This window comes from Mytilus trossulus, chromosome 8, assembly GCF_036588685.1.
Source record: "Mytilus trossulus isolate FHL-02 chromosome 8, PNRI_Mtr1.1.1.hap1, whole genome shotgun sequence".
Classification (NCBI taxonomy): Eukaryota; Metazoa; Mollusca; class Bivalvia; order Mytilida; family Mytilidae; genus Mytilus; species Mytilus trossulus.
Genome location: NC_086380.1, coordinates 21,634,823 through 21,779,001, shown reverse-complemented (window position 1 = coordinate 21,779,001; position 144,179 = coordinate 21,634,823). Strand labels below are relative to the sequence as shown.

At 32.2% G+C, this 144,179-nt stretch overlaps 11 protein-coding genes across 12 annotated transcripts; 6 read left to right on the top strand and 5 right to left on the bottom strand.

The window, feature by feature from the left end:
* Positions 1-10,218: 10,218 nt before the first annotated feature.
* LOC134681740 (uncharacterized) lies at positions 10,219-15,648 on the top strand. The gene is made up of 2 exons (XM_063541380.1): positions 10,219-10,393; positions 15,148-15,648. The coding sequence occupies exons 1-2, from the start codon at positions 10,219-10,221 to the stop codon at positions 15,609-15,611; spliced, it is 639 nt and encodes a 212-aa protein (XP_063397450.1). The 3' UTR covers positions 15,612-15,648.
* Positions 15,649-23,215: 7,567 nt separating this feature from the next.
* LOC134681739 (uncharacterized) lies at positions 23,216-24,365 on the top strand. The gene is made up of 2 exons (XM_063541379.1): positions 23,216-23,394; positions 23,869-24,365. Exons 1-2 carry the CDS (start codon positions 23,220-23,222, stop codon positions 24,324-24,326), a joined length of 633 nt encoding a protein of 210 aa, XP_063397449.1. The 5' UTR covers positions 23,216-23,219; the 3' UTR covers positions 24,327-24,365.
* Positions 24,366-32,949: 8,584 nt separating this feature from the next.
* LOC134681738 (uncharacterized) lies at positions 32,950-34,302 on the top strand. The gene is made up of 2 exons (XM_063541378.1): positions 32,950-33,120; positions 33,845-34,302. Exons 1-2 carry the CDS (start codon positions 32,955-32,957, stop codon positions 34,300-34,302), a joined length of 624 nt encoding a protein of 207 aa, XP_063397448.1. The 5' UTR covers positions 32,950-32,954.
* Positions 34,303-41,473: 7,171 nt separating this feature from the next.
* Positions 41,474-42,365, top strand: LOC134681737 (dynein light chain 2, cytoplasmic-like). The gene is made up of 2 exons (XM_063541376.1): positions 41,474-41,616; positions 42,070-42,365. Exons 1-2 carry the CDS (start codon positions 41,553-41,555, stop codon positions 42,345-42,347), a joined length of 342 nt encoding a protein of 113 aa, XP_063397446.1. The 5' UTR covers positions 41,474-41,552; the 3' UTR covers positions 42,348-42,365.
* A 6,157-nt stretch (positions 42,366-48,522) lies between these two features.
* LOC134727456 (3 beta-hydroxysteroid dehydrogenase/Delta 5-->4-isomerase type 1-like) lies at positions 48,523-59,716 on the top strand. Its single transcript, XM_063591839.1, has 5 exons — positions 48,523-48,712; positions 53,591-53,737; positions 54,359-54,523; positions 57,781-57,996; positions 59,163-59,716. Exons 1-5 carry the CDS (start codon positions 48,523-48,525, stop codon positions 59,714-59,716), a joined length of 1,272 nt encoding a protein of 423 aa, XP_063447909.1.
* A 1,587-nt stretch (positions 59,717-61,303) lies between these two features.
* On the bottom strand, positions 61,304-76,630 carry LOC134727455 (uncharacterized). Its single transcript, XM_063591838.1, has 7 exons — positions 76,075-76,630; positions 75,443-75,529; positions 75,107-75,124; positions 65,094-65,390; positions 63,557-63,586; positions 61,784-61,801; positions 61,304-61,329 (listed from the first exon to the last, which is right to left on the bottom strand). Exons 1-7 carry the CDS (start codon positions 76,628-76,630, stop codon positions 61,304-61,306), a joined length of 1,032 nt encoding a protein of 343 aa, XP_063447908.1.
* A 7,244-nt stretch (positions 76,631-83,874) lies between these two features.
* Positions 83,875-92,063, bottom strand: LOC134727454 (uncharacterized). Its single transcript, XM_063591837.1, has 5 exons — positions 91,397-92,063; positions 90,393-90,845; positions 89,746-89,925; positions 89,104-89,121; positions 83,875-84,014 (listed from the first exon to the last, which is right to left on the bottom strand). Exons 1-5 carry the CDS (start codon positions 92,061-92,063, stop codon positions 83,875-83,877), a joined length of 1,458 nt encoding a protein of 485 aa, XP_063447907.1.
* A 10,125-nt stretch (positions 92,064-102,188) lies between these two features.
* LOC134727453 (ctenidin-3-like) lies at positions 102,189-104,318 on the bottom strand. The gene is made up of 4 exons (XM_063591835.1): positions 103,724-104,318; positions 103,054-103,188; positions 102,848-102,865; positions 102,189-102,211 (listed from the first exon to the last, which is right to left on the bottom strand). The coding sequence occupies exons 1-4, from the start codon at positions 104,316-104,318 to the stop codon at positions 102,189-102,191; spliced, it is 771 nt and encodes a 256-aa protein (XP_063447905.1).
* Positions 104,319-109,122: 4,804 nt separating this feature from the next.
* Positions 109,123-114,090, bottom strand: LOC134681736 (3 beta-hydroxysteroid dehydrogenase/Delta 5-->4-isomerase type 1-like). The gene is made up of 5 exons (XM_063541375.1): positions 114,025-114,090; positions 113,234-113,375; positions 112,005-112,169; positions 110,779-110,994; positions 109,123-109,689 (listed from the first exon to the last, which is right to left on the bottom strand). The coding sequence occupies exons 2-5, from the start codon at positions 113,364-113,366 to the stop codon at positions 109,139-109,141; spliced, it is 1,065 nt and encodes a 354-aa protein (XP_063397445.1). The 5' UTR covers positions 113,367-113,375; positions 114,025-114,090; the 3' UTR covers positions 109,123-109,138.
* Positions 114,091-118,377: 4,287 nt separating this feature from the next.
* On the bottom strand, positions 118,378-122,673 carry LOC134727452 (3 beta-hydroxysteroid dehydrogenase/Delta 5-->4-isomerase type 1-like). The gene is made up of 5 exons (XM_063591834.1): positions 122,626-122,673; positions 121,346-121,496; positions 120,875-121,039; positions 119,663-119,878; positions 118,378-118,931 (listed from the first exon to the last, which is right to left on the bottom strand). The coding sequence occupies exons 2-5, from the start codon at positions 121,479-121,481 to the stop codon at positions 118,378-118,380; spliced, it is 1,071 nt and encodes a 356-aa protein (XP_063447904.1). The 5' UTR covers positions 121,482-121,496; positions 122,626-122,673.
* A 10,981-nt stretch (positions 122,674-133,654) lies between these two features.
* Positions 133,655-139,425, top strand: LOC134680698 (3 beta-hydroxysteroid dehydrogenase/Delta 5-->4-isomerase type 2-like). 2 transcript variants are annotated; one of them, XM_063539862.1, is made up of 5 exons: positions 133,655-133,704; positions 134,070-134,216; positions 136,227-136,391; positions 137,834-138,049; positions 138,851-139,425. In XM_063539862.1, the coding sequence occupies exons 2-5, from the start codon at positions 134,081-134,083 to the stop codon at positions 139,402-139,404; spliced, it is 1,071 nt and encodes a 356-aa protein (XP_063395932.1). In that variant the 5' UTR covers positions 133,655-133,704; positions 134,070-134,080; the 3' UTR covers positions 139,405-139,425. The 2 variants fall into 2 exon arrangements, with proteins under 2 accessions (XP_063395932.1, XP_063395933.1); XM_063539863.1 differs by having other exon boundaries at positions 133,688-133,704; positions 134,067-134,216.
* The last annotated feature ends 4,754 nt before the right edge of the window (positions 139,426-144,179 follow it).

Genomic DNA, 144,179 nt, shown 5'->3' with positions numbered 1-144,179 from the left:
TCCTCCACAAATAAAACCTGAAAGCCAATAATGATGAAAGTGGGGTTCAACATCAATATATCAATATATGATTATTACCCCGTTCACACTATGCCTTTTTGAACCGGGTTCGACCCGAATTAGTTAATCTGGGTTTAATTTAGGTAGTGTAAACGCCTTACCCCGGGTAGAACCCGGATTAAAATTACCCCTCATTTTAAGCGGTGTTAATTTAGGGCGAACCCGGGCTAAGTACCTCACATCTGTATGTGAACGTAAAGCCATTGTTAGGTGACGTTGTTGCTGTAGTGACATGTACATGGCGTTTACGTAAATCTGCAATGTGACGAACTTATAACGTAACGTCAAATACTTAATGACGTCATAATGTGCCAGAAGTCCAGTTATTGATTAATTGAGTAACGAATTGTGTGAATTTAATTAGAGGATGCAAGAGGGATATAAATGTATTTAACTATATGTTGAAAACAAATGCATAATGACAATCGACAACACATTTAAGATTTTGTGTGGGCAAAAAGGGTACGGAAATGAATGTAAATATATATAGTTTGCAGATACGGGTTACGAGATACGGGAAAATGACAAACTGCAAACTGTGTTTATCTTTCATTAAGTGTTATTCGAATTAATTATCGCGAGGTCGACTTAGAGCAAATTTATAGTATGAACACGGTACTAGTAAACTGGAGAATAAAATCAAACTCACGGAGACCATCTGTTCGTCCAAAAATCTCTACACTAGTAATGGTATACATATTCTGAAGGTCGACAGCCCACCACGGCTTCTCGTTAGCTACTATGTCTGTATGCGCACAATAAAAATTGTAATTGATCACTGTTCCTCTCCTATCTCCATCAACAGCATATGTAGAGTTACAACATATATAATTAAACCCTTGGTTAATTTTAGGGTCAAATATGGAGGAAAGCTTTGTAGGTTTCTTTAAAGCGAGATTTGCATCTGCAGATTCTGAAGCTAAAACAAAACAGACACATAATCTTGTTATACATACACTGTATATATATGCACAATGATTGACTAGATGATACAAAAATACATATATAATAGTTACTTGAAAAAGCATTTAATATTACTGATTATTTATACATATAACAAACAGATTTTCATCAGAGCAGACAAAACTTATTCGAGTTACCAGTCGATCAATTATCATATATATCTAAGAGATTCAGATGTTATTAAACCAATTTTAATCAACCATTTCTGAAAAAAAGAAATATCTGTACCAAGTCAATAATATGAAGAAAAAAAATATTTGTTTGGTGTGTTCGATCTTTTGATTTTGGTATTTAAAATAACGCATCAGTGACGATCAAATCAAAATATAAAAGATACAATCAAATACATGTGTACGTGTATCGAAAATGGATCTAAGGCTACTTTACAGTTATCGAAGAGAGATACTAAAGAGAGGAACGAAAGATACCAGAGGGACGAAAGATACCAGAGGGACAGTCAAACTCATAAATCGAAACAAACTGACAACGCCATAGCTAAAAATAAAAAAGACAAACAGACAAACGATAGTACACATGAAACAACATAGAAAACTAAAAAATAAGCAACACAAACCCCACCAAAAACTAGGGGCGACAATTCACATTCTCATAATCGAAACCTCCGTCTACAAGCATAATAAAGTTGTCTGTGAATTTCAAAATAACTGGTGGAAATGACAACAAATCATGTACCCATATTTTGACTATTTCATTTATTTGGTCTGTTTATTTAATGCATCAATGTAAATATAACGGAATTTGATGAGACTGTCATTAAAGTGAGAGGGTTAGCGCTATAGAACCAGGTTTAATCCACCATTTTCTACGTTGGAAAATGCCTGTGCCAAGTCAGGAATTTAACATTTCTTGTCCATTCATTTTGATGCGTTTTGTTATTTGATTTTGCCATGTGATTATGGACTTTCCGAATTAATTTTCCTCTAAGTTCAGTATTTTTGTGATTTTACATTTTTAATCACATCAGAACCGAAACATCTTTCTCTTGGTAACTTGATAATATAAGTCCTAATTGTGACAATACTAAGAACATTAAAGTATGCATTGGCAATTGAACACATTTCGCAAACACGAATACTATACCTAAGGATATCTATATATCATGATCCTGGTGAATTGAAATCCATAATAACCTATGATGGGAAAATAACTTCATCCGAAAGTTTTAACAGTGATTTTTTAAAGAATAGTGTATAACAATAACTTGTCCATTATGCACATTAATTTACGAATAAACTCACTATAGATATCTGGATTCAATTTTGTGTTTACAAAAGACGCGCGATTCGTCTACAAAAGACACATCAGTGATGCTTAAATCTGAAATAGTTAAAAAGACTAAAAGGATGCTATAACTGTAATGGTAGACTACCGAAAATATCCATTCTATAATATATGTAACTTATTGAAATTATACATTACCACATAGAATAATTAGATACATCAATCCTAAAACATCTTTGTCTAGCATGATGTCTTGCTGTTTCCACTGCATAATTTACACATAAACGTCCAAGGGAATAACTAAAGTCAATGTATAGCCGTTTTTAATTGTTCTGTTGATCGGCAGCGTTTAATTTTGTTAATTGTTATAAACTGTTTCAATTTGCATAAGAATTTGTATTACATTTGATTGGTTGTTACTGATGAAATGTATGACAGAAGATAACGGTTGGAGTATATAAAGTGTCTTTAATAAAAAAAAAGAATTTTGTTTTTATAAATTTTGATAAATACGTATTAAATTCATCATTGATTTCGCCTTTAAAAACTGTTTTTTCAAAGGGAATTATAAAGTATGAGAACGTTTTTTCATGTTTTTGTACTAGTAAGTGCAAGTTGCATCTACTTTCAAAGATTTTAAATTCTGATAGATGTCATGTTTACATAATTTTCAAAACGGAATACTTTATTATATAAAAAACAGGAGATGTGGTATGATACCCTATTAGACAATCATTCATCAAAGGTTCAATGAGGTGGATTTATGCAATAATAGGCAATCGTTCGGCCTAACACAATATTAATGAGAAAAAAACAATTCCATATGGTCGGTTATAAAAGATTCCGAGATATAAAACATGAAACTATTCAAAAATAACTAACGGCCTTGTATATAAGAAACAGTTTACGAAAAACAAATATGACAGACATAAAGCATCGACAACTACTGAATAACAGTATTCTGAAATGGGGCAGACACATAAAGGATGTGGTTGGTTGAATCATGTTTGTAAACGCTCATTTCTCCTCTTAAACTGGAACAGTGATGTAACAGTACTACATAAGAACAAATTATAAAAAAAAACAGTTGAAAAAGGATAAACTCATCAGAGTGATACAAATCGAAAACCATCTAACTAAAACAAAAACTGGATGTGGACGGGTAATTATACATCCCAAAATACACAAGAACACAAGCTACAAATCATAGCTATATATAGTGTACTCGCAATTAATAACAGCTAGTCTAAAACCAATAACAACTAATGAGATAAAATCATGTAACAACGACTTCGATATAAATAAGTATACATCTAACATCCAATTGATGTATAGAAAAGACGTCATTTATAGCTAAAAAAAAGACATTGTGCAATTTCAAACTATAAGTGGATATATATTAGCAATGTCGGGCAACTTCTATAAACCGTTAGGATAAGAGGATATTCAAATTCAATGGGCAATTTTCTGCACTTCCATCGGCCACTTATTAGGTCATGATAGCTTCAAACGGTTCAGACGATGTACATTTAGTCCATGGCAAGGAACATTGTGATTTCTTTATTTATATATAAAACACAAATAAACATTTCTCTTACCACTTATTAGGTCATGATAGCTTCAAACGATTCAGACGATGTACATTTAGTCCATGGCAAGGAACATTGTGATTTCTTTTTGTCAAATTTTATTACATTTTTGAGTTAACAAAATGTCTGAAAATGTCTGATGTTAAAGTTTGACACCAAGTAAGGACATATGACGTCGTATAGGTATGTGCAATAGATTATTATAACGATTTGTTGAATAATTAAATTATCACAAAGCGAGTGCTGGTGAATTATTTCATTGACATTAAATAATAAAATTGGGAAAGGAAATGGGGAATGTGTCGAAGCGACAACAACCCGACCATAGAGCAGACAAACTCCGGTTTTATCAATCGATATCCCGCGATACCATATACTTACTCGTCATGAAACCTATAAGTGTCAACTTCAGTTCAATATATAAGCATTAGCCTTTCAAAAAGGGCTATAGTCGACTCTTAGCAGATGAAAATGGAAAGTGCTCTCGCTTTGTAGATTTAATTCATTTACTTGAATAGCCACGTGCATCAATCAACAAATTTTACCACACACGTGAAGTCACACGTTATGAATTAGTATATATATCGTTTAACGTTGTTGTTTACGAAACTCCAGAGGATTCGACTATTTAAAGATAAAAGTTACCTGTGTATGAATGATTTATGACCAGGCAAGATCTAATGCTAATTATTCACGTCTCGTAATACCTTCCAATCAGATAGCAAGAAAAATTCATGCACTAACTGTCCATCGTTTAATTCTTAATATCGAACAATTATAATAAAAGAATACGTTTTGTGTTTAAATATATCATATAAATAATAGGATATGATATATAACCTCAGTATGCTTTTTATATACATTTAAATATTGCTATTGTAACTGTGTGTATTTCGGAAAAGGATTGTGTTTTTTTCAATTCTAAGTTCGTCTGTTCCAAAATTAAATGAAAACACTTTCGTTTTTTTTTTGTTTTTTTTTTATATTTCAAACGAAAAACGATTGGACGCAGATATACACGGACCAGGCTGTGCTGATCTTGACAATTTGAACTTGATGTTTGATTCATAAATATTAGAACAATACAACATCTAAAAAAAAGATACAGAACCCTGTCTAGTCTAGAAAAATGACGTTAAAGTCTATACAGTCACTTTCTTTCACTTGCAGTATACTTTATTTGAGAATTGCATTTGTACCTTAGCTGTTTTTGGCAAAATTTTTGGAATTTTGGTCCTCAATGCTCTTCAACTTCGTACTTTATTTGGTATTATAAACTTTTTTGGATTCGAGCGTCACTGATGAGTCTTCATTAGACGAAACGCGCGTCTGGCGTATCTATGATGAGTATATTTGTAATGGCATCCTAAATATCCTTTGAAATCAGTAAGTTTATTTCTTTATCAATCGATAACACCTTATAATTTGCTACATGTATTTTATTCTTATTAAAATGTGTAACACACTCACAATTTATGCTACAGTACTGAATTGGTAAAAGCGTTTTACAGTAGATTTAGTGGTGACGTTACAATATTCAATATACCATCGTCGAATGTTATTTTTTTATTTTCCGCTAAAAAATCAAACTTCCAGAGTATATAGCTTGAAAACTATCAAAACTGCTAAAGAATGACTTTCCACAAATAGATTCATCGTTCATTTTAGATTTGCCTTTCGATTTTATTTACTTCAAAACAAAATGTATGTAGTAAGAATATCTGCTGTTTTATTATATGATTTTCCTTATATATTATTTGTACTTCTAGAGTATCATGCTGTTTATTTCAACAGCTTGTATCTGAATAACGAAAACAGTTTTTCATGTTCTGATGCACTTTTATAAGCATACTCCACATGTAAAATAAAATAAAAAAATGGAAATCACTATTTTCAATCAACCTCTTTCCCTTGTTTTCTAACAAATAAGGCTTTGTGTTTGTGTTATACAACATGCATGTATATGGAAACAGTATCCTTCATAGGTTTTATTTCCAGTAGTTAAAATGTGAACAAAAGTCCAAAACATTGGGTCCAAAGGAACATTTTTGTCCTGAAATAATAAAAATATATTTATCGACAGTTCTAAAAATAAAATCATATTCATTTTAGCTCATGTTTACAGGAAATAGATTTGAAAAGCTTTGTTGCAAACAAAAACAATAATTTTAATTTCTGGATCTACCTATGGGTACGAATGTGAAAATGCGGAGAGTTAAACAGAACAATGACCTATAAAAACATGCACAAACAATCTTGGTCCTTTCTAAAAGCAAACTCAGAGTGCTACATAATTCTTCAGCTATCTCGAAATGAATGTTATTGTTCAAAACATTTCGTATTTAAAAAATTGAAGAGAAATAAGTGCAGATAAACAGGCCAATAGAAAACTATGCCGTCAGAAATAAAGCATTCCTCTTATTTTCCCTCTGACCAGTAAACCATAGAAAATCTCCCAAAAGTCAGATTAATAAACATTCTTTCTCCACAAACGTTTGATCTCAAGTTGTTTTATGTTTGAACTCTCCCATTATTATGACAGTTATTATATAACAGAAATCTTAATACATACATGCACATGACAAACATAGGTAATTATTTATCCGAATTCTACAACAATACGAGAAATTGCTTTTTTCCTACATGTATCAGCAACTGGGGAGGTCAGAAAATATGTATTATAGTGAAACACGTTATAGTCAAACAGTAAACACACATGGACAGGATTACAGACACGTCCAATGGACCAATCAGGTTCAATCAGCGATTACAAATAATGTGGAAATAGACCCAGTAGAAGGGAAAGTCCGATAAGCACACTTACATGTACATTTATCTATATCTTGAATGCATATTCATTCGTATTTCGTACTGGAAAATTGCAATATTTGTGTCTACTCTACCCAGACTGACAAAAATATAGATCCAAGAGGTCAACATCTTCTATTTGCCTGTGGTGTGTTTGAAAATTTCAATTATTATAGCAATTTCATTTTTCATATTTTCAAATATTCATTTTATATGACATACTATTACTTATGTTTTTGTTTTACTCATATGATAGAGGGATGCATGTTATTGTGTGGGTATTAGTTTTTTGTTTTACATACGAAAAAAAGATAATAACAAAATGCATGGTAATCACTATAATTGCTGTTATATAAATTTAATCGTTAGAGTCATGCATCTTCTTTTATTCAATAACGCAAATTATTTTATCCAACATATTTATATATGTACTGTATAAACATTAATTTTCGTGAAGTTAAAATTTCGTGGTTTTTTATCCAAAAGTAAGTTCTTGGGGATTAATTTTCGTGGATTTAAAGATTAGAAAACAATCATGTAAATGTTACTTGATAGTTTACAATATTCAATAAAACTTATCTGAACTTTCACCGTAGGGAAAAATCAATAATTGCATTTTATAGTAACTGTGAGCACTAAAAGTGTTGTAACCTGCACACACTAATATTGGCTTTACACACCTTTGATGTTTTATCCAAGGACAATGATTGTTTAATAAACATATTACGACTTGATGGCATTACAGAGCATTAGACTGTTGAATGACATTGATTGACAGTTATTGATCATTACTAATTACTGTACAAACAAAGGATTAGGATTATCATCTGACTTAAAGAAAACCTTTAAATATCGATGTCTATTCATTTATAAACTTTTTTTTATTTTAATGTATGCATTTATGTTCATCAGTTATATAATTGTCAATAAGATGTTGTCAGATCATAAAATGATATAAATCTACAATTGAATTTTCGTTGGGGTTTTAATTTCGTGGATAATTCTTATCCACGAAATAAACGTAATTAAACCCCCCAGAAAGTTTCTGCCTTTACAAGATGTAAAAGTTTGTGGTGCTAACGAAGACAAGATAACAGGTACACTCAGATACATATAATATTGCAAGGATTTCACTTTTGAAAATAAAATCATATTCATTTTAGCTCATGTTTACAGGAAATAGATTTGAAAAGCTTTGTTGCAAACAAAAACAATAATTTTAATTTCTGGATCTACCTATGGGTACGAATGTGAAAATGCGGAGAGTTAAACAGAACAATGACCTATAAAAACATGCACAAACAATCTTGGTCCTTTCTAAAAGCCAACTCAGAGTGCTACATAATTCTTCAGCTATCTCGAAATGAATGTTATTGTACAAAACATTTCGTATTTAAGAAATTGTAGAGAAATAAGTGCAGATAAATAGGCCAATAGCAAACTATGCCGTCAGAAATAAAGCATTCCTCTTATTTTCCCTCTGACCAGTAAACCATAGAAAATCTCCCAAAAGTCAGATTAATAAACATTCTTTCTCCACAAACGTTTGATCTCAAGTTGTTTTATGTTTGAACTCTCCTATTATTATGACAGTTATTATATAACAGAAATTGTAATACATACATGCACATGACAAACATAGGTAATTATTCATCCCAATTCTACAACAATACGAGAAGTTGCTTTTTTCCTACATGTATCAGCAACTGGAGAGGAAAGAAAATGTGTATTATAGTGAAACACGTTATAGTCAAACAGATACATATAATATTGCAAGGATTTCACTTTGCTACGTGTGACAATTTTGGTTCGGAAAACGAGCTTTGTGCTTCTTATAAATATGTTATAATTTGTTGAAAAAAATAACTGTATAGTTCGAATACTCATATTAGAGTTATTATCTCTCTATATGAAAATATGCTCCGGACCATATGAGTATTCGAACTATACAGTTATTTTTTTCAACAAATTATAACATATTTATAAGAAGCACAAAGCTCGTTTTCCGAACCAAAATTGTCACACGTATTAAAGTGAAATACTCCTATGGTCCGTAGCATATTTTCATATAGAGAGATAATAACTCTAATGCGGCCCAAAAGTTTTGTGTAAACAAAAAATCTCTGTGTAGTGATATGGATCATGTTTTTCTTTTTATAAAGTGACTGAGCTTAACCGTTTGTGTTTATTTGGAATGTACCTAGAGGATCAAAAGATTATGTGTGGAAACACTATGGAGTTCTTAAATGTATCCAAAGTAAAAGAATAGAACTTATTGCTTGCATTTAGGGAGGTTTTTTAACCACCACAATGAAAAAATGATTCTCACTTCGTACCCCGACAATTAAACCACATATGTGAACATTTCCTTGTTTTGAAACGAACAATAAAATTGAGAATGGACATTATGGTGAATGTGTCAAAGAGACAACAACACGACCATAGAACAGACAACAGCAGAAGGTCACCAACAGGTCTTCAATGCAGCGACAAATTCCCGCACCCGTAGGCGTCTTTTAGCTGGCCCCTAAACAAATATATATAGTCAGTGATAATGACCGACATACTAAACTCCAAATTGTACACAAGAAACTAAAATTAAAACAAATATAAGACTAACAAAGGATAGAGGCTCCTGACTTGGGACAGACGCAAAATTGCGGCATGGTTGAACATTGACCTATAATGGTTTACTTTTTTTTTAAATTGTTATTTGGATGAAGAGTTGTCTCATTGGCACTCACACCACATCTTCCTATATCTATGGACATAAAATATCAACCCTCCCACTATACCTCTAGCCAATGTAGAAAAGTAAACGCATAACAATACTCACATTATATAATTCAGTTCAAGAGAAATCCGAGTCTGATGTCAGAAGATGTAACCAAAGAAAATAATCAAAATAACAATAATACATAAATAACAACAGACTACTAGCAGTTGACAATATTGACATGCCAGCACCATACTTCAATTAAACTGATTGAAAGAATATATCTTCATCATATAAATATCAGTTAGGGGTTTAGTCTCATACCATCATAACATATATGAGGAGAACATAACCCGTGTCATGCCAATAACAAATCATGCAGATTGAAGTTAACGATATGGTGTGATCTGCAAAATAAAACGTTAACTTACCATTACCACCTTGGGAAAATCAATTTTGCAAATTATCCCATCTGGAGATACTTCAGTCAACAATTGATTTCCAAAAGAAAAGTGAGGTCATGTAATAAATTGAAAATATGTTTTTAAAGTAAACAAACATTTCTCAAAACTTTCCCGATACTATTTCATGCCCAATTTTCGTATAATAGGATGTAAATCAAGATAGATAAAATACACATGTCAACGCAAAAAACTCGACCTTGGAGGGTTTCCTCGAAATATCAACGAAACCATACTATATGTATTTGGTTACATATTGCATGATTACATTGTGATACCTGTTATATCTCAACATGATCAAATTTCAGGTCTATTTACTCATTTATGTATAAATAATGAAAAGAAAAAAAATATCCCAACTACTCTGACCGCATCAAATATGGTAACCATGCTTTACCTTATAATTGTATATTTTATTATGGTGATGTATGTTGATAGTGAGGAATGTTCAAAAAAAGTTACAGAGTTAAAATCAAGTGAGAGAAAATTGAGAAACGAGTTGGTCCGTCTACAGAATGTGTTTATAGAACGTCTTTCTAGAGCTGATAACGATGGTAAGTACTAAGGTTAACAAAGATTATGATAAACCTATAAAATGCAGTAATATCATTTATAAAAGAAAAGATAAACCCGAAATTTATGCAAAAGCTTATAGACAAGTGAATCCTCAAATTTAAAACAACAGAAAAATAAATAATTTATAATAGGAAACTGATTTAAGTACAGAGTAAGCAAAACAAGCTCACTGATCGTGAAATCAAAAATTAATTTTCAAATTAATTTTACGTTCTTATACATTACTTAAATGTAGGTTTTAACTTTACTGGTTCTATAGGTAAGTATGCACTTCCTATATTACACACGACATCTATTTAGTATAGATACAAATACAGCCTATAATAGTATATCATTTTACGATTTGTATTTATTTTGTAAGCAATTTAAATTAATCGTTTTCCTATGCTCATCAATGTTTTGAATTGATAGCAACTCTGCACACAAAGTTGTTACTTTAATCCGAGACAAAAACAAATTGGTTTGGTTTGATTTTTTTTTTCGATATGCATTTATTGATATGCAAAAGACCATTTTCATAATACCGACTTTTGAATCTGGACTATACAATTTATTGACAGGTCACTAACTTTGTGGGAGAACATATTTGTATATGGTCAAGGACGAACAACAACAAAAAGAAAAAGAGAATTTTTAATCGGTTAAATTTAGGAGGAAAGTTAACTGTTTCCGATAATTTTATCGTGCATAGAAAATACAAAAGATCATTTCCCCCTACTATCATATTAAAAGCTTGTTTTAGTTCGTAACGTTGTTCTGACTTGACCGAGCACCACATAGATGTATCTCGTCGAAAAACTATGAATTGCGGTGAAATCTGAACATGGTTTATTGCGGGATGGTATACAGTGGAGATCACTTCTAACCTCTCGTTAAATCTGTCAGAATCTGTCAAGAGAACTTTTCTAGAACAGTACGTAGAACTGTCAGCCTGACACCTTTTAGTCAGTTCTAGGTTAGAACTGTTCTAGCTAGAACTGATTTGGTCAGTTCTACCTAGAACTGATTTGGTCAGTTCTACCTAGAACTGATTTGGACAGTTCTACCTAGAACTGATCCTGACAGTTCTACCCTAGAACTGATTTGGACAGTTCTACCTAGAACTGATCCTGACAGTTCTATCCTAGAACAGTTTTAGTCACGTTCTACTTCTAGAACAGTTCTGCGGTTAGAATTGATTACAAATTATACGGCTAGAATTGATTTATAAATTCTACGGCTAGATTTTGATTTATAAATTCTACGGGCGGTAGAATTGATTTATAAATCCTACGGCTAAAATTGATTTATATATTCTACGTCTATCATTGATGTATAAGTTTTAAGAACTCTTTGTCTATTAATATAAAGGCTTCGGCAAAATAGCGATTAATATTATAAAGAGTTTGCTATTTTGACGGTTTTATTCCAAATTTTTCGTCGGCAAGAAAACATGTTTAACCCCGCCATATTCTGCATGTATGTGACTGTTCCAAGTCAGGAGCATGTAATTCAGTGATTTTCTTTTGTTGATGTGTTATATAAATTATTTGTTTTCTTCCATTTTTTTAATATAAATTAAGCCGTTAATATTGGGAGGGGGGGCATTTTTATTTCAATTGTTTTACATTTGTCATTCGGGGAGTCAGGATGACTCGTTTTATATAACAAAATTATCTGACCTTAATTAATGTAATACGTTATTCCGGCCCAGACCACCACGGACGGATCCAGCAGTTTTAAAAGGGGGTCCAAACCCAGGAAAAAGGGGGAGGGTCCAACTAAATGTCCTCATTCAAATGCATTGACCGTCAAAAAAGGGTGGTCCCCCACCGCTCTGGATCTGCCATTGATCCACTATAAACTTAAACTGATCATATTTGATTTCATCATATAAATCTATATACATTTAGCTGCACACTGTAGGAATCCAGTTTATTTTTAGGCAAGGATACCTATTATATTGGAAAACATTAATGATTTCAAAATTTTATTTGCACTCAATTTATAGTACTAGCATGTCCTCTTTTTACTTAAAATATTGAATCGTAAACAAATGTGAATATCGTTTACGAGTAGTTTTCATACCTCGGACGGACCTGTTATACAAAAATCTTTTGACCGCATCACTCTAAACTGACCTTATTTGCTCTTTCTTCCTGCAAATCTATATAGCTGCACAGTAATTCAGTTAAAATTTTAGGTCAAGAGGGACTATCATATACAAGTTTCAGCAATATTGGAAAACAATGACCTCAAAATTTTGTTCGCATGAATTTATAGTGCCAGCATATCCTCTTTTTATTCAAAGTATTGAATCGTAAACAAATATCGGTAGTTTTCATACTTCAGACTGAGTCGTGTAATAAAATATTTTGACCCCATCAATTTAAACTGACCTTATTTGCTCTTTCTTTCTGCAAATCTATATCGCTGCACAGTAATTAAGTTATAATTTTAAGTCTAGAGGGAGTCTATAATATACAAGTTTCAGCAATATTGGAAAAACAATGACCTCAAAATTTTGTTCCCATGAATTTATAGTGCCAGCATATCCTCTTTTTATTCAAAGTATTGAATCGTAAACAAATATCAGTAGTTTTCATACTTCCGACTGAGTCTTGTAATAAAATCTTTTGACCGCATCAACCAAAACTGACCATATTTGCTTTTTTTTATGCAAGTCTATATACATGACATAGTTGGACAGTACTTCAGTTATAATTTTAGGTCAAGAGGGACTGTAGTTTATAATCACTTCAATATTGGAAATCAACAACCACAAAAAAAAATCGCATCGATTGAGAGTGCCAGCATTTCCTACTTTTATTCAAAATATCGCATCAGAAACAAACATCAGATAGTTTTCAAACCTCAGACTGACTCATGTAACAAAAATATGTGTCTGAGCAACAACAACCTGACCATAGAGCAGACAACAACCGATCACGATGGATTGTATAATTCAAATGACAGTCCTTCCTCTTTTTATTCAAAATATTGAATTGTTAACAAATTTCAGTAGTTTTGATAAATCAGACTGAGTCGTTTTAATAACAAAATTATTTGACCGCATCAACCACAACTGAACATATATTCTTTATCATGTGAATATGGCCTCATTGTAAACCAATAATATTTCTATGTCAGGACAGATATTGTATGGTAAAGAGGACACCACATTTTGTCCACATCAATTTAGAGCGCCATTATTTCCTCTCTGTATCAACAATATTATTATTTAAGGAATGACTGTATTATTTTTTCTGTCTATGAAGAAATAATATAAAAAATACAGTCATTTCTTATAATTTAATTCTAAATTCCATTTAAACAAAAAGTTTAAACCTTGGTAAACCATGAAAAAACGTTGCTGATGTTACGGTCACATGACAAGCTTATGTCTATGGGTGCTGATAACAAAATAGAAAACAGAAGACCTGTTACATCCAAACTTAAATAATTCAATAATGAACCGTCACAAAAGTGACTTTTTAAGTCAGTAGTTCATGATGGTTTTTTTTTTTAAACAAAACTGTTTATTAAACGACATCATCCAACACTCACATGACGGATTCATATACTTTATTTTAAAATGAAAAGTACATGTATGAGAAGTTCTCTTCTTGGAATATTATACTGACTATACTGTTTATATAATTTGAAGAAGGACAATGATTGGTTTTGTTTGTAGCCTAACGTCCAGTGGCAAATATTTCATTCATGTTCAGATCGAGTCTATTTTTCTGACGTTCCAGACTCCAAGATATTATTCATAATCGTTATGCAACGAGATAATGCAAATGTATATAGTTTTTTTACGTTTAACAACACCGTTTTTGATAATCCCATAATTCATCCACTGTACAATTTTCGTTTGAACATTTGTCAAAACAGAATCCTAAATCATGAATGTAAATCCAAGGCAAACAAGGTAAATTAAGATTAAATTTCTTTGAATGCAGAGTTATATTTACGAAGAGACTGTTAAAACGGGGAACGAAAAAACGTAAACAATGATGTTTCATTTGCAATCTTATAAAAAATATTTCTCCGATGAGTTGGATAACCTCCTATCCACTTCGATATTTGTACATGTAAATTTTGATCAGTAAAAAATATAGAAAATCTGCTATTATATATAGTAAAGTAATTGGAACTGATTTTTTCTTCTAAATTCTAAAGTGCCCTTTCTACAGTGACGTTATTTAGAACTGTTCTTCAGTCCTGACTGATTTGGTCAGTTCTGCTGACAGTTCTACGGTTAGAATTGATCCTGACAGTTCTACCTAGAACTGATTTAGTCAGTTCTACCTAGAACTGATCCTGACAGTTCTACCTAGAACAGTTCTAGCTAGAACTGTTCTAGGACAGGTTAGAACAGTTCTATGACAGATTATTCTGACAGTTCTAATGAGAGGTTAGAAGTGATCTCCACTGTACCTAATTGTTGTTTTTTTTAGGTAAGGGAGACTTCTCATGTTTTAGCTATAAGTTGTAATCAGAGACTACATAATCCAGATCGTGGACGACCACTGGCTTTCAATTTTGGGTAATCTTGCATCTTAAAATATAAATCTAGTTAATCTCCCCCATCCCTGCCCCCACCCTAAAAAAACAAATCAGGACACATTATATTAAAAAAAGGCAAAACAAGTCACCTACAAACATGTTATTCGCTTGAAACCGGAATTTAATTACATTTATATACATATTAAATAAAGACTTAAATTAAATTGTTCATTTTGTTTAGATGTACAGTATATAAAGATGAGAAAGTTTATAGGATTTTCGGCATATATGTCAACGAGTTTTGTGGATGGTCATAGTAGTTCCTTGTCAGAGGGGAAAACGCTGATCTTTGACCAGACAGAAACTAACACAGCTAGTGTCTACAACACCAACACAGGCATCTTTCAAGCGCCATCTAGTGGAATGTATGCCTTTACATGGACTATTTGTGTAAATAGTAACATAAAGGAGGGTGGAGGGTATGGAGAATTTGGAACAGATTTGGTTGTTGACGGACGGATTTGTGGAAAAGTACACGCAGACACAGAAACTGGTGGTGATGACGCCTGCTCTACTGGATTTGTAACGAAATACGTCAGAGGAGGCGGTACTGTTTATTTGAGAAATACCTCTGACCATCAAGGTCGTCTTCGAAGCAGCGACGGTCATACACGTACAACATTTTCAGGATGGAAACTAAACTAGATAATCTTATATCAAGCTTAATAAAGATTGTGTAATAGTTTGTCAATCATCTGTTCAGTGACAAGTAGATATATTCTAACTGATTGTTAAAGCTCCTTAAAAAACATTTAGTTTTAAAGCACGAATTGGTTTTTGTTTATATGTACTCTTATGTTTACAACAAGTACTACATCTGTGTAGTATCTTATTTTTTATGTTTTCGACAAAATCAGTAAAATATAATGAACTCTCGATAAAACGTCTTTTTAACAAACTATACTGAGTCTTATCAACCGATCAATTCGTGATAGTCTACACACAATTGTGTACTGAAAACATTAGTTTATTATAAAAACAGTTGATTTCAATCAATAACAAGCTAATATGTATGCACCCGCCTCCACTGAAGGGGACATTCAGTGTTACTCTCGTTAAAAAGTATCAATTTTAACTTCTTAATTTATTAACTTTTACCTAACCTCACCTAAGTACATCCTTAAGCCCTGGTCACAACAGATCGTACGATTATTGTCGTGGAAGATCTATAAAATGGTTGTCGTGACACTGTCGTGCAAAATGTCAAAAACATACTTCGAGTGATCACATCAGCTACGACATGTTCACGATGGTTCCACGATGGTTCCACGATGGGTACAAGACAGAAAAAAAAGAAGTGTTATTGTACTGTTGTGGGTTTGTCGCAGGTCTGTTGTGTAACAGTCGTGCGACAATCGTGAGTTGTTTTGGGATGCGCATGTTACTGTCGTGTCACTATCTCGCGTCACTGTGATGCGAGGGGGCAACTCCCAGCAAAATATTTTGCAACATGACATCCTCCATCCGCATGAATCAAACGGCAGATTCCTTCAACTCTTGCATCAGTGAACTTGAACCTTACTGCGCCGTTCGATCTATGGCCTAACTCACCAAGGTCAGCGTTTAGCTGGTTCCTATACTGTTCAAGGACTCGAATTAACGCTATATAACATCATATTTTGCTCTTGTTGGAATCCGGCAAAGTGCCTATAAAGCGGGACCAAGAATACTCGTTCTGATGAAAGAGCCATCCTTATTAAACGGTAACCGGTATATTTTTCGGCGTACGACCGGCAATCAATGTTGTGCGAGCATTGTACGAAATTTGGTATTCGTGAGACAATCATGCGACAGTCAAGAATGTCTTGCGACAGTCGTGTGACGATCGTTTTATTGAAATGGTTTATGTTAGCACCCATAACAATGTATTTATAGCACGAAAGTCTCATGACGGTTGTAACTATTCTCACTACAGCCACAAGACAGTGACGCGACAAAAAATCGTAGAACAAAATAGTTCACGTCCAATTTTTGTCCCACGACACACGACAGCGCCAATATACTCAAAATATCGTCCAAATGTCATATCGTGGCGCTCCATAGATGTGTCGTGGGTTCTTTGTTACCAGGGCTTTAACTGTGATTCAAAACATGTTTGTCTTTTATTAACTTTTGTTTATCATCATGGATCCCCGTTAAACTTTAATAACAATTCTACAAAGAAACATAACCAATGTTTATAACATGCTACCTTGCTTCTATGGATTTGCGAAATGATTTGATGTCATTTTCTACATAGGTTTGCTGACTGTGCGATTTTCTTAGTTTACGCCACAGAAGTATACTATTTTCATAATACTTTTTAAATTTTTTAATCCGGCATTTATATTTTTTGACAAACAACCTATTATGTGGTAGGACATCCTGGTACTCATTTAGGTAAAAGCAACGTAAAAAAGATAAAAAAAAATACCTTTCAATTTATTTTATTTTATTTTACTTTTGGGGGGATTAACCATTTTTTAATTTAATTGCACGACAAAATTATCAGAAAATCATAAGCTTTCTAACCAAATTGCACTGATGATACATTTGATTCCCATTTTTCGGTTGTTCTTACTTCAAATAGTACCAGAATGTCCCACCGCAGTGTTGTTATTATATATATTAACCTGTTGAACAATTATATAAATCTGTATTCAAAAGTCGGTAATTTGAAAATAGTCTTACTGAACAAATTATTATAAAGCAGGAGGAACAATCGCATTTCTTTTCAGGTTTATTGATATGTTATACTGACAAATGCACTCATACAACTAAACACGTATACTGATTTGATCAAGAAGTCAAAGAAAGTACGATTGGTTGATTCCTTTTATTTAAAATTAGTATAAACTGTTTAACAAGAGACAAGTGAGTGTTAAATAGACAATAACTGTTAGTGTACATACAAGCTGTATTTGTACGAGGCTAGGAAACAAGATTTATGTGAGTTTTAAGCGAGCTACTACAGCTGTTTCGAGCCGAGTACAAATACAGCTTATATTTAAAGACACTAATCAGTTATTGTCTTTATCCTGCAATTGATACTTTGAAAGACACAAAAACATATGTTTTGCATTTGTTTTCAATTTGAAATCCCTTGAGTCCCGTGTAGTAATACGATACAGTAATCACACATTCAGCTGAAGACGAGTTCATAAGAAACCAATCTCGAATGGTCAACAATAATACATCGATTAATGTAAATAATTATCTATTTCAACATAACGAATAATTTCAAAAGTAAAAACAAATAACAAAACATTGTCTAATTTGAAACAGGAGTGTTCGAGGTGTCTTATGCTTCAGACTCGACATTCAATACAGGTGCATGCTGAAATTGACATGGTTGTTTTTACAACACAATCATACATAATCAAGTTTTGATATCGATAGTTATCATCGTAGAAAAAGACAGTTTATGTGGGTATGTTATCAGAAAAAATTCAAAAATTGGTGTGATACTTGTTACCCTAAAGAAATGTTTAAAAACAAACAAAACGTATAAAAGTAACCGTTTATTCGCAATTGATACGTCATTGGAATCCGACTGCAATATACATGTACATTCTGAGGTCACGATGGTTTATACAATACTCATTCCGGCAGTGGGCGGAACTGTTAAGCGATATCTGTATAGTAAACAGATCCATCATATCAATGTATGTATGGCTGTATCTGTATAGCAGAATACCAAACTGCAGGATAAAAGAGACGAACACATTTTTATTTTCCTGATTTGTGATGATGAAAGAATTGTGTTTTTTTTTCATTTTGTATGTCTTTGAAATATTATTCGGTCGTTATCGAAAGGGAACGGCTATAAAATCTAAATTTTTGTTCAAAGATTATGTATATGCTACATCAATCTTGAGAGACATCCTCGTTTTGGAATCGTTCAACTAGCACCTGCAATGTTCTGTATTTCTGACTGGAATAGCCTACCGTTAATTCTTATTTACCATTATATTTTCAAAGTCTGGGAGTGCAGTCGGAAGAAACAATATGCTTTATTATTGTTCCTTTTGGGTGCACTACTTTGAAAATAGTGTAAAACATTCACCAGGATGTAGTAAAGACATTTTAAATATAAGAATATGAATTTAGCGCGAAATCATTTAGTAGATCACAGAGTACAATGTCTTTTTATTTTTACTTTGTTTATTTCCTAATTTTTTCATTTTGTTTCTATAGATATAGGGAGATGTGGTGTGAGTGCAAATGAGACTACTCTCATATACTATTTAAGAAATAATTCATGGGGGCTTGAATATATCGTGATTTTACCACGGGTAAGCCCTTTATGACAAATATTTTACCCTGAGTGATACCCTTATTCTGATAGATCTTAGTTTGGTTCTATTTAGGTTTTTGTAAGATTGGCAGACTCGTTAAATACAAATCAACTTGTATTTACGTGCAATAAATATTAGCAATTCGTACACATAATAAATAGTTTAATAGTATTCTAGTCTAACAAATAAATACCTTACTTTATTATAATATCGTGAAAATAAGAAAATGGATAGCGGAAATCGTTATTATATCCCGAAAGTTTACTAACTATAGTTTGGTAATCGGCAAATGGTAACGGAAATTCAATGTCAAAATATAACGTTTCTCTCGAGAAGTTATTCTCTAAATACATATTGTTATGGAACTAACAAGCCAACATTATAAGAAAATAGTCTGGTTATTTAATCGCTTGGAATTGGCGTGTGTCACTTGCCCAGGTTAAAGTCGATCTGAACCTTATCCTTTCTCTCCGCCGTATTTATACTTTGGTAAAAAGTAAAATCACAAAAATACTGAACTCAGAGGAAAATCAATACGGAAAGTCCATAATCACATGGCAAAATCAAATGACAAAACGCATCAAAAACGAATAGACGAAGAACTGTCATATTCCTGCCTTGGTACAGGCATTTTCAAATGTAGAAAATGGTGGATTAACCCTGGTTCTATAGTGCTAACCCTCTCTCTTTAATAACAGTCTCATCATATTCCGTTATATTTACAGGATGCGTTAAATAAATAGTCACAATTAATAAAATAGTCAAAATATGGGTACATCAGTCATCATCGCATAACAATTTTAAAAGGGACAATTTAACAGAACACAAAAACAACTATCTACGAACACATGGATTGACTTGAGTGTCTGACGTCATAAAATTGGTATACGTCACATAAATTTGTCGTTCAATGTGCATATAAACAGTTTTAAAATTTACATAGGCAATGTAAGCATACAGAGTTGAAAAATCAAAAGTATGTAAGAACAAATTACAGAAATAGACCGAGATTTAAACTAGATGAGAATCCACAATAGTTAATTCCACTACGCGATTGAATGATTTTGACGTTTGTGGTTCAACGTATATAGTAATTCATAATAGAAATATATCATAATGCCATATAATAGACCAAAATAATATTGACGGGATCTTTTAAAATACAGAGTCACGTAATAAGAACAACAGAAATACAAGGAGTCGCATATACAAAACAAACCACAAAAAAATGAAAGCCAATACACACACATTGACGAGATGTATAAGTACCGAGCCACGTGAAACGGATATCACATAAAACCATTCAACAGTAAAAGTAATATTAATAATAGAACAAAGACAAATGAAAGAACAGTCAAAAATGTTGTTAAGATGATAAACAACATCAGCATGCAGAATATATACATCAAGACCATCGTGTATTATTTGAGAAGTTGATAGGGAATATTTATCAACAAGGTCTTGGTACCTTCTGATGAACCTTTTTAGAAAAAGGACGAGACGTTCTTTGACATACCCCTGGTTCATTAACTTTCTACTGAGACACTGGTGACGTTTTACAAAGTCTGAGTAGGAGCTGCAAGCTCTTGAATATCGAATAAGTTGGGAAATATATATCCCATATGCAGGTGAAGTTGGTATGTTGCTACTAAGGTGGGGGGAATTTACAATTTCAAAATTAAAATCGTCTCGTTTGTCATAGATTCTGGTACTGAGATGACTGTGTAAGTCAAATTCGAGATATAAGTCTAAAAATGAGGCTATTGTTTCTTTAATCTCTAGTTCTGGGGGATATATCAGTGGAACCCAATCAGAAAAGTTCGGATTGTTTATGGAAAGAACATCATCGATATATATATCTGAAAGTGAAATTAAATAATCTGGCTTCTTTGATCCTCTTGTTTTTGACAATTTTCTGGAGGAACTCCGATTCATATGAAAATAAGAAGAGGTCGGCAAGAAGAGGCGCACAGTTTGTTTCCATAGGAATGCCGACAATTTGTTGGAAAAGTCTACCTCCAAACTCAACAAATATGTTGTCGATAAGAAACTCCACCATACTGACCACTTGTTCTTCTGTGTAGCATATTTTACCTTTTTGTTTGTCACTATTTACGAAATATGCCTTATGAAATCCCACAGTAATAAATTTATAGCGTATGCTACCATTTTTATGTTGAAAGGCATTGTGGATAATTTCTTTTAGGCGATTTTTCAATTTTACATGGGTAATGGTGGTATACAGGGTTGAAAAATCAAAAGTTTTGAGGGAACGAATTTCAGAAAAAGACCGAGATTTAAAATTGTCTAGAAGTTCTTTAGAATTTTTAAGAATCCACATATGGTTAATACCACTACGCGAGTAAACAGGTTCACAGTATTTCTGAAGACCCTTTTTCACTGCGGACAGAATCTTAGTCAATCTAATGGACAATTCTTTAGTGGAACATGAAGATGAGCCAGCAATAAACCGTTGTTTGTACGGAATTTTATGAAGTTTTGGTATCCAATACAAACAAGGTAAGTCCTCCGATTTGGTCTTCAATGTAATGTTTATTGAAGCCATGAAGGACTTATGATTTTCATAAATCTCATCCTTGTCAAATGATATGTCTGTAATTTGTATGTGGGATTACCTAAGTGCTCCGTTATACCCAATTCTTTTACAAGACATTCGTAGTAATACGATTTACATACAAAGACAATATTATTTGAAGCTTTGTCCGCAGGAACAACAACATACTTATCATGAAGAGTTGATAGACATTTCATGGCCTCTTTGTCTCTAAAAACGGACTACCATTTGCCATTTTGGTTTACCATTTTGGCTTACCATTTACCTAAATTACCAAACCCAGAGACGACGTCATAATACAAATAGGTTATGACGTCATTGGTGTACTTCATTTGAAGTAAACAATTCACAGCTGTACCGATAGTTAAACCATGGACAAGAACAATAAAGAGTTAATAAACATAGTTATGCAAGAAATATATAATAAAAACAGTCAATTTACGGTAAGGTTTCAACAACATCATCACACAATTTTAGGGAAAAAAAGTTCATTTTCAAGGAACCCCCATTTCGTTACACTATATTCAAGCCCCCAAGAATTATTTCGATTCTAATAGGACAAAAACGGCAATTCTTTTGGATCAAGGCGCTCTAGGTGGAGGCTGATATTTGCCGTTCCCATAAATAAACGCACCATTCAATTCGCGTAAATAAATGGAACAAACTGAATAAGTGACATGCTTAAACTGTTTACAATAATGTATTTAGATAGTTTTGAATGAATTTAATGATAATTTACTCAAATGTCTTATATTTTTTTTTTAAATTGGCTTACATGTATATCACATTTTAGCATCGTTTGTTTACGTTTTCTTGTTGTGATGATTTTTGGTTTCACAAGCGTGTATTTTCCCGTAAAATGCTTATATTCTGACGTCGTTGTTCTATGACATCGGGTAGCTCATTCATTGAAATACATATGACGTGGGAGTACAAAAGGAACAGCCCTAGTAATATATTCATATTTTACCACGGGTGTGTACTCAAAGCGTTTGAAGGACGTCATATTAGAATAGTATATAAATATTTGATATATGAGAAAGCAAACCAGTCTTAATGAAATAAAATTAATACAAGACTGATATGCATTCTTATAATAAAATGAAAATATTTTAACATTAAAAAAACAATTAATTCTTAAAATTTTCCTGAAACTATTTCATGTCAAATTTCCATATACTGATATAATAGGATGTAACTCTAATAATATACGCTTGTCTATGCAAAAATCTCCACCTTGAAAGAAATTCCTGGAAATATAAAAAAAAACACATTAGAAGTGTATTTGGTTACATATTGCGTGATTACAATACAATACACAACATGATCAAATTTCAGACATAATAATAAAAAAACAAAATATCCAATCTAAATGTACTAGTACTCCCAACCTTGTCGAACATGATGACCATGTTGTACCTCCTAGTTGTATCTTTTATAATGATGGTGTATGTGGATAGCGAGGAATGTGCAAGAAAAGTTACAGAATTAAAATCAAGTGAGAGAAAATTAAGAAACGAATTGGTCCGTCTACAGGATGTGTTTCTAGAACGTATATCTAGAGCTGATAAAGATGGTAAGTAAAATTAAGATGTTGTTAAACAAAAAGTGATAACAGTAATTGAAAAAATGGAAAAGCCTAAATGATGCAAAGGTAAAAGATGCTTCCGCAAAAAAAGAAAACAACTGAGTACTAAATAATAAGAAATTATTCCGAGTTACAGTAACTCGCTAACTCGTCGCGTCATCACAAATTTATATTGGAATTATTACATAAGATGTACGTTTCATAACAATACGTTGTTTTTATTAGCTAGAAGCAAGTTTGCGTCATTCGTTAATTAACATGCATTTCGAAATGAATTGTAAATTAAAAAAAAACTGATCATAGCGAAAACATTTAACTAATAGTATTGAATGTTTCTTTTAGTAATTTTATTGGGTTGCGGAGTACATTTTTTAGAATGAAGCGCTTCCGTTTGATAAAACAATCAAATGTATATAACAAAAATGATATAAACATTAAATTTTCCATTTTGTTTTGATTTAGAAAATACAAAAACGAGAGAGTTTATAGGGTTTTCGGCACATATGTCTCATGGTTTTGTGAATGGTCATAGTAGTTCATTGTCAATGGGGAAAACGCTGATCTTTGACCAGACAGAAACAAAGACAGCTGGTGTCTACAACACCAATACAGGAATCTTCCAAGCTCCATCTAGTGGAATGTATGCCTTTACATGGACAATTTGCGTAGATAGTATCATAAAAGAAGGTGGAGGGTATGGAGAATTTGGAACAGAATTAGTTGTTGACGGACGGGTTTGTGGAAGAGTTCATGCAGACACAGAAACAAACGGTGATGACGCTTGTTCTACTGGATTTATAATTAAATACGTCAGAGAAGGCGGAACTGTGTATTTAAGAAATACATCAAATCATCAAGGTCGTCTTCTTAGCAACGACGGTCATACACGTACAACGTTTTCTGGATGGAAACTAAACTAGATAAGCTTATACCAGCCAAAATAAAGTTAGCAAACTATATGTATTGTCAATTATTTTTATAAGTACGTCTGAGCCAACTGTGACAACTCTACAACAGTACTGATGGTGATACATGGCTGGGTACATTATGTATATACAACTTGTCTAAACATCAACCCAACAATGTTAGATCTGTCAATTATTTATATACTTAAATTTTGCAGCTGTTCAGTTTATATTAACAAAACACGATTAGATGCTTGCGATAGCGTAGCATAATTTGTCAAATGTTGAAACATAGTTTGTTAATTTCGCGTGCAGTATGTCGACTGAGCAGGCGTACGTGAATAAGACACGGATCAATAACGGTCTTCAAATTTTAATATTTCCTCTAATTCGAAGCTTAAGTTTTCGGTGGAAAAAATGTTTCAAAGACGAATTAAAAAAGTACAAAACATTACATTTTTACGTCATATCACAAATACCTCCGACTTTGTATGGTTTCAGAGGAGTTGCAGCTCAATAAACTCGGTCTCTTCCTTTAGATCGTTGTACTGCATTCACCAAATGCAAAAAACCTACCGCATAGTCGGCTACTAAAGGCCTTGAAATGACAAATGTAGAATAATTCATACGAGAAAACTAACGGCCTTATTTTTTTTAGAAAAACTAATATGATACACAACAATAAATGACAACCACTGAACTAAAGACCTCGACTTTGAACAGGCACGAATTATGTCTGCTCTTGGTCGGGTTGTTGTCTCTTTGACATTTTTCCTATTTCCATTCTCAATTTTACATACAGAATTTAAGGGAATTAAACTGGCACCAAACCATTCCCTCTAATCGAGGACAGTGATGTAACAGTACAGTGTAAGACACCCTTTTAAATATTAGATGAAAATGGCTTCATTCACAAGATATATACGAAGCAGAAATACATGTAACATAGACACAAACTTGACGTGAAAGGGTTCTTATACATCCCGAAAACAACAACAACAAAAACAAAAAGCAATAATTAGGGCCCCGCTGAAAAGGCGGGTCGCCCTATAGTGATCAGTCTGTCCGTCCGTCCGTCCGTCCGTCCGTCTGTCCGTCCGTCTGTCCGTCCGTCTGTCCGTCTGTCCGTCCGTCCGTAACACTTTCGTGTCCGCTCCATATCTAGAGAACCATAATGATTTCATACTTTATACTTTACATGTATATTAACCACCACCAGAGGGTGTGTCATGATGTATGTACAACTTCCTAGGTCAAAGGTCAAGGTCAAAAACTTTGGTTTCAGTTGACAACCCTGTGTTCTTTGGTGAAGATCGTGTCCGCTCCATATCTAGATAACCGTTATGATTTTATACTTAATACTTAACATGATTATTAACCAACACCCAAGGGTGTGTCATGATGTATGTACAACTTCCTAGGTCAAAGGTCAAGGTCAAAACCTTTGGTTTCAGTTGACAACCCCGTGTCCTGTGGTGAAGATCGTGTCCGCTCCATATCTAGATAACCGTTATGATTTCAAAGTTTATACTTGTCATCCATTTTAACCACCACCAGAGGGCGTGTCATGATGTATGTACAACTTCCTAGGTCAAAGGTCAACGTCAAAAAAACTTTGGTTTCAGTTGACAACCCTGTGTTCTGTTGGACAGATTGTGTCCGCTCTATATCTTGAGAACCATTATGATTTCAAATATTATATTTGACATCCATTTTAGCCAACACCAGAGGGTGTGTCATGATGTATGTACCACTTCCTAGGTCAAAGGTCTGTCTGTCTGTTGGTCTGTCCATCGCTAACAAATTTGATCCACACTATATTTTGAGAGGACAGCTGTTATTATTTCATACTTTATACCTGACAAACATTTTCAACTTAACATATATATTAAATGTGTCATAATGTATGCATCCTAGGTCAAAGGTCAGTCCGTTGGTCTGTCCATCCGTTCGTTGTTCTTAACAAATTGTGTCCGCTTTACCTCTCGAGAACCGTTAATATTTCATACTTTATACTTGGTGGGTCATAATATATTGAAGGCATAATTCTAAAAATATGTGACAAATATCAATTGGGCAGCATCTTTAAACATTGTTCAAACATCAATCCATATATCCAGAAGTCACCTTAGAGTAGTCAACAATGAGTTCACAAAACAAGACAAAAAGTGGTTCATATATGTGACCTACCGAATTACACTTTTAACTTATTTGTAATATAATGAGCAACACAACGAGTGCCACATGTGGAACATAAACTGCTTACCCTACCGTAGCACCTCCGATCACCTCGCACGTCGAATTTCATGTGACTCTCATACAAGAGAGAGGTAAACTAGCTTTAAAACCAGGCTTAATCCACCAGTTTCCACATAAGAAAATGCATGTACCAAGTCAGGAATATGACTGTTGTTCTCCATTCGTTTGATGTGTTTGAGCATTTGACTTTGCAATTTGATCAGGTACTATCCGTTTTGAATTTTATTTTTCACAAGTCTTTCCATTCTGAGGTTGTGTGTTCGATTCCAATTTCAATGGAATAGGGCTGCAAATTGTCTTGCCAAAGGTTGGTGACTTTCTAATGCCACTTCGTCTTCCTCCTCCAAAATAAACTGGCAATCACTATAAAAAATATAGTGCTCAAAATGGAGTTACTCATCGAAATTCGATCAATGAATCAAAGGAAAAAAAAACTCTTATGACATCATAAAGACCTTTAAATATTTTTAACATGATGTGAAGTAGTTACTGAAACTCCGTATAAAAGAAACAACTTTCGACTCGCGTTTTAAAGAAAGTCATTTACTGTGTCATTTGATATGTTATCTTATACTGATTCAGTAATGTATTGTACTGGCTACTTTTCCAAATGTCAAGTAAAAACTTTAATGATGACAGAAAAGTTTGTTTTTTTTATCTACTTTTGATAAAATTAGACAGATGAATAACTTCTTTTAGTTCATATAATTTCACTTCCTGTTTCGTGTATTTCATGCTTATTCAACACAATATTGTTATGTGTACTTTTCACATAATAGAGGGACGAAAGATACCAGAGGGACAGTCAGACTCATAAATCGAAAATAAACTGACAAAGCCTGGCTAAAAATGAAATTGGCAAAACATAGAACGCATGACACAAAATAGAAAACTTAAGAAATAGCAACAAACCAAAAGCTAGGGGTGATCTCAGGTGTTCAGGAAGGCTGATTATATCCTTCTCCACATGTGGCACCCGTCGTGTTGCCTATGTTATAAAAAAAATCCAGTAAATACTACAACTCGGTATGTCACATTCATGAAAGGGAAGGGATTGTAGTTACGACATAAGGGACATATCCGATATTATTGGTGGAACTTGTTGCAATTCAACAATGACGACTTGTGATTTATTTATGAAAACTCTCGGCTGACTTTGTAGAAAATGTCAAGTTGTACATGTAGAACGTCAAAAGAGGAGCGAAAAGTACTAGAGGGACAGTCAAACTCAGTCAAATTGACATACAACTTTTACCTAATTGCATGCTAAGGTTATGAGTACTGGTTCTCTATGATATAGAGCCTGTTATATTGGTAATTCAGTACTTAAATCTACTACAACAACTACTTTAATTAAGACGGCAAATTTAATCCTAAAAAACTCACTAGAGCACTGATTAAAACTGTGTCATGACGTAACGCACCATATCTCAAAAACATTTTTTCGATACATCTCACGGTTTGTATGGTGTGCACAACAATCCGAATAAAAATAAATAGAATGTGGCCTTGATCTTTGACCTTGATATCTATATATGTTCTGCTAATGAATTATGGATATTTTTTCAAAATATTCTAGGTCTCTACTAACAACGTTTGACAAGTTACTACGTCATATCACTTATGTCTTATACAACAAAGGTAAATGACTCTTATAATATTTGTTCCTAAGCGCTTCGGCCAAAATATTTGATAGATATTCCTGTCCTTCAGGTGAAATTCAAGCTGCAGGACTTCAAGACGAGTCAACGGATCGAACTATTCAAAAGGACTGTGAAGATTTCTATTTCTATTTGCACTCATTGTTTTTTTTCTTTTACAATAAATATTCCCGGTTTATCATGGTGGTACTTTCCATGCGTTGTCAGTTTATTTTCTATTTATAAGTTTGACTGTCCCTCTGGTATCTTTTGTCCCTCTTTTCCAATACCATGAATAGGTGAAAAAAACGACCAGATTTGTTGCAAATCTCTCCATTGCTGGGTAGTTTCATTTTTTCTTGGTTATACAGAACGACTTCATTTGACTAAAGGAGATAAATAGTTATCAAAGGTACCAGGATTATAATAAAGTATCACATTTTGTTCGGTAATATCTTTTTGTTTTACCCAAATCAAGAAAACACAAAAAAAAATATTCGACCAGGGAACTTCATCATTAGGCTGATATTGTCTAATATACAAATGCAAAGCAAGACAGTCAGTCATGCACCGAATTTTGTTTTTGCCTTAGGACAAATGTATTAAATAGCATGATCTCCTGTTCCTCCCTTATTGAGATTTATGTTTCTATAATATCAAATTTCTGTGTTATTTTTTGGTTTTGTTTTGTGTTTCGTCGCTTGTTTAAAGTACACGGGCGTTTCTATTTCCAATAGGCCATGAATAATGATTTCACACTTGGTGTCTGCTCGTATATCTATTTGTTAATTATGATGAACTTTATTGGTGTTAACTCTTATTCGATCTTTCTCAGGTTCTAATTGAATCAGTTCTCTGCTCGAGTTATAAATATCACACAGCTATTTAAAATCGAAACCACTATTAAATTTGAAATAAAAAAAGATAAAAGGAACTCATTGTGCATTAAATCTGTAGTGGAAGGTATAATATCGGGACCTGATGGTATGCTTTTTTCTGCTTACATTCAGTTTAGTTTTACTTTGGTGAATAGTTGTCTCATGAACAATCTTATAACAATAATTATGTTAATAAAAACCAGTAGTTAAACTTAAAAAAAGTGAATGTATCGTACAATGTATCAAACCCTAACACTAAATAGCATGATCAAATAGATTTTTTTGCGTTCGGAACCTGCATGTGTATCGGCTCAATCTTTCAAAATTACTACATCTCCATCGACTAAATAGAATCATTGTTTCCGTTTTCCTTCAAGACATACACCAAAAGCCTTTCTACCGGATAAAAAAATACAATTGTCCAGTTGATCGGTATGATGTGGCAAACTAATAATTTGATCAATTTGAATTATAAAGTCAACGTTATTTAAAATGTGTCCTTGATTATAAGTATCATTTCTTCAGATGATTTTGACAACCATCCATTGTCTTTACATTGTATTTGATATATCAATTGGGAGAACTTTTAATTGTTTTCTTCATCGGTTTATGACAGTGTAACAGGTTTTCGTAATTATTCATAACTACGACTGTGCAGACAGCAGATGACCAGACATTTTTATTAGTTGTGAATTGGATATCTGCCTGACATGTTAATACATACATGCCAATAACACACTGCTTTGACTCACAAGAAGGAAATACAATTTGAATGCCAGAGTCATGTCTGATAGGCGGGACTGCTTGTGGAGAACCATGGAGACGAGTATATTATTAAAGAATATTTGAAATAATCTCGAATAAAAATGCATTTCTTGGACGTCTATAAAAATGTTCATGATTTCTTTGCGCGATACTATTAGTGTTCGTGTGTTTCCGCAAATATTTCTAAATTGGACCAGCCAGTATCATGGAAGAACAGGAATAAATCTCGACAACATTATCTGTCACCAAAAGTAAACGTTAATCTGGTTGTCTCCCGTATCTTAGACTGGATTAATCTACGCCTATTAATTTGATTTAACAATTAAATACATGTATCAGCCTTCTTCTGAAAGATCAAGCATGGAGTATATATGACTTTCTTGCAAAAGAGAAAAAACTTGCATACTATTTTAATAACGTTGTGTTGCTAAGGGAATATTAAGCTTCTCAAAGATCGAAATTTGCTATATAACCAGTTTATTTTTTCTGATAAAATGGTTGGTTATTTTTTTTTTTTATTTTATATTTTTGTCAAAGGGTTAAAGTAAATACTTTCTATCTGTCTTTGCTTTTTGTAACCTCCAAGATGCTAAAAAATGAATTCCTAAGTATGTGTAGTTCTGTACACATTCTAGATAAATCTGATTTCCTAAGGATATTTAAATACTTTTAAGTCTTCCTAGTTTGCTAAATACAAGAATCTTGTGTTTTTGTGTAAACTGTCATTTTATAATCAACTGTAAATTTATTTAATATATTAACAAAATTTTGAAGTCCTTGCTTTGGTAATAATAAAAGAACTACATAAATGTCTGCGTGTTGATTTATATATACGAATGATGTCCTTGTACCGATGATGAAATTAAGTAAATATTTTGACTAATTTGTGATATCGAAACCCCACGTATAATAATTTTTCAGTGAGTCCATTTTGACAATTTAGGTTAAAGGGGCATTACCTGTCGAATTCATAATCCCCGGTTTGTCTCAAATTCTCATATTTGATAAACTACATTGAAACACATTTCTATAAACCATTGCAAGTCTTTAATCAACAGATTACAGGTCAGGATCTCAATAATATACGTAACTTCGGTCGTGCGTATTTTAGTCTAGACAACATCTAATTAACAATCGAGTGGACCCCAAGAACATCTCCGATGACCATAAAGGCGATATAGATAGATAAAGCAACTCGTGCAATTAAATTTTTAATTGTTTGTTTAATTTCATATTATAGATTTTAAATATATGTTTAACATCGTTTTTACTTGTCTAAGAATGTTGTTTTGTGGATCGAATCAGCCAATCAAATGATCTATCTTTGTTTCACTTACTATGTTGACATTCTTTTCCTTTATATAACTTTTAACGGACAATTCATGCGTTAGCTATAATTGGCTAAGGGGTTAAATTGAAGTTCCCTTGAATTTGGTTTCAATGAGGTCTAATCATACTGGCTACTAGAAGTTAATAATTATTTCACTTTGTCACTTTCAATAAAGATCGAACAAAAAAAAAAAAATATTTTGATTTTTTATACATCTCGTAGCTAGTGCCCCTTTAATTATGTTTTGTAAAGAAAATAATCAGGTCATGTTTAACAGACAAAACATAAAATTATTGTTAATGCATGTGTGACTATGTGACACACCTTCCATATAATACTTTTCATTTTAGGTATATTCTTCTCAAATATTAAACTAAACAAGACTTCTTATCTTGTAAATTTTCTTTAATTTCTATGGTTGTTTCATTGCCAATCAAGTTGTATATTAAGAGGGTCTAAACCAGTTGTTTTAGAGACTCGAATGTATAAGGCTATTAGATAATCACTCCAAAAAATCATTTTAAGTTATAAGTCGTTTAAATTTATGTTATCAATATTCATTAAAAGATGTAATAAGTAGATTCAAGTCAAAGTGTATCTAAATTGATATTTTTAATATATCCTACATGTATACTGGTGCATTCTGTCATTCAAGCAACTTATCTAAGTCAACCAGTTGTATACCATGATAAGCAAACGCAAAACCGTGAAAAAATATGTCTTAAAAATTAACCACTGAATATCACAATCCATACTCTTACCATGTAACCTTTATATATACAATGTATAGATAATAATACAATATTCATTTGTATGATGTTTAATAGATACCCAACTACGCTTTAATTACATTGTGTAATTGAAAGTCAATATATTCGAGAGAAAAAATGAAACAGCAAAGATTTTGAATGAATAAACTGACTTACTCAATTGTGGGCTGAAAAACGGTGGATAAATTTGGTCTATTTCTTTGCCTTAATCTGTAAACATGAGAAATTAATGGAATATTCTCTGATTTTTATTTTCGTAAAGCACATTATTAGACCTTATTCCTTATTATATTTTATCCGAACTATTTATTTTAATTCACAAAAAAAAATGTTATTATATCGAGGATATACCTAAAAGTACCTGAGGGTATCACCAGCCTAGTAGCCAGCACTTCTTTGTTGACATGAATATCAATTATATAGTATTTTATATAAATCTTTTACAAAACTTTGATTTTTTTTGAAAAACTAAGGATTTTCTTATCCCAGGAATAGATTACCTTAGCCTTTTTTTTTTGCACAACTTTTTTTGAAATTTTGGATCCCCAATGCTCTTCCACTTTGTACTTGTTTGGCTTTACAACTATTTTGATTTTAGCGTCACTGATGAGTCTGTTTTAGACGAAACACGCGTCTGCCGTATTATATTAATGGTAAATCTATCTAAGCAAAGTAACAATAATATAGTAAGATGAAAATGAAACATAAATATATCTGACAACTTTCCCGATGCCATTTCTTTCCAATTTTTAAATAATAGGACATAAATCTAGAAATGTAAAAATACGCTGTCTATGCAAAAATCAACACATTAAGGGTGATTCCTGGAAATATAAACCCAAACAAATTTAGAGTATTTGGTAACATATTGCGTGATTACTATGAGACACCTGTAACATCACAACATGATCAAATTTCAGGTCTATTTAACAAACAGACGCAATAATAAATAACAAATATCCCAACTACTAGTATTCCTGACCGCATCACATTAGGTAACCATGTTATATCTTTTAATCGTATCTTTTATTATGGTGATGTATGTGGATAGTGAGGAATGTACAGGAAAATTAACGGAGTTAAAATCAAGTGAGAGAAAATTGAGAAACGAATTGGTCCGTTTACAAAATATGTTTCTAGAACGTCTTTCTAGAGATGATAAAGAGGGTAAGTATACAAAAAATTAAGAACAAAATGAAATACAGTAATAAGAATAAATGGAAAACCCGAAATGTATACAAAGGCTCAAAAAGGATGAATCGGCAAAAACAAAAACAAAAACTGAATACTAAATAATGGAAAAAAAATACAAATTCAGAGTTACCGTAACGCATATACTTGTCGCGTAATCACTTACATTTGTGTATTTATATATTTTTTTTTTTGTTATTTTCCCCAATGATCATCATCTGTTTTCAATTTATAAAAAGGTATTTTACGAAATAATAAGAAATCGATTTGTTTTGAATTTTGTTTAAAAAAAAAACATACAGGTCAAAATAAATTGCTAGCAAATCGCTTAACGCTGCGCCTGTCTTTAACAGAAAGGTTATTCACTTGAAACCTGATTTTAGGGTTATGTATTGAATGAACACCAAATCTTCTTACACTTCCAGAGCACCTGAGAACCCCCAGTTTGTGTGTGGTTCGTATTGCTTCGTCTTTAATGTTTTATTGTTGTATCTGTCTGTCTGTTTGCCTTTTGCTTTTTTTGCCATGACGTTGTCAGTAGATGTTAGATCTATTAACTTGACTGTTCTTCTGGTAGCTTTCGCCCCTCTTTTTCAAACTTCAAAGAAAGCTTCAGCCGTTACAAAACCGTTTTACAAAATTCAACTATTAAATCTTAAACCAAAGTTCAAATATTTTTTTTCATTCTGTTTATATTTAGAGTATAGAAAGACGAGAAAGTTTATAGGATTTTCAGCATACATGTCTCAAGGTTTTGTGAATGGCCATAGTAAATCTTTGTCACCGGGGAAAACGCTGATATTTGACCAGACAGAAACTAACACAGATAGTGTCTACAACACCAATACAGGCATCTTCCAAGCGCCATCTACCGGAATGTATGCCTTTACATGGACTATTTGTGTAAATAGTAACATAAAAGAGGGTGGAGGGTATGGAGAATTTGTAGCAGAGTTGGTTGTTAACGGACGGGGTTGTGGAAGCGTACATGCAGACACAGAAACCTACGGTGATGACGCCTGTTCTACCGGATTCATACTTAAATACGTCAGAGAAGGCCGAACTGTTTATTTGAAAAATACACATAACCATCAAGGTCGTCTTCGAAGCTACGACGGTCATACACGTACAACATTTTCAGGATGGAAACTAAATTAGTTTAACAGAATAAATATAGCAATCAATATGTATGTTGTCAATTATGTAGATATAGAAAGATGTGGTATGAGTGCCAATGAAACAACTCTCCGTCAAAGTTACAATCTATTAACGTAAACCATTATAGTTCAAGGTTGGGTTCGTGTTGATTCAACACGGACCCTTGGCTCACACCTAACATGTGTACACTTAAGATACGTAACTGTAGGTTTATATTAAACTACGTAAATACTATCACTTTTTTATAGTTAGACAAGGTTTTGTTTCAATGTCAGTAAAATAAAACGCTTCCTGTCGTTCCACCCATGTCATCAACAATTAATACTATGTATAATAACAGGGTTGCAAAACGTCCGTGAAAAGACATCAAACCTTTTGATAGTAGATCTAGTCGTTCGATAAATTAGTTCGTGATATTCGTGATGACGATCATACAACTTTATAGAAATGATATCAGTTCGTGTTTGCCAAACTTATATCAATTATTTACAGATTTAACGCGTCGTCTGGTTGGATGACAGTGTTTTGTTTATCAGCTCAAAGACATAGTTCCCGATGACCAAGAAGTCTAAATTGAAAAAAAAATATGTTATGATTACCAATGAGACAAGTCTAAGAAAGAGACCAAATGACATAGAAATTGTCAGCTATAGGTCACCGTTTGGCCTCTAGCAATGGATAAAACTCATGCAGAGCATGCTATTATATTGCTGGAAGAGATAAATCTTGATCAATTCTTATACGAGGAAACTTATGGCCTGATTTGTAAACAAAGACATAAAAAAAACTAATATGATACACTGCAACAAACGAAAACCACTGAATTAAAGGCTCTCGGCTAGGAACAGGAACGATCAGCCTGAAACGGGGTTATAGATTACACCGTTGGTTTTCCCGTTTGAATGGTTTTACACTAGTAATTTTGGGGCCCTTTATAGCTTGTGTTGAAGGCCGTACTTTAACCTATAATGGTTTAATTTTTAAATTGTTATTTGGATGGAGAGTTGTCTCATTGGCACTCACACCACATCTTCCTATATATATTAACCTCTTCAGCTGGCGCCAAAATCTTGCCTCAAACCTGGAAAAGAAATTTACATTTATAACAGTACAACATAAGAACAAACTATGAAACTCCCTTAAAAATGTTTAACTCACCAGATTGATACAAAACATATAAACATGTGTAACAAAAACACAGGTTTGACGTGGCAGTGTTCGTATACATCCCCACAACATATATATATATAGTATAAATAAAATTATTTTCTGTGACTGTATCTTACATTAATTTGTAGGATCCTTTACTATAGATTATTGAGCTGATCTGTAACAATAACATCTCCATGCCTTATATTTCATGTACTGTAGTACGCCGCTAGATTAAAACTGACGAGGAAAGATAACACACGGCCACTGAAAGCTTTATTTTTGTAGAGCCCAGGTGGTCGTGTGGTCTAGCGGGACGGCTACAGTGCAGGCGATTTGGTGTCACGATATCACAGTAGCATGGGTTCGAATCCCGGCGAGGGAAGAACAAAAAATTTGCGAAAGCAAATTTACAGATCTAACATTGATGGGTTGATGTTTAGACGAGTTGATTATATATATATTATAAACGAGTCTAAATTGAAAACTACGTTCAAACCTATGATTGCGTTGGATAAAACCGCAATTTTTATACGAATGCATGTAAAACAAATTTCGTTGTAGAAGTGTCTAAAAACAGCACAAACAACATTTTCCAAAAGACCAAAAAAGTGAAAAAGTATATTTAAACAAAACGCTTTGACTTACAGGTCGAACAACTGGTGTTCTTTAACCCTGCTGACTGCCTTTGGCGATTGCAAAAAAAAAATGATCACAAGATGTAACAAAATGGATCTTAATATAAATTTAATACTAAACAGAAAAAAATAACTTGTGGCCACGATGTTATGCCACAAACATACGGTGTCAATATTATTTTACTACACTAGATCCGGATTTCGACAATAAATGTCTCTTCAGTGATGTTAGGGATCGAAATGGTATTTGGAAGGCCATATAAAAAGTACCCTAATTTTTTGGTAAACTCTTGAATTTTAAGAGTCAATATAGGATGAACGGATTATAGAACCCGGAGTGAAAATATGATACAAACCCAAACGAAAATATATAAACGAGTCTAAATTGAAAACTACGTTCAAACCTATGATTGCGTTGGATAAAAACCGCAATATATATATATATATAAATAGTTACTAACAGCAAGTGCAAAGCTTATAACAACGAATATAAAATCATGCAACTAAGACAACAAGTGGTTCATCTGTTGAACAACTAGCCTGTCAATCCTGAGGTTTTAAGATGGTACCCCATCACTGAATAATCCATACTGCTAAAATGGCGTTGAACACCGCAAATCGATCAACAAATCCAACAAAATGACATCATAAAGTTTGTAACCTTGAAATATTGTATACATGAGGTGTACTTATTTTGTAAAACTCCGAACAAAGGAGACAATTCTCGACTACCGTTTTAAACAATTGAAAGTGATTTAAGGGGTCAAATAATTGCAGTCGTTACATGGTACTTTGTCGTGAAAATACAGTCATACAAACTGTCAAATAACAACATGAGGGTTGACAAAAATTTTGGTTTGTATCTACCTTTGAATAAAATCAGATTTGTCTCTTTTAGATCACAGAATGTATTTTCCGGTTTCGTAGGTTTATGTAATTTCAGACAAATTCCAAAATATATTGTTATAAGTATTTTTTACATACAAATGTGTTTAATAAGTGGCCACTTTCGGTTGACTTTCTAACAAATGTCAAAATATAGTTATTCAGTGCCGGGGTTTTCAAACATTTGATATAGAGCCTGTTATATTTGTGGTTCAGTAGTTTAATCTACTTAAACAACAACTTATGATCAAAGTTCTGTCATGTCGTAACGCACCATATCGTCATTTTGTCGATACATCGGACGGTTTCGCAGGTGTGCAAAAGTAGGAAATTTAAAAACAAAAAATTTGACCTCGATATTTGACCTTGATTCTGTTTATGTTCTGCTAATGGGTCATGTATATATTTCAAGATAATCTAGGTCTCTACGAACTACGTTTGTTAGGATACAAGTATGTGAAATTACAAAAGGGACTTGACTATAATGAGATGTTCTAAACCGCTTTGGTCAAAATGGAACAGATAACTTGGATAACTACACAATATAACAACTTAGTAAAAAGTGTAACGACAGCTTTTCGCTTGAACACATTAACCAATAATAGAAAATATATATATCTTGTATGACAAAACAAAAGAATAATGATAAAAAAAAACAGAAGCGGAAGGAAACAAAACAAAAATCTCCACGGGAAAATTCCAAACAGAAAATCTCCACATCTAAACCTCAGACACATTTAACTAGTAGACAACAACTGCCATATTCCAGATGTAGTTCAGTCATTTTGTTATGTAGCCAATTGTGGACCCAACCTTGCTATAAAACCAACCGAACCTTTCACTTCTGTGAAAAATATATTCCATTGTATGGACAACGAATTTTGAACAAAACAAACAGATATGTCAACAAGGAAAACAAAAAATCATAAACACAAAGCACGCTACTAACAGACAGAAACAAAAAAAAATTAAAAAAATCTGCCATAGTTCATGAACATAAAAACAGGATGTAAAGAGCCACGTTAAATGGATATTACGGGAAACAAAGGCTAAAAAATGAAACGATACTCTTATACGTTATTAGGACGATAAACAACTTCAGTAGCTAGAATCTTCAGAACTGTCGTGTATTATTTGTGAAGTTGATACGGAACATTTACAGATTTTTTATCAAAGTTTTGTTTTTTTCCGACGCATTTTTCTTTGAAAAAGAATGGGACTTTATTTGACATGCCCATGGTTAATCAAATTTCTACTCAAACACTGGGGAAGTTTTACAAAGTATGGGTAGCAGCAGCAAGTTCTTCAATACCGAATGAGTAGGGAAATATATATTCAATATGCAGGTGAAATTGGGATAAAACTACTAGTTTGGGGGACATTGATAATTTCAAAATTAAAATCTCGTTTGTCATATATATATATACTCTGGTACTAAATTGACCGTTTGTGTCAAATTCGAGATATAAGTCGAAAAATGTGTCAAAAGAAGTCGTGTCTGTTTTGTCTTGAATGTCTTGTTATGGAGAATATATAAATGGCACCAAATCTATTTTGATTGTTATTAGAAAGAAAATCAGCATTAGTGCGTAATTAGAAATTTAATGATCTGGCCTCTTTAGTCCTCTTGTTTCTGACATGTGTCTGAAGGATTTCCAACTCATATAGAAATAAGAATAGGTCGGCAAGAATAGATGCACAGTTCGATCTCATAGGAATACCGATTTTTTTATAAATAGATATAGGAAGATGTGGTGTGAGTGCCAATGAGACAACTCTCAATCCAAATAACAATTTAAAAAGTAAACCATTATAGGTTAAAGTACGGCCTTCAACACGGAGCCTTGGATCACACCGAACAACAAGCTATAAAGGGCCCCAAACTTACTCGTGTAAAACCATTCAAACGGGAAAACCAACGGTCTCATCTCAAACTTCAATAGAAGCAAATAAACACAAAAAGATTTCAGGCGTTCCAACATTTTTTTTTTATAGATTTACCTAATATGTATATTATGCAGACGACACGCGCGTCTGGCGTAATGAATTATAATCCTGGTAGATTTGATAACTATGTATGAAATGTACTTAAAACTTACAACTTAACAATAACAACCATCATCATTGTACATTTGTTATTTATATGTATCATATAAAGACATCGATTGAGAGAAAATTTACATTTTTAACAGTTAAAGTCGATTGAAAATACAAATTTAAAAACTCTACTTATAAAATTGAGAATGGAAGTAGGGAATGTATCAAAGAGACAATATACAACTCGTCTAAACATCAACCCAACAATGTTAGATCTGTAAATTTGCTTTCGCAAATTTTTGGTTCTTCCCTCGCCGGGATTCGAACCCATGCTACTGTGATATCGTAACACCAAATTGATGCACTGCAGCCGTCCCGCTAGACCACACGACCACCTGGACTCTCAAAAAAAGAGCTTGCGGTGGGCATGTGTTACCTTTCTACGCCAGTTTTAATCTAGCGGCGTACTACAGTACATGATATATAAGGCATGAAGATGTTATTGTTACAGATCAGCTTAATTATCTAAAGGATCCTACAAATTAATGTAAGATACAGTCACAGAAAATAATTATAATTATATAAAGACAATATATAATATATATATGTTTGCAATATTTGAATGGCTAAGTTTTACCATACAACAAGTATATATGAACTTTCTTGTAAGAGAAAATACTGCATACTATAAAATCTTCATAAATGTACTGCTTTTGGGTTAATGTTTTCTAGTACACGATATTTTACCGTAATCAGTGACTTTTTCCTTCATGTTTCTTTTGTGGTCTATTTGCTCTGTGCTGATTGTGTATCAATGTCATAATCCACTAAAATTCGGCAAAAATCTCGATTATTGATTTGCTTCAATAATTAAATGAATATCATTTACCGATATGCGTTAATGATGCGGAGAAAATGTTAAAAAGAAACGTGTATATACTTGACTCAGTGTAGTATATTGGTTCAATAATGTTTATAACATTATAATTACAAGAAACTCGTTTTATATGAATTTAACTGATATTTTGTATTTTTACAGATGAATGAATACTTTTTGTTGATGACAACACTGTCGTTAATGCAGTCACACTTTAAAACTTCGACATGGGCGAAAGTATTAACATTTTCATTATATATATGTATAGACGTTATTAGACCTTGAAAAAACGGATTTAAAAATGTAAAATAATTAAACTGTCAATGGTAAATGCATTCCTTCTGAATCCGCAAATCATTTAATGACGAGTTTACGACCCATACTACGTTTGTTGGCCTTGCATAGCAGTCAAAGCTAAAACTTCAGACCGAGAATAAACGTTATTTTGTTAATCGGTCCTTTCACCTCTTCCTTAATCAGACAGCAATGTGGGTTGAAGCATACAAGACAAAACCATGTAAAAATACCATGCATATCACACTAATTGTCGTCGCTAGATGTTAAAAAGAACTAAGTTACAAATTGATAATGAAAAAAGAATGTGTGAATAAAAAAGGTCAACATCTTGTTCAATGGGTAAAGTGATAAAATATAACAAATTACTTAACATAAAACATAAACGAGAAGCTATTGAACGTCAAAAACGAAAGACGACAAAAACTACAGATTAAACAATGCAATCTCAATCAAAAGTGTTGGATAATCTCGATTGTTCCCGAAGGGGACACAGATCTACCTTATCTAGGGGCACTATCTTGCATGTAAACAGAATAAGTAGTTATGTAATGTTATTAATATATTACTGGAAAATACAGATTTTGTTTAATATGTTGTCATGTCAGGTGAAAAGCTAATTAGGAAATGTTAATACAGCATACATAAGAAAATTTTCCGACATTTTAGAATTTGGAGGTTATATTTCAAATGAAAGAACACATTTTACCCCCGGGTAAAACATACAGTTTTTTTTTAGTCTTAATAAGAAAAAAAAGGATATTATTTGCAGGTTCAAATTTAAAGATCTAAAACTAAACGTACAAACAGGATTTTTTCTAAAAACGTTTGAAATACTATTTGAATCCCCTTCGGCAATTGTCAAATACCCTCTTCTGTTTTTCGTCTTGTCTCCTATAATATTTAACAAGTTTAGTTGTAGAGCTAATTGTAGTATGTTAAGTCCATTTTGATAATAACTTTGAACTAATTTCCAATTAACAACAAACTGTTTCAGAAGTTTTGTAAATACGAAATTAATATTTCATATTTTGTACATCTTTTATTTTTTGATTTTTGTTCTATGTTGCCAATAATGTCGAACATTAGGTGAGTCCATGCCAGTGTTTTGGAGACTAGAATATTTAACGCTAATCGATAAACACTTCTAAAAACATCATTTAAACTTGTACTAATTTATGTTATTATTATTCATTCAAATGTATAATATGTAGATTCAGGTAAAATAGATTTAAATTGAAATTTCTAATATATCCGATTCCGATGTATTCTGGGATGAAAAACTAATCCAAGCAACTCATGTAAAATCAGCCAGTTGTATACTATGATAAGCAAAGTCAAAACCGTGAAGAAATATGTAATAAAAATCAATGTGCTACTTAGGAACTGCGTCTATAAACATATATGTACATTGTATGATAAAAGACTTTGAAGGTAAGGTAAACACATAGTTTTCAAAATATTGAAGCATTGATTTATGAATTACGTACAATATATTCTGTTCATTTAATAAACCAAATAAAAATCATCAGAATAAAATATTAATTGAAACAAGAGTCAATTTCATTAAAAGATAAAGTAAACATTAACTGAATTTATAACATCTATTACTATAATTATGTATTGGTAAGACGAATAACCAATTTATGCATATAGTCAAGTTAAATCGGTCTAGATATCGTTGAAACCATTGCCAATGTTATATGAACGTACATTGGCACGTCATCAATGCTGGTAATTATATTATTACTGGGTAATTGCATCGTTTAGGGTCAATTAACTTCATGCCACTTTCGTAAAAAAAAGCTTCGCTATTGGATGCTCCAGCAATATGATACGAGTGTTATCATAACGCTATTTATTTGAGTGGTTTTTTTATTTTTTTAGCTGACACCATGAGTGACCAAAAAGCTGTTGTTAAGAATGCTGACATGTCAGAGGATATGCAACAAGATGCTGTTGATTGTTCTACACAAGCTTTAGAGAAATTCAACATTGAAAAAGACATTGCCGCATACATCAAAAAGGAATTTGATAAAAAGTATAACCCAACATGGCACTGTATCGTAGGACGGAACTATGGCAGTTATGTTACACATGAAACCAAACATTTTATATATTTTTACTTAGGACAAGTTGCAATTCTGTTGTTCAAATCTGGATAATAAAGAAAATAAAGTTAACTATTAAACACATTTAAAACGCACATAAAATTGTTGTTCATTTTCTATTCCTTTTATCCTGAGAAGTCTTTTTCACTGTTTATATTTTATGTAAAATATGTAATTTTATTAGACGGTTTATGACATTGTTGTACAATATAGTGTACACACGAGATAATTAAGTCTTGAACCTTAATTTTTCCCTTCGAATTCTGAGCGAGTTCTGCTGTACACTTTTCATTCCTCTGATCATGAGCGAGATGATGATAAGCCTAATGTATTTCTCAAACAACTATTTAAATCATTACTCGTGTGAATATACCAGTCACGAACATAGCTTGTCTTTATCTTTTTGAAGTCATGATAAATTGATACGTGACTTCTTTAAATATTTTTCCTTTCGGAAGTAAGAAAAAAACCAAAAAGAAACAAAAAGAAAAAAACATGCAAGCAAACACTTTTTCATTTTTGGAATTATAAGATTTTAAAATATTTTTTATGCCAGCAAAATTATATTTTTCACCTTTACTTGTAGAAACTATGGCAAAAAACAGAATGAAATACGTCTTTTAACCCCCACCCAGAATAAACGATGTAAATAGTATATAATATAAAATTACATACAGAATTACTGCTATTGATATCCCTCACAGATGAATAATCTTTTTATAATAATGTAAATACATTCCTTTATTAAATTTCGTCACACATACCAGTTTTGATATGGATGAAAATAATTTCATACTTATTTCATATCTATTGAGATTACATAGGATTAAAGCCTACCCATCCGAGGAAAATATAGATTTTGAAATGTATCTATCATGTTATTTACTAATGGCAAAGGTAAATACAAAATGTATTTTAAAAGAAATATATTGGTTACCTGTAATTGCAAATGCTTATAAGTGGCCGATGGAACTTTATATACGGGATAACATGATCCAACTGTTTAGTATTTAGAGCATGAATTACCGAAATCATTAACATTTAAGACCTGTTTTATTTCGTCACTTTCTTTGGAAGGTTTGAAAACTTTGTTAATCAACTAGTATCGATGTATTCAATCTTTTGTTCTGCATAATGTTGTACCAGTATTGCGTATGATTCAAAAAGAAAATAGTGAAAATAGTATGCGTACCACGCGAATATAAGTAGGTTGACCTGATGCAATGTAATCAGCTCACAAGTTGTATATAATATAACGCGATGGCAAAATAAAACGAATGAACAGACAAATAACAGCATACAGAACACTATACATAAAGCAAAAATTGAGTAAATCAAACTTATAATAAACTGTGAGTGTACAAAGAGGTTATGGTACCATCATTGACTACAGGAATGTTTCAGGTAGTTAATTGGTAAATGCATATCGTTGCATTTAATGATATAATTGTAGTCATTGAAATTAGTTTGATCTGTATATTGTCGCTTTTCTTCTATTCATTTTGTTCTTAAACTTAGTATTGTTGAATGTCAGCGGTTAGGGCCGATTATACTTATACTATTTACTATTTAACATGAAATAGACAATTGTAATGAAATTTTTAACTTTCATCAGAAGTGCTCACATTCATATGTTATATGTCTTTAGTCTAATAACATGGGATCTTGGTGGCCGATTTGTTTAATTAGTTGCAACTTTAATAACAAGCCAGTCAACACTGAGGTTGCGAGTTCAAAGCCCGCTCGTGCGGGTGCACTCGACTCCAATCTTAGTTGACTAGGATAGTCAGTTTTCCTATCTAAGGTCATTGGGTTTTTTCGGCCACTACTAATTTCTCCACCAATAAAAAATGGCCGCACCTATTCATAACTAAATTATTATGCAGGACCATAATATCCAAAATAAAAAAAAAGAATTTCAGGTCAGGAATACTTCAATATATGAATGATAAAAAGCTAGATAAACTCATTATACATACCAGGAGTAAATTCTTTTATATACGCCAGACGCGGGTTTCGTCTACAAAAGACTCATTAGTGACGCTCAAATCCAAACAAAATAAAAAGGCCAAATAAAGTTGAAGAGCATTGAAGACCAAAATATCCAAAAGTTTTGCCAAATCCAGCTAAGGTAATCTATGCCTAAGGTAGAAAAGACTAAGTATTCCAAAAATTCAAAATTTTGTAAACAGTTAATTTATAAATAAAACCATATCAATGATAATTCATGTCAGCACAAACAGTGCTGACTACTGGGCTGGTGATACCCTCGGGGAAATAAATCTCTACCAGCAGTGGCATCGACCCAGTGGTTGTAAATAAACTCATCATAGATACCAGGACTAAATTCTTTTATATACGCCAGAAGCGCATTTCGTCTACAAAAGACTCATCAGTGACGCTCGATTCCAAAAAAGTTAAAAAGGCCAAATAGAAATTATTTACAAAATGATGTAATTGAAAATATAGTTAATGAATGGGCTACTTAGGTATTCATATATTTGGAATTAATGCAGTAAAATATTACTTACCGTAAAATTATTTAAAAGATCATAGTGATGAATTGGTAGCCTTTTACAATAAGTTTATAAGATACATAAGTTTATTCGGATTGTATCAACTTTTTGCGTTCTCGGTTAACAGTTTCACAATAAAAGTTAGGATGAGCTAATCTGTTTGAAAAATGTTTTCTACAGGTATCTTTGAAAGAATTTAGCCAAGGGTTTTTGTAATTTGTGGTAATGAAATCCCTGACTTAATAAATTACTTATAAAATAAAGATTACGCTCATTGAAATTCAAAACGGCCCTACAAACATGGGTAAAGCGAACGAGTTGGGATTTATCCAAAAACTCATGTTATTAACTACACAAGAAAGTGCTGGTCGTCCAAAACACGTAAAAAAGGACAGAGAAAGGAAAACATCCCTTTTGTCATATTTTTTTGTGTAGAGTGGCTGATGCAACACGCAAATATCTAAATATAGGAAAATACAATTTCGTTTCATATTAGATAAATTTAATGTAAGTACCTTGGAGTATATTTTCATAACTATATTTCAGATTTCTTGATTATTTAACAAAAATAGAGGTTCACAAGATACCAGTTATAAATGTTAAATTTGTTAAATTTCCCAATAAATTGACTTTAAACGATTTTAGTTCTAGGTTTGGTTATAAACTTATATAGATTACAGGATAGGAACAAGTCTGATAAGGGTCATAATTGTTACCCAAAGAAAAACCTACAATCTGTCGATAAACTGTATTGCCTAAACGTCCGTTTATGTTTTGAAGGAAAATAATTTTAGGTTTAACCATCACATCATCTGAGCAAAAATTATTTTATCAATAAACCACATATCCATCCATTAAAAATCGTTAAGAATAATTTTTGAATTTACTGAACGCCAAGTGATTTTGTCAAAAGTGTACATCTATTTGTTGGAATCTATCATAAAGAAATAATTTCAAGATAAACTCCATTAAAGCAGAACTTGTCTGTGTGATACTTTACGCTAAGGTAATATGAATTTGAAAGATACTGCTGGCTTCTTACATATTTCATGACGCACCTGTATCAACATCTTTAAAATACCAAATACCTTCTTGACAAATTTTGAGTATGGGTAATACACAGGTTGTGTGTTAAACTTTAAATAACGACTATAATAATGTAGTCAATGAATGTATCTTTAAGTATACTGGTACCACTGGCAACGTGACATTTATCTACAACTATCCACCAAATACCATTTGAAGTAAACAACAATAGGTTATCATACGGCTTTTAACTATAAACAAAAACAACAATGTATGTAAGTGATAAAATGTATTAAAATAAAAAAGTATAAGGTAAATCATTGAGATTTATGTTTTGTTCAGTCTTTAGTTTTCCTTGATGTGGTTTGATTGATGTTGGTTATCAATTTTGTTAAAAATCGAATGCTTTTTTTTGTAACTTCATTGAGGTGTAAAAGCGTTGACCGAAGTACATTTTGTAGATGAAGCGCTTCATTTTAAAAAAAAGTGCACACGAACAACGCTTTTACAACCCTATGAAATTACAAAAAGAAGCATTCAATATTGGTAATTACATATTTTTAGCTAGGAGCATGAAAACACGACTTTTATCATTTTTTTTTTATTTAATTCACCTGTTCACTTTTTTGTGGTACATCGTGTTATCATGAATGATAAGTTTTATTGTGTAATGCATTTGCTTAATGAATAACACGTGATGTGCAGTTATCTAATCAGAACAACGTATTATAATGAGACATATATCTAATGTCATTTTTCATTTTTAGTTTTCTTGTAAAGGCATTGTTAGATTATTTCAATTAACTAGTTTAGATATGCCTTAGGTGTCTTATCCTCCCTTTTAATGGATATACTTAGAAACATACTTTAGATGTATTACTGTAATTCCATTAAACGATTGCTTATAATTTGCCATGTAAACAGAGTCATAAACCAATATTGATATAGCAACAATCTTTTTTTGTGTTTATGTATCCTTTATAAAGGAGTACACAGCATCTTGTAATATATCAAGGTACATGTTATTAATGTTATCAATGGTAGACAGTAATTCAGTAAATCACACCATTTCGCATTTCTGATAAAAACATGAAACAGTTATTTTAGTTGTACCCTCAGGAGCTCCCCTCAGCCATGATCAAATTTATTATTCATTTTAGAAATGCTTCTACATGATATCTTTCAACATTTTTAGTCACATTTTTTTATCCATGACTTTAAAACTAATAATAATAGTTAAAGTTTATTTGCAATTTTATGTGTTTCACACTTCAAAGCGTTAACTTTTAAGTATGCAAGTAGTTATATATCCGTTACCAGTGCATGCTGGGATGAAAAACTAATCCGAAATAATTTAGTTACGTCTTCCAGTAAAAACCACGATAGGTATATGCAAGACCGTGAAATAGTTAAAAACTATCTAATTAAAATCAATATGAAACGTTTTACCAATACACACAAACATATACATACAGTGCATTTGCAAGTACTTTTGCAGGTAAGAAATAATGACATAATTGAACAGGTTTGAATACTTGTATATAAATTATACGGTACATACTAATTTGATGATATCTCATTATATACTGATTTCTGTTACAGGTGAAATACTAATTAAATGTAATAAAAAAAAGTACTGATAGTTAAACGACTGTAAGTGATGTGTTTGTGAGGCGACAATTGGTTCATGCATATTATCTTACAATTCATATATTCGTTTTCAGAACTCCGCTAACACGTCCAAAGTTAACTGTATTTGCGACCATTAAAATCACCAATTTATTCCATCGGAGCTTAAAATACAACACATCTTGCTCATAATTATTGCCTTTTTAAAGTTCTATGGGTTTTTTTTAATTTTTCACTCAGGTAACGTTGGTTTTTCTTTTTATTCCATTTTTCTTTTTATGTCCCTTTTTGTGATTTTTTCTTAACATATATTCATCGGTATTTTTCTTTCAGCGCCATTTTGGTTTTTTAATTTTCCTGTAGATTTGTTAAGAACCACACATTTATTAAACCAGTATTATTTACTTACTTTTATCAAATTATGCGCAACAATTGTCATGTCATCAATATTTGTATAATAAAAGTGTGCCTGTGGGTAAATGAAACTGGTATGCCTAGTGATTCAAATTCGAGCAAGTGGAAATTAAAGTTATTTCTAATTTATTTACAACGCTTATCGCATCTCACTCAGTATGTTCAATTATTAACAATTATGTGCTTCCGAGCATTACAGTTGCTATGCAAGTCATGCGACATGGTAATGCTACTCAGGCATATCACTATCTTCAAACCGTAAATGTGTGATAATTGAGCTGTTACATAAATGTAACCTATCTTTTATGTTTTATGATTCAAACACAGTGGTTTTAAATTATCTAACCGTAGCATTTTACTATATAGGATAAATCATTCCTTCTAATTAAAAATTCAAAAATATGAAATATATATGTTGTTGTGATCATAACTGGATAATGACATTTTTTAAGTTAAATACTAGTACTGCTGAAGTGTTCTGTTTAGTAAATGTAAACATAACAAATACACAATATAGCGATAAACAAGGTGGCATCGGTGTTGTTTATATTTTTTCTTCGATTAAGAGTTTCATGTTTGTATTGAGATTTACTTAATATTGACTAATGTTGTTTTTTTTTCTTTCATTTATTTTAGCTAACACCATGACTGAAAGAAAAGCTGTTATAAAGAATGCTGACATGTCGGAAGATATGCAACAAGATGCTGTTGAATCTTCTACTCAGGCTTTGGAAAAGTACAATATTGAAAAAGACATCGCCGCATTCATCAAAAAAGATTTTGATAAGAAATATAACCCAACATGGCATTGTATCGTTGGCCGAAATTTTGGAAGTTATGTTACACATGAAACCAAACATTTTATTTATTTCTATATGGGACAAGTTGCAATACTGTTATTTAAGTCTGGTTAAAAGTGACAAATGAATATGATATAAACTAAATTCAAAATCTATTTTTGTATATGTATGTAAAACATGAGATGATGTTGTATGAAGGTTAATGAGACAACTTGGGGATCATATAAAATATCATACTCTACGTCACAGTACGACCTTCAACAACCAACAGTAGACTTATCGAATAAAGAGCTTTGTAGACTCCCGAATCAAACTAAATGCTAGTTGAATATCTGTTGGTTGTAGAACACATATTTGGAACAATAAAGTATGTCGGACCAGACAATATAAATATCATGAATTGTTAGACAATCGCACTAAAAATCATTACAATCAAACAACAATTAGAAATATAAAAATGTAATTTATAAAAATTTGAGGGGACATATGAATGACTAATACAAATGGTCTGCATATAAGTGTTCAAAAGAGAGAATAGTTTTCTATTTTGTTTTGTGCACTATTACCAATTTTGTCTGTTTGTCTGGTTTTCTTTTGGCCATGTCATTGTTATTTTGTTTTCAATTTATGAGTTTCTTTCGCCCCTCTTTTACAGAACCCAACCTCTAACTTGTACTAGAGGTTCACACCATCAAGTGTGTGGTACAGGTCAAGTACATGAAAGAATTGGTTAAACAAGAAACATTGCTCGATATGATTTAGCATGGGGCCTTATAATTAGTTCTGATTTTATTTTTTTGTAACAACGATCTGACTGCTTAATCAAATGTTTAAAGAGAATCAACTGCTCTTGTTGTGCATTGAATGCAAGCTCTGGCATACGCTGCAAAAGATAACACATATCATAAATGTTTTAATGTTTAAGTTCTTGCTGGAACTGGTATATTTGGCCAAAAAACAGACAATTTTTGTGTGGTGATGGAACTTATCGTCTTCCTTCAAAATGTTTGAATGTGAAAAACAAAGCAGAATTCAACAAGTGGAGCACGCTCTGCTAACCGTCCCATCTGAGATCTTTCTCAAGTTTTTTTGTTGAGTTCGTGTTGCTTAATAATTCTTTAGTTTTCTATGTTGTTTTTGTGCACTATTGTTTTTTCTGTTTGCTTTTCTTTATTAGCCATTGCGTTGCCAGTCTATGTTCTACTCAATAGTTTAAACGTCCATCGGGTATCTTTCGCACCTTATGTTAAACATTGTAATTCGCGGGTTAAATTCATGGATATATAACGCCTTTAAATCTACACATTATACAGATTAAACAAGTATCTTAATTTTGCAAGCAGTACTTAACTAGCGATCATATTTTGGACAAGTTCGTAACCGAATTTATCTGTCTATATTGTATGTGTGTACAGAACAAAGTTGACCGGTTAGTATGCATTATGTCTGGACTATAAAGTCTGGACTATAATAATATAATCTGATAATATTATTACCGAAGATTAGCAAACCTTTGATATTTGATGATTCATTAGGTTATTCGGCTAATTAACATTGCTTAGAGCAGGTGAATTGCAAACGAAGTCAGGAAAAGGAAACAAGTAAGCTGATATGTTTTTTTTAATGTTATAAATTAGTATCATCTAACAACCCCAAAATACAGCTCTGGTCTTTATTTTAATTGATTTTTTTTACTTTTCATAAAAAAATAAGATTGCAAATCCCAGTAAACAAAATGAGATCAACTATGTTTCTTTTTTTGACAATCCCTTTTTAGCTATAGAGCTTCACGACTAGTTACCCATACAATGTTTCTCACAAGTTTGGTTCTGATTGTCTATGAAGATCAATTGAAAACTGCGTGTCGAATGCAAGGTGTATTATAAACATCACTTATATCTATAATTGATACATTTGGTTATGACACTAATTATATTTTCAACAACATGGCGCAAACTTTAGCTTACAATGGTTTTGGCATTTTTTATAGGTCCCGCTTAACTTAAGAGTGTTCCTATGTATTTTACGAATTTCTTTATTTCAATTTTAGGCTTTGCAATCATTTGTTAATTGATTTAAATGTTCATCATGAAATGCCCATAAAATGCATCCAGTATTGTAGATTTTAATTTATCATAATACTATTTTTTATTTTGTACGCATATAGCGTACAACATTATAATTCTGGTATCTATGAACTCCATTCGTTAATTGTCCATTCGTTTTTTATGCGTTTTGTTATTTGATTTTGCCATGTGATTATGGACTTCCCAACAAGATTATCCTTTAAGTTCAGTATTTTTGAAATTTTACTTTTTTATACAAGTGGTTTAATGCTTGAAAGGTCAAGATAAGTTTATAGCCTTTACTTTCCTATTTTTCTTAATGAAATTTCACCTCTCAATTTTATTTTTTGATATTTGTCTGTTCATAAGTCAATGTAAGACAACATTTCAAAAACAGGTGTTTTTTTCTACCGATGCCGTCACGTTTAGTAATGTTTTGTCGTCATGAAAATTCACAGTTTTAGGACACGTGAATAGAATCCGCTTGCAATAACCAACAATATTAGTACCATAATGGTAGTCGTTATAAAAATAAACATTCCCGTATCATACGCTTGTTTTCCACCAATAATACATCTCAACGAGAATGTTCCAACGGTTTTTTCATTTGTTAATAAAATAGAATTTTGCTACCTTTAGACATTATAAAATCTCTATGAACATTCATGATATATGATATAAAATATGACGCTTAAGACTGTCTTATACTTAACGATTAGTGTATTGATAAAATAATCTCGTATTGTAAAAAAAAAAATTGTATACCTAAAGGTGTTCTTTCTGCATTACCCACTTGATATATTCTTAAAACAAACTTTACTATAGCGATATTTTTTTTAATTTGTTGATGTTGATGAACAAATTTCGTGTATTTCAAGATAAAGGTTTTTTTCATCATTTTGTGTAATTTTTCGCAAAGCTAGTTGGTTTGAAATGTTTTGTACTAGAGTTTTTTTTAACATTTGTAACTATTCCGACAATTTGTTAGCCAGAAATATCATTTCATGATCATTTAATTTATTAATGAAAATATTTATCTTGCACAATCTTTGTAAAATAATTGTGCCAAAGATTTTTTTTCAACTCAACTTTTAAACTATATTTTCATTTCTGAATTGTTTGTTTGACAAATTTTTTGTTAGGTATTTGATATGTATGTTACAATAGCTTATATAACTAATGGATTGCATTAACTCATTTTGAATTAATTTTTCATAAATCACGCTAACATGTTTAACCCCGCCACATTATTTATGTATGTGCCTGTCCCAAGTCTGGAGCCTGTAATTCAGTGGTTGTCGTTTGTTTATGTGTTACATTTTTGTTTTTCTTTATTTTTTTTACATAAATAAGGCCGTTAGTTTTCTCGTTTGAATTGTTTTACATTGTCTTATCTGGGCCTTTTATAGCTGACTATGCGGTATGGGCTTTGCTCATTGTTGAAGGCCGTACAGTGACCTATAATTGTTAATGTTTGTGTCATTTTGGTCTTTTGTGGATAGTTGTCTCATTGGCAATCATACCGCATTTTCTTTTTTATGTAAGTAGAATAAATGATGTTTTTTCACTATGTATATTTATTAGAACAAATGTCAGACATTATAACTAATAACTAGAATGAAAAAACATTTTTTTAATAAAAAAAAAAAGTTACTTAATCTATTCTATAAAGTCATATAACAACCTCTTTATACGTGTAGACATCAAATAGTTATAGGGTTGCTGTCTCTTTGACACATTCCCCATTTCCATTCTCAATTTTATCAAAGGTACCAGGATTATAATCTAGTACGCCAGACGCGTGTTTTGTCTACATAAGACGCATTAGTGACGCTCATATCAAAATCTTTATAAAGCCAAACAAGTACAAAGTTAAAGGGCATTGAGGATAAAAAAAATCCAAAAAGTTGTGTCAAAACGCTTTTCTTCGTAAGTATTTTTTTGAATCACACTTGTTATGGCCACACCATCCACATTCATAAAGAAAACCTTGTCCTTCAGATGAGAATAAAGACTTATCGGGGCCTTTTATAGCTGACTATGCGGCTTTGCTCATTGGTGAAGGCCATACCTATAGTTGTTAATGTTTGTGTTATTTTGGTCTTTTGTGGATATTTGTCTCATTGGCATTCATACCACATCTTCTTTTTTATAAAATACAAAATCAGAAGATGTCAAACAAATTAAATCAGCCATCTCGAATTAATCAATATGCAGGGTCCAAGCTAAGTACTATGTTTCGTAGACAGACGATATAACTTTCATTTTGCATTTAATAATAGTCATTATATTTTCAGGCATCCTTTAATACACCATTTTCTACAATTGAAAATGCCTGTACTAAGTCAGGAATATGACAGTTTTTGTCTATTCGTTTTTTATGCGTTTTGTTATTTTATTTTGCCATGTGATTATGGACTTTCCGAATTGATTTTTCCTCTCAGTTCAGTATTTTTGTGATTTTATTTTTTACTCGGTCAACATACGGAATCAGTATCGAAGCATAACAACAATTGCTAATTTCATCCCACATTTTGCTTAATACGTTCTTCCTCTGCTATTTTGTACAGGAAGTGAAAACTATCAATGGGAATGTTAGTAGATATAGGAAGATGTAGTGTGAGTGCCAATGAGACAACTCTCCATTCAAACAACAATTTAAAAAAAAGTAAGAGTCAATATAATAATATTACTGATTTTATATAATCCTTGATGAATCGTTAATATTTAAAAAAAAACAGGACTCAATATAGTCCCTGCGAATACCAGATTCTCTATTATTCCACAATTTACAAACTCTCTGTATTCTTTTTGTATTTATAAATAAACAAAACACATTTTTACAGAAAAGGAAAGGATGAAAAAATTGGTTGTCTTGGTAACGGGAGGGAGTGGATTCCTTGGTCAACATGTTGTAAAACACTTGCAGATGTATGCGGAAAATGTTCGGGAAATTCGGGTATTGGATATGGTGTCGTACGAACAAAAATTAGGTAGGTGGTTGAAAAAATATATATCTTCCTAATTGTGAATTGTAATTATCTAGTTCAATTGACGTATGTATGTGATTCATACATTTATTTTTTACACAGACATGCATGTTTTTATAGAAAAAAAATGCAGCTGTTGTGCCTGATGCATATCCATTTGGTATCTTTCTACCTTTTTCCAAGTTTTCAAATATGTATTAAAAGATATGAAATATTTACACTTTATCCTGACTGACCACGTATAGGAATATTTGCACTTATGAAGTTCATTGTTTTCAGGACAATTCGTAGTTAACACATATGTACGATACTGTTTGATTATACCAGGCCTGCATACATATGAATAAACCCAGAAAATGTTTAAAGATTGATCAATATCCAAAAAATAGGTTACGGTCATAATCGATGGGAAATAATTTAAACATCTAATTCTCAAATTAAATAGTATGAAAGAAAAACGTTATCCAATAAAAGTTACAGACGCTTTTACATTAAAGAGGGAGCTCTGCATTGAGAACCTGAACTTCAGTCAGAAATAGCTTACATCTATTTCGGTTATTTTCAATGTGTCTAATCGTTCTTTGTTAAATACTTTCTAGTTTGTTAGTTTTATTGATTTTTCAGACTTCAAGGCATGCAAACCCTTGCGTATCTTTTCTGGAAGTATAACAGATAACAAGTTAGTCGGAGAGGCATGTCGTGGGACCGATATCGTTCTACATATTGCTTCCAAAATAGATTATTCCAATTTCCCCAACAAAAAAGTATTACAAGAGGTGAACATAAAAGGTATATGAATATTTTAATTCTGCAATCTATAGTGATAACAATCAACAAAATAACCTAAGACTGTCTATGATATTTTTTCTGTCTATTAAGAAATAACATCAAACATAAGGTGCAAACTCTATTACCCGCGTAGCGTGTTATCTTAAAGTGTGCAACAGACACACAATACTTAAATGTAACACACAGACGAACTATAACATAACAAGGGCCAATTTCCTGACTTAGTACAGGACATTTTAAGAAAAGATTGATGGATTGAACCCGGTTTTGTGACTAAAAATAAAGCTAGGATAAAATGGAATTGTAAAACTATAATTCATTGTTAAAATTTGAATTATATATGTCAAACTGGTAAAATTTGGTTTTTTTTTGTGATTTGTACTATGATTCTGATTATGTCCGCATTGATAAAAACAAATGGCTGCATCATCTTCAGGGTAAGAAAATAGGCTAACACTCCTGTAAAGTAACTTCTTGTTTACAAGTTAAACCTAAGGGGGCGTTGACTTCTTCACTATTTACATTGATAATGACCTAAATAAACAGTTATGATCAAATGAATAAATGTGTACTATAAACAATTTGTATTGACTGTCCCTCTGGTATCTTACGCCCCTCTTTGATAAACAAAATACCTTGGTTTGTAACAGGAACAGGTCAAGCAAGTGTTAAAAGTGATAGTCCGGCGTAATAACCGTTGAAAAATCTTAAAAACAACAGGTTATTTAATTCATTTCAATTTCACGAATAAGTGTAAACATAGCAAAAACACTCATATTTGTTGACGTTTACAGTCCAGTAGCATCATTGAGGTTTAATAGTCGGTCAAACAGTAACACGATTACAATTTAAAAAATAATCAATACTTTGTGTACTTATTTTATATAGAAAAGGATAAACGAGGTATAATGAAATATTATATTAAATTAAGATCCCAAATTTAATGTAAAACAATTACGTATTTGTTCTATGATAATAATGCCTATACCAACTATTGTAGGCCCCAATACAAAATAAAAGCAAATTTATGTTAAAGTAGTAATTCCCTAATCTTGAACATATAACCATTGTGTCCTCATTAAATGACATCTTTACTATTTCATTGATAATAACCTGCATACGAAATCCCATTGATAAACAATGTGCACTGTACTAAAACCGGGACATGTCTAGCAAATGTGAAATGTGGTTGTGGTCTAGGGTATTATCCAACTATACACACCGCATCTATTGTTCCAAAAGACCTACGATCCAGTTTATATTTCAAATTGCTCATATTACCGCTTTGGAGGGAACTCGTTGTAAGTTGGGGTAAATATGTACATCGGAGAACCCATATACCGAGAAAGGGTAACAAAAAATTAACTAAATGGAGACAACATCTAGCAATTACTACTATATTTCCTATAATTTCATATGAAAGAAAGAAAAAATATATATACTCCATAAAAACAATTTACATTGATAAATACATGCAATTATCCATTAACCCCTTTCCATTCACACCGGTACATTTTACCGGTGAAGCCAATTTCAAGATTTTTTTGGGGCATTTAGACTTGTTCCATCGCCATTTGCTGACGTACAGATGTGGTTAAGGACTCAAATTAATCCTCAGATAACCAGCAATGCCATTTAATGTGCAGTAAACCTCTTACATTATTAGTTGATAAATAAGTCGCCTCTTACTGATGTGTAATTTTTCTGTAAAAACCATTTATTTTTCTTCGAATTTTGAGGAATATTCTCAAAAAGAAGGGCAAAGAAAACTGCTCTTTTAAGAGGATTTATGACTTTTCTCAATAACTGTGCAGTGAGTTTTTGAATAATAGTATTAAAGTAATCGTTCTAACTTGTACACTAGTTGCAAATGTAATTTTTAGAGTAGAAGCGCACTCACAAACTTGAAATGCGCTAAAAATCCGAAGTCATTTCATAGAGATATTATGAGAAAAGAGACAAAAACCGCTTAAATATTCTAATTTTTTTTGGCAAAGTTGAAAAAGATGTAACAAAACATGGTTTCGTAAGTGTTGCGGTATGATAAAGTTGAAAACACCTTTGTTTGAATAAAGGAACATGCATATTTCAATGAAAAAAGGACATTTTAAAGAGTGGATTCCTCCTAGATTTGCGTAAAATCGTGCATTTGGCAACAAAAAATTATCATCTGAACACATAATTCCAAAAGGAAAACAAACTGGGTGAGAATCTTTATATATATATTTTTTTTAATTTCTTCCGTAGTAGTAGACTTAAGTACTTAAATTTCAATAAACTCAATACAATTCCAGTGACGCAGTGGTACGATGATCTATCCCAAGGCGCTAAGATTGAGGGTTCGAATCTCACTGCCGGAGTTTGAAAAATAATTTTCTATATGAAATGTAACTTAACTTAACTTTACTTTCAATTTCAAAAAGAAAATCTACGAAATTTTTTTCAAAGAATGTGTGTGGCAAATTGCCCCCCTTTTTACCCCCTTGGCTCAATCGGCCTCAGTCAAAGGTGTCCCAGATCAAGCTAGCATTGGTAATTCAATGAATTTTTACTTGTAAAAACAAAGTTTAAGTTGCTGATTGATTGAAAACGAATTAGACCAATAACTAGGGTCCAAGTTTGAAATCGGACAAAAATGGTGTCTAAAATCAGTTATTTTGAATGTTACGGACATCTATATTTCAAGGCCTTTAGCACATTATGCGTCTATTTATTCCACTATGATACCTTTTATGGCTTCAACAGACTCGAGGCATTGTGTTTCCATCAAAACCTGACCCTATTAGCCCACCAATATGTCTCTGCATGACTTTTTGCCAAAAATTTCGTATTTTTTCACTTTTTCGCCAACAGTCACGTGACTTTTGGAAATAAACCAGGTGACCAAAAAATGACGAAATATCTCCAAACTTAATTTTCTGACATATTTTACTAATTATCTTTCATTTGAGCCCAACATGACATGTGTATGACCATTGATGCGCATGCAGTTTTCATTTAAACTTCGATAATGTCTTTTCGATAAGTAAAGGTCTAAAATACTTGAATGGGAAGGGGTTAAACAATTGATTGAGACAAATTGTATTGTGCTTGAATAAAGATGTCGGCAAGTTTCAGGAATAATGCAAAATTCAATGTCTACCTAGTAACAATGATACATAAAACAAATAACATATAAGTGGATTACTTTAAACTTAACATTCCCATATTTATATAATACGTCTCCGTAAGATATTTAATTGTGGGGTGCTTTTCAGGAACAGAAACTGTGTTGAATACTTGTCGGAGAGAAAATGTTCCATATTTGATTTACTGTGGATCAGCTTCAATATACTTTGGTGGCGACGAAGCAAGAGCAGCAACAGAGACTACCATAAAAACTCCATCTAAATTATGTTTTGGAGAATATGCGAAAACTAAAACAGAAGCACAGAATATGGTTCTATCGGCAAATAATTCGTATCTACACAATGGTAATTATAGAAAATTAATTCTCGACAAGATTTTCAAAATGATGGTGTCAGTATTCTTTCGTCATTCCAGTTGATATATTTGTCAACTGTTACGACTGAAGTATCTCTTGGAGCGTCATCATAACTTCGGTATAATTTACTCGACATCACCTACGAAAAAGTAAAATAACAAATAATCTGAATTCCGAGGAATATTTAAGACGGAAAGTCCTTAATCAAATGGCAAAATTAAAAGCTCAAAAACGTCACACGAATTGACAACAACTGTCATATTCGTATTTTGGAACATTCTACATTCTTATGTACAAAATAGGGGTTTAAAACTGGTTTTATAGCTAGCGAAACCGCTCACTTGAATGTCAGTCTCATGAATCAGGTGGAAGGTATTAGTAAATATGGTTCAAAATTAAAACAGATGATACAATGCATAAAGTACAAAATGACCATACAAAATAAAAGTTCACAAAAAGAAATGACACAATGCGTGATAAATAATAGCATCATTTCCTCCACTAGTGACAGCTGATGTATTTTCATGTTGTAATCTCATGATATGTACGAGTGAGTAACTACATAAGGAATCATAAACAAAGCTTTTTGTAGATGATAACAATTTCTACACATTTGATCATTTCAAAAACTCAGAATGTATGTTTGAACCTAACCTTACTTGGAATATGGATAAAACAATATGCTGAAGGATATATGTCATTTGAACTGTCACCCTAAATTAACCAAAACACTTCTTGCTCTACATCGTCCCAAGCCTATGCAAATGATCGATAAATTAAAAACTCCGAACTACAAGGTATAAACACATTCTGCTTCAACTTAAACAAAACAATTGGGCACCAACTGCTAATAATCCTTCCTTTTGAGAGGCACATGAACACTTGGCTTGGTTTGACAAGTTTTCAAATGTCCCAACCCTGCCTCTTTAAATCTCAACCAGTAAACTAACAAAACGTAAAAAAATGTTTTAGATGTTTATATTTATCAGGTTATGCATTGCACACTACATAATAATATACCAATGCAAAGGTTGAACATTATGATGACTTTGATTTGAAATGTTAAAGAAAGTTACTCGTAAAGAACCTTTTTACACCATGCTCATATAAGCTTTCTGATAAGATTTATATATTTATATCACGATTCTATTTCAGGAAAACAGTTGAAGACACTTGCCCTTCTTCCATTTGGAATGTATGGAGAATTGGATTATGGTAATATCCCGGCAGCAGTCCGACCGTTCAAAGGCAGAACATTTCCACTGGTCGGACAAATGAAAGCTAAAATACAATACAGTTATGTTGGGAACGTGGCAATGATGTTTGTAAAAGCAGTGGAGAAATTACCAAAGAATCCACAACTAGGCGGTCAATACTTTTTCTCCGTAGATGATACACCGCCCGATACTGTTCCGGGCGTTTTTAAGCCGTTCCTGAATCATTTTAACAGTAAGCCTTCATCATGGTACATTCCGTATTGGCTTGCTATTATTATGGTTTTCTTAATAACCTGTTTCACATTTTTGTTGAAATACTTTACAAATGGTCATTTACCACTCTCCCATTTCACATTCGGAAGCATAGCATATTTGAATACCACATTTTATGTAACCAGCGATAAAGCCAGAAGGTTACTTGGATATACACCTGTTTACGATTATAATAATGCAATTGCACAGTCAAACAAGTTCTATGACACAATCATCTGAAGGCAATGATGGTGTTTTTTTTTTTTTAATAGAATTTTAAAGTTCGATAGTCAAACATAGATCTTGTTGTTCTTTAATTTGGATACTTTATTTCCTGCAATACTGTTTAATGTATACTACTTCTACCTTAAATCTACATCAATGTTATCATACATACTATCATAATTCTCTTCATTATCCGCATTGTCATACTCGTCATCGATGTAGAATAAAACGAAGTTCAATAAGCCATTAGAATATATTTGTTCCCATGTTAACATGAATCAACTATTTATATAACTACATTTAAATTCATGAAACCACTTGTCTATTTAGTTTTCTGTTAAAAAAATACAATGACTTCATTTAATTTGCTTTTATTCGAATGTAAATTTTTTATATACTAGTGAATTGACTCTTCCGGGGCATCTGGACTCACTCTGTGTTTGCAGTTTATTGAATTTTAGTTTATATTCTTGTGAAGTTGATCTGTGTCTTCTTTTTCTTTTGATCAAAGTGCTGTTGTATTTCTTTGATTTGTGAGGTGGTTGTTGCCTTCGTAATATGTGCTATTTTCCAAAAAGTAGTTGTTATGTCCTGTCTCGGCGATAGAAACATCTCAATATTGTTTTTCGATAGAGATATTTACAGTAACATTTCATCGACAGGTTTTAGTTTGTACGCGTCTGGCGTACTAAATTATAATCCTGGTACCTTTGATAACTATTTACAACACTGGGTCGATGCCACTGCTGGTGGACGTTTGTCCTCGAGGGTATCACCAGCCCATTAGTCAACAATTCGGTGTTGACATGAATATCAATAATGTAGTCATTTTTACAAATTTTTACAAAACTTTGAATTGTTCGACAAACTAAGGATTTTATATCCCAGGCAGATTACCTTAGCCGTATTTTGCACAACTTTTTTTTTTTGAATTTTGGATTCTATCTTTTTACTTAATATTTGGCTGAAAAAATATTTTGATATGAGCGTCACTGATGAGTCTTATGAAGACGAACCGCGCGTCTGGCGTACTGATATATAATCCTGGTACCTTTGATAACTGTAACCTGTATTTGGTTTTTTTCTTAATCGATTACGTCTTTTGAACAGTGGCGTACTACTGTCCTCAGTATGAGAGTTGATACGAAAAGTCCAATCGCATCGCACATAAATGGTTTAGAAATGTTTAGAATAAATTTATCAAATATCTGCAGATTATCGACAACAAATTTCCGGAAAAAAAACATCACCCTGATGGAACTAAATACAATCACTGACACAGTTTTCAAGTTTTGACAGGAAGATTAAATTAAATTAATATCGATTGTTTGATGTTTTTGTTATTTTCTTTCAATTTATACCTTATAGTCTAATTCTGAATGGTTGACAAAGGATAGGAATCGTTTGGAAGTTTAACATAATACTTTTTTGTCAATACCTCTTGTAAGCTGTATGTATTCAATACGATGCAGGCAGTCAATGAGTTAAGTCATAGAATTCGGGCTTCATCATGTGTTGTAAAACAATTTATAAAAAAAGAAGATCTGGAAGTTTTTTCTAAATTTTTATTGAAATTGATCATGTTGATGACATATCAAGGAACTAGTAGTCGTATCCTTGGCTGTAATCTGCAATTAAAGAGTACAAATAAATATACATACAAAATTGTAATTCGTTTGTTAGTCAAAGGTATAATCACATGATTAATAAATTAAAAGTTGCTTTACAGTGGCAGACATTGTATAGAATATAGTTCATGCTATTTTGTTTAATAATTTGTATACCGTATAATGCATAGAAACAACTTACAGTATTTATATAAAATCAACAACACACACTACCCAATTTAATGTATCTTAGCCATGACTTGTTATGTAACAATACATTCTTTATAATAAAGCCTCCATATTTAATTTGTTGAATGTGTAATACTTGATATTTAGGAGAGAATATAATTTATCACGGTGGAGCGAGAAAGCCAGAAGATTGGTTTACCTAAAGGTTTGCCAGTATTTATTAGAAAAATGTGCATGTCTTTCATGTTAATTTTACAACACTAGCTTAAACTATAATACAATTTACCTGCATTTCTTCTATAACCTGTAATATTAAAAAAAAAAGATCAAATGAACTTTTGACTATAAGTAGCCTACTATGAGTATCAAATAAAAACTATACCGGCACAATTCAATAGTGAAATTTACTACTGAACGATTGACTTCAAAATCATCGTAATCAAACAATTGTATTCTATGATCTAAGACATCATTTTTTTTTCTCAATCGATTTGTGAATTTTGAACAGCAGTATACTACTGTTCTGTTGCTTTTATTTATTTTGTCCAAATTTGAAAAGATAGATTTTTAATCAGAAACTTTAATTATAATTCTGAAATCTGATCGAAAAGGAAAAAAAAACCTGGTTATTCTTGAACAATATATGTCAAAACCATCATAGCAGAACATGGCATTTTCTTTTAAGTCCATAACTTGATGTTGAGGGTCAGGAGGTAGGTTTTAAAATTTCAAAATTTTAACAAAAACATTTATTTAACTGTAAGAAGTTCGCTACTCAGTTTCAAAATAACACTAGTGTACATTGATAGGGGATAATTTCAGGAACCAAAACGGCAAACTGTAATATGCAATGTGCTTGTTTTCGAGATTTTAGCCGTTGAAATTTTGGCGACAAAATGGTCTCTCTTGATTTTTTCACAGCTTTATTTGATATGTTTATGTTCTCATAAAAAATAACAAGGATTTGTTTAGAATTTAACAGATGGCTTATTATTATATTATTATGTTACTCTTTTGTATAAAAAATAATTGAAAAAAATAGCGGTCAATGGGCAAAGATTTTTAAGGCATTCAATTTGATAAAACTACAGCATTCTGAAAATCTGAAAAAAATCCAAAACATGACAGTTGAACTTCCTATACTCTAATTGTCATCACGACACGAATTTATGACGAACATGCGCATCTGTATTTATGTCATTTAAAAGGCGGATTACGCATATGATATATGACGAAATTATTTAATAAAATAATTATAAATCCGAAAAATAACATGTTATAATCTGATAATATTGGACAGCTGTTTTAATATCACACATATATCAACCGAAAACACCAATGTAAAATAACATCTATACACAATATTCGCATGTGTTAAATAAAATCAACAGTCAATTAACAAAAAAAGTAACGTAGTCGTATATACATCAATTTTTTATCATATAAATATGGTTGTATGTTTTAGATACACCATACCTTAACATATGGTGCAACCCAGTGTAACTGCGCACCTTTGGTAAACTCATAAAAATCAATGATTCAAAAATATTGCGATAGCACATTCATTACATTTTATTTCATATGTGTATAATTTCACATTTTAGAGTTGTACGTTCAAAATTAGGTACACCCCTTTTTAAGAAGTTCCGTGATTATATGCATCGGGGATCAAGGCGATTTTACTATACGTTTACAAGTAATGTATAACACAAACAAATAGTAGAGAGTCAATGTCAAATCAAAGGACACATTTACTTAGACCACATGTAATGTACTGATGTTAAAAGTCTAAAAAAGTGGACAATAATCAAAAACGAACAGCAATCGAACTATAATCCACAATTATTGCACAAAGGGCAAATATAAGGGCATTTACAGCTGTTCAGCTTGCATCAAAATAGAAATATTTTCAATCCTATATATATTTCAAGTTAACCTTTTGTTCTTGATCGTGTAAAGATTTTCAATGTTGTAAACCTATTTTAAATTCAATTAAAACTTACCACCCATCATACCGAAATTATTTAATAAAATAATTATAAATCTGTTTTCTACTCACGTCTTTTTCCTCCCATCATGCCTCCCATACCTGTAAAGTTGATAAATAAAGATTATCATATACTTAGTCTAAATAACATATCATTTTTACTGTATGATAATAGCATAAAATTTACATAAATTCCATATTTTTCGAATATGTGCTTAGCGGGCTGATTTGAAAAGTTTATCACATGCTTCGATTGTTATCACATGCCTTTCCGTAACGTTATCGCATGGCATTCTGGTGATACTCGGCATATTCCGGAAAATACACCTCAATGCTACGTTTTCAGTAAAAAACATTACAAAGTAGTGAACAAAACAAGTATTTGGATACTGAAAAGTATATTGTGTAAAATAATAATAAAGAATAAAAAAATAAAAAAAATAAAAAATTATTAAATTATTAAAAAAATGCATATTTTAAAAGTTTCAAAAATAATTTAGTATGTTAATTTGAAAAAAAATGACTTTTCCAAACAGTATTCATTAAGTATATTGTTGAATTACTGATTTGTTTTTGTCGATTCGTCCGTATTGAAATGCTTTTCTCCTCTGTTGAGGCATATGCTAAAAAGATTTCATATCGAATGTACTAAATTTATGGTCCGACGTCCGTGAACTTTTCACTTTTTGAACTTTTATTTGAGAACAATGTAAAAAGGATAAATATACACTGATATATGAATATGATAAAAAGATCATAACATGTCATTTTTCATATTGAGTGTATTATCGCCCTCGGTCAATATCAGCCCTCGAGCCAAGCGGCTCTTGGGCTGATAATGAAAGTAAGGCTGCTACTACATGCGATATGAAAAATAACATGTTATAATCTGATAATATTGAACAGCTGTTTTAATATCACACATATATCAACCGAAGACACCAATGTAAAATAACATCTATACACAATATTCGCATGTGTTAAATAAAATCAACAGTCAATTAACAAAAAAAGTAACGTAGTCGTATATACATCAATTTTTTATCATATAAATATGGTTGTATGTTTTAGATACACCATACCTTAACAAATGGTGCAACCCAGTGTAACTGCGCACCTTTGGTAAACTCATAAAAATCAATGATTCAAAAATATTGCGATAGCACATTCATTACATTTGATTTCATATGTGTATAATTTCACATTTTAGAGTTGTACGTTCAAAATTAGGTACACCCCTTTTTAAGAAGTTCCGTGATTATATGCATCGGGGATCAAGGAGATTTTACTATACGTTTACAAGTAATGTATAACACAAACAAATAGTAGAGAGTCAATGTCAAATCAAAGGACACATTTACTTAGACCACATGTAATGTACTGATGTTAAAAGTCTAAAAAAGTGGACAATAATCAAAAACGAACAGCAATCGAACTATAATCCACAATTATTGCACAAAGGGCAAATATAAGGGCATTTACAGCTGTTCAGCTTGCATCAAAATAGAAATATTTTCAATCCTATATATATTTCAAGTTAACCTTTTGTTCTTGATCGTGTAAAGATTTTCAATGTTGTAAACCTATTTTAAATTCAATTAAAACTTACCACCCATCATACCGCCGCCCATTCCACCCATCATACCACCCATCATTCCACCTGGCATGCCACCCATCATACCACCGGACATACCTCCCATCATGCCACCGGGCATGCCACCCATCATTGGGTGCATTCCTCCCATCATTCCTCCAGGCATGCCACCCATCATCCCTCCGGGCATACCACCCAGCATGCCACCGCCCATACCTCCCATCATGCCACCGCCCATGCCGCCGCCCATTCCACCACCCATTCCTCTACCATATCCGGCGGCATTTACTGCCACAAAGCATACGGCAAAGACTGCAATAACAGTTTGTAGAGGATTCATTCTGAAAAAAATAGCTGCATACATTTAGCTTCATTCATTTACCTTTTTTTTTGTTGTATTTCTTTACTTGTTTTATTATTTGAAAATATCCGTGGTTCCAATTCATTTAGTGCAACTATCATTTTAATTTGGTTTTCAAAGTATTGTTTGCAGCAACAATAGTAAAAAGGACTTAAGAACAACCTTATACTTGGGTTGTTTCCTCACCTTACGTTGTGTACTGTAAATAGATATAGGAAGATGTTGTGTGAGTGCAAATGAGACAACTCTCCATCCAAAAAACAATTAAAATACGTTTACTATTAGTTCTTAGTATTGCACAATGTTTAAACATTATAAGAAAATTCATATGTATACCGGTTTTAATCACCTGACCAATTCAAGTGCTGGTTTTTTTCCGAGTAAACCACCTTACGTTGTGTAATTGAAACACGTTTACTACTAATTCTTAGTATTGAACAATGTTTAAACATTATTTGTTTTCAACTGTACACCGTTTTTATTACCTGACCAAGTGCTATTTTGACACGAGTAAACTGCATGCTGGAATAATGTTAATGCCCATTGCATAGTATTGAAAAGAAAAACATTATGGTGTTTTTTAAAACATAAATTACAGGTAGAAGTTTTTCGTCATCTTCTTATTATCATAGTATCAGGTGAACCACGAATTCAAATGTTCAGGGAATACAAATTTCCTATAAGTTTGTTTGCAAAATTATATCCATGAAAACACATGCATATCTCAATTCATGAAAAGGGATACCCATGAAAATAAATGAATCAACAGTATCCATAATAGGTCTCAGCATTTCTTACTGCTAGGCATATGTATGAATATTTGGGTTTTTTAACAAAAAGAATAGTGTTAAAAGAAATTAAGAAAACACGCCTTAAATCAACTTTTGACCACCACATTCTATATGTGCCTGTTCATGGTTAGGTTCATGTAACTAAGTGGCCGTCATGTGTTGCTGTACAACATATTTGTTTTTGTTATTATTTGGTTTGGTGCAGAAATCAGTCAGTTTTTTGTATTGTTCAAATTATACTCTTTTTATCATTGCGTGGTCCTTAAAAGCTGACTATGCGGTATGTGGGTTTTTTTTAATTATTGAAGGCCCTACAGTTACTTACAGCTTTTAATTTCTGTTTCATTTGGTCTATTGTGGATATTTTTCTTATTTGTAATCATATCATATCTTCCTATTTGCATACTTTCTTTACCTTTGCGATATTATTGTAAGTTTGATAGGAGATTTCCTATTTGAAGCAGTGAATAAAAAAAGAATACAATATGGTATAATAACAAATGAGACAACTAGCCACAAAAGACCACTTGATACCGAAATTAACAAATATAAGTCACCGTATCGATAATTTTTCATTGGTTTGCTAAATTGTGTTGCTGTATTAAAAATGTTTTTGGATGTCTAAAAAAAGTGTTTCCATTGAAAATGAGGGGACCGCATGAGGTCTATGTGCATTTTAAATGAAAATCCTAACTTGGTAAAGACAAATGTTGACCTAGGATTTATTGCGGTTTGCTTTAATGCATATAATTTTTCGAAGGTATGATACCAAATTTGGTGGGAACATGTTTGAGTTATATCTTTGATTTGGTCAGATACGCGTTAAAGAACAAAATTCGAGGCAAACAAATATTATTTGTATTAAAGCTAAATCGGCTTAAAATGTTTGATGTCATTTTAGCTTAAGTAAATTGAAGAATTTATAAAAATAAAAATTAATAGCCATAATGTATCATTAAAACAATATAACCCCGGATCGGTTAAAGCTGTATCAAAACTATAAATTAAATACTAGTATAATTTCAAATAAGATTTTTAATCGTAAACATAGAACCACTACAAATCGATCACTAATCTACAGTAAAAAGATTTAATACTCTTTTTATTCTGCATTTTTTTATGAATCAAATTTACATACCTGTGTTAGATGTGGATCCGCAGGGTAATGACGGCAAATAGTGGAGTAAAGATTGATGGTCAGTTTGACTTTTATATAGTAAAATGACTCGGAAATACGGTCATTAAAAATAAAATAAAGTTACACGATTAACAATGTTAAAAGGTCTTTGATTACTTTTTATGTCATTTCTTACATGTTTCATGTAAAACTTTCATTCAACTTTACAACTTAAAGGTTGAAGGTTAAACTAATATTTGACTTTATAACTGTAATATTACATGGAATAGTCGTAAAGGTTGTGTAAGATTTTTGTAATAATCGTAATAATCATTATAATCTAGTTTTCTACAGGAAGGTAACAAGAAGTGTCTTGTAAATTGGAATGACCAAGCACAACAACGAAACATTGTTTTATCACATCGAATATATCAGAATGTTCTTTGGTTATAACTATACTATGAATAGTCGTTTGTCTGTATTTGTTTTTTTAACTATTGTAACAGTTATGTTTCGTAGATATGTTAGGAACGTTGCACAGAAAGTGTATAAGTTGATTCATCTAACTATAAACTATAAGGAAGAGAAGATACTATGTTGTCAGCTTTTTTACCACAGTCATCCTGTCCTAGACACCTATTCTGTGTCAAATATTTTATAACAATTCTAATTCAGAGCTGTATCAAGCTTGAACTTAGTATACATACTTGACCAACTATTCACAGTTCAACAAATGTGGTCGTATCAAACGGCACCCGGTAGACTATTCTTATTGTTATTGTATCTAAAAAGTAGACATTTGAATAAAAGTGTAAGATATCAAGATGTGTAATATACAGTAGCTAATTGAAAACATATGCTGCTTTATATTTTGATTACATATGGTACACGGTAGGTATAGTGTCCGGCTAGGATCGTGGTTTTTTGAGTGATTTGGTCCATTTTTGTCGAGTGTAGTTCGGGCTTTTTCGCGTGATGAAACATGCGATAAGTTCAATTAACGTATATTTCGTAATTATAACAGTTTTTAATATTACTACATGTGTTTGAATCAACAAAGAAGCTTAATCTCCTTATATTTAATAAAAAAAATCAGTGTTTGCTATTGTACAGGTTTTTCGAGAGCAACTGTGAAATCGTCCGGGTTTTTTTTACAGAATAGTTTGTTACTGTAATTAAGTGAAGAAAAATATCACATATTCCCAATAAGTCATCAAAAAAATATGAAAATTAATCTTTTTTTCAATTTAATGCAAATATTCTGTTTGGAGAGCGTTATACAACTACTTTCCAGTGTTTATTTAAAAATAACTTGATACTCATTTTTTTTTAATTATATTTGCATAATCAAACCCCTCCTCACAGTTGTAGCATTTAGTCAATTTCGGTTTACATTTCTTAAACAATAAAATAAACAATACAAGATACAATACAAATAGATAATGACATCGCTAAGATGTACACTCTTTTTTAAAGAACAGACATACATCTAATACAATATATATATATATTTACGTCTCAATTCGAATTGTCTATGCTTTCGTTCCGGACCATATGAGTATTAAAAATTTGTTACAACGTCGTAGCTACAATTCAATTTACGTACGCCATCACGAGTTGGTTGACCGTTATAGAATATCCATTTAACAAATGATATCGAATATGTTCCGTACGTCGTAACAACATTCCCCTTCCTTTTAATAATATGACCTACCGAATTAGACTATTTACTGGATATGTTCTTTCATACGCAACACGACGGGTGCCACATGTGGAGCAGAATCTGCTTACACTTCCGGAGTACCTGAGATCACCCCTAGTTTTTGGTGCGGTTCGTATTTTTTAATCTATAGTTTTCTATATTGTGTTATGTGTGCTAGTGTTTGTCTGTTTGTCTTTTTCATTTTCAGCCATGGCGTTGTCAGTTTATTTTCGATTTATGAGTTTGACTATCCATCTGGTATCTTTCGCCCCTATTTTAGGACCATACGCGTATGGTGACGACCATATGCGTATACTCATATGGTCAAACTTTACGCGTATGGTCGAACCATATGATAGATATAGGAAGATGTGGTATGAGTGCCAATGAAACAAAACTCCATTTAAATAACAATATATACAAGTAAACCATTATAGGTCAAGGTAAGGCCTTCAACACAGGGCCTTGGCTCACAACGAACAACAAGCTATAACAATGTATAAAGGGCCCCCAAAATAACTAGTTCAAAATCATTCAAACGGGAAAACTAACGGTTTAGGGGTGAGGTGTGGTAGACAAATAGGAAAATTTTAAACGAAAGAGATATTTATGTTCTTTGGCAAAAAAGTAATAAAGTGGCGAAAATGTATTGGCGAAAGAGGTGGCGAAAAACATAATAATTGCCCGAGGAGAACCCCAATTTAGTATAGAACGATTCAATAATGCAATAAAATTATCTATAACAATGACGGTTACATGAAATGTATTAATTTTATAGTGTAAAGGCTACCCAAACCAGCACAAGTTACAAGTTGAAACCCATTGTCTTTAATTTCAATTAATTGTCTTAATCTGGATGTATCTGTTTTCTGTCCGTATCAATTATTAGACTTTTTAGCATATCTACTTTTTTGTCAGTTAGTAAAACAGTTGAACTCTTGTTTAACAGATATAGGAAGATGTGGTGTGAGTGCCAATGAGACAACTCTCCATCCAAATAACAATTTAAAAAGTAAACCATTATAGGTTAAAGTACGGCCTTCAACAGTTCATTAAGACATTTTTGGAAGTTATCTTCCAAGTTGACAATTTACTGTTCAGTAATAGTTATCCCATAAGGCCCAAATACTTATATGGTCCGGAACACTCACATTAGATTGTTGACATCACGGATATATACTGTACATGCAATATAAGATGATTGTGAGAAAAAGAATATATACAAATGAACGATACTTGTTTCGTGATAAAATGCAAGTGTTGATACACCATGTGCCAAGTACTTAATTTGAGTCTTTATAGTGTTTAAACGTAAACACATACCATTTTAGCTATAAGAAATGTGTATTATCACTCGATAAAAAAGGACACACTCGAAAAAAGTCCGGACTGCTCTAAAAAAAACGGACAAGAAAAACTTAATTTAGTCTCAAAAGGTCGTTTTCAATGCAATAGCAATAGTTTTTGTAAAGTGTATATCTAAAGATATATAGATTCCATGTATGAATTTCTTTATATCTAAAATACTAACATATCATGTATGACCTTGCTTATCAAACTAAAGTTTTTATATTAATATGATATCACGTCTTGTTAGAAAAAAATTGGTGTGTTTACATTTTTGATCATATTAACTCGAAAAAAAGTGGTCACACTCGAATAAGCCCGATCTATTTACTCGAAAAACCATGATCCTAGCCGGACACTATACCTACCGTGTGGTGAAGTGTTTTTATCACCCATATGTATTCTTCCCTCGCAAATTTAATAGATAAAAAACAAACAGGGAATAATCTGTTAGCTGCCCTGGTCGGCTTATTTTTTATGTATCCAGTTGAATTCAAATAAAGATAATATTAAAGAAAAACAGTACAAATACATATATATATATACATCCAATTTGCAAAGTATATTAATAATGTATATTTATGGAATAAAGATTATATTTCTTAAAAACAAAGAAATTATTTCAACACTGTTAAATATAAATCACTTCTGTCATACCTCATCAAACAAAATGTATCTGCTGATGAACAGACCAGGTACCAGGCACATAATTTGATACGCCAGACGCACGTTTCGTCTTCATAAGACGTATCTCTTGCTCTAAGATCAGAATTGTTATAAATCCAAACAAGTACAAAATCTAGGAGCCTTAAAGCTTGAAGACCCAAAATTAAAAAAAAGTTATGCAAAATAACTAAGTCATCTATGCCTGATTTCGACAATTTTATACTTTGTTCACAAGAATTCTATTAATTAAAAATGACCATTTAATTGATATTTTAACCGAAGTGCTGACTGCTTGGCTGGTGATACCATCGGAATAAAATGCTCACCAGCAGTGGTATCGGCCTAGCGATGTTAGTGGTAATCAAAGGTAAAAGGCTTATCATTTGATACACCATATGAACGTTCTACATCAGACTCATCAGTGACGCTCAGATGAAAATTGTTATAGAGACAAATAAAGACTTTTACTCCTATACTATCTTAAAAAATAAGCATTTTGATAAATCAATGTTGTTGTTTTTTTAAACAAAACAATAAATAAAGGAATATATAACAAAGGACCAGGAGACCGAAATATTCTCGATTGTCCCGAAGGTGCAACAAATTGTCATTCGATAGTAAATAAATAAACTGTACAAACAAGCAGAAAACAAAACAAAAACTTAAATTTGTAAAGACATATAATTGCTTGTGTCATATTATTGTTTATATAACTTACATTTTATAGTGGCATGGTATAGATTGTGTTATTCTATTGTTTTAGAAACTTCAAGTTATACTTGTTAGTGTATAGATTGCATGTAAAAAAAGATATTACTTGAAAACATTATTGTAATTTTTTGATTTTTGTTATGTAGCGGAAATAGATAAATAAACTCATCATAGACACCAGGATTAAAATCAATGATAATTCACGTCAGCTAAGAAACCATCTATCATAAAATTCCTGAACATTAATTGTACTTCAATAATGATTTTTCTTCAAAGACTTTAATAGACATCTGGTTTCAGTAAAACATATCAACGAGAGAACAAGTTTAGCGGTTTTTGAAAATATTAATAGGTAAAGATGCATATTACAGCTTAAATGAGCAAAAAAGAAACAATTACTAATGGCTGAACATTGAAAAATAGAGAATCAACTTTCATTAGCAGTTATTGCCTGAGATGATAAAAATTAGTTATAGAATAATAACATGAAGAAAATACATGACAAAAAGGAAATCTCGAAGTACACATATTACATATTTTTATATTATCCACGAAATACTAAAGAAGAAATTTGGAAACGTTTAGAAAGTTCAGCGCTGTAAATTGGTTCTCTTTATCTTGTTAGCAATTTACTAAGAGGCATTCCCTTAACGAGTAAAGCCATAAAATTCTACCTATATTGTGTCTTATGAAAGAGTTCTTTAAAATTTAAAAAAAAATGTACGATAAGTTTTACTGGATGAATTTATTGATATTGCTGAAATATCAAGTAACTGATAGGCGTACATACAAACAATTTTTATTTCATCATGTACCAAGTCAGGCATATGCCAGTTGTTATACAATCATTTTATGTGTTTAAGCTTTTATTTTTTATTTGATTAGGGAATTTTCGTTTTGAATTTTCCTCGGAGTTCAGTATTTTTGTGATTTTACCTTTTTATAAAAATGTAAAGCAGTTATCATCTCATATATAATGAATTTTATAGTGTGTATCCATGTCATATTTTTTATCGTGTATTTTATGGAAACGAAACACAAGATTCTGTACGTCACAACACGTGCATGTAATATACGACAACTTTATATCAATAATTTACGATACAACCTTTTGCATATCAGCTATAAGATACTATAATACAATAAATTTAACGATTAAGCTTCTGCTCTAAAGTTGTGACTCAGAGGTGAACCTATTTTGTTGTTAAGTTGCTATTTGATTTGAAAAGGGTTTTCAGCGATAGTGAGTTCTTTGTGTATATACTTTTTCCGTATGATTTCTGTTTATAATTATTTGGCTTCGTGCCAATAATCTGTTGATTCGGACTATTTCAAGTTCATTTTTATAGTATGGGTTTATGCTGGGTTTTATATATAACTCATCTAAGTTTGGACAGAAGTAGGACCCTCACCAGCATTGTTGTTCCCGCCACATAATTATTCTCTTTATAACTGACTTTATGATAAGGGGTTATCCTTTGTTGAAGGCCGTAAAATAACCCAAAGTTACTTAAATTCCTTTCATTTGTTTCGATTTTCCTATAGAAAGACCTAGCTTTTCACTCTCCCTTTTTTTAATCGCATAACGAGTAAAGTGCTTGATTCAGAAGATGGTTTAGTAATAACTCAAATGTTTGCTATTATAACTGAAAACATATATTAAATAAACTTCCTTTAAATAAAGCTCATACTAACAATGAACACTGTTCCTCCCCGGATATTGATTTTTATATCCTTACAATTTATGATCGAAGAGATGATTTTTCATTTTAAAGCACAAACATGTCGACATTCACCTCAAAAGCTAACCAAACCTTTAAACAAACGTATTCAGAAGTGACATAGTTATAATTATGTTGTCAAATTATTAGAGATGGCATATTTCATTCACTAATAGGGTTTTTGTATAGAAAATAAACACCTATATTATAAAACCAGTTGTTGGCATAATACGGAATCTGTGTTTGTGTTATTCTACTTTTCACTAAATCGCAGAAGAAAGGGAGAAATAACTATGCATGTCACATATGCATACAGAAGGATACAATTGGGACTATTGGTTATTGGGAAAGAACCTATTTATAATCAAAATATGCAAATTATTTAACAATTTTTTGACAACAGTTGAAACTTGCTTATCTTACGGTATAAAGGAAGCTTGTTATACAATATGGTCATTTGTCAAACATTGGTGACAGTATATATTAACAAAACTAACTTGGTTTTTTTTTTTAAATTAATTATTATTTTATTTTTACCTTATGTAATTTAGGTTTTCCTACAACAATATGTCTGTCAATTCATTCTTGAAAGGGACATTTGAAATCTCAGACACGTGTTATATCCCTTTTTCGCCTTTGCAAAACTAGGATCGAGTATTGTGATAGTAAGTTGGTGTCTGCCATACTTTATTTACGTTTGTTGTTGTAACAGATGAAGGTGTTGGTTTTCTCTTTAGCTTTGAATTGGTCATGTGTTACAATAATATCCTATTAATAAGTTTCAATTTATCAATTCAACTCTGAAGAAACCAGGAATTAAGAAAACAAAAATTAGAAATTATTCTTCAATCAAGAACAGACATTGGCACGATACATGTCCAGTCAAGTAATGGATGACGGTACATGACCATTTCTACACACATGAAACATCTAACGATGAGTTAATATCATATCATAAGAAAACAAATCAAGTCAGATATATGTTTAAGCATTTATTATACAGAACAAATATGGAATGTTTATGACAAATACTGCACATATAACGGTGTTCAATAGTCGTATGAATAAGAATCTGAAAGAAAAGAAAGTCAAAATAAGTAAACGTCAGATGGGAATGGAAATATAAATAAAAATGTTGACATTAACTATTGTAGTGTGTATCATTTATTGTTATTTTCTTCTTTTTCTTTTTTTTTCTAATTTGCTGAAAATGAAACTTCACATTGATTTAATCTATTGACTGCAATATGATAAATTAACTAAATTTTGTGTTCTTTTAAGCTGTTGTTGTGACATTGCTTTGTGTTAGGCTTTCTTTAATCAATCAATGCATGCATTTGATTGAGATGATAGGTACATTTGTAGCAATGAATGCCATGCAGTAATGTATGTTTTAGACAAAATTTTAGTCTTTTTTTATTAAATAAATATATTTTTTTTCATTATAGATATCAGGCTAAAAATGTTGTAAGCCAGTCTCCCTTTTCGTCCTTAAAAGACTCTTAAGTGATGTTTAAATAAAATAATCAAATAAAGTACAAAGTTGAAAAGCATTCAGGACTTGTGTTTCCAAATAGAGATAATAACTATATTAAATGTGAGTTATAAATACCTGTGGCTCTTTTATATCCTGCAAAATAATATATATCAATATAGCAATATACTTAGAAATATGTATGTGTGTGTAAGTAACAACATGCGAACAGCGGTATAAAATGTTGCCTGTATTTTAATTTGTACTACATGTTCAACTCAATACGAACAGTATTAAAATAATCATATATAATAAAAACAAATAATAAAGTACCATTCTTTAAATAATTCACAAAAGAAAGTGTTACGAAATCTTTATATGTCATTTCTATTCAATTGTTCAGATACAAATAGAACATTCGATAACCGTATAGTACATTATAACAAAGTGCATCTTCAATGGACTATGACTTACTTTTGCCACCTCCCATTCCTCCGCCCATACCACCGCCCATTCCTCCCATACCACCTCCCATAGCTCCGCCCATTCCTCCGCCCATACCTTTAAGAAAAGAAAACATATATTGAAATAATACATTAAATATTACCATAATAACATGTATTATTCGTACAATATACATGTTTTTTTTTAAACTATTGTAATATCTTGGACTTTTTCGATGTTTTCATTTTACTTTGAATATCATTTTGAATATACACATATATTTTTGCAAAACAATTAAACCAAAATCCATTTTTTATGTGCTTTTCCAATGTCAGGTGCCTTTTACTCAATGCATGTTTTATGTTGTTGTCTGCCATGTACATTTAGTTTTGTTAATTGTCTTGTCATAAATCAGGCTTTAAGTTTTCTCTTTTGAAAAGATTTATTTCGAGGGAAAGCATGATAGGAAATACAAGCCCTCGAATATTGTATCAACTGGAAATAAGTATATATTAATTATACAGAATAGAACGTAAATGTAGTTAGCTTTAACACATTGAAATGTAGAATTCAGCAAGTCCTTGACACATTTATCAATAATTTCTTTGTATTAGATGTAATAATAATCCATGACAGTCAGACATAAAAAGCGTTTTAATTACCTCCCATCATAGCAGCCATCATTGCACCTCCCATCTTTGGCATTGGCATAGGCATAGCCATTTCCATTGGCATTGGCATTCCCATTGGCATTGGCATTGGCATTGGCATTGGCATTGGCATCGGCATTGGCATTGGCATTGGCATTTCCATTGGCATCGGCATCATCATCTTACCCATGCCCATACCACCTCCCATACCACCCATCATACCACCGCCCATACCTCCTCCCATACCACCGCCCATCATCTTGCCCATACCGCCTCCCATGCCACCACTCATCATACCACCTCCCATACCTCCCATCATTCCACCGCCCATCATCTTGCCCATACCGCCTCCCATGCCACCACTCATCATACCACCTCCCATACCACCACCCATCATACCATTTCCCATGCCGCCTCCCATCATACCACCTCCCATACCTCCTCCCATTCCTCCTCCCATCATACCACCTCCCATGCCGCCGCCCATACCGCCACCTTTACCATAACCAGCACCATTAACTGTGGCGAAGACAGCAATAAATGTGACAACGGTCTGAATGGGATTCATGATGAAAGACTGAAATAAAACAATTAAAAAAACATTAATTGCAATTCAATTCCATTTTGTTTATTGTTTGCTGATATTGATAACGATTAATTTTAACCCGTTACGTGCTATTAGTTTTGGCTTTGATGTTTTTTAGCAAGCTTCTTTTTTATTGTTTCAATAAGACAAAGCAATCTAAAATTATTGAAATTAGTGTACATTGGGAGTTACTTTTGTTCTTTGCGTAATATGAACACTGTTTATAAACTGCTAAATGTATTTTAGAAATAAACCTTGCCACAGTATGAAACAAACTTTAAATACCCATTATTTCATACCAAAAAAACTACAGATGACACGTATTTATTGGATTTTCTTTCAATTTTTGGATAATACTCAGATTGCATTTATGATGAGAAGAATTTCTAATAAGGAAATTGATTTCATGTTAGGGAGTTTAAGACTGAAAAAGTCTTGGATAATACTCAGATTGCACTTATGATGAGAAGAATTTCTAATAAGGAAATTGATTTCATGTTAGGGAGTTTAAGACTGAAAAAGTCTTGGATAATACTCAGATTGCACTTATGATGAGAAGAATTTCTTATAAGGAAATTGATTTCATGTTAGGGAGTTTAAGACTGAAACAGTGAACTGTAACGTTGTTTAAAGTAATATCACAAAAAACTGAACTCAGAAGAAATATATAAAGATAAGACCATAATCTAAATGCAAAATCAAAAGCTCAATCACAAACACATCAAACAAATGAATAGAGTGTGTCATATTCCAGACTCGGTACAGTTATGTCCTTATGTAGAATAAATGTGGATTAAACCTCGTTGTATAGCAAGCTTAACCTCTCGTTTGTATGACAGTCGCATCTAATTTCTCAATTTGACAATGATGCGTTAACAAAACAAACAGGAACAATAGATATAAAGAAATAAAGGCAACTTTTATACGAAAAAAGAAGTCTGTTTACTTTATTTTTTATTGTATATATGTATAGTATCACTGTAAATATGTTAGCTTCAAAGGAATTGAAAATAGGTATATGTTTCATATTAGATTTTATAAACTTTCAAAATTTTGCATTTGCTCAACATTTTACAGAATACATTTAAAAACTTAGTAGAATGTTTTAGAAAAAATTAATATCTCCTTTACAAATGTCTAAAAGGCAATTTAATTCTACTTCGACGGCATTTTCTTCTTCTTTATTGCGATTTTATGACATTTTTTACAATATCCAAACGGTTCTGCTTTTACTGCATAAGGGGCACATCTTAATGATTATATGTCTTAGTTTAGTCTCTAGGGCAAAAGTTTTTAAAACACAAAATGTATTACAACAACCATTAAACAGTTGATTAAAATATAACAAAAAGCAAAGCAAAATCGAAGGAATGACAAAAGATCAATAATTCAATGTAGTTAGTTTTTAAAAAAGTCAGCAAGTACAATGGTAGGTCTCTTAGTGATAACTTTAACATATTCCATCGGACGCATCATATTTTTAAAGTGTGTATGTCATTTTGATTTTAGCTATTTGTAAATGTTAGCTTCTATAAAGTAAAGTACAATATACACGACACTTTAAATCTAAATCTAACATTGTTTTTTTGGGTGTTTTAAAATGAAATTCAAATAGAAAGGTTTTGAATCCTACAGGAGATAAATTAACTAACATTAATATTCATGATATAAATAATCACACATTCACAAGATAAATAAGTATTAATTACGATTCATGCTTATTGTTAATATATTTGGTTAACAAAAAGATTTCAATCACTTGATCATTTACATTTCATTGGTATATGGTTCCATAATTTATTTATTCACTGAAGGTATGTACCGAATGAATTGAAAGACACAAAATATATTTTACAATGATATTTACTTCTATCCCTTTTCACTTTTATGATTACACTAGGTTTTTTTGTTTTTTTTGTTTTTTTGGGTTTTTTTTTCGTCTTGAACCTTTAAAGCGAAACTAAGGGTGTGTTAGAAATACAAATCCCATGAACATCTAGCCGTATGAACAAATTGACAAAAATGTATAGCCAAACATTAAGGACATTGTCGCCTAATGGAGGATACACAAAAATTATCTGTTAAAATCCATATCTTAAATTCAAATACAAACAACATACCTTTAGCTGTAGGGAGGACAAGTTCAATTGTGACCATAATCAGAAATTTGACATCTTTTATAAGAATTTAACACAGGAAATAGTAAATTCAACTTTAACAACTTGTAAAATATAAACATGCTAAAACATAAGTAGTAGTTTTATGTGATCATGTTTAACTTGTACCTGTTAGTTTTATTGTATGTTTTAACATGTCAAACTATTTCTTGTTACACGGTATGATTGATGTTATGTTGGTATTCGATAGTAATATACGTGTTACAAAATAGTATATACTTGACGCTGAGGTTGACAAATTTGACTTTGAATGTAAGTGTCGTATCCAAACACAAAAGATTAAAAGATTCAATCTGATATGCATCAATTAAAATTTAAATTAAACTGGATGTACTGACACCAACGTATGTTTGTTTATATAACAGACGTTTTGTTTTAAATATTACTTAAGATAATGCTGTTGTGATTATTCAAGATTCGAATAATTCATAATATGTGTAACGAAGCCAAGAGAAATTATGTTGGGGAGATAAACACAAATAACCTGTCAACCTTGAAAAAAAGCTTTATATCTTGGTGGTTTTTTTTATCTTGAGTTTTCAATATCATTTGTGAAGGGCATTTTAACATAATCAAGGTCAGCTCCTTTGAAATATTTACACACAATGTAAACCCGTCTTATCATTTAATTAAAATGATATATAGGTTGGGCTGGATGAAGATTATCTCTTTAATTTGTGTAATTTACTCATCTGACATTATTAACCTAGGGCTATTGAACTTTGCACTAGGTATGTAGTATGTACACAATAAATCCCTTTATGGATACATTTCGTGAAATATACTTATATACTTGAAAATAAAGGAACATCAGTGATTTTTAACGAGCTCTTATTACAATTTGCAAATAAACTTATGTACATTCATAGACACAATTTCGTCGTTTTATGATTGTGTGGTGTAAAAACGTCAAAAGGTGACTGAAATGAAAGAAATATGCCTGTAAATTATATTATTATAACATAAATGATTATTTTTTAAACTAAGAACACTTTCTGCAAAGGACCGAAAAACGGACATCAATTTTCGGCAACTTTCCTGAATTAAAAACACGACTTCAAAGAAGTATTTCTTAGTATTTCTTTGACTGATTGTCCTTAATTTCAGTTCTTACACCTTTGAAATTTCTGACATTCATCTAACATGAAATGGATTTGATTAATATTGTTTATAGCTGCGGTAATTAACACATCTGGTTTTAAATAGATGTGTAAATCGGTGAATGTGTGTCCCCCTTTGATAAAAAAAAACATCAGAAAAATTCGAATAGCCTTTTAGCTATCTTTCCAGATGATTTTTTTCAAAGACGCCATTTCCACGCTAAAATTATTTTACTTTTGATGTAATTTTCATATAGAAATAACAGTATACTTAAAAAAAAAATAAGACCTGAACATAAACTGCAGAAAACATGGGATATGATAGAGAAAAAGAGCACCCCATTTATATACCTTTGGATACGTTTGTCTGTGCTCGACATTTGTAATGGTAACAAGAAATAAAAGATTCTACATGTAAATTTAATATATCATAGTATGCATTTTGTTTTGAATTTCTGTTTTAATTTGTATAGAATATGTGTTTCTCGTTTTTCTCTTGTTACCGTATGGAATTTTCCAAGTTTGTTTTTTGTGTTTCTTCGTGTTTGCTTAAAAGTTTGTTTTTTTAATTAATGACGCTATGTTATGCTATCTATTCGTCTTGTGCGTTCAATCTGAATTAGCAATTTTGGACCAAACGTACGCATTAAAAACATTTTCAAAACAAAACGGTGGTATGCATTAAAACTAAGTCACTTTGCATGTCATACGATCGAAAATATACATTATAGCACGAAGACAGTTTAAAAACAGTATCTACTGTATTATTTAATTATATACTATCAATAGTAAAACTTTCTTTGTTGGCGTCATGATCAATTTAGTATGCATACCAAAGTGTGTGCGTCAATATCAAGGAACTATAAACAACTGTCATACAAATAGGATTTTATGTAGCTTTGAAACGAGGTTTAACTCACCATTTCCTCATCGCAATGCCTTTACAAAGTCAGGAACATGGCATTAGTTGTTAATTGTTCTGTTGATCGATAACATTGGTTTTTTTTAGTTTTTGTGGAATTTACATTAGAGTTCGGGTTTTTTTATACGATTTTTAAACCATGATTATTGATTTTCTAATTTGATTTTTGATAAGATGTTTTCTGATTACAAGGAAGTTACTGAACAAAAAGTTCCAAATAGTACATATAGAAAATTATATGAAAGTATAATATGGAATACTAGAGGGGGAGGACAGGGGTAAGGGAGACAGGGAGAAAGGGGTAGGAGAAAGGAGAGGAAGGCTGGGAAAAGGGAGAAAAAGTTGGAGAAAAAAATAAAATATGAAAAAATAAAATATCTCTTTTTTCCGGTAAATTAAAAACATAAAATAAGAAGAAGAGGGGTATGAGAAAGGAGAAGAGGGATAGGAGAAAGGAGAAGAGGGATGGGAGAAGGGAGAAGGGTACAACCCTGTCCTCCCCCTCATACTAGGGTATCACCAGCCCAGTAGTCAACACTTCGGTGTTGACATGAATATCAATAATGTGGTCATTTTTATAAATTTCCTGTTTACAAAACGTTGAATTTTGCGAAAACTAAAGATTTTCTTATCCCAAGCAAACATTAACTTAGCCGTATTTGGCACAACTTTTAAGAATTTTGGATCCTCAGTGCTCTTTAACTTTGTACTTATTTGGCTCTATAAATATTTTGATATGAGCGTCACTGATGAGTCTTATGTAGACGAAACGCACGTCTGGCGTACTAAATTATAATCCTGGTACCTTTGATAACTATATATTCCTTACTTCGTTACTACAAAACCCTTTCCTTTTCACGAATGTGACCTACCGAATCAGACTATTTACCGGATTTGTAATAACATAAGCAACACGACGGGTGCCACATTTGGAGCAGGATCTGCTTACCTTTCTGGAACACCAGAGATTACCCTCCGTTGTTACTGGAGTTCATGTTGCTTAGTCTTTAGTTTTCTATGCTGTGTCTTATGTACTATTATTTGTCTGTTTGTCTTTTGTTTTTATTCATGGCGTTGTCAGTTTATTTTCAATTTATGAGTTTGACTCTCCTTCTTGTTTCTTTCGTTCCTCTATTATGATCGACATCATGACCTGCATTGTTAAAAGTTATGGAAAATCTGTGTACCGTATGACCATAGAAATTAATATTGTCTCAAAAATCCGGAACACTCTTCTGTTTTCCTCGACGACCTTTGTTACCAATGATTTCTGATTCTCTAGAGGCATTCATCAGTAGTTTCTTACATATCTTGTTTTACTGGTTTGTTTTCGTGTGCATGCATTGCCTAGGAAATGTACTTGGTGCTGTCTTGGTGGACTGATACTAAAAGACAGTTGATAATAAAGCAGCATTTAAAATTGTAAGCCATCATGAAAAAAAATATGTTTGAATAGTTGTGAAATCAGAACCAAAATATTTTGGAATGCTAGAATCCGAATATTTTAGCATCTATACATTTTGGGATGACAGCATGCAGACATTTTTGGATGCCGGCATCCGAATATTATGGGATGCCAGTATCCAGACATTTCAGGATGTTAGCCTCCGGATATTTGGGGATGCTAGCATGCGGATATTTAGGGATGCCAGCATCCGGATATTTGGGGATGCCAGCATCCGGATATTTTTGGATGCCAGCATCCAGACATTTTTCGGATACCAGCATCTAGATATTTTGGGATGCCAGCATTCCATTATGTAGGGTTACCAGCAACTCTTTACATAGGGATACCAAAATCCTCAGTTTTTTGGATGGTAGCATCCAAACTCATGTAATGACATCATTTTAGTCTTGTGGGATGCCGGAATAAAAAAAATTAGGAAGCCAGCATTCAGTTTCTATTCTATTCCATGTAAAAAAAAAAGAATTACATCAGCATCTATCAAAGAAGATGATGCCATTTTATTATTTTTCTTCATTATCAGCAGACACTTTTTTTGTATACATTGACAAGAATTTTTTTATAAAAGAACTGACATTACTTTTTATTGTTTTTTTATCAATTCAAATTTATCGTTAGATATGAGCGTAATTTTCTCTAAAGTAGTTATTAAAGTTTTCCAGTCTTTTGGTATCATATGCAGCAAAGAGTGGTATTCCAAGAAATTAATATTAAGATTATATTTTTCGCAGAATTCCTTTAAAGTAAAAAAATTGCTGTTTTCATCAAGTAAATCACCTATAAAGAAAACTCCTGATTCAACCCACCTCTGGTAAAATATAGTTTTATTATTAATTTCCAAACTCTTGTTTAGCCATATGGATTGTTTCATGATCCCTTCAGCAGTGTCATTAGTGACAGTGTTTAGGATATTCCAGTTTAGTAAAATATCTTTCCAGAAATTATTAAAATTTGAAGAAATCTTTTGGATACCACCAGGGGTCATCAACCATATTTTGTCTGTTCCTAATCTGTTGTATGGATCTATTAACAATGTTTTCCATGGGGATATATTCAAGGAGTCTAAAAGTTTATTTATCCATGTCATCTTTAATGAATAACAAAAGGATCATATATCTGGCATTTTCAACCCCCCCCCCCCCATTTTCAAATAACCCTATCATAACTTTTCTTTTAATCTTGTCTGGTTTTCCTGACCACAAGAAACTAAAAAAAATATTTTGGATTTCTTTTATTTTATCATCCGGCGGGTTTGGCAAAACTGTCAATGATTGAATTAGAATAGGTAGAGCAAGTGATTTAATGACAGTGATCTTTCCCATATATGTTAAATCTCTATAAACCCAGGAATTTAGCAGGCTCTACATTTTTTTTATTTTTTCTTCAAAATTTACAAGCGTTTTATTTTCACTGAACAGATCAAATTTTATTCTTAAAGTTAAAATTTTTCTCAATGATTCCAGTTTGAATTTCTTGTAGTTGTTAGTTTATCCCTTGAGTGAATCTTTGACCCAATCCATATGGCTTCAGTTTTATCAAAATTAGCCCTAAGTCCCGCACACTCAGAAATTTTCTAAAGATTGCTCATCTTCATCTAATAAGAGACATGAGTCATCTGCATACTGGCTTAGTAGATACTCAGAATCATTTTTTTTCATACCATTTATATCTGGGTTATTTTTAAGTGCAGCACTCATAAGTTCTAAAGATAATATAAAGAGTTATGGAGATAGAGGATCACCTTGTCTAACACCCCGCCCAATATTAAAAAATTGAGAGCAATGTCCATTATTTATAATACAGCTCTGAGATTCTGAATATAAGGTCTTGACCCATCTACAAAAAATAGGACCAAATCCCAGAAAAGACAAAGCCAAGTCTATAAATGACCACTGAAGAGTATCAAAAGCTTTCTCAAAGTCTAATAAAAGTAAAAGACCTGGTAGATTATCATCTTCTGCCTTTTCCATAATGTCAAAAATAAGCCTGATACATTCTCCTAATGCCGATTGTTAGTTGAAAAAAACGTCCTCGAAACTTAAGAAATATGTTTTCAATCCCGAAATCAATGATATTGAAATGTCAGTTTCAAAACAAATATTTTTAGAATCAGAGTTGTTTTTTACAAAGTGGGATTTTATCTCTCTAAGACGATACTTGTATCTACGTTGCCCATAATCATTTTGTCAACCTGATCAGCGTCTAGTTTATAAATCGTCTGATAAAATGTTAATGAATCATGATCTACATCAAGATTATATTCTTTAAAATTTGACCTTTAGTTTGTAACCAGGATTTGTTTTCTCTCAATCGATTTATGACTTTCGAACAGCGGCATAGTACTGTTGCCTTTATATACCCATTTGACTTTAAGTAATTTATATATCACTAGATGCACGGAATTCATACATCAGTAGATGTAAGGATTCATTACACCATGCCCGATTTTTGCTTTTGTGTTTACTTGTTGACAAAAAGTGAAGATTATGTTTGCGTTACAATATATTTGTTTGTCTCGTTTAATTGCATGTTTTTACGTTAACTGTATGCAATTGAAACTGTTTGTATTTTGTTTGTATTTTTTTTTTATCGCTTTTGATAAAGAATAAGGATTGCTAAATGATTGCCACAGAAACAGCTATCCAATAAAGTCCAAATGACATCATTGCAACTACCTGTATATGTCACATTAGGGGTATACAACTATTTTGAGGAAAGGGTCAATACTTCTCCTGGTGGACTACTAGATCCGACGTCTATGTGCGATTGCGTTTGTTTTAGTTCCACTTCTGTAATTCTATTGTTCTGTTGTTTAATTGATTTGTCTCTCTCGATTTTAATTTGTAACCCGAATTTGTTTTCTCCCAATCTATTTATGTCTACTATTTAGCAATTTACTATTATTGACTTTATGGACATTTTTAAAAAGTGTTAGATTATGGTTTGTCATTACGTCGTCTGATCTTTTTATTACCGAACGTGACTTACTCCCGAATTTGACTGTTTTGCTGATTGTGAATTCGTTTTGCTTTACGACGTGGCACGGTACTTTTCCATCCTAAATTAATTTGTTGGGTTTTGATGTTGTGTTTGTTGTTGTCATCGGATTTTGTCAAATATCTTAACGTTTGTAGTTGTAAATCGTATTTTTTTCTGTTGTATTTGTGTGTTGTGTTGGGGATAACTACTCATCCAGTTCATTGGTAGATTTAATTTTGGATCAACGAAATTTCCACGGTATATTTGGTTTACAGTTTGATCAGAAGAAGCACACACAAAGCTAGATAATACAATTAATTATCAATTTACTACTACAATTAAGTATTATTCAGTATTATAATTGTCACTGTTATTTATGTAAGAAAGATAAGTCATATAAGTCTAATCTTTAGTTTCATCCTAATTCTTTCTCAATTTTCGGTACACGTTTTAGAAATTTAAATGTGACATCACTTTGGGTGTTGCATTGACTATGGCTAACAGGGCTGTGATTTTGTAATGTATTCGTTTTAATTCTTTAATTAGCTAGTCATCAATTCAGTTTAATCATATATATCTATTATATAGTAATTTTATAAAATTAGTGTTTGCAAAACTATGTATTATTCTTGATAATAATGATGTTTTTGTCCCAGGCGTATAACCCTGGCCTCACAACTTTTTGGAACTTTTGGTCCTCGGCGATCTCCAATTTTTTGTGAACATGGTTTTGTGTGGGTGTAGCGCTTGACTGGCGTATAAAAAATTTTTTTTAACCTTTTACCTTGTGATGGCTCTTATTCGTTCGTTTCTCTGTCCTATATTTTCTCCCATTTAGTTGTTTATTTATTGTAACCCTGTCGTGTAATGATGTCATGCTGATGTTATAATTAACACTGCCATTAAAACAGGAGGTTTAGCATGCCACAAACCAGGTTCAACCCACCGGGTTTTTTTTGCAGAAAATGCCCTGTACCACGTCAGGAAAATGGTCATTGTTACATTTTACTTCGTTTCTGTGTGTGTGATATTTCGGTGTTGTGTCTTTGTTGTGTCGTAGTTCTCTTATATTGTCCGTTTTTAGATGTCAAAATTACAAAGAAACTTGGGTTTCAACTCCCTCGGGCTAATTTGATCATAAATGGATTTGTTTAATTTTGTCTTTTTTTTGTGTAAAGTTTGTTGTCGTTTATATAGGTCAAGAGACTTTAGAACGTTATGTTATGTAATGGTTTCCAGTACTTTCTTGTACACTTTTGTATGTAACGTAACTTTATTGTTACTTTTCTTTTTATCTTACGATCATCAAGCATCTTAACTAGGAAGAAGTCATGTTCTTCCACAAGTATTACAAAGTTGATAACCCTCAAGTTACTCGTCAATATGACAGTTCTTGTCCATCTTTGGCTATCAAATATTAGTTTTTAAGTTTTCTGTTTTCCTAATGACGGTAAATCCCGAAATTGGCTGTAGACGCATGTATTTTATAACGTGTTGTTTTTATTTTACTGCTTTCATAAATTGGTAAAACCCGACCAACTATAGATGCAGGTTAGTACTGATGAGTGATTCAGATAAAAAAGGGTTTTGTTTTTAATAACGTTGTATCCATTCGTTACCTTTGTGCTTATGTTTTTGTTTATCATTTATTGTTTCTAATATTATACTAATTTGTACTGCATCGAGAAGGTGTGGGATGATATGGTAAGTACTTTCAAATGCGAAACCATTGTTATTGTCGTCTTTGTCGATATAACATCATCAGCAAATGACAACTTGTATGTCTGTTTGAATTTTTTTGTCATTTGTGATGAATGTTTACTTGCGACTTCTACTATAATATCCACGATTTCTGTTTGAGTTTTGCATTCAATTTTGTCAATTTCACGGAATTATACCCGTCATACAAGTAAGATGGTTATTAAGATATTAATCTTGTTTTAACTCACCATTCTCTTCAGATAATGTCTGTATTCAGGATAATGGCAGTTATGTTCATTTGTTCTGTTGATTGACAATGTTTGATTTTGACATGTTCAACCCACCATTTTTTTCTTAAAATGTCCTGTACCAAGTCAGGAAAATTACCATCGTTATATTATATTTAATGCGCTTCCCTCAGTTTTAGTTTGTTACCCCGATTTTGTTTTTTGTCCATCGATTTACGAGTTTTTTGAACAGCGATATACTACTGTTGCCTTTACTTTTATTATAGTTTGTTTCTGTTTTGTGTTTCTATTGTGTCGTAGTTCTCTTACATTTGATGCGTTTCCCTCAGTTTCAGTTTGTAAGCCGGAATTGTTTCGCTTTTTCTCAATCGATTAAGAATTTCGAATGGCGGTATACTACTGTTGCCTTTATTTAAGCACTTGCCCTTTTTTAATCAACATTGCAGTTATTTTTTATGCAATGTTGATACCATGGCTATTGTTTTCTAACAGAATGTTTGATAAGATGATTTTTATATTGACAAAGAAGCTCCTAAACAAAAGTCCCTCATTGTACATATGGAGCATTACATAGAAATTGTTATAGTCTACAACTTGACTTGCATAGTATTTATGTCACGTTTTATGTGTCGAAAAACATGATACATGAGTTCATCTAGATTTAAATAGGATGTATGTTTCTTCATTTCGTGTGATGTATAATAAACGGATGTTATGTTTGTGGCGTAATATGTGTATTTCTGCTACGTTTGATTATGTTCTGGACATTGTATTTAAGGTGTGTTTATCATGACAAACATGCTCCTTGTTTTTTTGGTTTTTTTTGTTGGGCCGTTTTTTTATAACATTTTCCAAAACATTTATTTTGAATCATTAAATTTAAATTATATTGAAATATGATTGCCGTATCACTGTTGAAAGGGATAATTGTGCAGTCACACACCAAGCGATATTCTTTATACGATAAGACTGTTCTAAACCCAGATAAAGTAACTCAGTGGATTTTGTTAGCTACTGCTTAACAAGATTGCTTTAACTTTATTGCTTTAGATCAAATCATGATGTTGGGGTTTTTTTTTCAATTGTTTATTTATTTAGATACTAATAATGTCTTCATGAACAATTATCAATATACTTATTACAATGAAGAAACCAAGAATATTGTCGACAAAATTTTTACTGACTCCTTATTTACCAACAGTGTCATGGTAAAGGCTGATGCATTTGCTAAACAGTAAGGAATAACACATGACAATGTTTCTGCCAATGAATGAAGATGCTGTATCGACTTATAAGTAATTCATATAAGGGGTGAACATCATAAGCAAACAATTTAGAAACATGTATAAACATTTATTATAATGTACAACAATGGTAAGTTTCGGACTAATACGACTTCTGTGGTGTTGCTCAATAATCATATGAATAAGAATCTGAAAGAAAAGAAAAGGTCCACATAAGTAAACATCAAATATTAAATTTATTTCCACTTTTTTTCTACTTTAGTATATGTATCCTTTTTCTTACTAAGGGGTACACAACTCTTCGACTAAAATAGATTTGGCTTGTTTATTTTACAAAAATCTTTGACAAGATATTTGATTTGACTACCACTACCACGTGTTTGTTAAAAGTGTGTTAGCTTCTATTGTCGTACCTCTTATGTTTATTTCATTATATTGTAGTTACTGTATACAGGTATAGATCATTTATTCATTTATGTATTGATGTATGTATATTGACCATTTGTACAATGCTAGTGTCTGAGGATAATAAAACTTGAATCTGAAACAAAATCGTGTAATGCCCTTTTAAGAAATAATTATAGCCTGCTAAATAAATGTAAATGATGGTTCTACATACCAGTAGCTCTTCTATATCCTGCAATTTAAAAATAATACATGTTTATCAATTTATTGACTTTTATTCTGATACAAGAATTATAAATATTAACACATTCTATTTTAAATTATAAAAAAGACTTTGTATAAATGCCAAATAGGTAACCATCAACAACAGTTCAAATAATGTTGATATAAGCAATTCCATAGTTCTTTATTATTAACAAAAAATATTCTGATATGATTTGCATATCAGAGAATAAGTCAATATAATTGATTGAAAGGGTATTTTGTAGAGGATCTGGAAGTCATTAATTAGTTGACGACGTTGACGGAATTAGTTTTCCTTAACAACGTAAACAAGATAGTTATGATAATTAAACACACTGGTTCGACGTTTCACATATTTAGTTTCACTTCGCGTAAATTGTTAAATAAAACGTAGGCACAAAACATTTATTTGAACCAAAAACCAAAAAATATATAAATGAGCCATGCCAATTCAGTGACACAAACAAAATAAAGGGTCAAACGACTTTATAACGGATATTATTTGTTTTTTTTTAACCGAACCATGTCACTCATCAACATATCATAAAATCCTTTATACTCTGAAAAAAAGGCATGTATTCCCTTATTAAATCTTGATTGAACTATGACTTACTTTTGCCTCCCATTCCCATTCCTCCCATTGCTCCTCCCATTGCTCCTCCCATTCCTCCTCCCATTCCTCCGCCCATTCCTCCCATTCCACCGGCCATTCCTCCTCCCATTCCTCCGCCCATTCCTCCCATTGCTCCGCCCATTGCTCCTCCCATTCCTCCGCCCATTCCGCCGCTCATACCTATGTATAAACAAGACTTATATTGAACATCATATACACATCAACATAATCAATAAAAGTAGATAAATAATTTGTACAATATAAACGTTTCATTTGTCAATATGATAATGTTTATCTTACTTTTATGCATGTATAACGTTAAAATATATGAATTTTATCTTAGCTTATATTCGTGTCTAAATATATACATGTATTTTATTATCATAAAATGTACAGTAGAGTAATATGACTTTTATTTTTGTGTAACTCTTTTTCGTATTCATATTCGTATTAATTTGTAGGTTCTTCATATACCGGCATGAATCTGTTTTTGTATCTTTTGTGAAAGGTATATACTTTAAACATATATATTATGTCACATCAATGAATGGATGATACAAAAAGGTGAATTTAGTGTTTTCTCCTATACGGCTTGCGCAATAATTAATTGAAAAGTAGGAGAAAAAAATAAAATCAATTGTATTTACCTCCCATCATGGCAGCCATCATTTTAGCTCCCATCATTTTTGACATTCCTGGTGGCATTTCAATTTCCATTTTTGGCATTGGCTTTTGCATTGGCATAGGTTGTGGCATCATCATCATTTTAGCCATAGCTGCGCCCATTCCTCCCATACCACCTCCCATTCCACCGCCCATACCTCCTCCCATTCCACCCATACCGCCTTCCATTTCCATTCCAGCGCCCATTCCTGCGCCCATTCCAGCGCCCATCATACCACCACCCATGCCGGCGCCCATCATACCACCGCCCATTCCACCTCCCATCTTTGGCATTGGCATTTCAATTTCCATATTTGGCATTGGCATTGGCATAGGTTCTGGCATTGACATTGGCATTTGCATTTGCATAGGCATCATCATCTTACCCATACCTCCGCCCATTCCTCCCATTCCTCCGCCCATTCCACCGCCCATACCTATATGACAGGGAAAATAATAAATAATACCATTAACACTTTACATAGTTATAAACTATAAAAAAAAAAAAAAAAAAAAAAAAAAAAAAATAAATAAGGAGATGTGTTATGATTATCAATATCCACCAAATTAAAATAAAAAAATGATTTACATTAATATTCAACACAATACAAAGTGGATTTGTTTATGTAGGTATCTTACGTTTTTACTTTCCTTAACTTCAACATGAAATATATATTTAATTTTTTTTTCAAATATATTACATTTAATGTCAAACTTACGACATGATATATATTACAGGTAATGACAAACTTTCGACACGATTTACATTGGTTTTTTTTTTATTCAATTCGTATTTGATCGTTTTTAATTTACTAATTTTAAATGACAAGTGAATTATTTTTGTATGAGGTATCATGCTTAACATATATTTGTATTATCTCCGAGCGATGAATGGATTATACAATAGGGTGACTTTTGTGTTTCTTGACCGTACAGCAAACAAACAAAAGAAAAATGTAATTTAAATTTAGAAAATAATTCTGATTACCTCCCATCATTGACATTGGCATTGGCATTTGTTGTGGCATTGCCATTTGCATTGGCATCGGCATCATCATCATCTGACCCATTCCACCGCTCATTCCACCGCCCATTCCACCGCCCATCTTGTTACCAGCAGCTGGAGCGGGTTTCATTTCAACCTCCATACCCATTCCACCGCCCATTCCTCCCATACCACCTCCCATACCGCCTCCCATTCCACCGCCCATCTTGTTACCAGCAGCTGGAGCGGGTTTCATTTCAACCTCCATACCCATTCCACCGCCCATTCCTCCCATACCACCTCCCATACCGCCGCCCATTCCACCGCCCATCTTGCTTCCAGCAGCTGGAGCAGGTTTCATTTCAACCTCCATACCCATTCCTCCCATACCGCCTCCCATACCACCACCCATACCGCCCATTCCACCGCCCATCTTGTTACCAGCAGCTGGAGCGGGTTTCATTTCAACCTCCATACCCATTCCACCCATACCGCCTCCCATTCCACCCGGAGCGGCTTCCATTTCCATCTGCATACCTTTTCCACCGCCCATTCCACCTCCCATTCCACCGCCCATACCACCGGCCATTCCACCTCCCATTCCACCGCCCATCATCTTACCCATACCCATACCACCCATCATACCACCACCCATCATACCACCACCCATCATACCGCCGCCCATACCGCCACCGTAGGGAAAACCATTAACTGTGACGAAGACAGCCATAAATGTGATAACGATCTGAATTGGATTCATTATGAAAGACTGAAATAAAAGACGAAATGATTGTTAGTAAAAGAAACAAATATTTGCAATTCATTTGTTTTTTATTGATTGTCTGATAATATTGAAAATAATTTTATTAGATTTGTGAACTGTTTATGTGTAAGTCAAAAGATATTAAACTATAGAAGATAGTGTTTTGCTTTCCTGACATCGTGTAACATGTGTAATATATTAACACTGATTAATTTTTGCGCAAGAGGCAAGAAACAAAAAAGGGAATTTAAACTCATTCCTTGTATCTATTATTATTGAAACAGTTTTAGGCAATAAGAATATTCATGAAATATATTTTAGTGATCTATAGACATGATAGAATAAAAATAAATGATAAGACCAACCAATTTTGTTTTTATGTATAATTCTTATTAATAAAATCTCTATGGGTAACCATGTTATATTTCAAGCTACAAGTCATGCAAAAATTCTAAAATGTGCATAGATTTTTAATGAAAAAAAAACCACAATTATGTAAGAAGAAAAAAGTAAGAATTTTGAAATATGATATCAGAAGATGGGTTTTGTCGAAAATATGGAATATATCTACACATTACTATGTGTCTCAAAATGTTTGCAATAAATTATTCTAATATTGTACTGCTATTCAACAACCAAAGATAACAGGATACAGTTCAGCTACATTTAGTGATATACTTTTATGTCTTCAAATACTTAAACCTCCTTGCTTTTTAATACTTCTTTGTTTGGTTTGAGCACTCCTGGTTTATCCTCATAACGTTTTCAGACGAATCATATATATAACGTTCAACATTCATTTTTATTGTAGCGATATATGAATGTCTATAAATATATGTAAAATATAGAAGAGACAATTAATGATAATGTTTTGGTTTTAATTGATGTTTTTTAAACCTACATTAGAATAGTAACAACAGATTCAAGAAAGTAATTTGCATTTCTAATATGTAATGGTTATTGTAAATATGTTAAAAAGATATTAATCAAGTTATGAACAGCCTTATTTCCTTTCGTTATAAAATGTATGTTTTCAACAGAGGTTTTATCATCTTAACGTTGAAGTAAAGTTTGATGCATATTAAACATATTCTTAGTATGCAAAATCAGATCATAATTCATAAAAACAAGGAAAAATGCCTAGTTATTGAATTTTCCAAGTTAAATGTGTGGTAATTCAGACCTCATATTTTTATTTAAAATATATCGAATAAAGGTTCTATATTTTCCTTGTAAATTCTGTTCAGGAAAACGAAAATTAAATATTGGTGTTTAGAAAGATACTACTAAATATAGTTTTTGAATATGGCATCTACCAGACTGTTCACTACTATTAATGTATAGTATAAGTTGAAAAAGATATTGTTTGGTTTTTGTGGCAGCTAAAAAGATGTCCGTGTTCAAAATAATTATGCAGTTAATGAAATTAGGTTTTATGTAATTTGAAATGAAATAATTGGCAGCCTCGATTATTGATTTAATAAACATATACTGAATGGAAAACAAATGAAAAGACCACTTTATAGATTGTATTGGCCGGATGCGCTATTATGGAATAATCTTTATTTAGGACACTCAAAGTTAGATATTTAAAACCTACAAATGTATGAAAAATGAATATCGGGGAAAATCATATAACTTTAAAATAATAACTCAAGCAATCTAGGGTCATTAATATCTGATGGAGGCAAAACCTTAGTTAAATTGTGAAATCACCAAATAGTAAATTTCTATTAAAACAACCTACCTTTAGTTGTAGCAGTGAGATGCTATGGTAATCAGGGAGGACAATCAAGTTGTGACCATATTCAGAGACTGGACCCCTTTTATAATAATCTACTACAGGAAACAGTGCATTCAACTTTAACGCCTTGTAAAATAGAAACATGCTAAAACATCAGTCATATCTCTTTATTATCATGTTTGATTTGAACCTGTTAGATTAATTATAAGTTTTAGCATGTCAAACTAGTGTACGATAGATGTAACGTATGTAATCGATTGTAATTGATATGTTACGAAATAGTGTACACTCGATGCTGAGGTTGACAAATCACACGTTTAGTTTGGGAACAGCTCAAAACACATAAGTGATTTTCAGATTTGAACTATATGTACGTGTGTGTTAGTTGAATTTTGGGTTTCAACTGTTACAGACTGATTCTGTTTCTTATTACTCTTTGCGAACATAATTATAACAATTTCCTTATAGATATTAGTTTTTAAATTCGAATAATTCATAGTATATTTTTTGTGAAGATTACGCTTTCATGAATTTCTTTTATATGTTCCTTTTATAACACTAAAACTTTAAGCTGTTAAGGTATTGCAATTTCAAGAAAATGTTTCATTAACTTCCTCATAATTGTTTTTGTATGCCTTACACTACAAAATCTTTTATTATAGATATGATATATTTAAAAGTTGAATACTGGCACCTACGTAATTTTAAATGTAAAATACATTTAGCCTAGCATATTTCAAATTAAAACTTTTCAAAGCACTTTCATGATTTTGAAATCTTTTCAAATAAAAGGAGACAGATATGATATATTTTTTAATGAGACAGTAGTTCATCATTTCAATAATATCAAACGTCCTTTTGTTGTCTACATACGGTTTCACACAAAATATGTATGTGCTTAGTCTCTCAAGCTCAAAAGTTACCATATTTTTTTTTATATTTGTACGATACTGAATACTAATAATTTGTGGTTTTGAATTACCAACAGGATGGGTATTTTGGGGTTTATTTCTGACATTTGCATTGACACTAACTCGTTTAATCGATGTTCGGTCATTGTTGTTTATTGGTTGTTGGAAATAAACTCATCATAAATAACAGGACTAAATTTAGTATATACGCCTGACGCGACTTTCGTCTACAATAGACTCATCAGTGACGCTCCAATCCAAAAAAGTTAAAAAGGCCAAATAAATTACGAAGTTGAAGAGCATTGAGGACCAAAATTCCTACAGAATTTGCCAAATACAGCTAAGGTAATCTATGTCTGAGGTAGAAAAGCCTTAGTATTTAATTCAATTCAAAAATTTGTAAACAGTGAATTTATAAATTTGACCATATTAATGACAATTCATGTCGTCCTCAAAACGTATAAAATATGGTGTCCATCAAGTAATCTTGCATCTTTATAATGTCAGCATTTTTTTGTTTGAATCAGAGTGATTATTTACGTAGTACTATTTATGACTCCGTACTTGTATCTACGTTGGTTACTTTTTTCATGAAACAAATCAGGACCAACTCTTTTAATTTGTTTTTTGGTATGTATTGGTTCAAATACTATTGCGAGATGAAGAAGTTTTAGATTGCAATTGTAAAGCAAAAAGTATTTGAGATACATAGCCGGTCAACAACACGAATAGGATTTTAATTGTTAAATCGATAATCAATGTTTTGACATAGTCCCCAAATTAAAAATATAATTAGTCAACCTTAGCGTCTGGTATATACCTTTATTAGTACACGTCTGATACAATGTTACTGGGACACGACTGTTACAACATACAATGTACATCAAGATCATTATATTCCTTAATTAGACTTGAAAATGAAATGAAAAAATGAAAAAATGAACTTATGATTCATATCATGTTTAAATGATTCAAATGGGAGTATATGTCATAGAAAGGTGTTTCTAACATATCGATCTCCGGATATATTGCATCATTGGATTTTTAGAATTATCTCACTATTGGTTATCAGGAATGTATATATACCATTGAACATAAGGAATAAAAACATCATTTGGTAGTATGTATTTAGGGCATTTGATACAGTCAAAGGAGAGGTAAAGATGTTGCTAAAGAAAAAAATGTTGTTTAAGTGATTTCGAACTGTGGCATATCGGGAAAAGATACATTTTTATCATTCGAAGGGATTGAACACTTGAGAAAATGAGTTCAATGAACCCTTTTTTAACTTATTTTGGTTTGATTACGTATGTTGATTATTTGTACCAATTTGTAAGGGATGTAAACGATGATTTTGTTTTTAAATTAGATAAATATACAGATATAAAATATGGACTCTTTTGTTAAATCCTGATACTTTGAATTACTTGTATCCAAAACAAACAAAAATCTGCCTGTGTTCATCTTTTGAATTAAAAAAGTTATGTATGTCTTTTGTAATTTAATTTTCAATAAAGGTCTCAATTTCGATCCCAATTATCTCTTTAAGTAGCACATGAAGGTATATTTTATGACATATTTGACACAGTCTTAGGTGAAAAAAGCTAGTATAAAAGTTTTATTAAAATATCAACGTGGGATCGAAACTGTATTGTATTGAATTTACTGAACTAATACACCATTGCGTGTAGGGAATTAAAACACCATTATTTAAATTCAACTTTAGGTGTAGTGTAATAATATACACATTGGATGTAGGGAACATTTACGGCATTTTATGTTTGGAAGTTAAACACCATGTATATAGGGAATTAAAACACCATTGGATGCAGAGAAATTTTAACAATAGTGAACATAAGTTTAGCTGGATGTTATGTATTAATTCAACTTTAAGTGTAGTGAATTAATAAACCATAGCGTGTAGGGAATGTAAACACCATTAGATGGTATGTAGTAATTCAACTTTAGATGAAGTGACTTAATACACAAATTGGGTGAAGGGAACTTTTACACCATTGCATATTTGGAATTTATACACAATTTCATGTAGGGAATAAAGACAAATCTTGATGCATACATTTAATCTATAATACACAATTGGATGTAGGGGGCTTAATTATACATCACTAAATGTATACAATAAATACACCACTGGGCATAAGGTATAACAACAACATTAGACGCAGGGAAATCATACACGATTGGATGGATAGAATAAATACATGATTGAATATACGCAATTTATATACCATCAATTGAGAGGAATCAATACACCATTTGACACATGGAAATAATGCACTATGACATGCAGGATATTATTACACAATAATCCTATATTTACTGTTACGTTTCCATATTGAAAAAGGGTAAAGGCAATTTTTATGTTTCAATATATTTTTGTTTTTCTTATTTTACATATCTTTAAGTACCAGGCACCAAGTACCAGTGCCAAATCAGGAATAACAGTTGCATTGTCATCTATTGTTTGATGTGTTTGAGCATTTGGCTTTGCTATTTGCTAACGGACCTTCAGTATAGAATTGTCCTCGGATTTCAGTGTTTTTGTTAATTTATATTTTAGTGTATGTAAATGGCAATATCTATGTTTGGTTTGTTGTTTGTTGATCTCCTGTTTTAAGGATATCTAATTTGATTGCGATTGAGATAACTATCCATTAGGGTCGAAATAGCATAATTTGCAATTATATGTCACATTCGAAGGCATGAAATTTGTAACGTGTTGTTTTCATTTGTAAAGCACTCTGTTGACATCTCTAATAGAGGAATACCAAGTCTTCGACCATCAGCCCAGTACTCAGTACCCCTGTATTGATACTATTTACATAATAAACTTCCTTCAATTGTCATTTTTTTTTTAATTTTTATCATAAAAAAATCAACTAAGGTTTCAACTTTTTCAAGCAAATTCGCATTAGATGTATTTTACTATTTGTTAGGTTTTTTTTATTACAAAGATCTTCGTCTGTTTTTGTATATCATATACACCGTTGACTTTGAGATATCTGGCATTATTTGTCCGTAAGAATCATAAAAACAATAAAGTGCTGTTTTCATTCGTAACAGCTTTCTATAAAGACAAACTCATTAAATAAAGCAATTATGTACTAGTATTAAAAAGGTTGAACAATTCAAACGAAGATACAACAACCTGATTAAATATAAATAAATAAAATTGATATTTATTCTATAGATCCGACTATAAAATATATCAAACTCACTGCTAGGTCTATCATTAGTGTTGCCATATAACTAGCGAAATATGCATAAAAGGCTTATTTCTGCTGTTTTCGTGCAATTTCATCTGTTAAAAAATTGTGCGGTTACTTACATTACTAAGGTGCACCAATGTGTCACATATGAACTAATTTGGTAAAAGTGACATACCGTCGCTTTTGCATTGTTGTTTGGCAGATTGAAACATAATGTATCGATAAATCGACAGTGAGCACCAGTTGATAACAAAACTTTAGACCATAATATTCCCTTTCTCAAATGAACTTTTGTTTGTAAAAATCTGCGTTAGAACCATCTACATATTGGCTTTATTTTTAAAATATATAATGAGCAAGGGATTTGTAAAAGACATTTTTTCTTTTTTCTAAAATACTTAACACAAAATACTAAGACTAAATATATAAATATTCAGTGTCTTCTTCACAAATGATTGAGTTGGTCTATACTTATTGATTATTACTGTTGAGGTTCGGTTTCTTTTTGGCTTTACAGTTTTTTCTTTGTTTGTCTTTTTGTGTTATTGAGGTAGAGTTTTTATTATTTAATGATTAATTACGGTATCTATGCATTATTCTGTTATGGTTTTCTTTTTATAAGGAAAGTCCGGTTCAGGTGGGTACTGATGCACGATGAGGAAAAAAAATTTTTTTTTTTTTTGTTTAGTTTTTTACAGTGTCGTTTCCATTTGTTTTACACATGTAATTTTATTTGACTATATTTGTACTTTATAATACTTTTAACGACAAAAGATTTTTTTCTGCATCCTTGTCATCATTCTATACCACTACAAAACCTTTTCTTTGTGTCTTTCTAAGATTTAATTGTATGTGTATTTACATTTTTTGTCAGTTGTGATGCTTGGTAATATGATTTTGACGTATCCTAATTATCGCTAAATGTACATGACTTAATCGATTGGTCTCTCAATTTTGTCAATGTAACAGAACTATAGACAACTGTCATTCATGTGGAAATTTTAGACAGCTTTTAATCAGGTTATATGTTTTCCATGGGCATCAAGTGCGCCCCATCAATGGCAGACTTGTTCTGTTATGAATCACAGTTTATGACCAAACTCAGAACAGATCCGTTTGAATTGCATTCAATTGATAAATTCTGCAACACTTTTCTTTATTTGTCGTTAAATGATAAAGAATTTTCTAAAAATAAACGCTAATAACTATCCTTTTTTAGTTTAGATATTTCGGTTATACACGAGGAAATGTAAACTAAAACATACGACAAAATGAGTGGTGTTTGTTTCCTATTGTTAATTTCATTTTTTAGGACGACGGAGATGTTCCTTTGGCACAAGCGTACAGTATATATAATCCAAACTGTTCGCTATGTCCGTGTTTGTTGTGACGTTTCGGAATTCAATTAACGTAATCTGCGTAGTTCTGGTTAAATATTAAGTCAAGGATTTCGTTTCTACAGATTACTTCTAACCTTTACTTAATTTTTCCATTGAAATACAGATTTGGTTTGAAGTTCGGTTGTTCTTGATTCAAACAAAATTGCACATCATAATTTTACGATTATATTATTTACAGAACTATGAAATTTTAAAAAGATCCAGGAAAAGTGATCGAGCCTTTAAATAATTTTTTTCTGAAAGGTGACCAGTTCAACACTGAAATCCTTGAACTATTTATTTTATATTATAAATATTTAATATTTTATTGCAATTAACAAAGATTATTTTATCAGTTGATTTAAATAAAACTAGATATTACTTTTATTTAGATAAAGATATAAGAGGCAAATTCCTGGTTCTTGAATCTTTCGATAATTGTATCGTGGCATTGCACAATGGCATCTTTTTTATGACTGTTTTTGACGTCTTTATGCTAAATTCATTTGATGTTGCATGTGTACTTATTAATACTTTTAATCTTAGATGCATGATTTTTATTTATTAGTCGTTAATGGCTTTGAACTAGCTGTTAGTTCCTGCAAGTACTCTCAGATCTATATGTGGAGTCTTTGAACTAAGGGGCGTATAAGTACTAGTCTACGACCGCTCTGTGTTTTTGTAAGCTGTTTTAATATTTGTATCTATATGATTAGTTCAGCCCTTTTCAACTGATTTTCATAGTTTGTTCATATGTTGAACTATCACACCACCGTCGGAGGTAAGGGGCCATTAACCGAGTATAACCTGCCTTATTTTGTATGTTCCTGTTCCAAATCAGGATCTTGTATTGCAGTGGTTGAAGTTTATTGCTGTATAACATATATGTTTTTCGTTCATAGATTTTCACATAAATTATGCTATTCGTTGTCTCATTCGAACTGATTTAAGTTTATAATTTTGGGTTCTTCTATCGCTGACCATGAAATATAGATTAGACCGTAAGTATTCCTGTATGAATGGTTTTACATTAGTCATTTGTGGGGTCTTTTTTTAGCTTACTGTTCCGTGTGAGCCAATGCCCCATGTTGAAGCACGTTCTTTGATCCATAATGGTTTACTTTTACAAATTGTTACTTTGATGAAGACATGTCGCATTGGCACTCTACCACATCTTCTTATATTCAATTATTCATTGAGGAAAACCGTACAGTGTTAATTTTTGTGTCACCTGATCTCTTTTGGAGAGTTGTTTCATTGGCGTTCATATCATTTTCTTATTTTTAACTCACCATTTTGATCTGAAAAGGCATATTCGAAGTCGGAAATATGACAAAAAGAAAATCACAAAAAATACTGAACTCAGAGGAAAATCAATTTGGAAAGTCCATAATCACATGGCAAAATCAAAAAACAAAACGCATCAAAAACGAATGGACAAGAACTGTCATATTCCTGACTTGGTACAGGCATTTTCAAATGTAGAAAATGGTGCATTAAACCTGGTTCTATAGCGCTAACCCTCTCACTTGTACGACAGTCAGTTAATTGTTTTTCACTCGTTCTGTTGATTGATTACGTTTGATGTAATCTGTTTAGATAGACTCCCCCTCTTTTAAGTAACACTGGAGTTCGGTATTTTTATATATTTCTTGATACAATGGCTTGAGATTTCTATCAGGATTTTAAATAAGATGATTTATTATTTTTTTTAAAAGGAACTACACCAATAGTTTGTGATAGAAAACATGAATCATGATATAGAACGTGTTATATTTGACACCATGACTTGTATCGTTGATAGTAACTGAATATTGTTGTACGGATGACCATAGCAATAGTCTATGTATCGTAGAGCAAACATGCCCTCCTCTTTTCTTTTTTGGTGATTAATAATCGGACACGACTCATCATAATACTTAGACGGATATGTCTACGTTTATTTGACACATGACTCCGCTTAGTTGTGATCAGGGTTCATGATACTTCATTTCAGTTTTTCATGTGGTGTGTATTTTTTGGATGTTAATTATTTGCTGTCCTTTGGGTTAATTTGTTTGTTTATCTAAACTGAAGGCAAATGAAAGCTTGTTATACGATTATGTCATTTGTCAATCGTAGGAGATGGTAAACTGACCAAAAAGACGTCTTCGTGCTTTTGAGAATTTATTTCATTGACGTTTTCCCAATTTTCTTTTTTTTTATAAATACAATTCCCTTGTTAGAAAATAGTGTTGTCGTGTCACTCTTGTATTGGTGAAATGAGAACTCACAAACACATAACGTCCAACAATATCGTCTTCCCTTAATCACGATCGAGCAATTTAGAAGCTGCTGCTCTTACAGCCTGTTTGTTTTCTATTTTGATTAATGTTTTCATGGGCCAAAATGACAATTGTAAAACAATTCAAACGAATAAACTAACGGCCTGATTTATGAACAAAAAAAAGAACAGAAAAAACAAATATGTTATACAGGCATTAAGAAACTACTGAATTACAAACGATAGGACAGACAAATACAGAATGTAGCAGGGTTAAACTTGTTTTAATTAGCTGCAACCCTCTACAGGTCTAAAGTTCTTATAATGGCAAATGTTCTACTGTAGAGAATGACATGTTATCATATTTACAACAATCAAAACTCTTATATAAAATAATCGATATTGGTGATTAATATCATGAAAAAACAATCAAGGAATGTATGAACATTTATTATATATTACAATGATGAAATGTTTCTGACTAATCCAATCTAAATGACGTTGTTCAATAGTCGTATGAATAAGAATCTGAAAGAAAGAAAAAAGCAACATAAGTAGACGACCAAAAAAAATAACGAAAGGTGTATATCAGGTTATTTCCCTTTGATATGTACTTTTGAGATAAAAGTTAATCGAGGAAAATAAAAGTTTCAAATAATTTCATGTACAATGTAATTGATTTAATAGAATATAACAATGATTTCATTTCGATTCTTAAATGAGAGGCTAAAAATGTATGTGATGTCCACTATTTGCTACAATGCATTTGTGAAGATGTCACGTTTAGTAATCAATCAATCAGTCAACAAACCCTTCAGTCATTTAATCACTCAATCAATCTTATTAAGATGCAAAGTATTCAAATAGCACTGACTATTACACGACAACGAACGTTTGAATTACTGTGGATTCTTTTTATTTTCGTGGGTACCAATTTTCTGGGATTAAGGAAACTTGAATGTTTGTAGATATTTAGTTTCGCGGATTGTCAAAGTATAAAAAAATGATGTTCGTTGAACTGTTAGTTCCATAGTTCACTCGACCGAGAAAATCCCCGAAAATTGGTACCCAACGAACATTAATGAATTCACAGTACTTTAATTTGCAGAATTTAAGAAATTATGATATTCTTTAATATAAAAATAGAGGGCGAGTTATACGTACCGGTGGCTCTTCTGTATCCTGCAATTAAAAAATATATTTATAAATGTAATACTTAGGTTTGTTTGTTTGTATCAAAACATTCAACATAAAAAGGAGATGTGGTATGATTGCCAATGACACAACTTCGCCAAAGTTCAAATAAAATGAATGTAAGCAAATATATAGAGCATTCTTACAAAATAAAGCTACAATAAACAAACACTTACTTTTGCCACCTCCCATTTTACCGCCCATTCCTCCGCCCATTCCTCCTCCCATTCCTCCTCCCATTCCTCCGCCCATACCTCCCATCATTCCTCCGCCCATACCGCCCATACCGCCCATCATTCCTCCGCCCATACCTATATGAAAAAAGAGACATAAATCAAATATCATAACAAGTAAATAAATAATATTAACAATAAAGATGTTTTTTATGATATTATAGTAATAAGTGTATTTCTTTTTCTTAAACATGAAACATATCAATATATAACTTTCGATGTTTGAATTTGAATTCAAACTACATTCATGTACTATATATACACATGTAACAAATAGTTATGGGTGATTTCAATAGTATTACACAATTTACATTTGAATGTTCATAAATAAAAGTGACCAAACCTTGTTCTTTATTAATGATATCAGTTTATTCAGAAGAGAAAACATAATGGTTCAGCTTAAATTTTGAGGCATTAATAAAATTCAGTTTAAATTTTGAATTTCACACCAAGAGCGTGCTAGACATATTTGTGAGTCATCAATATAGCCACGTGTATTTGGTGTTTGTTTTTATGTTAGCGGTAGCTGTGTGTTCCCCAAGTTCATCATGCAAAACATTGAATGGAATACATAAATAGTTAAAAGAAAGAAAACAATATTAGTTCAACTTACCTCCCATCATGCCTCCCATCATACCACCTCCCATTTTTGGCATTGGCATTGGCATTGGCATTGGCATAGATTTTGGCATTGGCATTGGCATTGGCATTGGCATTGGCATTGGCATTGGCATCGGCATTGGCATTGGCATTGGCATTGGCATTGGCATCATCATCTTACCCATACCACCTCCCATACCACCCATACCGCCCTCCATACCACCCATCATACCTCCCATCATACCACCTCCCATTCCTCCGCCCATACCACCGCCGCCCATCATCTTACCCATACCCATACCACCCATCATACCACCGCCCATACCGCCCATCATACCACCTCCCATACCTCCCATCATTCCACCGCCCATCATCTTACCCATACCGCCTCCCATGCCACCACCCATCATACCACCTCCCATACCGCCTCCCATCATACCACCTCCCATACCACCACCCATCATTCCCCCGCCCATACCGCCACCCATTCCTCCTCCCATCATACCACCTCCCATACCGCCGCCCATACCGCCACCTTTTCCATAACCAGCACCATTAACTGTGGCGAAGACAGCAATGAATGTGACAACGGTCTGAATTGGATTCATAATGAAAGACTGAAACATAACAAGAGAATGTCAGTAAAACAAACAATCAGTAACATTCTTTTTGTGTGGTTCCGAAAAGTATGTCATTCAAGGCCATTATGATATTTTAGATCTGTTCTCTACATAATCAAACAAAGCTGATTTTTTTTTTGTAATAACGATATGTAGTAACATCATAAAAAGAAGTGTTAATCTATAGATTCCATCGGTTTTTGTATAATTTATTAACAATTATAAATTGGCAAAACGTTTCTTAACAATAATCTTTATAACAATATGATATAAAACCTATAATATTCACTATAAGGCAATATATGTCACGTAAATATTATTTTCTAAATGTATTTGTTGTTTATTAGATGACATTTATAATGAAAATAATTTATATTAAGGAAACTGAAATTATCTCGCACAGTAGGAGAGGAAAAGTGTTCACAAAGCGTTCTACTTAATACAAAAAACGATTACAACATTAAAATTAAGTCTAAATGTCATACAAAAATAGTTGTTTAATTTATTCTATTTTCAAAATGTAGTTTCACTTTTTTATGTAAACACTTCAAAGTCATTTCACAAATGCAAATATATTGACTCTTTCTCTTTCTAGCGACTATATGAGAGATAGGCGTACATATTGGTGCTGTACATTTGCTAGCGTAAATGGAATCATAATCGCATGGATGTTCAAACTTGATTAACTCTTCTTTTAAAACAATTTTGCAGAATTTTGTAAATAAGATCAAAAGGGCAGCAACTTAAGACAAACATAAATGATTGATATTTAGAAGTCTGTGTGGATGATATTTTTGTGTTGTCGGTTTTAATTACCACATTGAATCCAACACTTCTTTTGATTCATATGTCAATCAATTTAGTAAAATTATGTACTAATCTTATTATTTTTTTATTATTTCCTTCCGTCAATGAATGGTATTATTTTCCTTTTTTTCAATTCATTAAACTGTTCAGACATATTTTTTAAATATTTCAATTCAGTATTGTTTAAAAAAATAAATAAAAATAATTATTAGTAATGACAATATTCATTAGACAATCAAATTCTACTCCGACAGCTTTTTGTTTTGTTACTGCTTTTCAGCTGTGTTATAATGTATAATATAATAAACATATAAATGTAATATTTGAACTGTTTGTCTATTGAATAGAAGTATCCTTTAAGTGATTTCCCTCCTAAACTGTATTACCGCTTACATTTCCTTAGTTTTGAGATTTAGTGGTCGAGTAATATTGATAAGGATAAATGGATAAACTTTCCTTGGTTTTGAGATTTAGTGGTCGAGTAATATTGATAAGGATAAATGGATAAACATTCCTTGGTTTTGAGATTTAGTGGTCGAGTAATATTGATAAGGATAAATGAAGAAACTTTACTTGGTTTTGAGATTTAGTGGTCGAGTAATATTGATAAGGATAAATGGAGAAACTTTCCTTGGTTTTGAGATTTAGTGGTCGAGTAATATTGATAAGGATAAATGGATAAACTTTCCTTGGTTTTGAGATTTAGTGGTCGAGTAATATTGATAAGGATAAATGGAGAAACTGTCCTTGGTTTTGAGATTTAGTGGTCGAGTAATATTGATAAGGATAAATGGAGAAACTTTCCTTTGTTTTGAGATTTAGTGGTCTAGAAATATTGATAAGGATAAATTGAGAAACTTTCCTTGGTTTTGAGATTTAGTGGTCGAGTAATATTGATAAGGATAAATGGAGAAACTTTCCTTGGTTTTGAGATTTAGTGGTCTAGTAATATTGATAAGGATAAATGGAAAAACCAGACCCAGATCGAATTTACAAAGTCTAAATTTGCAAGTGTCAGTTTCTAAACTTTTTTCAATGTAGACAATATTCACCAATATTTTTTATATATTTTTTAATCGAGAGAAACTATTAAGTCACAAAGGAAGCAGCTATTAATAACAACCTATTTTTTTTAATTCATATCTTCCGTTTTAGAAATTCGCTTAATTATTGCTTGTCTATTTGGGTATGTTTCGTATTTCAATCCTTGTTTTGTTAATAATAGGATTGTGTCGTACTTATAAAAACTTTTAACGAGCATTTTTTAAGTAGATTATATTGATTGTTTTCTATGTTTCGTAATATCAGATCAAACATTTAAAAAAAAAATAAGTAAAACCTTAATCGAGTTTACAAGTTTAATTGGTAATGATTCTGACTTTGTATTTGCAATTCAAAACGATAAAATAATTCTCTGTCTAGTACGTTTCTGTTGACCAAACAGGAAAATAATTATTCATAATGAAATCCTCAAACTCATAAAAGTTTAAGAAACAAAACACATAAAAAGCGATATGACCTAATAATAGAAGCCAGATCTTTCTAAAGTCATCCAAACCTTCGTTAAAAGTAAACTGCAAATCATAATTTACTATAAAACAACATACCTTTAACTGTAGCAGTGAGAGGGTATAGTATACAAGGAGGACAAGACGAGTTGTGACTAAAATCAGAAGCTGGAAATCTTTTATACGGATTTGCCGCAGGAAGCAGTAAATTAAATTTTAACAATTCGTAAAAAAGAAACATGCTAAAACATAAGTTATATATTTTTATTATCATGTTTAATTTGTACCTGTTAATTTGATTGTAAGTTTGAACATGTTGAACTAGTTTTTTGTTACCTATGTCGATTGATGTTACCTTGGTCATCGATTGTAACACAATGTTACCGGAACACGATCGTTCTATATACCTTGTACATCAAGATTTTATTCATTTCAGTGTGAAACGCAAAATGATAAGATGAACATATGATTTATATCATGTTTTTATATTCATATTGGATAAAATGTCACAGTGAGGTGTTTTAAAACATTTTTATGATCTTTTTATGTATTTCATTAAACGCTTTTTATTTCATAGTGAACATGGAATGATGTAAAAGTTATGGAATGATTGTGTCCTGACAATATTTGTAATATTTATAATTCTTTTTTATTCGGGTTTAGATTAGTAGTTTTTGTAGGCTATGAGAATTATATAAGTCTGTAGACCGAAATTCCCAGACTTTTCTTATGTTCTAAATGCTTTCCAATTACGAGTGTCGCTTACTCAAACCGCAATAACTGGTTTATTTGAAGCACTTAAGTTTACATCTGGTTTTTGTATAGTACGCAATCCTAATTTTCTGTGTCGCATTTTATGGACTATTTTGGGTTTTTTTTTCCTTTTGGATATTATGTTTTTTTCTTTAGCTTTCATTCTTTGATGTTAGCTTCGTATCCGCCTTTATTCTACGTACAACTCATATGAAATAAGTAAAAACACAAAAATACTGAACTCCGAAGAAAATTCAAAAAATAAAATCAAAAATCAAAAGGCAAAATCAGAAGTCTAAACACATCAAACAAATGGATAACAACTGTCATATTTCTGACTTGGAACAGGCATTTTCTAATGTAGAAAATGGTGGATTGAGAATAGAAATATTTCGAATAAACAAATGAGTTGTTGTATTAATAACATGCAATAATTTATTTCTGATCGCTGCAATTATACTTGTGGAGAAAACCATTGATTCTTCATTCTTATCAGTCTTTAAAAAAATGTATACTACATTTATAAGACTGAACATAATTGAATATTAATATCGTTAAACAAGACATTATTCGAATAGAAAACACATTTACAGTTAAATTTTAAACACGAAATATTTTTTTATTTAAATAATTCAAATTCAATCTTTCTTAAATCTTACTTTCATAAAACATTTTAGCTTTTTTGATGCATGACACATAGTCATAAATAGCTTTATATCTAAGCATAATTAAATCTTTGTCATAAGTAACATAGAAGTTGGTATTAAGATAGATAAAGGCAACAGTAGTATACCGCTGTTCAAAACTCATAAATCCATAGACAAAAAACAAAATCGTGGTAACAAACTAAAACCGAGGCAAACGCATTGAATATAAGAGGAGAACAACGACACAACACTAAAATGTAACACACACAGAAACGGACCAATCATCAGACAAAATCCCACGAGGATAACAAATATAACATCAAAACCAAATACATGAATTTGGGATAGACAAGTACCGTGACACGTCTTATCGCAATGTGAATTTACACTAAAAAATATGGGAAAACAAACGACGCAACGTTAAAATGTAACACACACAGAAACGAACTATTATAATATAACAATGGCCATATTCCTAACTTGGTACAGGACATTTTTAAAGGAAAAAATGGTGGGTTGAAACTGTTTTTTTGGCATGCCAAACCTCCCTCTTTTATGGCCATGTGAAATATAACATCAAAATGACAACAAGTACAAAGTTGAACAGCATCGAGGACCAAAAGATCAAAAAAGTTGTGCTGAAATTGGCCCGGGGTTTCTGTTACGATAGGCTAAACTACCAAACGACTAAAGTTATAATTTGATTTGTATTTGCAATTCGAAACGCAAATATCAAATCTCAGTTTTTGAATAGTTGACCGTTTCTGACCGTTTATGTTGAACAAAACAAAAAGAAATATTAATAACTGCATGATTAGCCGATCATCTTAAAAAGACTGCTTTTGAATATAAAATTTTCCAGACATGAACAGTATTATTAGTATGAAGTAGGCAAATATTTTGAATAAACACAGGATAAAGCATTGGTTCTCCATTCTTAAAATATGTATACTATATTTATAACATTGAACATAAAAGAATATCAATATTGTTTTACAAGAACAATTATTCGAAAAAAAAATACACATTTACCAAAAACTTGTACATACGAAACAATTAAAAAATAAAATAAAAAGGTCACATTCAATCTTTTTTAAATTATACTTTCATAAAACGCTTTGGCTCTTTCGATGCATGACCCATATTCATAAAGAGGTTTATATCCAAGCATAGTTTTAGCTTTGTCGTAAGTAACATAAAATGTCGTATTAAGAAAGGCTAAACTACCAAACGAAAAATGTACTGTCGGTAAAGTAACTCTCATGAACCGCAAGATAAACAGTACACAGAAAAACAGAAACATCAGAAACATCGCAATCCAATACGGAACATGCCATTTAGAAGTCGTAGTACCAAAATGGTTAAAAAAAGGTTTCATTGTTTCGGGATATGAGGCTGGAGGCGTATCGTCGGCGGCAAAGAAAAAATGTCCTCCAAGCGACGAATTATTAGGTAAAGCTTCTGCTGCTATGACGAACATCATTGCAGTGTTTCCAACATAACTGAACTGTACTGTAGCGTCCATAGGTCCAACCACTGGGAATGTTTTACCCTTGAATGGGCGAACGGCAAGTGGTATTTGTACGTTGTCCAATTCCCCAAACATAGGCAAAGGTAAAATTGCAAGAGTTCTCAGAACAGTTCCTGCCATACATAATAAACAAAGTAAATAATATAGATAATAAAATATATGTTAAATGTCATATTAATTTATTTGGGATTAACCAAAGTTTTAAATCTGTCAGTCTTATTCCTTAACAATATCATGATATATTTCATTATTAAAAACATTGCGTTTTCTTTTATAAAAAAATGGGGTCACCGTTCATTTACGATGACAATCTTTTTTCGAAAGAAGCATACATTTTTCTTAATGTCTTTTTTTCTGTTAAACTAATAGGAGATATAGCGGTAATATCGATTTAAAAAAAATGAATTACAGAAGAAATCGCTAATATTTAACAATTATTTAGTTTATGTAAAACTTATTCAAAAACAATAATGAAAAATATAGATCACCGATGAGCTAAAAAAAAAGATATTTCAGTTTTAATGCCAAAAAATGGCATTTTTTCACAAAACGGAAATAATTTGGAGCTTTTTCCTTGATATCTACATTTAAAAAGTCATCTGGGGCCAACACGAATTGATTTTTTGGAATGATTTTTGTGTCATATGATAAAGTAACAACTACTTAAGGTAATAAATGAAATGTGTAATGAAAAAAAATGGGTTTTTTTTCTGTGAAAATCTTTTACACGCGAGCCTCCTAAAATATGTGAGGATTGATTTATCTAATACATATCGTGCTCGTGACGTCTGTTAAAAGAAACATGTGTCAATCAAATTCTGATGTCTAAAATTGGAATTCTGTTGTCTCGGATATTACATTTATTTCTGTGGATTCATGTTGTTAAAATGCATACATGTCTCACTAAGTAAAATAAAGTGTAATATCTCAAACGACACAATGTAATGCAATTCAATTGCAAATTGCATCAAGCTATAGTGTAGTATAAAATTTAATTTTGGGGCTACTGAGGACTACCTTCGCGTTTAGGATTTTCCTGTTGCATTGGCTCTCAACTGCTCCTTGGTCGGGTTGTTGTCTCTTTGACATCTTCCCCATTTTCATTCTCAATTTGAGTTGTTACTTTTTCTACTTAATTGTTGAACATAATACATATATCACTACTATTCGGCCATTGTTTTAAACATGGCATAAGTACTTACCATTATTCAATTTAGAACCATTTGCAGATAAGACCATATCTTGTGCTTTAGCTTTAGACGAGGCATAGGCTTTATAATAGAATCTAGATGGCTGTGAAACAGATGTTTCTGTTCCGTCCATCACAGCCTCCGGACCAAGATATACTGAACTAGAACTACAGTAAATAAGGTACGGTACATTCTCCTCCCGACATGCATTCAATACGACCTCTGTACCTGTTGTGGAAATGTTAATAATATGAATTAGATGGGTTTCGAAGCATTAAAAAGTTTTACTGGGATACAATGCATAGCAGAAGATGCTTTTTTCGCTAGAAATGCTCTTCACCTCGAGTTTAATTTGTCTTTTTAAAACGCCACTTATATTAGCAATCTTGAGGGTCGAAATTACCTTTACCATCAATCGTCAAACTATCATGTCCAGCTACAGTTAGCGTCAAATTGATTGAAATGTTACACTGATTCGTCATAATATCCGTATTGTGATTCGTCAGAGGGCTCAAAAAATTATCGTTGCGGTTTTTATTGGAAAAATCTAAAAAAATTTATCGCATAGAATATAGAACCTGTACATACATTTTATTGCCGTGAACCATAGATTACCGTTAACGTCATTCGGCAATAATTTTTAAATTAATTCGTCATGGAGTTATGCTTATTACGAGCATCAAATATGCGTCCTGTGTAATGATTCCTAATTTGGTGTTTTTGATAGTTTTCACGATGAACACGCATCCGATCTCTCTTCATTTTTAGTTCATGCCATTCCATCAATTTTTCTCTTTAATTTGTATACAAAGCCAATGACAAGGTATGACTAAGACAACTACATGCTTATTGTCCAATTTGTACCCATAAAGATTTTTTACAATATTGAGGCAATTAAGAACATCATCACAAAAAATGGTATACTGTCAAAAAAGAAAACATTGAATGACTTTAACTAAATGTTAAGCTAGCTAAAAATAGATTTGTTAGGTCTTCATAATTTTTTTCTGTTCATTTATATATTTCTTATTTAGTGAGACGTCCATTCATATCACTGAACTAGTACACATTTTTGTTTAAGGGCCAGCTGGAGCACGCCTCCGGGTGCAGGATTTTCTCGCTGTATTGATGACCCATTGGTGGCCTTCGGCTGTTTTCATTTTGGTCTGGTTCTTGTCTTTTTGACATATTCCCAATTACCATTATCAAATTTAGTTAGTCTTATAATTGAAGGCTACCTTTGACATTAACTTCATTTAGAATGGCTTGGTTAGGGAACTGGTTGTAGTCAATAATGGACGCAACATGTAAAACAATATCAACCCGATGGCAAGCTCGTTCTACTAAATCTTTGTCTGTTATACTCCCGGTAAATGTTTGCATTGGCTTCTTAATCTCAAATTCTAAAAATTGAATTAAACACAATTAAACACATAACAGCTGTACATATTTTTCGTTGGTGATACATACACGTGCATCCTTTTGATTATTGTCATCATCTGAACGGCTTTGGACAAGCTTTCGGTAACTACAATTAATCTCAGATTTGTGTACTTAAGGTTTGATAATTTATTTTTGATGTTTTGTATCGTTCTGAAGAGAATATACTTATGTGATGTTGTGCTCTTACGCAAATGTCCCAGATTAGGAGAGGGGATTTGATGCCTGCATCCATATATAATACTGTAGTTTTCTGTGATGCCTTTTCTAATATGTAACTCAGGAGTAATCGTTTGTTTTTGCTCATAATATTGTTTTTTCGTTTATTGGTTTGTAAATCAATCAGGTCGTTAGTTTCTCTCAATAGATATAAAAAGAACAGCAAGTTATAAAGGGATTTAAACTGTTTAATCTGTCCTCTCGGTGACTTTTAAAGCTTTTTCTGCATTATATGTTTTGTTCATTGTTGAAAGTCATATGGTGACCTACATTTCTCAGTCAATTGATCTCATATGGCGAGTTCTCACGTTGACAATCATACTAGTTCTTCCTACTTTTTATATTACAGTGCGTGGTTGATTTACAATTTCTTAAATAAATCTGTAAAAAGTAAAATCACAAAAATACTGAACTTAGAGGAAAATCAATTCGGAAAGTCCATAATCACATGGCAAAATCAAATAACAAAACGCATCAAAAACGAATGGACAAGAACTGTCATATTCCTGACTTAGTACAGGCATTTTCAAATGTAGAAAATGGTGGATTAAACCTGGTTCTATAGGGCTAACCCTCTCACTTTAATGACAGTCTCATCAAATTCCGTTATATTTACATTGATGCGTTAAATAAACAGACACAATAAATGAAATAGTCAAAATATGGGTACATCAGTCATCATCGTATAAAAATTTTAAAAGGAACAATATTAACTGTTTAGTCAGTTTTTACATATCAAACCGATGGACTACTGTTGTCTCATTTTAATAAAAATAACATTGTTAAAAGTATCAGTATATATATATACCTAGCTTTTGCTTATAGTCGATCATATCTAAAACTCTAATTTCTTTAACATTTTCTCCATAGAGTTGTAAGTGTTTCACCACATGCTGACCAAGAAATCCACTACCGCCTGTTACCAAGACAACGTGTTTCATTGTTGTTTCCTGTGCGAAAACAAAACAAAACATTTGCATACATTTTCGAAAACGTCCCATTTTAAAAGTTGCGTCTGCACAAAAAAAATCATAAAAACTACTTCTCGTGTGTTCATGTTAGAAAAAAATCGGGTTCAAAAAGAGACATTTGTTAATCTTCCAAGGTTTGAAGAACCATGGTTATTGAATAAAGAATATCGGATTTCCACATGAGCAACACGACTGGTATTATTTCAGGAATAGAAATTACTGATCTTATCAATGCAAAAGAGTTCACCCTCGGTATTTCGTGAGTTTCATGTTGACTATACTTTTGGTTTCTGTATTAGTTGTTGTGTGGGCATTGAAATGTATGTTTGCCTTTTTATTATCCACGGTGTTTTGCTCTCTTTCGTCAACTCTTTTTCTCAATGGCCTCTAATTAACTTTCTCCACTTTGTAAAACTAAGGATTTTTTTATTCCATGCAAATATTACCTTAGCTGTATTTGGCACAAGTTTTGGGAATTTTGGATCCACAATGCTCTTCAACTTTGTACTTGTTTGGCTTTATAATATTTCGATTTGAGCGTCATAGATGAGTCTTATGTAGACGAAACGCGCGTCTGGCGTACTAAATTATAATCCTGATACCTTTGATAACTATTGTAACTACTTACCCAACAGATTTCATGTACTCCTTCTCTCCGTTTTCGTATAACTATGCTAACTTGCTGCACTTCACTTTTATCAATTGTCAATCAGGTTATCAGCATACTATTAATCAGTCTAGACCTTGCAGTTGTTATCAGTTATTTGCATCCCTGTTTGTGGTATGGCCAATAAACAAATTGTGCGCAGAAACTAAATTGAAAATAAATAATTTGATAACAAACATTAAAGTAGTCGAAAACTTTTAATTGAAAAATTGCAATAATGAAAAAAAATCATTTTAACGTTATAAACCATTTTGCGTTTGAAGTTCTTTTTACGATCGATCGGGCAACAAAAAAATATTCTTTAATTGGCTATAATTCATAACGGTCATTTTTAAATGGATTGTATTGTAAAGCTTTAACAAAAGTTTTATTTTGGGTGATGCATTAAGACATGATTTCTGTTTGTGGCCTATTTTTAAAGGAAACATAACTGTGGTACAGCATGCATGATGTCACAAATCTCGAATCTGATTTGACGAAATTTTGGACTTGAATAATAACCAGCAAAAGAAATGCATAATGTTACAACACACGGACATAAAATCAAACATAAAATGACATTATCCAGTTGAATGAAATAAATTGAGATAAAAAATGTTTCATTATTATCACCACTGTCATAATATTTCGGGTTGTTTTCGTTTATAGGTTGCACTTTGTAAATACAGTTGTTTCTGAGAACACGCCTCTTTTGGGGAGAATTTGAATATTCATAGAAAATTTTGTTAACATACTGGTTCCCAGTTATGCTCTCTGTGTTCCATATCGCAGAGACAGAACTTGAGAATGTTACCAGTAAATAAACACGTGCATATTGTTTACATTGAAATCTGTGGTAACCTTTCATTCGAGGAAGGGGTAGTTAAGAAAATTAGTGTAAGTTTAAACTCTGAGAAGTTCAGGGCATATAAACGTTGAAAATATGCCGGACAGCCCTATATTTTGACCTTTGAAAAAAATTGTGGTGCAAATGAACTTTCAATGTTAGTATCATAATTTTTATGTGAATATCACCGACAGGTTCATTATATAGATCTGCAATGTCAATGAATTAGGCTAATAATAGCTCGAATCCTATAAGTATATCTTATTATCGACTTTGTGTACATAAAAGTGCAGTCCACAACTTCGAAGGCGTAATAATTACCTCAAAAAGTAAAAGATTATACCGCGCTGAAGTACGTCATTTATTTATTTTTATTATTCAAAATTCAATAATGGACATAGCTAACTATATGGTATGGGTTCTTCCATTTCTGAAAACCGTAGTGTTGGCTATAATTGCTTAAATCATCCCCCCCCCACCCCACCCCAATCAACTTCATTTGATTTTTTGTGGATAGGTGTCTCACTGGCAAGTATACCACATTCATGCCGACAGAGACCGTACGATTTATTCAACTTAGTAGTGACTCTGCAAGAATATAAAAAAAAATACCGAGCTCCAAGGACGAAAGGAAACACCTGTCATATTCTGAACTTTGTACAGGTATTTCCTTGTGTAGACTGAAATGGTGGATTAAACCGTATTTTACAGCTAGCTGTGTAAGAGACAACTATCCACAAAAGACCAAAATGACACAGACATTAACAACTATAGGTCACCGTACGACCTTCAACAATGAGCAAGTATTCGTCTCTATTTTAAAACAGTCTTTATCGGTATTATCTTCATTTTTCCTTATATCATTTGTGATATTTTTCATATCATTCTACTTGCTTGAGTTGGAAAATTGTCGCTAGAAACTAAGGAGTCACGTGGCTGTGCTAACGAAATTGACAACGTCGTCATAGGTAAAATAGCGATAAAAAGATTAGCATTGGTCATGTCAACTCGATTGCCTTCCCGGCTCAAGCGAGAAAATTAATCTCGTTGAGATGATCAACGAAAATCTATAAATAATTCTATTAGGGACGGCATCAAAAGATCAATGTAAGATAACAAACTTAATTCAAATAGTTTGGGGGGGAGTGAACTGCTGCAAGATTTGGTTATCTGACATTGATTTTTACTTATATCCATATGGGTCAATCAATTTTTCTAAAATTAAGTTAAGAAGGGGGGGTCAGTGAAAAAACTATGTGAATTAAGTTTTTTTTATCCTTCATTGAACTTTTGATGTCGTCCCTTATGTTCACAACAATGTTTGAGCAAAACAGAAAAATAGGGGTACAATAGTAATTTTCTCTTTTAATTAATGTTAAATTTCTACAGAAGAAAAATATCTGAACGTTTTAATCTCAAGGGTAACAATGAAATTGAAGAATGATGAATTCTGTTTTGGTGTTTAACGCCACTTTCAGGATAATTGGTTATATTCAATTCTTTATTACTTTGAGCAAATGATGCTCATTAGTACAAATATGATATATATGCAAATACAATATATCATAAATAAATACATAAAACATATATAACTGATAAATGAATACATCCGAGAAGAATGATAATCTGTAGTAAGTATTGTTAACTTATAACATGTCTGTTCTACGTTTAAATGCATGGAAAAGAAATTTACAAACTTTTAAGGTAACACATGTCTTTTACATTTTCTGTGCTCAACAACTGTATAAGCTTAAATGACGATGGACGCTTATAATTATATGGCTTAATATACTGTCTCCTAATTGCATTATAACAATCACACTGTAAAATTAAATGAAACTCGTCTTCTATTGTATTTAAAGTACAGAGAGTGCATTTTCGTTCTGATCTATTAACACCGTGATATCGTCCTGTTTCAACAAATAAGTTATGTGAAGACAATCTTATTCTCGTTAGATACACTCTAAAATTGACATGTTTAGTGAGGTAAAATTGTAAACGAACATTATTTACACAGTATTTATATAAAAAACACTTTGGCGAGTCATCCAATAGTTGATTCAAATATTGATTAGCTTGATCAAATATTCTAGTTTTGATAAAATACTTAAGAGTGTCTTTTACAACTAATTTATCTTGGTTATACCGAAATCATTCAAACCCAAATTAACCAATAAATACTTCAGTTGATAAATCCAACTATTTCTGTTATTACATTGGTTCTGTACCTGGTCTTTGTAACAATTTTCAAGAATACAATTATTCGTTGATAGAAGTTAAAACCAGTATCTTATAATATTATACAATCTAGAATATATCAAAGGATATCTACTAAGCTCATAATACACCATTACATTCGTTGTACATTGTTTGACACCTAAAATATTTTTGCAAAAATCTAACTGAACTTTTTCAATATTTGGAGCTTTACGAAAGCCCCATATATCTCACTGTCATAGCATAAAATACTACTTATATATGTATCAAACAAATTAAGGTATGTGAAAACATTCAAATATAAGGATAACACTTTTGATTTCAAGGCAAATACAGCTTTCCTGGTTGCTCAGCTTATTGTTTTTGAGTTTTTAAAAATTTTCCGTTATAGAAGACGGTCAGTTGTTGTTGGTGATGAAGCCGGAGTGACCTGCATGAATCGCCGACCAATAGTGGGAAAACTGGAACTGGTGGCATATTGCATGATTTAACATCATAAGGACTAACATCATGCATATATATTACGCAACACAAATTATAATTCAACTTTTATAACATAACTAACAACAGAAACGATAAAAATGATGTGTGATTTTTTTTGTCACCCAAGTAATGCATTAATGTAGGAAATCATGGAAAATATTTAAAAATAGCGTCTATAATTCATTGTGGGTGTGGTGAACAAGTGACCAATGTCAAGGATACATTTTTTTTTTATTTTTTTTTTTTGTTATGTTTATTGATAAATCCGTTAGTTTACTTGTTTGAATTGTTTTACAGTGTCATTTCGTGACCTTTTATAGCTGACTATGTGGTATGGGCTTTGCTCATTGTTGAAGGCCTTATGGTGATTTATAGTTGTTACAATTTCTGTGTCATTTTGGTCTCTTGTGGAGAGTTGTCTCATTGGCAATCATACCACATCTTCTTTTTTTATATTTACTTGTATATTTATCAAAAATGTAAATATAGTATAATATTTTTAGTATAACCCACAAAGAAAGATTTATGCACAGTAGGATTTAAAATGACTAGCACTTGAATTCTTTTGACAGTTAAACAAATGTAACAAATGACAGAATTACAGTATAGTCGTCGTTAAATCATTGCGAGACAAAAGTATACATGGAAAGATGAGTGTTTGAATTTTAAGTCTTCAGCAAAAAGTATCACAGCACAATTACTTCACGGTTCAGCTAACAAGCAAGCTAACCAAAGATATTACCTGTAGCTACATACTCACTGAAATCTGTTGTAAAAAGTATTTTATTTCAAATTATCTTCGAATAGAAAATATTTGATCGTCTGACTGCAGTATCATAGTCATAGATGGGTTCGTATCCTAGCAATGTCTTGGCTTTGTCGTAAGTGACATAAAAGGTTGTATTTAAAAATGCTATGCTCCCGAATGTGAAATGCAAATTTGGCAAGTTGACTGTTTTAAACAGACGAACTATATAAAGTAAACAATAAAATAAAAACATCATAATCATCGTAAACCAGTAGGGTATATACCATGTTGATGGTCTGGAACCTACTAGATCTAAAAATGGTTTCATTACACCGGGCAATGTATCTGGTGGAGTGTCGTCTGCAGCAAAGAAAAAATGGCCACCAAGAGCTGGATTGTTCGGTATTGATTCTGCTGCTTTCACAAACATCATTGCCGTATTTCCAACATAGCTATATTGTAAAATGGCTGTCATACGACCGACAAGTGGATAAGTTTTTCCTTTGAAAGGCCTTATTGAAAGTGGAATAGCCATATAGTCCAATTCGCCGTACATTGGTAACGGTAGAATGGCAATTGTTCGTAGCTGTTTTCCTAAAATGATAAAATAAACTGATTTTTTATTTTGAAAAGAAATTGATATAATTGCTTGAAAGTATGTGTAGAATGTTAAAGTTTACATGTTCTAGACATTTTACTAGAATATAACTCAAGGTTTCTAAAAAAAAAAATCATACTGCGTATTTCTGAAGAAAAAAACACAAACACACATACACTTTCAATACTGTTTTAACTCTCTTTTTCTTTTCATATTTATATCTCTATGTCTAAAACTACACCAATCGCATTTAAGCAAATTTCTATGAATTGTACAAGAATGTGTGTTTAAAAATACCTTTTCCAAGTCAGGAAAATGACAGTTGTTGTTAATCCGTTTGATGTGTTTTATCATTTGATTTTGCCTGTTGATTAGGGACTTTCCGTTTTGAATTTTCCTAGGAGTTTGTTATTTTTGTGATTTTACTTTTTAGGTTTTTTTTTGTAACAGTTTCAAAGAGAAGATTTCCAAGTTCAAAGTACTTGTATCTGATCCATTTCAGTGGCGGATCCAGAGGGGGGGTTCCGGGGGTGCGCACCCCCCTTTATTTTTGCCGATCAATGCATTTGTATCGGGACATATGTTTTGCACCCCCCCTTTGCCCTGGGTTAGCACCCCCCCTTTCGAAAATTCCTGCATCCGCCCCTGCATTTCTAGGCTTTAAACAAAAATATGCTAAATTGTATGCAACCAATTTAAAGTAAAAAATATAATAACGAATGAATACCATTGCTTAGTGTTGTTCCGTTTGCAGATATGACTATTTCTTGTGCTGTAAGTTTTGAATACGCATATGCATCAAAGTATAATGTTGATGGGTGTTTGACTGTCGTTTCCGTTCCTCCACGTGACTCCTCCGGTCCGGCAAAGATACCACTGGAACCACAATATATTAAATAAGGAACATTCTCTTCTTTACACGTTTCAATAATAGTCTGTGTACCTTTATAAAGTATGAGTTGAACAGTAAATCATTAATATTATATTTTATATGAGATTTATATGAGATACAATGAATGAATTGCTAGTGTTACATACTATGATACTAAAGAGCATTTTGTTTCTTTCAGTTTCTTTTAGGCAAAATGTATTTTTGTTCGTGGGTGAATTACTCTACAGGTGTGTTTATGTTTGAATTGATTGTTAATGTGTGTATCATTCTAAATGTCGTTTCGGGTTTTTTTCGATTTACAGCGAGTTTGATTATGTGTAATGACTTTTTAAAGGCTGATTTTTGTGAGATTCATTTTTCGTATCATGTTTTGCAACGGTATTTTTTTAATTGTCGTGTCTTCCGTAAGTTTCATGCCTGGCTTGTGTTATATCATTATGCCTTATTAAGTGTCGAAGGACAATAATGTCACACATTCGAAAGTCAACCCAATTATGAACACACACACACTTTAAATGTCCACAAACATAGATTCCAACTTCACGGCCGACACTCGGCTAACCAGGCGGTTGGTCGGTTAATCTATATTGAGTATGCGGCTATATTGGCGATTGGTCTGTTGATCGGGTTGGTTATATACGTCTGTTACGAGTATAACACACAATTTAATCTTAAACTCTATTAAATATACCGATTTTTGGCATATTATTAGAACCAAATCAAAAAAAGAAAAGTGTCTGACAAAATGGTATCTATTGTAGAGCATTTCCCCCCTGTAAACACATTTCATAGTCTGCGTAGTTTTCAGTCAAACTAAAAGGCGTCGCGCAAGTATGTAGTATTTATGCTTATACGCATAGCAATTGTTTCAATAAAAGGCGAAATAAACTATTTTAGATATTATTTAAAGGACACAAAATAGTACTTTGAACTATTTCAGTTGTATTTCAATTTTATTTACAACCATAAAACATGTCATGGTATAATATTTACAAATAACAAAAAAAAAGCATTCTGGAATTAAACTTACCAAAATAGTTATTTTACCTAATATATTTACTTCATGTAGAATCTTTCTATTCGGAAATAATGACCAGTCAATCATAGAGGCAATATGTAGAACAATGTCGACATCACGACAAGCTTGCTGGACAAGTGCCCTATCGGTTATACTCCCTGTATACGATAGTATGCTTTGCTTTGCTTCAAATTCTACAAATATATCCGAATCCGGTATCATTTGCATCCGTTTTCTTTCAAATCAAATAATTCCATAAGGTACTGAATTACAATCATGAAATATACTTAAAAAATAAGCATTTTGAGGTCTCCATTTTAATGTAGAAAGCTGATAGTTTCAAACGAGTTTTTGCAACTGAATTCATATTGCATGAGTGAAAACATTATCATGAATGCCAGAATTGTCTACGGTCATATTTGCCTGAGGTAATTGTAACCTCAGTTTTTACATAATTTTTCGAACTTAAATTTATTTTTGTTAATTATAAAAACCATTACCTAGCTTTTGTTCATATGGAACCTTGTCTAAAACTCGTATTTCTTTGACGCTTACACCATACAGCTGTAAATGTTTAACTACATGTTGTCCAAGAAATCCACTTCCGCCCGTTACCAAGACAACATACTTGCTCATCTTGCATAATTGATTCTGTAAGAAAAGTGTAATAAAATGTATGTCATCTGTTTCTGAAAGGTGTGACAAACGTAGTCATAATACTTGGAAAAATTGTTACGGACGCCATCACGAGTTGGTTGACCGTTATGGAATAACCGTTTCACAAATGATATCGGATACGTTCCTTACGTCGTAACTACAATCCCCTTCCCTTTCATGAATGTGACCTACCGAATTAGACTATATACAGGATTTGTAATCACATAAGCAACACGACGAGTGCCACATGTGGAGCAGGATCTGCTTACCCTTCCGGAGCACCTGAGATCACCCCTAGTTTTTGGTGGGGTTCGTGTTGTTTATTCTTTAGTTTTCTATGTTGTATCATGTGTACTATTGTTTTTTCTGATTGTCTTTTTCATTTTTATCCCTGGCGTTGTCAGTTTGTTTTAGATATATGAGTTTGACTGTCCCTTTGGTATCTTTCGTCCCTCTTTTGCTAGTGGTTGATATTTGATGGTTAGTGCTAAACACCACCATCAGTACTCATGACTAAATCATAGCGCAGGCGCGGATCCAGCTATTTAAAAAGGGGGAGTCCAACTATATGCTACCATTCAAATGCATTGATCGTGCAAAAAAGGGGGGTCCAACCCCCGGAACCCCCTCTCCTTGCGTCCGCCAATGTAGCGGTCAATTTGTTGAGTGAGCAGTAGCATGAGAAAACAACCGACCTATAACAGGAAAAGTGGCAATCCTAGTTAACTGAGATCGAAATCGAGAGCATCTTGCCCGGATTCGGGTTCGACATCATAACAGAAGTGTTGGCAGACCAGTAATGACTGAAGATGGACTACTCCGAGAACACCCGCCCCCCCCTCCAACTCCACCCATCCTCGTTGCTATAGGCAATCTGGCATGATCTCAATATCCACTATATACCTAGTAATAATTTTTGCATTACAATTTAATCAAAGTCCTTTTAAATTTGTTCTAGTTCTGTCATTTATGTTATTTTATTAATCAAATATTTAATTGAGTCTTAAGACTACGTTTATCTTTTCATCTATACAAATATTTCAAGTAGCTGTAGCTTAAAGGCATGCCTTTTTAAATTAAAAAAAATGTATATACATTATATTATGATGCAACTACTACTTACAAACTGGATATATCAATACTATGCTAGACGGTCGATGTCCAACTGTCTATCTCAGTATAAATATATCAAATTAATATAAATAGTCATAATATTTAAATATATTCGCTTTTATTCATATGAGATAACATTTTACACGTATGGATATTAAATTCAAACCCCTGTGCCCTTTTGTAAGAAATTCAAAAACTAACAGAATATATTTCTCTAAAAAGTAACATTTGAAAATAAATAGGATAAACTCGGATAAGAAAAAAAACCCGGTGAACTATATTTGTTCAATTGTCGTTCTTATTTTGCATAATCTCAAAAAATGAACTCGATTGATTTGAATGACGTCGAAATCTAAACATATTTTATGCAAAATATGCAGACTGGATCTACACATGCCAATTAACTTTTTTGCAAAGTTTTAGAAAGATTGGAGCATTTTGAAATAATTTTTTTTCCGCATTTTACCAGTTTCCATGGCAACGGCAGCCATCTTGAATATGCCAACCCTTCTTTGTAAATCTGCACATGGTGGTTAACATTATGGTTAAGTTCCATTAACATTGGTTCATAAAATTTAAGATATAATAGAGATTTCCAATAAAATGACTTTACTCGACATAACCGACCTAACTCAACGTATTTCGTCCTACTGCATTGAAGCATGACGAAGGGGAGTATACACTGCATGCATGTTTTGCTCTTTGAACACGCATTGTTGCTGGAATATGCCTTCAGTAAAAATCAACCACAACTATTTCTTTTACTCTTTAAATATTTTGTCATTAAACTTTGAATGATTTTATTAACATAAATACTATAATGGAACAAGTACATTACCAACTTGTAATCAAACACACCCATCATTTCTTGTCATTTCACTTGACCCATATCTTAGTTCTTCTCACATTATGAATTTTAAAAACTACCAAGACGACATTTAGCATACAAATATTGAAATAACGAATTCCGAAGCAAGAAGCTTGCCTTTTTGTTGTTTTAAAAAGATTTAACGTTTAAAGTAAATTCCAACACACCCGAATGTAAAAGGTGTACTCGACTTGTAAAACAAAATAATATTTTTCTATAATTTAATTGAAGATAATTTGATGTGGGCAGAAATTTATATCAATGATATATTTTTCAAATGTACTTTTTCGACTTTAACTATACCAAATTATGGGGCGAAGTTTTTGTTGAAGTATACCTAAACTTGCATCCGAGGATACAGAAGTAGAGCGCGTACTCCCCCTTTTTGATCGATAAATAAGAAATTAAATATTATAAAACATTAAAAATCGAAAAGAAGAATCTATCTGATAACGACACACAAAATCAATACAAATATCAAATAATAAGTTTATTAAATTTTGCAATTATATCTGAAAATCAAAGTCATTGTCAAAACCATGAAAGACAACTCCAATGAATCGTATGATAGGTAAAGATACGTATATATACGTGGTCTTATGACAGTGAAGTTTAGGCGGGAATCTCAAGAATCACGTGATATATGAAAGTCATGATTTCTTTCGTTTTTCATCATCTAAGAAATATTTGATATTGATTAAATTTATTATGAATGGGTTTCCTAGTTTATGAATACTTAGTTGAAACTTAAGTAATGCATTTTACAAAATTAATTGGTTAGCAATAACCGGTCCCGTTACGTGCGTACGTATGTCATTTTATTGGAAATCTCTAATAAGACATAATAGAGATTTCCAATAAAATGACATACGTACCTAACTCGACGTACGCACGTAACGGGACCGGTTATTGCTAACCAATTAATTTTGTTAAATGCATTACCCCAGTTTTAACTAAGTATTCCTAAAACAATGAAACGCATTCATAATAAATTTTATCAATATCAAATATTTCTAAGATGCTGAAAAACGGAAGAAATCATGATTTCTATATATCACGTGATTATTGATATTCCCGCCTAAACTTCACTGTCATAAGACCACGTATATATACGTCTTAACTACACTACAATAATAACAAACACAAAGCAATGCATTTAGCCGTGCAGACTAACAGAGCCGGCGTTTAATGTATATTTTATATTATAAATCATGACATATATGAAGTACAAAAACATTCCAAAGGAGGTACACAGAAAGAATAAACATCTGAAACAAGTTTACTCTGTATCAATAAGAGCCCATATCTCTATGTATGTATGTATGTATGTATATATATCCGTCTTTAACGTAACCTCGCCGCCCAGGAAAAACCATCAAAAAACTTTATTAAAGAAAATTGATTTGGAAACCTGTGTTCGGAGCAAGTGCAAGGCACGCCTCGGGACATTGATGCCAAACTCCATCAAGAAAAAACAGCAAAATAATATACAATATCAAATATGAAACATTGAAGTTTTAGTGTTGAACGTCTGCGGCTAGAATGATTTTCAAACCCAAGAACATTTAAAACCCGCTTTCACCTCATTAACATAAGAATACTTATTGAAACAATCCAAATGATTGGTCCACGTATCCACGTGTACAACTACACATAACAAAACCCGCCAAAAAATACTATACTCCGAAACGCGGGAAAATACATGTCTTAACTACACTACAATAATAACAAACACAAAGCAATGCATTTAGCCGTGCAGACTAGAAACACAAAGAAAGGGCGGAAAAGCGTAAATGATATACAATAAAATGAAAATGCTAAAGACCTAGCTTCTTAGTAACTTCTAAACGATGTGCAAGTGAGTCTGCCACGTACCCATCTTTGGCAGTATCAGATTTCCATCGACCGTGCCGTTTCCAGCAGCGTTCGTTAACATCAGCGTTAGCTGCGACAGTGGCTCCACCCGCCCTTAAAGAATGTAAACCTATGTTTATATCACCACAAACTTCTTTGAGTCTAGCTACTATACACTCTCTAGCTCTGGTATAACTCAGTTTTTTGTTCTTGTAAATTAGCGAACACCGTTTGCCTGATCTAAAAATAGGTTTAAATAAATATTGCTCAGAACTGGACTCAATTTTACAAATACTGAAATATTTGGACAATAAACTATAAGGACAAGCAGCAGACTCACCATTTGAAATAACTAATTTCTCCCCTAATCTATACTGATCAGTTTTGCTTTTGTCAATATCAATCTCTAAATAATTAGTTTTGAAATGAACGTCTTTACATCGAAGAGAACTAAGCTCGTTGTATCTCAGAAAACCAGAGAAACTAAGAACAATCATACATAAATCCCTTAAAATAGCTATATCATCACTGTCTTTATATTTTATACAAAGTTCAATAATAGATTCAGAATCAATATGTTCCTTTTTAACTTTCGGTTTATGTGGTTGACGTTTAGAAGACTCCAGTAAATTGGTCACAAATGCATTTTCTGTGGGATCTGAAAAACCTTGAACAGTATGTGCCCATTTTATACCGTAAAAAGCTGACTGAACTACACTATAAGATGAACCTGTGTCTATCAGTTTGGTTAAATATAGGGCTACATGTATAGGCTTTGCTGGTAAAGATAGTCCCCCTTGTTTCAATATAAATCTCTCCCACCGTTTATAAGCATAAAAATATTTATTGTTAGTATTGTCACTTCTGGACTGCAGTAAATACGATGACATCTTATGTCCCAATTCGTCAAAGTCAGCCGAAAGAATCCCTCCATCTTGTATTTTCTCCAACACCCTGCTTTTCAGACCGATACCTGTAGGAAAGAATGAAATAAATTAAAACCTTATTTTCATAGCCAACATCCTGAAATCTGTGGATTTTCCGAACATACCATTTCTACCTCGGCCTTTTTTGATAACTGTTGATGGTAATATTTTACTATCTTTAATGAACGATTCGAATTCTACAACATTACCATTGACTTTGTGTAAAAGTGGCCAATATGGTGCTGAAACCCATAAAGGAACAAATAACGTGCTATCTGCTTTATCTTGGATAATCTTGTGTATACATCGGGATATGTCTGAAGGTGGTGGCACAATCCAGTTATTTTCTTTACCCTAATGTCTATTAAAGGCATCAATACCCAGTGTACCTGGACACCAGTGTTTGGTATTGAATATGCTACATTTTGCATTGTAATCAGTGGCAAACCTATCTACGGTATGTGGACCCCAATTCTGATTAAAATATTCAAATGTAATATCGTCTATCTCCCAATCATCACAATCAATAGTCTTACTAATTTTATCTGCTTTAACGTTCTCTTGTCTAGGTACCCACTCTGGTACGATCTTAATGCAGTTTAATTTACATACATTAGCTATGTTAATTGTAATATTTTGTAAATCAGATTTCTTGCTGCCCTTTTTTATTATGTTTACTACGTTTTGATTATCTGTGTGCCACTTAACTGTTTGACCTTTTAATGACATAGATATAGACTGCAGTACTCTATAAACTGCCTCAAACTCTCTCCAAGTAGAACTTTTCAATTATTCTCCATCGTTCCAACTACCCATAATCTCTTCGTCTATGGCTTTTACCAAATAGCCACCGTAACCTATGCCCGAGGCATCTGTGTATACTACACTCGAGTATTGCTCAACAATATGCAATTCTCTGCCATTCATTTTCTCTATATTTTCCTTCCAGAAAATTATCTCATCAAGAGATCTACTGTTCAAAAGAACATTAGCATTCCAGCTTGCTTTATACAAAATGCATTCATACATACTTCGTGTACGTAGTCTAACTACAGGACCAACTGCCCCTTGCATAGATATGATCTGACCAATTATAGAAGCAAGAAACCTTGCAGAAACATGTATTTCTCCTTTACCTATTTTGTGTATAACTCTATTTAAAGTATCTAACAATTTGGAAAGTCGCCTTTCCGTGACTGAAACCATGCCTTTGTCAAATTGCCATACCAAACCCAACCATACCACATTTTGGCTAGGTGTCCAATTGCATTTATCTTCTGCTATCAAAAACCCAGAAGCTTTCAGTACTTTCTGAACAACTATGCTAGTTTCATGAGCCTGACTTATCTCGTCAGCCCCGCCTAAGCCATCGTCTAAATACATGATAATCTTCAAACCTGAATTTCGTAAATGTTTAACAATACACCTTACAACTTTCGTGAAAATATAACCAGCAGTCGATATACCAAATGGTAAAACATTAAAGACATAATATTTTGTTTCATGATTTTTGACCCAAGCAAAACCTAAATATGTCTTGTGTGCCTCAAATATCTCTATATGATGGTAAGCCGATCTCAAATCGTAAGTAAAACAGTAATCTCCCTTCTTAAACATTTGACTGGCTACGCTAGCATCTTCATATTTAAATCTGAATTTATGAAGATGTGGGTTAATGTGTCTACAATCTAAAACTAACCTTAATTTGTTTTTATTGTTAGCTACCGTCAACGGATTGACCACTTTAGGTTTACATGAAAATTCTTTTATGCATCCTAATTCTATCAACTTTAAAATCTCATTTTCTACAAAATCTGAATTTTCTAAAGACGATTTGTTATTATTCAAAAATACCTCACTTGGCTCTGTGTGAAAAGGTATTTTATATCCATGTTCTATGATATCAATAACTGTCTCGTTAGCGCAAATAACATTACGCCAATAATCAATTGAACTTCTTAATTTACCTACGGGTGAATTACATGAAACTATAGCATTTTCTCTACCAAAATTAACAGATAAATCATTACTAAATAATCTAGTACTTATCTTATCAGACTTTTCTTTCTGAGTTTGCCAACCCTGTTTATAATGGTCTGACCTCCAATGTCCTGACATACCACACTCATAACATTTTCCGGGTCGATGCACCACAGGAATGTTAACTGTACTCTGTTGATTAACTGAGCTGAATCGAGTAGACTGCGGGGCACTGTAAGGAGTTGTACGTGTCTTAAACTTTTTGTCGCTCTTCATTTTCCTCGACGCTTTGTTTTCTGCTCGTATTATACGTTTTTCGTCTTCGGAGTCATCTGCAAGGTTGTGCGTTTCATACTCTGTAACTGTTCTCCATCCGTTCTCGGACTGATCCGCGAGCTTAATTAATTTTTGTCGATGATTAAGAATGTCCAAACCTTCACAAATGTTCCTCATCGCGCCCTCTGTACTTTCGTTGTTGTCCTGCGATTCTGTAAGAATACTTCTGGCCTCTTTCATCTTGTTGGCGATTTTTGTGTTGACCTTGAACTGCTCCTCGTTTCCCTTTCGCTTGAAAACGTAATTCTCAGTGTTCATCTGCTGGATTTTAGACATTTGAGTTTCTGATAACTGCCTCTGCGTTTCGTGGACGGATCTCTGAAACGTGTCTAAACGACTAGACATTAATCTGTCAATGCTCTGCAGTATCTCGTTCTGGTTCTGACTCATAGCGTCTTTAATTTTTCGGTCGATGAGCATGTTTATTTCTGCCGGCTCCGACATGTTTAGTGTTGAACGTCTGCGGCTAGAATGATTTTCAAACCCAAGAACATTTAAAACCCGCTTTCACCTCATTAACATAAGAATACTTATTGAAACAATCCAAATGATTGGTCCACGTATCCACGTGTACAACTACACATAACAAAACCCGCCAAAAAAAAAATATATATACCGTTCTTATAAAAACGTTCCTTTTAGACAACATTTTCCCGCTATACTCCGAAACGCGGGAAAATACATATATCTTTACCTATCATACGATTCATTGGAGTTGTCTTTCATGGTTTTCACAATGACTTTGATTTTCAGATAAAATTATAAAATTTAATGAACCTATTATTTGATATTTTAATTGTATTGATTTTGTTTGTCGTTATCAGATAGATTCTTCTTTTTGATTTTTTATGTTTTACAATATTTAATTTCCGTGGGTATTAATTTATATAGATTTTGTCGTAATTTCAGAAAAAAATGAGCTCAAAATGTTAATCAGAACGTGTCTCAGTTAAAGTTGAAAACTGGGATTGCATCATACTTTATTAAGTATCATTTCAAACGTTCTCTCCCTCTGCACTTAATCTCCTCAATTTACAATCTGCTAAAAACAAATTCAACAGGGAAAATGTACGTCAACGGGAAGTGAATATTAAAAAAAATATATTACAGGTCATGTACTTCTTTAAATTTAAGTAGTTGACGTATTCTTTTCTTTCAAATGAAAGTCAACGAACATTATAAAAGGAAAAATGTAGTTGATAATAATGCGTGTAAATAAATGTGTACACCAATTCGTTAGATTGTAATTTAGAAGGTGTACTTGATTATCAATTGATGACTGATAACCTGCATTGACCACTGTGGATAGTAAACTATCAACTTATTATAGTAATTTGCTAAAAAATATCCTGTCCCCAAGTATTTCTAATTAAAAGTGGATGAGAATGTCAATTTACATAGTTGTCACATTTTTGAGACAACTATAATGTCACTTCAGTCTTTACGGGAATTTTCTTTTACTCGTATTTATTCAATTAGAAGTAGATTCTAAAGCTATCGAATATATTGATTGAGTTAGCAAAAAAAAATAAGTTTCAACTTTTGTCTCGCTTTGGAGGTATATATATATAAAAGTGACAACTATGCGACAGATCCAATGACAGGATCACCAGTGAAGGTGTTACACGACTGGAAAATAAAAACACATTTTATATTCATAATTATATACTTGTATATGGAATTGACTGGTACATGTAGCAAGCTAGCCCCGAATACAAATTCAATTATTATGTTGGACTCCCTGATCGAATGACTTTAAGACTGCATTTTTCGGCTTCTCCAACAAGCATGATGCATTCACGAGCAAGAGCAGGTATTGGTTTACTCGTAGAAAGACAAGTGTTTCTTTATAGTGGTTACGCTCTCTTGTTACCTAGCATATGAAAATGCTACTCTTAATTGTCGGGCATGTTTAAAAAGGTATATGTATTTATCATTATAATTAATTTTCATCATCCTCAATATATATGTAATATTTGTTGCTGGATATAAGACATACATCAGTATCATCATCATCATAAGTGCTATAGCTTGAGGCATAATCTTCGTCGTAAGTACATGTATTATATATAGCTTGAGGCTTCTTCGTCGTAAGTATATATATAACGTGAGGTTTAATTCTTGTTTTATATTTCAGCCGGTTTATGTCGAGAACTTATTTTACGCATGCATATCTATGATACATAGTTTTTATAAATATCCAAGTTATAGCCAATCATAGAAGTATGTTTATCAAATGATCATGATCACAATTAAACAGATAGATAGGGATTGACTCGTGAGACTGAAACGAAGCATAAAAACAGCTAGTACTTCCAAATATTAGTAAGCTCCATTTACCGAAATGATAGTATCCACAGCTACTGAACACTATCTTTAAAACAACTACAACTAATAAATAAAAAATGATTATCCCGTTTATAATTTTGATTTCGTACTGTTACACCATTGTCCTAGTACGGATGTGACTGTTCCAAGTCAGAACATTTTAATTCAGTGCTTATCGTTTGTTGTTGTGTTTTCGTTGATTTTTTTTGTTAAGATTAATTTCCCTGTTAGTTTTTGTTGTTTTACATTTGTCATTTTGGAGCCTCTTATAGCTGACTATGCTGTATAAGCTTTGCTCATTGTTGAAACCCCTTCGTTGGACTATAGTTGTTAAAATTTCTGTCATTTGTTCTCTTTTGAAGAGTTGTCTCATTGAAAATCATACCACACCTTGATTTTTGTATAAATCAAAAATTAAGAATAAAAAGATACCGTTAGTGGTCAAAATTGTATAGCAGATTTTAAATAGTGCCCATGTGTCCATTAGATTACACGTCAGTATCATATTTCTGTATTCAGTGAGCGGTATGGGCTTTGCTCATGGTTGAAGGCCGTGTGGTGACCTATAGTTGTTAATGTTTGTGTCAATTTGGTCTTTTGTGGGTAGTTGTCTCATTGGCAGTCATACCACATCTTTTTTTTTATATATACTAAATCACGGGAAAAAAGACTAATACAGTTCGTAGTCTTAAACTTTTAAATCACATACGAGATGCCTAATTTTCAGACATTGTTGTTTTTTAAAGTATTTATCAAAGTCAAACGACAATCATTTACGTTTTTTTTCGTGCAATACAGTTCGTGATAATGGCCGGATCCAAGATATTTGAAAGAGGGTGACTGACGAGCGAAGCGATGCAAAAAAGAATTTGGACAATTATACGCTAAAATGATATTGTGGAAAACATGAGATTTTAAAACTTATTTAGCGATCGAAAAGGGGGAGTACGCCCACTACCCCTGTATCCTCGGATGCAAGTTTATGTATACTTAAACAAAAGCCACGCCCCTTAAATTGGTATAGGTAAAGACGAGAAAGTACTTTTGAAAAATATATCATTGATATGAATTTCTGCCCACATCAAATTATCTTCAATTAAATTATAGAAAAATATTATTTTGTTTTAAAAGTCGAGGACACCTTTTACATTCGGGTGTGTTGGAATTTACTTTAAACGTTAAATCTTTTTAAAACAATAAAGAGGCAACCTTCTCGCTTCGGAATTCGTTATTTTAATATTAGTATGCTAAATGTCGTCTTGGTAGTTTTTAAAATTCATAATGTGAGAAGAACTAAAATATGGGTCAAGTGAAATGACAAGAAATGATGGGTGTGTTTGATTACAAGTTGCTAATTTACTTGTTCCATTATAGTATTTATGTCAATAAAATCATTCAAGTTTAATGACAAAATATTTAAAGAGTAAACAAAAATAGTTGGGGTTGAATTTTACTGAAGGCATATTCCAGCAACAAAGTAAAACATGCATGCAGTGTATGCTCCCCTCCGTCATGCTTCAATGCAATAGGACGACATACGTTGAGTTAGGTCGGTTAGGTCGAGTAAAGTCATTTTATTGGAAATCTCTATTAATACTTTATTTCCGTAAGCAAATACAGCTTATTGGATTTACACAATATAAATATCCAATAGATAATATACAGCATAATATAACATTTATACACGAATTATACAAATCAATGAAAGAATTAAGCGGAGTATGACATATAGACATATTAAACTGAAAATAAACATTTGAATAATTAACCATTACGTGCTTTTTCTGCAGAAAATAAATATTTTCCTAGGTTGTTTAGCTCTTTGACATTTCTTACAGATAACAGTTGTACTAATATAAGCTGGACAAGAAAAGTGGGAGAAAAAATAAGAAGAAGAAAAAAAGAAACGTAGAATAACAATATGTCATCCCAACTCCATTGATGGTGCCATACTTAGGAGATACCAAAGGGGAGATACAAAATCGTAAGTCGAAGAGAAAATGCAAATATTACGGGAAAAAACAAAAACAAGGAAAACGTGGTAAACTGAAAACTTTGCAACACGCACTGAACTGAAAAAAACACACACTCAACTCGTCTTTCAAGATGTATAGGAACGAGAACTCAAAATAAACTGATTTTTATTTTCAGATAAATAACTCCATGATAATGTTAAATTGAAAAAGTTAAAGTGTACCAAAATACATAAACAAAAGGTTTGCCATAACTGAAATCAAAATCAATATAATTGGCCATGGTTAACACCGGTTGCTATATATTCATGTAAATTTTGATAATTTAGTTTGGTTTTTTTTTCAGAACAAGGAATCACCGAATCCTTATAAAATTAGCCACATTAATGGATATTTTTGCTGAGAAAAATATATCTGCTTTTTTAATACTCAAATAACTTTTTTTTTTTTTTAAATCTGAAGTTTTATTACTAGCAATTTGCGTCCGTCTACATGTTCTAGACATATCATTCAAGGATACTGCAGGTGAAAAAGACGATATTTATTAATAAACTTCAAATTAATGAATAATATCATATATATACTAACTTTCCAATCTCAATTTTAGTTATAAGTTACAAAATTAATGATTATAGAAAATGATTTAATCCTATCGCAGTTTGTAAAGATTTCAACCGGGACTTTAATCATTTGTTATTTAAATAGTATCAATGGGTGATAAATGTCGATAAATGTGATAACACAAGGTCACGTGGGTTATAACTAGTTCACTAGTTTAATAGTACTAAGCTACTTTTTAAAATATCATACATAACAAATTAAAGGTAAGAATGTAAACTATTTTTTAACTTCCTGTTTTTCTTACATATTCATGATATTGTTGAACCGAGTTTCTTTTATATAAATATATCTAGCATGATGGTTGAATAGATTATTCATCATTGAGAATTTATAAAAACAATTATTATTATAATAATAGTAGAATTTGGAAAATACGTAAATGAGACGAGCATGACGAGAAACACTTAATTTTTTTTAATAAAAAGATGGCCATTGAACCCTTATGTTATTCTGATTCAAGCTAGTAGCTATAGGCCTATATATAATTATTATGTAAGTTCACGTTTTAAAAAGAAAATTGTGTTAAACATGTTAAAATTTTCCCAATCTTTATTATGCGAATCAGCAGACTGAAGAAAGATGGCTAGTGGTGTTGTCTTGGTAACTGGTGGGAGCGGATGTTTAGGACAACATATTATCAAACATTTACACCTACTGGGAACGGATGTCAAAGAAATTCGTATTTTAGATGTTGTGAAATACGAACAAAAATTAGGTATGGCCTCATAACTTATATTTCATAATTCCTTTGACAAATGCATCATGAACATTAAAAGTTACATGTGATTTATCTTAGAAATGCAGGGTCTCTTTAATATTTGGTTTGTTCAACTTGAAACTTATAACATACGATTTACACATGACAAATATCAAACTCATGTTTTCTTCGATTTTCAACAGAACTTATGATTATAAGGGGATATGGGGTATATCATTGAGTTCATCTGACCAAGGAGTTTATCTCTGACATATAACCTCCTTGATTTGACATAGATGGCAAATATAGGGTAGATAAGGGTAAAGGTGGCAGCAACCCAATTTAATACAAGATAGACATGAAGGTTCATCGAAGTGTTTATAACCCCGTAAATTTCGGTATAACTCTGTGAATTTCGACACGGGTTACATTAATGTCTTTTGATCTATAATCTACACTGGTTGCTTTAAACGCAAGACCGTATACAATGCATACAAATTTATTAACACAAGTTTACAGCTTGAAAGCTAGGGGAAGACTGCCCCAGCAACAGTTTACAAAACATACAAAAAATCATTAATCCCAAAAAAAGGACCTTACAAAATTTATAAAAGGTTCTCATGAAATATATCTTTCATTGTCTAATCTTATGTAATAATAAATTAATAAACAGACTATTGTCCTCCGGATTAACTTAGCAAAATAGCGATAATTGCTTCTTTTGAACGGTTGAGTGTAAGTTTCGCGACAGCCATAAGATTAAGCTGTAAAATAGTAAATCATGCTATAATTTCTTTGGGTATTTCAAAAAAAGGAATTTTATGTTTAAGAATAAAGAAACGTTAAAAGCAAGAAATATTCAACTTAAAACTAAAACGTGAAATATTCAATTTAAAACGAGAGTTCATAAAAATATTCAATTCTAAACGAGAGTTCATATAAAGCACTTTGCCAAACTCCGAAACAGTGGTGACATCTGGCTACGCGCTTCTTTACAGAGAAAGAGAAGTATGTCCAGAACGATAACCGCTGTATGGAGTTTGCCAAATTATTGTAAAAGTTCCGAAAGTCACTTTTCTTCCGGTTATATTTCTACTGGGTTTCTGGTACCGATAAGGTCTTTCCGAGCACTGATTAGAAGCTGAAAGAGAAAGATAAATTTTGTCTTACAATAGGCCACTTAAGCCCCACCCTAGGAGTTGTTAAACAAATATTGCAGAGAGCGTGGTAATCAACCTATTTCATGAAACTTCGGATTAAATATCTCCATTACGAACGTACGTTTCTGCGTATTTGTACATCCGGCATAATCTACTAAACCACACTTTAGCAAGGAACGAGAAACCTTTAGCATAAAGGGCTAGCCCGTGTTGAAATCAATATCAATTCTAGTCCCCAATTAATTATTTCTTAAATAACCCACACTGCCGTACCATATATTATGCTCGCAGTTACAAAAGTAGTTTACCTTCTGATACCATTGCATCCTATCATCATTTCTACTATCAATAGCTGTCCTTCACATTTAATGTCAAAATGTCGCAAACTGACCGTCTGTTGTAATGCGGAGAAAAAAACTGTACACATTTTGAAAACAGAAAAACAAAAAGAATATTCTAGTTGTTTTCTTTTCTTGAGCATCTTAGATCATGTTTTTGGTTGAACTCATGTTGCTCAGTCTTACTTATTTTTATGTTGTGTTTTGTGTTCTATTGGTTTTGTCTGTTAGTCTTATTCTTTTTTAGACATGGCCTCGTTAGTTTATTTCGACATAAGTGTTTGACTATCCTTTTGGACGTATATATCGCCTGTCTTTAATATCGCTTTAACCTCCTTTAATTTGGCTAATTGAGGCGCACCCAAAATATATTAGATAATCTTTATGTATAAAAGTCCTAATAATGTTGATTGGTGACTGGAATAAATCTAATGAAGATTAACAAAAGAATGTAAAGCATCAATGTTTCGTGCATAAATATATAATGTTCCTACATTCGTTGATTCACTTCTTGTACATGTCTGTTTCAGATTTTGAAATAAGTAAACCAATGAAAACGTTTGTTGGAAGTATCACTGACCAATCAGTGGTCAATGAAGCATGTGATGGCGTGGATGTTGTTCTTCATATTGCATCGCTGATAGACTGGCGGTTATTTCCTAATCATAAGACTTTACATGAGGTTAATGTCACAGGTAATAGTGAAAAGACAAAAATAATGCCGCGAAATTATTTTTCAGTTTAAAAAAAAAAATGGTAAAAGAAAAAAAAAGTACTGAGTTTGGTATAAAAATTAGAAGATGTGTTAGTATGCAAATGAAACAAAGCTTTACAAAAGACCAAATGGCACAGCAGTCAAGATAACAAGTCACCATACATATATGAAATAAGAAGTTGTTGTATGATTGTCTATGAGACATCTCGTGCCCTTTCACAATGAACAAAATCCATATAGCATGTCAGCTTTGAAATGCCCCGAAATGACAAAACATTTTAAACGAGAACATGTACAAATTGAGTATAATTCTCGGTATTGTACTCAATATGAAAAAGAAAGATGTGGTATGATTGCCAATGAGACAACTGTCCACAAGAGACCAAAATGACACAGACAGTAACAACTGTAGGTCACCGTACGACCTTCAACAATGAGCAAAGCCATACTGTATAGTCAGCTATATAAGACCCGATATGACAATGTAAAACAATTCAAAAGAGAAAAGTAACGGCCTTATTTATATAAAAAAATTTAACGAAAAACAAATATGTAACACATAAACAAACGAAAAAACACTGAATTACAGGCTCCTGGCTTGGGACAAACACATACATAAATAAAGTGGCGGGTTAAACAAGTCAAATTTAAAAAAAAATATTCGAATCTACACGGCTGCAGTTATCCTAGTATAAATATGTAATGCAAAGGAAATTACACTTGGAATAGGGAATGTTCTATAACCGTTAATTAGTTCCGTAAAACTTTATAAGAAATAAACATGCATTAAAAAACATCTTTACTAAATGTTCAACCGGGACTAAAAATGTTCATGAAATATTAACCCTGCTTCGTACTAGACCGATACGCTGAGCCGGATATTCAACGTACTTGTTCGAGAGGTTGAAAGCAATCTTACCTTTATTCTGGTTATATTCCTTGTGCAGTGTTCCGACTTCGATCCGACTAGCCTTTGCTCCTGTATGTCGTTTGTTTAGCGGTGAAGCAGAAAAAAACAATGTTTAAGCCTTTCGTTTGAGACGTCTGGATTAGAACCTATAACCTTCCGTACTTGAAATGAACACGCTACCATGAGACCCCCCGAGTCGGTTAAGTAACTAGAATGTTTTTAAGCAGCATGGGAGACAACCATGGGAAGAGCGAATGTGTACTCCTTATCAGCCAAAATTTATGTTATTAGTACATTATTATATTTTTGAACTTCATGATGCCCCTTATATTTTAGTGGGCACCTCTGGCCCATATTCCTTGCTCAAATCGCGCAACTGTACAGTTAATATATAATGGTTGAAGTCAGTTACAACGATTCGACCTCCTTGAAAAATGCAGTCAAAACTGCATAGAAATAAATATCTTTAAAATGTACTAAATCTTACTGTAATTTTCACATTTTATTTGAAGGAACTGAAACTATTCTGAAGGCATGTAAGGACAAAAATGTACCATACCTAATCTACTGCAGCTCTCTTAGCATATTCTATGGTCCACGGGAAATAAAGGCGGGAACTGAGACTTCAGTGCAACCACAGACTAACTTGTACTTCGGAGCATATGCTAAGACAAAGTCAAAAGCCCAGAAAATGGTATTAGGAGCAAATGGGAGAAAACTAAACAACGGTAATTCATACTTGTAAAATGTGTTTGTAGCATCCAGTCGACAAATTACTCATTTAAGATAAATACATACCTTATACAAAATACCAATTTTGAGTGGACGCTATTGCTTGTCTTTAACTTGGGAATTTACATTATTACCAATAAAAACAGTTTCCTGCATATGATGATGTGCTTAACAACACTTCAACCTTCAGCAAGAGAATTCAATTTATGACAAAATAAAAAATTAAAAACATTCATTTGATACGTTAGGGAACTTAAAATCTAAAACATTAGTACCAAACGTTCGAGGTAATTTGGAAACATCAAGCACAGGGGCTTGTTTGGTGGGTCAGACGAGGTTTTAGTGTTATTGAAAGCCCATGTGTATCAAGTACAAACTGTAGTTAGATCCTAAGTTTTAGAAGAAGAAAAAAAAAACAAATGTTATATTTTCTAATAAAGTTTGTTTTATAAAATACTAATACAGCAAACGTACATCTACAGTGTTACACCAGTAATAGATTACATAAACGATATACATTTTCATGAAACACACAACCTGCTATTCTATTGATCAGCAAAATCTTTTCTGACACTATAGCAGTCCATTATAAAAACATAATACAAATTATAACATTACGACATACTTATCAAAACATGCCTTTTCTCATTATAAGATGTGTTCAGTCAAAACCAAGCAAATTATGAGGTTTCTGTAAAAGTTGTGTTTTCACCTTACTTCAATAACAACATCATTGCAAGTGCAAATATTTAATTTGATTATGAATTAATTGGTCATGGTTTTGTTTATTTATTTAGGAAAGTCTTTAAGAACATTAGCCATTCTCCCACTTCCACTATATGGTGAACTGGACTACCACAATATTACACCAAGTGTTCAACCTTTCAAAGATAAAACGTACACTCTGATTGGACCAATGACAGCACGTGTGCATTACAGTTATGCTGGTAACTGTGCTTATATGTTTATTAAAGCAATGGAAGCAATTCAACGGAACCCAGAAGTAGGAGGCGAATACTTTTTTGCAGCAGACGATACACCACCAAACATATTTCCAGAAACCATCAGACCTTTCTTTGACCAGTTTAATGTAAAAACTTCATCATGGCATGTACCATACTGGTTTATAATGTCATTTGTGTTTATTGTTTATTGTGTATTTTATGTCATACGATTTTTTACACCCGTAGATTTAGTAAATTTAGGATTCACAACCGGAAGTATTTCGTTTCTGAACACCACGTGTTACGTCACTTACGATAAAGCCAACACGTTACTGGGATACAAACCATTATACGACTATAAAACTTCTATTGATATGTCCAAAAAGTTTTACGCAAAAGTTGTATGATGAATTTCATTTCAGTGAGATTATTTTTTTCTATAGCCTCGGTCACACCTTAACGGATAGCTCGAACGGATGCCTAACGGATAACTTTTTTTTTCTATCCGTTCATGTCCGTTAGACGTCCGTTTTTATCCGTTAGACGTCCAACCATATCCGTTGCATGTCCGTTAAGCGTAAGTTTTATCCGACGACGTCCGTTTTGTCCGATGTACAATTTTGAGCATGTTCAAAACTTTGAACGGACGTCCCACGGGATAGAATTTCCGTTGAACGTCCAATAGGCGTCCGTTTTGTAAGGTACTCGTCCGTCTCGTTTCCGTTTTGCATCCGTTACGTGTCCGTTATACATCCGTTGGAGGTCTGGCATATGAATTCAGCAACGGACTTCTAACGGACGTCTAACGGATAAAACGGATGTTGAACGAATATGAAACGGACTTCTACCGGACGTATAACGGATAAAACGGATGATGAACGGATCTGAAACGGACAAATGCCAATAAAAAAATTCGCGTCAGAAATGCCAATTAGATGTTTTAAGGTTCATGAATTCTTATTATTCATAATAGATTTTAAAGTAAGGGCACGTCTTCACAATCAAGCAGCTCTTATTCAGGCCAGACACTGCCCATTGACGACATTTTGAAGAACAAACCAAAACCAGTTACACAGAAACATTTTGAATTTATTTTCGATTTACATCTATTATAATTGTTGCCTTTAATTTTTCCGTATATCTTGTTTATCGGTTTTATGCGGTAATCGTCCGTTAGATGTACGTTCCACATCCGTTCTGCTCGTTACGTTTCCGTTTCTCGCACGTTGCATATCCGTTGTGTGTCCGTTATGCATTCGTTACGCGTCCGTTTTATTCGTTCAGTACATAACGGACTTCCAACGGATAATCATTTTGTCAACGGACAACTTATATTTTCATCCGTTATGCGTCCGATCGTGCTATATATCCGGTAAGGTGTGACCGAGGCTTCTAGTTTGACTTTTTTGTATGGCATGATATTAATAATGCAGCAATGATTTTCGTTATTAGTTTATTATAAAAGTTGTTATAGTTACTTAGAACGTTTTTGAATGATCTTATACTACATTAGACATGTTAGAAACTAAGTCGAAAGCATTCTGAATCTACATGTCTGTTTTATCTGATCATTAGTAAATTTAATAAATAGCCTTTTACCTCAAATTCATTAAGGGCGATGTTTAGAACACCATACCTGGTGTATTTGTATTTCAATGACTGTCTGTTCTGTAAATAATAACTTATATGCTGTCAAAATTAAAAGTCAATGTTTTGAGTTGTATACATTTTATATTTAACACTGCATAACTCTTTGTAAAACATGTTTTGATTCATTACTATATTGATGTTCTTGGTAATGTTATTGTGCTAATGCTCGGATGTGTACTTCTAGCTCAATAAGTAGCATTCCTGCTGGGATATTTAAATCAGTTATCTCTACTACACCAATTGGATATAGAAAGTATTTGCTTAAGAAATTACTTGTGTAAGTTTTACTTGTTTCGCTTAGTGTTGGTGCTACAGCTGCACCATTGTCTCTAAATTTAGACCGTTCACGTTGTTGTAATGGAATCATCCCCAAGCAGGCTATAAGCACTTCGTTAGCTTTTTTTCCCCTTCAGATCTACATTTGCTATCATATTGCCCTTAAGTGGTGTAGTTTTAATGATTCCTAGATGTGTGGCTTTCTCAATAGATAACTTACGAGTTCGATACATTTCCTACAAAACTTTGGTTTTTGCTTGAAAGTCCTGATCCGAAGGGTTATGCACCATGAATGTAATCAATTTCTGAGGATTTTTGTCCTATTGAATTGACAAACGTGTTTTGCTTTTTTTCATACAATCATCCGCATTCATTTATGAAGTTTCGCAGGTATAAATTGCGTTTTTTGCCTGTTTGCACATTCAGATCATCGTTTGTTTCTTCTCCTAAAATATTTTTATGGGTTTCTAGACTTTTTGGTAGAGCTCATATATTCAAACAATTCCGTCTTGTTATTTTGGTAGATGGTTTTTACTACCTTTTGCTGTTAGGTATTCTAACTCTACGGGAATTTCGCGCTACGTTGAAGACCTGTTGGTGACCTTCTGCTGTTGTTTTTTCTATGGTCGGGTTGTTGTCTCCTTGACACATTCCTCATTTCCATTTTCAATTTTAATGTTAAGAGTATGTTGGAATTTTCCTTGATTTATTTTCACTGCATTGTTTCTGTTCCTATGTCTATTGGTTTTAATCCTGTGCTCACCTTTTTCTTCCATAGGATGGCTACCACTCGTATTCTCCATGCATTCATATTGGAAATAGTAGATCATTTATATCAACTCAACTCCCTTGCCTATATAGTTTGTATGTTCATTTAGTTCACCGAGTATATGAAGCTGTGCGTGTAACAACCAATACTCCTGCATGAATGAGAAATTATATCATTACTTTGTAAAAGTTAATGTATTATAGGTCCACATGTTTTTATTTTTTATTTTTACAGTTGATAAGACAAGTTGTAGTTGAGATCTCTCTGATTTTTCGACGCCTGTCTCTTCTGTTACATCAATTCAGGATAAGGCTTTATAGTACTAAAAAGACTGGTGTGCTGAAGTTTGTATACTATTTCTATTACCACTAAGTTCTTGTGTATTTGTCGTTTCAAAGTATGACGCAGTCTTTGCAATTGGCCATCAATGTTGATGATGAACAGTATGATAGTTTAAATTTGGCTTATTACCTGCATATATCGGTATTTGCTTTTTTTTTTTTGCAGTTCTGCTGGGTTTTGTTTTGTAGCTCAGTGGTTGCCCAAATAGATGTTATACTGTGGTTTGAGCTATATTTCCTTAATGTGTATGATTTAGGTTTTTACTGTTTGCCTACTACAGTCCGTCTTTGGTGAGTCTGTAGCTGCTTACTGATTGTCAGCAATGAATCTGATTTTAACGAGCTGTCTATTCATTTCTTCTAGTACGATGTTGGATAATTTTGTATAAAGATTTGCTAGGTTTTGATCAAGCTCTTGTTTCATCTAATGATATACGTTCTCACTACTGGTTGGGGCCTAACATGTGTTGGGTGAAGCAGTTATAACTAGAGGGCTGTCAGATTCAATCCTCCTTTTGAGCATTTTAACCATCTGTTCTAATTCGAAATTTATGGCTTCTAGCTGTTATCATCTTGATTCTAGCAACATTTTCTCATTTCGTATCTCATTGAGTGATTTTCAATAATTTTAAGTTGCTCCTCTACTTTTCACTATTTTAGATGTCAACACATGGCTGTGAGTTCGAACCCCACATGTGGCAGGAGATTTCGACTCCAATCCTAATTGACTAGGATTGCCAGATGTTGCTTCGGGTCCTTTCCAGTTTCATTCAACAATAAAAACCAATCTCACCGATATAGCCAATACTGTTAAAGTGTCGTAAAACACAATCAATCAATAAATATAGTGTAGAGGAGTTGTTTCGATTAGGAAATGTTACAAATAATGTTACTAAATTTCAACATTTATGTAATTTTAATACTTTAAACGAACGTAAGAAGCATGCGAACGTACTACTCGTCAATCTTTTTAACTATCCTTCAAATGAAATTATCATGCAAACATAATACAAATTACTAAACAATAAAATAGTTTGTTGTTAATCGTGAAGTTTTGGGAATAAAAGTTCAGCATTTGTTAAATCATATAACCATACTAAATGGCAATCTTTGTAAAATAAATGACAAAATATCACTAGCGATACTTGTAATTTTGAAAAAAAAACTTGTAATTTTGAAATACATGTACATGAGTCAGCAAGAGAGATATCCAAAAATCATTTCACAAAAAGAGTAGACATATGGAAAAATATTTTAATCTGAGAACGACTGGAGAAAGCACTGAGAAAACCACTAGTTGATTTAAACAGAGTGTAGCCCGATAGTTAATTGGACAAAAGCCATCTTAATACATAGATGATAAGAACTGAAGTGCCTCAATCAACACTAAGCATATTTGTCGTCTTTCCTTCCAGATAGCTACAACCCTTATTTTGCCAATATATTGTGATAATTTTCCATGTAGTTCAGCCTTATGAAAGAAAGATAACGCAATGCAGTGTTTATTCAAAACTTTTCGTCAAACAACCACGAAAACCTGATATAGTCATAGGTGGAATAACAACATAATTGTTTTTCATATATCTGATTGACGGCAGACAACGATAATAAGAATGGTGGCATGGAAATGTACACACCAGAAACGAGGCGAAATCTTATTTAACCATATCGATTCGAATCCGATCATTTACACAAATTATCAAACAGTGTGTGTGTCCGACCTTACTTCACTTGCATAGACCATGCATGAGCAGTATTACTACATTACGGTAAAATTATGAAAGTTTACAGTGAACAATTTAGTGTGTACAAGCTTGTTAATTAGCTGCGAGAAAAGCTATGGGAGAAAAGGCAATCAGACTTGCTTAATTGTCACAAGAGGAGAGGTGTATTTCAATGATGAATCAGATTCACACTTAAACCAATGCAATTTAAAGTATCGTTGCATTAACTTGAATACCACTATTTTGTTGATATTCTGTAGCAGTTTCTTCGTGTTTCAGTAAATAACACTGTCTTACTTAAATAACATTTATCTATCTGCAACTTCTCTAATGTGTCCAACTGCATTATCGTAACCCAACATTAGAATCAGTTTACAATATATTTGCCGCCTATTTTTGTTTCCTTTTTTATAAGCTTCACA

Coding starts and splice junctions, on each gene's coding strand:
- LOC134680698 (XM_063539862.1), top strand. CDS start 134,081: ATGGCTAGTGGTGTTGTCTTGGTAACTGGTGGGAGCGGATGTTTAGGA. Junction 136,392..137,833: donor ACATGAGGTTAATGTCACAG/GTAATAGTGAAA, acceptor TTTTATTTGAAG/GAACTGAAACTATTCTGAAG. Junction 138,050..138,850: donor TGGGAGAAAACTAAACAACG/GTAATTCATACT, acceptor TTATTTATTTAG/GAAAGTCTTTAAGAACATTA.
- LOC134681739 (XM_063541379.1), top strand. CDS start 23,220: ATGATGACCATGTTGTACCTCCTAGTTGTATCTTTTATAATGATGGTG. Junction 23,395..23,868: donor ATCTAGAGCTGATAAAGATG/GTAAGTAAAATT, acceptor GTTTTGATTTAG/AAAATACAAAAACGAGAGAG.
- LOC134681738 (XM_063541378.1), top strand. CDS start 32,955: ATGTTATATCTTTTAATCGTATCTTTTATTATGGTGATGTATGTGGAT. Junction 33,121..33,844: donor TTCTAGAGATGATAAAGAGG/GTAAGTATACAA, acceptor GTTTATATTTAG/AGTATAGAAAGACGAGAAAG.
- LOC134727454 (XM_063591837.1), bottom strand. CDS start 92,063: ATGGGTGGTGGTATGATGGGTGGTGGTATGATGGGTGGTATGGGTATG. Junction 90,846..91,396: donor GCCAATGTCAATGATGGGAG/GTAATCAGAATT, acceptor CCTGTCATATAG/GTATGGGCGGTGGAATGGGC. Junction 89,926..90,392: donor GATGGCTGCCATGATGGGAG/GTAAATACAATT, acceptor GTTTATACATAG/GTATGAGCGGCGGAATGGGC.
- LOC134727453 (XM_063591835.1), bottom strand. CDS start 104,318: ATGAATCCAATTCAGACCGTTGTCACATTCATTGCTGTCTTCGCCACA. Junction 103,189..103,723: donor GATGGGAGGCATGATGGGAG/GTAAGTTGAACT, acceptor TTTTTCATATAG/GTATGGGCGGAGGAATGATG.
- LOC134681737 (XM_063541376.1), top strand. CDS start 41,553: ATGTGCTACTTAGGAACTGCGTCTATAAACATATATGTACATTGTATG. Junction 41,617..42,069: donor TATGATAAAAGACTTTGAAG/GTAAGGTAAACA, acceptor TTATTTTTTTAG/CTGACACCATGAGTGACCAA.
- LOC134727456 (XM_063591839.1), top strand. CDS start 48,523: ATGACTGAAAGAAAAGCTGTTATAAAGAATGCTGACATGTCGGAAGAT. Junction 53,738..54,358: donor GTCGTACGAACAAAAATTAG/GTAGGTGGTTGA, acceptor TTGATTTTTCAG/ACTTCAAGGCATGCAAACCC. Junction 54,524..57,780: donor ACAAGAGGTGAACATAAAAG/GTATATGAATAT, acceptor GGTGCTTTTCAG/GAACAGAAACTGTGTTGAAT.
- LOC134727455 (XM_063591838.1), bottom strand. CDS start 76,630: ATGAATCCCATTCAGACCGTTGTCACATTTATTGCTGTCTTCGCCACA. Junction 75,530..76,074: donor GATGGCTGCTATGATGGGAG/GTAATTAAAACG, acceptor CTTTTCTTAAAG/GTATGGGCGGAGGAATGGGC. Junction 63,587..65,093: donor GGGCGGCGGTATGATGGGTG/GTAAGTTTTAAT, acceptor TCAACTTTACAG/GTATGGGAGGCATGATGGGA.
- LOC134681740 (XM_063541380.1), top strand. CDS start 10,219: ATGGTAACCATGCTTTACCTTATAATTGTATATTTTATTATGGTGATG. Junction 10,394..15,147: donor TTCTAGAGCTGATAACGATG/GTAAGTACTAAG, acceptor CATTTTGTTTAG/ATGTACAGTATATAAAGATG.
- LOC134727452 (XM_063591834.1), bottom strand. CDS start 121,481: ATGAGCAAGTATGTTGTCTTGGTAACGGGCGGAAGTGGATTTCTTGGA. Junction 119,879..120,874: donor ACATGAAGTAAATATATTAG/GTAAAATAACTA, acceptor TACTTTATAAAG/GTACACAGACTATTATTGAA. Junction 118,932..119,662: donor CGGAACAACACTAAGCAATG/GTATTCATTCGT, acceptor TTATCATTTTAG/GAAAACAGCTACGAACAATT.
- LOC134681736 (XM_063541375.1), bottom strand. CDS start 113,366: ATGAAACACGTTGTCTTGGTAACAGGCGGTAGTGGATTTCTTGGTCAG. Junction 110,995..112,004: donor AAATGAAGTTAATGTCAAAG/GTAGCCTTCAAT, acceptor TTTCCACAACAG/GTACAGAGGTCGTATTGAAT. Junction 109,690..110,778: donor TGGTTCTAAATTGAATAATG/GTAAGTACTTAT, acceptor TATGTATGGCAG/GAACTGTTCTGAGAACTCTT.